Below are 121,896 nucleotides of genomic sequence, written 5' to 3'. Positions count from 1 at the left end.
CCCCAGGAAGGTGCCCACGGCTCCCTTGACCCAAAGCTTCAGCATCCCCCATCCTCCTCGTGTCTGTCCCGTAAGCGGCGGGTTCTCCAGTCCCCGGTGGGGGAGTGCAGAGGGGACCCAGACCTGGCCCCCCGCTCCCTGTGCCTGTGCTCATTTCCCTGGCAGCCTTGCCGTGGCCCCTGCTCAGGTGTTGGCACAGCGGAGCGCTGGCCCAGGGCAACCCAAGGAGCTGGCACATGTTTGAATGGGGGAAGCTCATCCAGTACATGCCAGTTGTGCCCCCACCCTCCCGGAGGGGCCAGCTGCATTCACCCACCCCCATGCCCCAGGCCTGGGCCAGAGGGTGGCACAGCACTGGCAAACTATGCGGGCTGGGGAGTGGCAGGGGCTGGAGGTTTGCATGGTTGCTCTGTGCCTATAACCCCGTGTTGCCTCTACTCCCCTCCTGCAGCACTGCCTGTGTACACCCCTGTCCTGCCCCGGGGCACATCACCAACCGAACACGCTGGGGCCCAGGCTGGGTTCGTCTGGTCCCAGGTGAGCCCGCAACCCACTTTGGCTGCTTTCCAAGCTCCTCGCTGTGCCTGCGTCCCCGGAGCAACCCCGGCCTGGCACTGCCAGCAACATGACCCCAGCTTTCCCAACCAGCTCCTTTCCAGAGTTTTGTTTAGTCCAGCCCCTCCCGCGAAGTCCTGTCTGAACGGGAAACATTAGACCAGCTCCGAACATAATCTACCTGCAGTGATGTTGAAATGCAGGCACGGTCTCGAATATGCGTTGGGATCCTAATGCAAGACGATTTATCAGGACGGTATTATCAGAGTCCTGACAAGATGGGCCCCTTTCAGGCGTGTCCAGCTGGACACCCGAGAGCTGCAAAAATATCAGCCACGTTTGAAAACACTGGCTGGGAAGCACAGGCTGCATCGGTCAGAGGGAAGTTCACAAACCTAGAGTTGGCAGGGCCCACTTTTTAAGTTGAAAAAACATCTTCCTTTCAAGCATGTTTTAACCTTAAAAGCTCCAAGCCTTTTACAGGGTACGCACGAGTGCAAAGCCACCGCTGGGGTGGAACGAGGCATCCGTTTTAAGACAGAAAGGGAGAAAAGTTGCCAGAGGCTCTTCCCACCCTGAGACGCTTAGTAGGAGGAGCAGGAGGGAATTTGCCATGAGCAAGGTCTTTATTGAAGTGTCCCCCTAAGGGGAAAGAGGTGCCGCCCGCTCGGGGCTCCAGCGCCTTCTAGTTGTGTAGTCCATCACCTGACTGCTGCTGCCCGGGGACGAAGCGCAGCCCGTCCCGGCAGCCGAGCACGCAAGGCTTTCCAGCCATGCCCATTCACCTGCCAGCCAGGAGCCTTGGAGCAGAGCCACCAGGCCCAGGGTGTGTGGCGCACGAGGAGTCTTGTCCCGCTGCTGCGTGTGGGGAGGTGGAGGTGGCGGCGGAGCGGGGCCTGGGCTTGGCTTGGTGGGGATGCAGGCGGCAGAGGCCTTGGGGCCGAAGGCGGCCGTGGTGCAATGCTGATCCCCAGGACTGGTCCCTGTCTTCAGCTATGCAGGCTGGAGAAAGGTGCTGGGTGAGAGCCAGGCTCGTGGGGCACCCTGGACACTGCTGCTCATGCACACAGTGCAGGCCGGGCCTTCCCCTCGCCTGCAGCAGCCGGGAACCCCACTGGCCCAGCTCGGTGGGGAAATGCGGCTGCCTCTGGGGTGGCATGGAGCAGCACAGGCACCACAGGGCTCTCACCTGTCCTGAACTGGGCCCTCTGTGCCTGCTGCTGTCTCAGGCTGCCATTGGAGGGTGGTGGTGGCCACCCCGGCAGGGTTCTTCACCACGCACATGAAATGGGTGTTCAGGTCCTTGTTGGAGAAGGCCTTGAATCGCAGCTCCCGCTGCATCACGACACCGGTGCCTGTGGGCTCCTTCCTGCAGACGGAGGCATGGATGAGCCTCAAGCATCCCTCGCGTGAGCCATGCCATGCCCTTGGCTGGCCTAGCGCTGGGCACCGGTGGGAGCCCCAGCCCCACAAGCCAGCCCCGGGGGTCCTGCCAAACCGGCCTGACACTCACCGCACGGCCCCTTCCTGCACAGCGCCGTTGGGGTACAGTTTCTCGACGAAAGAGAGGTTCGCCAGCCAGTACATGATCGTCATGTCCCGGAAGGCGCTCTTCGCCTCGCATGACACGGAGAAGTTTGCCCCTGCGGGAGGAAGCAGGGCCAGGCGTGGGGCTTTATCCTGGGGGTCTCGGGCTCTTTGACCCGTGCAACGCTGGAGCAGGAGGTGGGTGTCAGCGAGGTGGGGTTGGGGGTGTACTTACCCAGGGCAGGTCTCGGGAGCGGTTTGAGGGGGTAGATGATCTCCGGGAGCAGCTTGGAGCTCGCATCTGAGGACAGAGAGCGGCTGGTGAAGTGGGGAAGGGGGTCTGGGACTGGGGGCACTGCCCTGCCTGGCTCCTGGGGGTAGGGCACTGGCTGTACAGGAAGGGAAACTGAGGCATGGCACGGTCAGGGGCCAGGCTCAGCCCAGGTGCCCCAAAGGGGACCCTGCTTCTCCCCCCTGCCTAAGCAGGCTCTGGCCACAGCCTCACCCCAACCTGCCCGCGCCTTACCCGTGCGGCAGAGCTGGACGCAGCCGCAGAGCAGGACGAGGGGGAGCCACGCGCCCGCGCTCCTGGGATCTGCAACCAGAAGAGGCAATGCTGAGCCTGGTAGGGGTCGGGGGGAGAGGGAGCTGGGTGGGGGGCAGCGATTCTGCTGGGGTAAGCTGTCCCTTCTCCGTGCCTCAGTTTTCCCACCTGTGCAATGGGCAGAGGGGCCTTCCCTGTGCCTACAAAGCCCTCTAGCTGCTCCCCAATCCCACCACATCCCCCACAACTGCCCCTCCTTCCTCTCCCCCAGGCCTCCTGCATCTGCAAGGGGGCTTGGGCCCCCTCCCATGCCAGCAGCAACCCCACTGCAGCAGGGCAGGGCCGTGGGCAGCAGCAGCGCTGAGTCCTGCCCCTGCCTGCAGAGCCTTACCTGCCCCTGGGCTGCACATCCTGCCTGCTGGCTCGGGGCACAGGAGACAACATCTTATAGAGCCGAGGCCCCGCCTGGCCTGCGTGGAGCTGACTCATCGGCACCAGGCCAAGGGGAACCCCTGCTGTCATCCTCCCACAGCCCCTGGCGCTCACGGGCGAGCCATGGGGAATGGCCCAGGCCAGGCCCTGGGAGTGACAGGGTCCTCGATGCCCATCAGGGGCTACAGGGCCAGTGGTATGGGGGAGCTACTGGGGGAACCCACATAGGCACCCCGCTGCCAGTGGCTCAGTCAGGTGTGGCCCAGCCGTGCCCGCTCTGTCATGCCCAGCTGACTGTGTGGCCCGGCTCCGCCTGTCAGCTGCTCCAGCACCGTGCTCACCCAGCTGGGAAGTCCCCGTGCCAGGCAGACACCCCATGGGACCCTCCTGGACATCCCTTCTCGCCTGTTAGCCCCCTGCACCAGTGTGCTGGGCTGTACGAAGGACCAGCGGCAGTGTGGTCCAGTGGTTAGAGCGGGGGGGCGGGGGCAGGACCTGCACAGTGGGGGAGCTTCTGCCTCGATGTGGGGAGCAGGGAGAGGATGGGGAGGAGAAGGCTGTCCAGGCGTCAGGGGCTGCTGCCTCCAGCTGATCCTGCACCCTGTGGCTGCCCGTGGGGGACAGGATGGGGAGCGGGGAAGTGGCAGGTTGGCTTCACAGCTCCGAAACTTGGAAAATGCAGCAGCGCCGGTGCCTGCTGAGCTGGGCAGGGCCAGGATGGAGTGGGGGTCCTGGTCAGGGTTGAGGGCACAAGGGGCAGGGCAGGGGCAGAGGCCTGGGAAGCAGGCGCAGGGTACAAATGCTGCCACGTTGCCAAGCAAATTGAGCCTAGGAGCCCCTGATGTGGGGCGCGGAGGGGCCTCGACCTCCCTGCTCCCCAGGCAGGAGCCACTCTCTGCCACTGCTGCCCTGCGCGGCCTTGGTCATGTCCCTCCCCATGATTTCCTTGGGCCCATCTCCGGCTGCGGGGTTCGAGGTGGGGAGATGAGTCCGTACCTCTCGTGAGGGAGAACAAAGCCCGTGTGGCCTGGTCCCTCCTCCACCCCACGCAGATACCACGTCACCCTGGCCCGGCCCCACCACACGACATCTTTGCTTCTTGCTGTCAATTCCTGTCTAAAAAGAAAGGCTCGGTGACCGTTTCATCTGGTACCGTTGATGCTGCTCGTGCTATTGGGGTCCAGCCAGCTGAGTTGTTTTGACCTGCCGTCGTTTACAGTGGTGGACTGGTCTGAGGCTGTAGGGGAGGAGGAGGCCTCGCGGGGCCTCACTGACGTGTTGTGCAGAGCCCCAGTGCCTGGAAGGGTGCACCTGAACACACACACCCACCTGCCTGCCCCCAGGAGCGCTGATAGCATTGACTTGGTGCAGGCAAATTCAGCGCTTCACTGAGGCTAGCCCTGCACCCAGCTCATGGGCACAGTTTCCCCTCCCATCCCTTGGCATCAAGGGCGCCAAGGCCCTGCTTTTTGCAGGCTGCAGAGAGTTGTGCTCCCCCCCAGCTGTGAGGTTTTGTCCCTCGAAAGGCCCCAGCTCCGTCCCCTTCTCCAGATTCCTCGCAGCAGCCGGTCACCCAGCCCCGGAGCAGTCAGGCCTGCCTGGCACCAGCGTCATGGGGCTGCTGATGACTTGCTGAGGTTAGAAGCGCTCAGATGTACTGCACTTGTGGTTTCCTCAGCTGTAGGCTGCCCCAATTCATTTCCTTCTGTTTTCCTATGTGTCGCAGCGCTCGTCAAGAGGACCTATGTCTGTGGGCGGCTAGAAGCTGCAGGTTTGCTCGTGACATTGGTGGCTCACAACCACCTGTTGTGGCGATGGGGTGGTGAGTTGTCCCCTGCCAGGGCTCTGCTATGTCAGCGCTTTGGCTTCCTGCCTTCGCTAGGCTGCAGGGGCTCTGGCTTGTCCCAGCCGCGGTGCTTCAGCAGTGACTGTTCGTTGCAGGGAGAGGGAAAAAGAGGGGCCAGTTCAGGGCCAGGAAGAGGCCTGGAGCCAAAAGGTAGTCTTGAGGTGGGTCTGTTGGCACAGAGAAACCTCTGCTCATCATGCTGTGGTGCCCCGTCACCACGGTCCTGGTGCTCGCCCCTCTCTGCTTTGGTGTTGCCAGCTCTTCACTTAGGCTCTGCATTACAAGAGCTCGGGGAAGATCAGGCTGTACTGTGGGCAGCGTCTGAGCTCCTCACCAGCCATGGCAGAGTGGGCAGAAGATTACTTGACTCTGGGGACAGGCGATGGGGTGGGCTCCATTGGGGCCTGGTGTAGCAGAAAGCCCCCTTTTCCTCTTGCCTGCGTTTGCTCTCCCCTCTTTGGATATGTTTCTCCTCTTCTACCTTCCTCTTTCTTCCAGTATAAGATAAGGAATTGTGTTTCAAAGTTTGTTTGTGTGTATTTTGTATCTCCCCTTGTATTTTGGTATTTTTTATCTATTTGTGTGCCATGGCATTACTCGTGTAGCTTATATTTTATACTCCTCACCTTTTAACTAAATGTGTTTTAGTTTTAGAAGTTATACATTGTAACAATGTTAACGAGGGCAGGAGTCAAACTGCCACTTCCCTGTATCAGGCGGGCCCCTGGTCCAGCCAGTGAATCAGTGATTGAATGCGTAACACAGCAGCAGGCGGCAATTAACACCTAGGGAAACTGCAGATCAAACAATGGAAGAAATCAATAGGAGACAATGTAGCAACCAGGAAATCTCTAAACGTCCGCTCCCAGAGCTCTATTCAAAATTAATTAACAGACTCCCAAACCTGCACGTACATGTGGATGACCCCTGGGGCTGACAGATGCCATCCAGTAGCCACCGAGGGTGAAGTCCTACAAGGGTCAATGATCCCTGGATTGGGCAAAACTGAAAACGGGAGTCGCCAAAGTCTGCCAAGGACAGATAAAAAGCAGTGAAAAGTGACCCTCACTGGCACCCTCTTGCTCTCCAACTTGACCAGACCTGTCCAGCCAGAAGGACCAGCTGGCGACCCCCTTCTGGAGGATAACACCACGCTGGAAGAAGCCTCAACTGGCCATCGACAGCAGACTCCAGCACCCATGGGATAGGTATACCTGACTCTTGTAGCTCGCTACTGTGCGCGCACGCGTGTGTGTGTGGACCAGCCCCAAGGTTTATGATTTGACTTCATTATAGTGTCTCAATCTGCTAATAAACCAGAATTTTAAGGACCCTGAGTTGGACATTTGAAGCCAACACTGGAGCCCTGCAAGCTGCCTGGGCGTGGGGTCACCTGCCTGAGGACATTGCAGCCGGCGCAGAATGCGTCTTGGGCGCCGCTGGTGCCCTGTGACCTGCCTTGACACCGGGTTTCTGTACCACGGACTCCAGCTTGAGGTCTTAGTCCTCATTGTCAGGGTGTTTTCTTGGTCCAGCACGTCCAAGAGATGGAGTCAGGCTGTAAGAATGGGGAAAAGAGCTGCTAGCCCTTCGGTCAGGCATGGTGGGAGGAAGGGGGGGGAGGGGTCCAACATGAGGAGCTTTGTCTGGTGATGAAACCAATCCTGACATTGCCAAGCTCACCCCGTCCCAGGCTTCTTCAGCCAGGTCTCCAGACACACCCTCACCCAGCCTAAAGACATTAAAACCTACACACCTCATTCGTTTTCCACTAGAAAGACAAGGGAGATGATGACTCTGTATCCTCAATGCGCCTCCAGTGCAAAATGGGTGCAAGAGCCTGAACAGAGCCAAATCCTGGGCTTCCCATTCCCGACCCTGGTCCGGTCATCTTGTCTGGCGGGTTTGGCATGCTTCATCTTCAGGGGCAAGGAAGATGAAGGAGGATGTGCTCAGAGGTTTCCACTGAAGTTCACGGGAAGACTGGGGACTGGGAGGAGTTGGAGCCCTGCTCGCAGCGCAGCCTTGGACACTTAGACAGCCCCGGGGATAGTTTCCTTCTCGGGTGGCAGGCAGCCGCTCTGGCCAAAGACTGATGACGTGCTAGGGGAGGGGGTAGGAGATGCTCCAGGGAGAGCACGAGGATGTGCTGCCTTGCAGCTGAGATCTCAGGGCTCGTTAGTCCTATAGCAGAGGTCAGGACCCCGCAGCAGAAGCCAAGACGGCAGCAAGGCCACGGATCAAAACGAGCCGCAGTTTCGAACCCCAGTAGACCAGGCTGGCTTTTACGCAGCGGGTTGCTGTCTTCCCTCTGGGGCATTCACCTTCCTCTTTCCACCCCAAATGACTTGCCAGAGGTACTGACCGCTTCTCCTCCAAGCTGCCCACTCCTTCTGTCAGAGCCGGCATTTCTGCTAGCAGCTTCCCTGTGGAAGCAGACACGGTGACCGTGGAAGTCCCCAGTGCCAAATGGCAGCAGCCTGGCCTCCAAACGCATGGCCCGAGGGGGCTGCAGCGTGGCTTGCCAACAGCTACACCAGGCCAGGGTCCTGAGTGTTTCCCATCCTCATGAAGTCTTGCACAGCTCTGCTGCGGCTTCCACTGGGGGCTGGTGAAGGGGTGAAGCAAGCAGGCCCCATCTCCTGGGCACAGAGACATCCCTCCCTTTCAAAGGCCGGGGCAGATTCTTGCTCTTGGCAAGCCGACATTCATTCTGCTAAGGTCACACCGCGATGCACCGATACCAGTCAGAAGCCGGCACAGAATCGGGTGTGATCTAATTAAGAAGCAGGACAGACGGCAGCATGCTCTTCTGGGCCTTCGGGAGAGTCGTGGTCTAGCACGCCTTCCCCTTTGCCTCTCCCTATGTACGGAAAGATGCGCAGCGCTTCTACCAAACCGCGCGTCCTCACCTGCCGTCACTCTCCACACCTGAACGCTACCGCCTCCGTTCCCGACTCAGAGCTTGTGTGAACCAACGCGGCTGCTTGCTCCCCCGGTCTTGTCTCTTGCTTTCGGTCCCATCTACAAGAGAAGCAGGACTGGGGCTTTTGTAATGGGATCGCAACATGTTTGTCATGGGCAAGGGGTGGTTGGAGAGCCTTTTTCTGCATGTTCACCTGTGCTTGGACCTCAGTCATAGCACAGAAGGGTTGGAAGGGGCCTCAGGAGGTCACATCTAGTCCAACCCCCTGCTCCAAGCAGGACCAGCCCCAACTGCATCATCCCAGCCAAGGCTTTGTCTACCTGGGGCTTCAAAACCTCCAAGGATGGAGATGCCACCACCTCTCTGGGGAGCCTTCTTGTGAGAAAGCTTTTCCTAACATCCAAGGAACTGCTGCAACTTGATCTTCACGTGGACCAGGCTGCTCAAACATGATTGCATCTGCCTAAATTGTGGGGGAGGGGGATGGACAGAGACAGAGGGAACTACTGAGGGCTTTGTTAGGGTGACAGAGATATTCGGAGTGGTAGCAGCAGGACACCGCAGGGGAGATGGGGAAGGACGGGGAGTCTGGGTGGATGAATGCTGTTAGGTGACCTGCTTCGATGAGACCACAACACAAGTGATTTGGATAGCGAAGAGGCAAGGAATGGCTGAAGCCAGTGGTAGGGGAGACAGAGTTAGCTGCCAGGACTGCTAATGGATTAGCACCAGCATGCACTACGTGGGCACAAATTGTGGTCGCAACCCACCATGCCGCTTGCAACCCACCGTGCCACTCATCCGTTCAAGTCCTAGCGCCCCCAGGGCCATAGGAAGGAGCCAGACATCGCCACGGGAAGCTGGAACAGAGACAAACGCACAGCACATCTCGCATTCAAGGACTCTATTTTGGTTTGGCACAGAAGTTTCCAGCGTTGTGATTTCACTTTTAATAATTAAAAAAAAAAAACACCTTTGATTCAACGGAGATTGTTATTACAGTCAAGTCTGTCTCGCTCTCCAGAGCAAACGAGATACAGTCACTGTTACTTCAAAGTGCTCGCTAAGAGGCTAGAGGGGAAACATGGCTTTTGTTCAGAGGGAAATCTGCTTTGGTGCGTCCCTGAATTCCCTTCTTTCCAGTCCCTTAAAGCCACAGATTTGAAAAGATCCAGTCAGCCCACCATGCATTTTTGCTGCTTCATTGTGCTAAGGGGAAGACCCAATACACCCACAATTTAGGGACAAATTGAGACATGATTTCGCACCTCCACAACTGTCATTTCTTAGAAAGCAAACCTCTAAAAACCACTGGACATCACCCAGGCAGACAGCAGGAAGACCTTTAAACAGACGGAGATGATGAGGAAGGACTGCTTCCTTTTTAACTGCAACTGAACTTCTGGGAACAGACCTTGCTGGAAGCGCTCGTCCCATCGCGATGCGTTGTGCACGCTCAATAAATGAAATGTGCCGCCCGCCGACAGCGTGCAGTCCCCGTAGCAAAGTAGAGCCAACACTGCAGTGGACAGGAAGAAGCGCTAGTGGTTCGAGTGCAACCTGCTCTCCCAATTCTTGCAACCCTTTCTTGCTGCTATCACTGGGCCAGAGACTTCAGCACGGACTGCCACGGATCAGCATCACCCTCCTCAGCTTCTTCCACCTCTGAACAGCCCTGCGGGACTGACCATCGTGTGTAGGTCCCACGTAGCAGAGACATGTTGATAAGTCAACATACTGGCTGAAAATGAATCTAGACCTGGAATAATGAGCACTGTTCATGGCGGAAGCGGAGAGCTCCCCATGTATCCTGAAAAACAGGGTTGTGGGTACTGATCCTTTCACTGGACCGTAGAGGACTACTGCAATGTGCTGGGATCTTCAGTGACGGGCTGCGGGGCAGGGATACACTACACGACTGGCTGCCTAGCTCCCTGCTCCCGTGGGGGGCCATCCTTGCCTATCCAAGTAATGAAGCTTTTGCTCCGGGGACCTGCCCACAGCTCTGACCCCATTGAACCAAGTGGGCTCCTACGCAGGAAAGTTTCCTGCATCAACCAGCATACGAATCCTGGGGATCCACCTGGATCCTAGTGCTCATACACGGGTGGAAAGACCACGACTGCATCCCTTAATACATACTCTGTGGAAGCTGGAGATGACCACAGAGGGGGAGGCATAGTTTAGCTTAGTGTTCAGGCGACATCAAATTTGGTGGCCGCTGGAGTCCTTTAAAACCCGTTGACATCAGAGGCAAGAAAGCCAGTCATAGCAGCTCCGTTTGCTGGGAAGATCCCTCTTTGGTGTGCTGGGACTCTCTCTTTCCCTGTAGGCCACCCTAGGGCAAACTAGTCAAGCTTTCCCCGTGGCAGCTGTGCAGAAAGCTCGATCTCAAGTGACCAAGACACTGTTGCTTTGATGGCTGTTACCAACATAATGGGATACGTCCCTTTGAGCTGCGTCGGTCAGACCCTCGCTTGGGATGATTGGTGACCTTCCTCCACAGAGACCTATTGACTAATGTGGGATAACTCACAGAGGAAGCCTACGTTGTGTGACCCATAAGCCAGACTTAAGTGTACAAACCCTATTGCTCCCTTTTCTGTCCTTGCACATCCCATGATACACAAGTGGGCCAGGTCCTGCCTGTTCCCACAGAGATGCACAAGTCCCTGGAGCTTGCTTTGGTAGCTGGCTCAGACCTCCATGCACCAGGCAGAAGTGGCCTTTTTACCCCGAGGGCGCTCAAAAAGACAAGGCGGGGAGCAACCTGATGCCTGCCGCTTCCTCTGCTCTTGGGAAGTACCAAGTCGCAGCTCGCTGCTACGGAGAGAAAGAGGCATGTGGGCGCGCGAGGGGGAAAACGGGGTCTCGTCAGCATGGAGAAAATAAAGCACGGCACAAAACTATGAAGCTAGAAAAAAAATCGTTGCTTTCTTCTGAGCCAGACTGAGTTCCTGGTCTCAGTCGGGTCAGTGGATTTATTTCCTTTGTATGGGTCACTGAGAGGGGGAACTGTTAGGAGTTAATCTATTCCTTATTGGTTTTCACTGAAGGCAGCTGAGGCCCCTTGGCTGCGGTCTCCCTCCTTTCCAATGAAAGCACAATGCAGGACTTTGATGCTGCCCTCCCACTGCCATAGTCTGCTACACCGTGATACTGCACTTCTGCAATGAGCCTTCATCTGCAGGTTTCCCGTCAGCATCTGCCCCTCACAGCAGTGCTGGACTCCCGGGGTGTTACGTGCATAGGTGCAGTGCCTGCAATGTAAGCCCCGCGTCTCCCAAGTGCAGATGTGCAACTCCAGGCCTAGTTCACTGCAGGCCTGGCTGCTCCTGGCAGTGGCATTCACCCTACCGCTGCTCAGGTAGGAATCCAGTTGGGTCTTGCAGCGAACAAAGCTGCAGGAGCCGTCCACCCCCTGATACCGGAGCTGCTGGCAAGAGGGAGGAAGAACAAAACTAAGCAGACAACAAAGGATGGGGATGAGCCTGACTGTGCAAGAAGACCTAGCAAGCTGTGCCAAGTTTCCGTGAGCAGACCCTGCTAGCTTCCTAACATGCCGTGCCTTTCTTCATTCTAGAGGAATAACACAATAAAGGGCGAGGAGGGAAAAAGGAAACCCTCTTGAATCTGCAATATAAAGTTTTAAATATGCTCATTAAAATAATCGCTTTAAAAAAGAATTGCCCGCTCCAGCCCCGGCAGAAACTCGCCGTGCTGGGAGCTGCCCGGCCCAGTCTTCGGGCAGCCCCTGGAGAAGTGTTGCATGGATGGCCGAGATCCTGAGGTGAGTGATAAAAACTTTTGAGTCTTCCCGGCCAGCTGTTGTCCTCTGCCCTTGACACAGGTCCTCCTTGAAGCAGCTCTGCGGCTCCCCGGCCACACGGATTATTCCAGACCCAGGATGTAGTTAATGCCTTGTACCAGTCCGATTATAACCGGCTGCCAGGCCACGAGGTAGCGCAGCCAGTCCAGCAGCTGTCCGTACATGACGTGCGGCCGTTCCCAGCTGGATGTGGAGAGGAGTTAAAGAGGCAAAGCACAAGGGAAGCGGAGACAAAACAGGGCTGCCCTAGAAGAGCCTTGGGGAAGGCATTCGTCTTGCTCAAAGCTGCGTGAACAGCCCCGCTACTGGCATTAGCGTCGCCTGGACCGGGAGACAGCCCGCAGATGAAACAGATCTACGCCATGCTACTTCTCCATCAGAGATCCTACTAAGAGAGAATCACAGGACAGCAGGGATGACAGGACCCGCCGGGGGTCACATCTAATCCAACCCCCTGTTGGAGGCAGGAGCATCTCTACCCAAATCATCCCATGCAAGTGCTTATACCCACTCAACCCTACTGCACAGCTACCAGGCATACTGACCAAAGACACCGACCTGCCTCACGTAAAGCAGGGGGATGAGGGCTGGTAGCATCTCTTCTAAGTTAGGGTCTAGCACGGGGCCCACCTGGGCACAGGAGAAGCCCCGTCACCAAAGAGGGGTCCGAACAGTGCAATCCCAACGCAGTGGAGTAGCCTCACCCCTCCACGCGGTGCTGGGCAGGCAGCCACAGCCGGCCTTTGGGGCTGCGTGGGGCAGAACGCAGCCTGGGGACTGGAAACGAGGCATTGCTCTGCTGTGGGAATGACTGAAACATTGCCCCCTTTCAACCCAGCGTCGGGGCTGTGATGCCCCTGGGGACAGCTCCTCAAAGCATCCATCATTACAGCAAGGAAGCCAAGATCCTACACTTCTGCCAGCTGGCAACACAGAGGAGGGGACAGGTTTAAGGCAAACCCAGTGTTAATTTCCCTCAGACTCGTGCTAAACCTGTGCTCCGATAAGGGCAGAGACTAGCCTATAGAATCACAGAAAATGATGGTGAGAAGGGACCTCAGGAGGTGACATCCAGTCCAACCCCTGACTCAAAGCAGGACCAGCCCCAACTACATCATCCCAGCCAAGGCTTTGTCTACCCAAGTCTTCAAAACCTCCAAGGATGGAGACTGCACCACCTCTCTGGGGAGCCTGTTCCAGTACTTCACCACCCTCTCATGATAAAATTTTTCCTAATATCCAACCTCAACTTCCCTTGCTGCAACTTAAGCCCATTGCTCCTTGTCCTGTCATCTGCTCCCACTGAGAACAGCCCAGCTCCATCCTCTTTGCAGCCCCCCTGCAGGGAGCTGAAGGCTGCTATTCAATCCCCCTCGGTCTTCTCCTCTGCAGACTCAGTCAGCCCCGTTCCCTCAGCCTGTCCTCACCAGTCCCGTCCCCCAGCCCCCAACGATTGTCGCTGCCCTCCACTGGACTCTCTCCAATGTGTCCACATCCTTTCTGTAGTGGGGGCCACAGCTGGACACAGGACTCCAGATGTGGCCTCCCCAGTGCCAAATAGAGGGGAAGAATCATGTCCCTTGATCTGCTTGCAATGCTCCTACCAATGCAGCCCAGGATGCTGGTAGCCTTCTTGTCGACAAGGGCACGCTGCTGGCTCCTGTTCAGCTTCTTGTCCCCCGTCACCCCCAGGTCCTTTTCTGCAGAGCTGCTGCCGTCAGTCAGTCCCCAGCCTGCATGGGTGCATGGGATTGCTCCATCTTAAGTGCAGGACTTTGCACTTGTCCTTGTTGAATCTCAGGTTTCTTTTGGTTCAATCCTCCAATTTGTCAAGGTCTCTCTGAATCCTAGCCCTACCTTCTAGTGCCTGATTTCACGGCATTACTGGCAAAGCTGCTACGGGAACCGAGGGGTCCTCCCACAACCACAGCGGCTTTCTGGTTAATTGCAAGACTAGCTTTGCTGGAGAGCTTATTTTCAAGGAATAGACTGTAATAATCTAAGAAGTGCCCAGAAAAGGATACGGGTTGCTGAACATCCTCTTGAGGTCCACCTTCTCTTTGCAGTATGGACACGTCTGCTTCTTCCCCACGATGCACCAGCCTCGGATACAGAACTCGTGAAATCTGAGGGGGTGACAAGTTAAGGGAAACTGCTGTTTGGGAGGGGGAAAAAATCATGGTAAAGCAGAGTTAGTGGCAAAACTGCAGTAGGAACTCATCACCTCCAAGACCCAGTCAACCTGCTTTCGGTGCTCAAACGGCTGCTTTCAAATCGGCGCCAGCAGCCACACGTCCACAGCTCGCATGTATACATGAATGCCTCAGTTAAGAGCCAGGAGCAGCTGTTTTGCTATGACCTCTACCCCACCTCCCCCTAGACACAAGCATTTCCTAAGCAGATAGTTATTAATGGAGAAGTACAAGTCTTGTTCCACTCTGTTATCCTTACCGCTCAGGACAGGCTTAACGGTCCATGTCGACAGGGAAACCTCCTTAGCATCAGAAATGTGTTTTCAGTTCCCAAGCAACTGGAAACAGCGCCTTGTTATGCAACACGGAGCAGATGTTCCTAGATGTGTTGCTGGCTGAGTTACTGTGGCTCGGTAACTAGGGGAAGTCCAAGGCACTGCCCTTCTAGGAGCAGCTGTCCCCCGTGCTGGGTGCCTGCCCGCACTGAGGGGAGTTGTGGGAACGCTCAGCCAAAAGACTTTAGCTGCTGCTGACACCAAGAGGATAAAGCCCATTTTTACCCTTGTTACAGTAATTCTGCCTGACCGACCGATTTCTATGCTTCTCTGCTTCGGAGATACGTGATCAGGACCAAAGATCTAGACCAGGCTTGACCTGGTATCAAGGACATCCTCTGCAACAGCCTACCAATGATTCAATCAGCTTAACCACCTCTGCAAGGCTGCAAAGTTTGCATGTGCTCTACAGAGACTCAGCTTGGGAGGTGATGTCTTCAAGGACTCTTACTTACACTGAGCTCAGGAATACTAGGGCTGGCAAGGACTTCCCTGCTATTGCTCTTTCCTTTAGCAGTCAGGGGCTTGGCTGGTGCATCACCTGCAGAAGTGGAGCCTGAAGCAGCATAACACAGCATCACTGTGGATGAAAACATATGCAGAGAAGTGGGGCACTGCATGCTAGGGGAGAGAAGCAACAGCACCAGGGTTTTAAATGCATGTCTTCATTTTTCTTAAGAACTCATGCGTTGGGCTTAAACGCTGCCCGAGACTCACTTGGGCAGTTTCCAGGTTATACAGGAAAAGCCTGAAGTGTGACCTGAATTGCAGGTAACCTTGCAAGCTGGCTACCGATACAAGAGGCAAGAAACAGGTTTGCAGCCCAACCTTTTATTGCTTACTTCTCTAAACACAAAAACCCAGCATTATCCCACCGTCTATTCTGGTTACCTGCAACAGCACACCAGAGAGTCTTACCTACATCAGCTGGGGAGACTCAAGACAAGAGAGACCGGCAGCATGCAGATTCGCACCTGGCCTTCTTCTATGTGTCGAGTTCCTCAAACTTCCTTCCAACCTATACCCTGTATCAGTGGTTTTCAAACTTTTTTCCTTTGTGGACCCCTAAAAACATGTCGAATGGAGGTGCAGACCCCTTTGAATTGTAAGTGCGGGTATTCTCATGCTTCTGATCGATCGTCGTCCTCTTTCACAGACCCTTCAGACAACAGTCTGAGGCCCCTCCAAGGGTCCGCGGACCGCAGGTTGCAAACCGCTGCCCTATATTTAGACGTGGCTGGTTGCAATATTCTAATACGTGTTCTGCAATTGGCTTGATTTAAATTTGTTTCACTAAAACTTTCAGACTAGACTGACCGAGTTTTCTCGTGGACGTGAAAGATGTCAAACGGTTGGGATTTAGTCCCACTTCTGGAAGGAAGGATTCCTTATCTCCTTCCTTCACCATCAGGCAACGTGGCTTGCCATCATCCTGGTTCTCATTTCCCCAAAATTTACGGGGAAGAACAAGGCTGCTTTCTTTTTACAACTTATCTAAGAACCTGAACACAAAGCTATTTATTTTAGCAAAGTAGCGCCGGTTTGGTTACGTCAACCACTAACAACATTTTAAGATAAAGCTATGCTATAGTATATTTGGATTATGTAACATATGGTTTTCCCTTATGATGTCTCCTGTCAGGACTTGTGCTCTGTTTAACTGGATCTCACGGCTGGTTTAGCTGGATGTGTTGATGGCTTTCTTTCCTTTGCTGACCAAGCTGACTGTCCCGTCTGCAAAGGTTTGTTTTATAGTTTAGGCCCTTCTGCTTCGCCACATTTCCGAAGCTTGGCCAAGTCTCCTTGAAAATGGCCTAGGCTTGCAACAGAGGCCATGACACTCAAGAGACTAATTACTGGAGACAGAAAGAGGGTGGGAGGCATAAGGGGCTGCCTAAAAGCAAGCTCCTGTCCCCAACCTGGAGCTGGGCCCATTTGTCCTGCCCTCAAGCAGCGCCCCTGAAACCAACTTCCTCCTCGCGTTGGGTCCACACAGAACGCAGCTGCCTTCTGCAGCTTCCGCACATGCTGTTTGCTTAGATGGTGTAGGCCTGTGCCGTGGCTTAAGTGATTGCAATCCTGATAGCTATTCACATCCAAGGCTGTTATGATTTGACATGACAGCCAGCTTTCATTTAAAAAGGGGAAGAAAAAGCATCTGAAAAAGTGCAGTCCAAACATGCAAGAACCAGCACAGGTCAGATTTAAGCCTGCGCAACTGTATTTTCTCCTCCTTGTGTATGTGCTTTACCACACACACTGCCCCGAGCATATACATCTCTAAAATACTAAGCAAGCCTAGATGTCCCTACCTGCGTCTCACGCCTCGTGCCTCAGTTTCCTGGCTGTAAAGTGGGTACAATACCTCCTCACAGGGGAGAGGTGAAGCCCAATTCTTCAACATGCACAAAATACCAGGACAAGGTGATTAAAAGCTGAGGGCACCCATCCCTTTAAGTCTGCTTTTGACCCATTCAGACTAGAAGTGAGAAGCATGTCAGATTAAGAGCAAAAGGCATTCACCACCAGGATTGAGAATGAATCTCTTACTGAGATTCATCTGGCCACGTCATCTAGCCCATGGAGCTCCCTGCAGGCCCAGAAATTTGGTGGTGGGGGAGCAGTGGCAATTAATGCTGCCGTTGTTCCCCCACTGCCAAATTCCCAAGCTCCACATCCAGGTGAGACAGCCCTGGGTATCGGATCAGGCCTGCAGGCAGGGCTGGGACAGTGGGTCCAAACCGGCATGAGCGGGGTGGGGGCGGCAGGCCTAGTCTGGGATCCAGCCTGCAGAGACCTCGCACTATTCCTCCAGCCTCCAGCCCAGGAAGGTAGCTGCAGGAAAGCAGTGGTTCCCTACAAGTCCACAGCAGATTGTTTTTCATGGAGCCATCACAAGAGACGACACTGGAGCAGGCAGTTTAGAGAGGCTTGACCTGCTTTTCAATGCACTTCTCTAGTCCTTTCCATCTGCCGTGGCATTTACCACAATTAGGGCCCCGCGAGAGGAACTCTACACACTGCGCCCTTGGAGGACTTCGCTGCTTCACTGTTCCTTCCCCTTCCAGGCTACAGATGCTAAATGCTGGCCTGACTGCAAACCCCTGGGGCATCCCCCAGCCTCTCCGAGCCTGTTGAAAATGGACATTTACTGCTGCTGTTTCATCTCAGCCAGTGCAGTGCAAAGCTTCTGGTAGAACCCAGCACAGGAGCCTACGAAGGAAAAAGTGCCAATTCCCTCTCCTGTTTATCTTTATCCACTTTTGGCAACTCTGCTTTGGCTCAGGCCAAGGCTGCCCTGTGCCTGGCAGTCATTTCTGTCGGAGAAGGGGGTGAACGGGATGCTAGGAAATTCCATACGTGAGTAATTGTGTTTAGTCTCTACGATGTTAGATGTTATGGTAACAAAAATGAAACGTATTACCAGTGCAACTGCCAGTCACTGCATGATAGAAACACGCAGGAGGTCACATGCTTCCAGAATCTGCCTGAAGGAAAATTCTTTATTCATCTTTGCTAATTTAAGAAGTTTGACCTTACATCTGTGGTGACGGAGAACTCCTGTCCTCCCCACATCTGCATCACAAATGACTGAGTACGACAACGTAGCATGCCTGCTTCCTCTTTGGTTTCTCTTTTCCTTGGTTAAAGTTATACCAGGCAGTAGCTATGAACTTTCACGCAATACGGTCAGTCTAAGCCTCTTTCAGGAACCTCAAGAAAAAACTGAAGTTTCCAAGTATCACTATTTTATTTTGCCAAGCCTAATATTAGGGTTAAGTCTTATTTCCTTTTTAAAAAATACCACAGGGTTGTCTCATTTCCTTTCATACAATGATTTATGGATTTGTGGGTGTTGTGGTTGGAAGGGACCTCAATGGATTGAGTCCGACCCTTGCCTGTGGCAGGGAAGAGCGCTGGGGTCATGTAACCCCAGCCGGGTGCTTGTCCAGCCTCCTCTTGAAGACCTCAAAGGCAGGGGAGAGCACCCCCTCCCTTGGGAGCCCTTTCCAGATTCTGGCAATCCTAACCGTAAAGAAGTAAGTCCTGATGTCCAACCTAAATCTGCTCTCTATCAGCTTGTGGCTGTTGTTTCTGGTTATGCCAAGGGGTGCCCTGGTAAACAGAGCATCCCCTACTCCCTGCTGCCCCACCCTGGTGAATTTGTATACTGGCACAAGATCCCCTCTCAGCCTTCTCTTGCAGAGGCCAAAAAGGTCCAGGTCCCTCAGCCTTTCCTTTTAGGGCCTTCCCTCCAGGCCTCTAACCATATGAGTTGCCCTCTTCGGGACCCTCTCAAGGTTGTCCACATCCTTCTTGAAGTGCGGCGCCCAAAATTGGATGTGGTACTCCAGCTGCGGTCTGACCAGTGCCGCATAGAGGGGGAGCATCACCTCCCTGGACCTGTTTGTCATGCACCTACTAATGCATGACAAAGTGCGGTTAGCTCTGCTAATTACTTTGTCACATTGACGACTCATATTCATCTTGGAGTCGACAATGACTCTGAGGTCTCTTTCTGCCGCTGAGCTGCTGAGGTCATCCCCCAGCCTATAGATGTGCTGGTGATTCCCTCACCCTAGGTCCAGCACCTTGCACTCGTCCTTGTTAAACTGCATCCTATTCTCTGCCCACTTCTCTAACCTGTCCAGGTCCGCCTGGATTCAGTTTCTTCCCATCAGTATGTTTGGTGTCATCTGTGAACTTGGACAGAGTGCTTTCCATACCCTCACATCCAGGTCACTGATGAAGATATTGAACAGCACCGGCTCAAGGACTGAGCCCTGGGGGAGCCCACTGCCCACATCTTTCCAGGTCGATACCAACCCATCCACCACCACTCTCTGGGTGACCCTTAAGCCAATTTGCAACCCAAATGACTGCTTAGTTGTCTATGGCACAGCTGTTCAATTTGTTTATAAGAATAGGATGGGATCCCGTGTCAAAGGGCTTTTTAAAGTCCAAGTAGATGGCATCTACCTTGACCCCTGCATCTAAGCATTTAGTGACCTGGTTACAGAAAGAGTGACTTGGTCATAGAAATGCTTTAGTATGTTCTGCACATTACAAAAAACACAGTCTATACCTCGATGAGCCCGTCACTGAATTTACCCTGATGCACCGTGCCAAGACTAGTAAAGGAGAAATGGGTATAAGGGGAGGGAGGGGAAGACAACAGAATTATAGCACTTCCTTGATGGCGCTGCGGTATTTTAATGAGGACAGAGGAGCGACAGAACAGGCAGGAAGGAGGAAGGGATAGAAAATAAGTGAGATGATGGAACACAAGAGGTTAGAAATGACAGAACAAACAGCTAGTTGGAGCAGCACAGCTGAGCTGTAGATCTGAGAGCAGGAGAAAAGGGCAAGGAAGATAGCAAGATGGGAACCATTAGTTTTTGAGACTGAAGAGAAAAATGGAAGGAGAAGTCCAGGATAGGGAGAGAAAGCAAGGAGGGGATACCGCAGTGAACCAAGACCAGGGTCATCACTGGACCCAAGCTACTGACTCTTGGAGAATGGATCTCCTTTACAGATTGCCTCGCACGTGGGGTCCTGTCCACGGTGCTACCACAAACAGGCTGAAGTTCGTAGGCTGGTAGTGCCGTTCTGTACAGATGTGCTACACATCTGCACGTTCCACACATCCCTCCCAGATGCATAGCAAGCCATGAGTGAGATCAGACCGCATGCAAGGACGTACAATTAGATCTGTTAGCCCACGGTAAAAGTTCAAAATGAACCAACCGGCAAATAAGTTACTACTATCTGAAACCCAGAAGCCAACACGGGGTACAGATATGCAAATACTTCACTGCAAAGTAAGAGTGGACTGAGATTTGCCCTGCTTCAGCTGCTCCATGTTAACTGCCTGAGTGTACATCTTTACCGCATGATAAGAGGAAGACGAACTGTGAGAACTTATCCTCAATGAAAGGTGGCTAAACTATTAGTCTGGCTTCCACTTATGAGTATGCATGTGGACAGTCATTACTAAACAGCTGACGCAAGGTACAAAGCTTTGTCTCCTCTAACCCAGTGGGAAATTGATCCTATCCTCAACTGTAGATTTTACCAAGTCTAATATGCAGGCTACTCAAGTTTTAATAATACAGTCTTAAAACAAAAACCCTGAATACTTATTTATCCTTAAGTTAAAATCATTATATTAAGATAATTAAACAATTAAAATTAATGCAAAACAGTAATACAAGTGACAGTAAGGTTAGTTCAGACTCTGAGATTTGTAGGCTGCTCCCGAATCTAAGGTTTCTTCCGAAATAAAAAAGGATATTTATAAAGACGATCATGGAAAGCCATGCTAGGGAAAGCCTTATCATCCAAGCAGGATGACAAGGGTTTCGAGACGCGCACACCTGTTTGCACACTTTTTGATAAAAGCCCCAGGATCTGGCTAGCAATAAGTGACCAGTGCAATAAGATGGTGTCTGCTTCAAAGGGTGCAGTGCTCCAGTGGTCCTTCCAAGCAGCTTCACTCTGAAGCTTAATGGAAATTTTCAGCGGTGCTGCTAACTAGGGCAGTGGAAGCAAGTAGTTGGTTTGCTCTGTGTACTGGATTTGCCATATTTTAGGGCTCAGGGAGCTGAAAATAAACTACCACATCAGGCAGTCTCCAGCCTTCAAATGCATAGGTGGATGTCTCAATGTGAGCAGCCCCAGCCCAGAACAACAACATATGCTGCAACCAGTGTTTATCTGGAGCCAAAGAGGTAGAACAAGTGGCTTTGGGTTGGTTTTCAACAGATCACGCTTGCTGGGCCAAGGCGCCATACCTGCACAAAAGGTATGAAGAAACTTCCGACTGTGTCATAAGCACAGAACCAAAAAGCCCCAGAGTCATTAGGATGGTTCGTAGGACTCAATATTTGCATAAGCAACTCAGATTTTCCGTTTGTGAAACCGCATTCAGCTATTTCTCGCGTGCAGTATTTGAAGGTTTTCCTGATGCCAGTACCACCTGGCGTGCAGAGAAAACCACACCCTGAAAGATGTGATAAGAAACCACTGTGCCTTCCCTCTGGGGGTAAGCAGTGCAAGCTTCTCTAGCCTACCCTGGAGAGCCACTTGTGATGGCTGAACAGCCAACCTTTGTGCCAGGTTCAACATCAATGAGGATCTCTCGGTGCCTGTTTCAGTGGTGAATGGTTAACCCTGGAGAACTAGGGTCCAAACCAAGCTCTTTTCCATCCTACAGGCAAATCACAAAGGCCTTAGAAGTGGTTTCATTATTAGTTGTTTTAGCTGAGATTACAGCTGGCAAGCCCAGATGGGAAGGCTCTAAAACTCCATTAGGAAACTCCCTGGTGCCTTGGAGCAAAGCGTTTGATTTAAATTTACACACTGCCCCTTGATCAAAAGGATAAGAAAGCAGTTCCTGGAGCACATGTACATGTTGCTTATGTGCTTAGTTGCTTCACCCCCTTGCTGGAATGCTGCCCAAGGTTTCCTTTTCTGAGAAGAGGAAAATACTTCCCATAATGGAAACTGCAGGGGGAAATCACGGTGGCAGAGTGAAATCCCCGAAGCAGGAATCTGACTGGGATGCCAACTGCTTTGCAAGCCAAAGCTCTCCAAGCAGTACTCAGATCATTGCTCCTATGGCTCATCTGGAAGACAGCACCTCCAGCAGCAAACGGCCAACCTGGTATCATGCTAGGACAGCAGTCTGCAGCTTTTCAGAGATGAGGCTGGAGCAACCCAGCTTGGGTCTGGGGCAAGCTGGCGCCACTTTTCTCTGATGCCACATCTCCCCAGCCCCAGCTGCACAGCATAGGCACAGCTGCCTGGACCCAGCAGCAGGGAAGCCCCCTGCCACTGAAACACTGCTAAGTTCCCTGGGTCTGTGGGCTGGATCCAATGGTGCCCATGCTACGACATTTATCTACCAATACGAAGTACCAGCTTCCTAGGGCACCTGGGTGGTTTCCCTGGGAACGCTTTAGATTTGGGTGCTGCTCAGCCAGAAACGTAAGTTTATAATAGAAACCATAAAGCCACCTGAATAAGCAAGGGAGTGTATATATTCCTTTCACCTCAACCCATGCAGTACATCCTGCTCCCCCCGAGATGTGCACAGCCTATGTCAAATGGCACTAAGAACAGCCCCTCTGTACCAGAATCAGAGACAAAAATGCTGGTAGGAAGCAGGCTGCACTGGGTCCAGAAAAGGATACACATGATTGCAGGAGAGTCTATACGTGTTCTCTATGATCCCTTCTTCATTGACGTCCACGAAGATCTGCTGTCCGCACACAGCACAGACGCTGTCTGAAAGGTGCTTAGTCGGCATTCCCGATGCGCTGTAAAACTGCGCAAGGTCAAGGAACGAAAGAAGAACTGGTCAGGATTAACATGCATTTGTTAGATAAAGGGACAATCTTGGACAGCTCTAGAGGAAGGATTGGCCAACCAGTCTCCAAAGCATTTACTCAGCAGTCTTGGGTCTCTCGAGTGGGTAATCTTGCCACTCAAGCGATGGGCCAGGCACGAAATCAGGGACAGCCATCCCAAGCCCACAGCAAGAAACCAAAAGTAGGAACGTGTGTATGAATAAAGTTCCCAGCACTGCCACTGATATCCTGGGTGAGTCACCACCTCTTTCCTATCACTCACATGATAACACCGGCTCCCAGTGACACAACGGTCATAAAACAGTTATCAGGATATGATGTCTTTAATCCTATGAAATGCCTTCCAGTAATTCGAAATGCCTGACTTGCAGCCTCTCCCGAGCTGGGACCAACACTAGCATCTTTGCACTGTTTGACATTACAGAACACTGACAGGCTACTTTACAAACCTCCGACAGGACCCGTGATGCTGCAGGTCCTGCTCGGTCCAATCCCTCGGGGTGCCCTTCCTTATTCCTGGCCTGTGGTCCTTCCAGCCCTACTTGTGCCCTGGGACATGAGGTGTCTTAAGGGCTATGTTTGTGGCCTCCACCTTCCCCTACAGCCATGTCCGTGTCTCACAGGAGTACACAATATCATTTTAGGGGGGCCGCCAGTCCCACAATGCTCGGCCCTCTCTCGGGCTTCAAAACCTTTGTTGGGGCTTTGGACTTCTTGGCTTTGGCCCCTTTTCTCTGGCTGTGCCCTTCTCAGCCTCGGCTCATTGCACCGGATCTTAGCTTCTGGGCCCCCAGGCCTGCCCCTTCTCAGGTCCCCCGACCCCGGTCCCACACCTTCTTGGGCCCCTGGGCCAAGCCAGGTCTGCCATTATAGCTTAGCTTTGCTTCTTGCAGTCTGTCCTATGGCTGCTTGGGAGTCTGCCCTATTCCTCCAGCTTACTGTGCAGCTGGCCTGGTTTCAGTTGCTGGCCTACCTACACAGCCAGGCTAGCCTGCTGTACCTTCCCCTTTGTAGTGACATGGGTCTTTGGCTCCCTGCTACAATACCCCACTGACAAAAAACATATATATTTTCCCAGGAAAGAAGGACATAAGGAAGAGGTCCCTGCCTCCACTTCACTGAGAGCCTGGGGAGCTAAATGTGCTCAGAGGCTGTTACAGAAGGAAATGAGGGGGCCTGGCATCACTTGTGCCCAACTCAGATATAACCCACCTTGTCCAACGTGCCATGGGGCCCTCTGGCCTCACACACCAACAGAATTACAGCTGGAAGCTGGATCAGAAATGGGTTTAGTCCTTTAAAACAAGCAAGCTAAACCCTGAACTGTTGCAATTCTGAAGGCGTTACTCCGGGACCTCATGCTCCAGTCCTCTTTTGTGGTCCCTGGTCAGACCACACCTGCCATGAAGCACAATGGTCTCCCCGCTCAGCGAGGGGGAGTGATACAAGGTGGGTGAGGGACATTATGGCAGGAGGACAAGGCAATGTAACTACCTCACCCACCAGGTCCCTCAGCAGCATTTTGGGAGGAAAACATGCAGTTTTCCAGCCATTTGCAATTTGGGTTAAAAAAAATAAAATAAAAGCAAGACGATTTATCAGGATGGTGTTACCGGAGTCCTGATATGCCAGGCCCCTTTCAGACTGAACCACTCCAAAGACCTCAACCGCTAGCTGGGAAGCAGAAGTTCACAAACCTAGAGTTTGCTGGGCCCAATTTAAGTAAAAAAAATAAATCTTCCTTTTGAGCATATTTTAACCTGAAAGCTTACAGAGCCCTTTACAGAGTATGGAAAAGTGCAAAACCACCTCCAAGGTGAAACAAGTATCTGTTTCAAGGCAGAAAAGTTGCCAGAGAAAACTGGAGCTTATGCAAGCAGAACTGCAATTGCCCACACAGCCAAACATCTTCTGCTATTATGGTAACTTCCTAAGTGCCACAAGAGACTTAAAAAATGCAAAACTCTAGAAAGCTTGGTTCAGAGGTGATACCTTTTATTAGAACTAAAAAAAAATATATATATCTTTTTTTGCAATTTCTTAGTTGACCTAATAAAAGGTCTCAAGCGTTCTAGAGTTTTGCATTTCTTTTTGTCTCAAACCAACACGGCTATGAAATACATCCTTGAAACAAGGGCGACTTAACTAACTGGTTCCATTTTGGTCTTATTCAAGACTTCTGCAGCATCCCCATCACTAGATGGAGTCCAGGGAGAGGACAACTGGCCAAAAAAACCAGTCCTTTTGGCTGCCACTTTTGGGCACCTCCTGTTTAAATCCTAGCCATGTCTTACAACTTAGCTGGTGAAGTCACAGCCTGAACTGCCAGAGGCTCTTATAACAGAGACCTCCCCTATTTGACACAGCAATGAGTGGCTGAACAGTGCCCTTTGAACTCTGCAGGTGGGAAAGGAGTCACAATGAGATCTTTCTGGGGGTTTCTTTCTTCTCTAGAGAAATGAATCAAACTCAGCTTATGGAAAGCAGCTGCCGAATAGCTCCGTGGCAGAAATATTACCCATTTCAGAGCACCACTGTCAGAACAATCATCGATTTGTGCCCTGCAGTGCCCATACAAGAAACCTTGCTGCTGTGGAATAACCAGTCCATAAGGAGGACTCTTCCAGGCTGTAAAGCAGCTCGTGATTACTTCTCGCAGAAAACTGCCTAGCTCTTCAGCTAGAAAACCTGTCTCCTTGAGACCTGTTAAAAGGCACATCATTCCTGACTGTGCACCAGGAAGCTAAGGATGCCTTGTATCAGAGTCGTTTCTTGTACTGTATTCTGCCTTTCAGTTTCAATGAGCGTTCCTATAATACGCAGAAAAAAATTGTTGTATAACGAGCAGAAAATTACCCAACAGGCAGAAAAAATGCCCAAGTTACTTCTTTCCACCCTGGTCTTTCCCTCCCAGGCACACAGTTCTGACTTTTGCCAGTCTACACGGAAGTTTCTCTGTACCCTTCATTATTTTTCTTGGCGGTCTCAGAGCCCTTTCCCACAGGCAGCGGTGGCTCATAACTGACCCAGCAGTCAAGGCAGAGGCTAAAAAACCCACGCTCATTCTTGTATGAGCATGGTATTCTCAGTACTGCTTTAAAATCCGGTCCTTGTGCATCACAATGCTTATTTTTCTAACCTATGCTGTAAGCTGAAACCCAGCCTTTCCACAGAACTGTCCAGAAGAATATTAGCAAATCATTACGGCAGAAGCAAGGCACGAAGCTGTATGGGGTCTAGGGGGCAACTGGAAAACTGCATCTACTTCTGGGAAAAAGGTATGACTTAATTACAGTGACCTAATCCACATGCATGAGATTCTTTGGAGGCCTTGTCTCAGCTGGTCAAATAGGCCAAAGGACCCGAGATCAAAAATCAGATCACCTCAAAGAAGATACTCGGAAACTGTGGATAAGATATGCTCGCATGGGGACTGCAGCAGCACCTGAAGCATCAAGTCACAACGAAGTCCTGCAAGATCGCAGTCAGTTGCGCAAATACAGCAACGGCAGCAATATCCCCTTCAACCAGCTCCTGTTTCCATCTGCTGTGATAAAGCCAGCAAGACTCCAGCCTTTGGGCCTTGTTAGACCTTGTGCCGTAAGCTGAACAAATGCTAAGTGGCTTAGTGTTATTCGGCTTAGTGGAGCAGTCACATGAGGAGGCAAAAAAACCTGCTGACTGTCCTTCACCTGCACAGTCGTGACTTGCCACTAGAGGCTTGGTGAGCAGAGGCAGGACTAGGAACAGGACCCACTTGCTGCTCTTGCATGGCAGAAAGTGGACCCACCACAATGTCAGTTTTAGTGAGACCAGAAAGATCCTAGAACAGGGGTAGGCAACGTTTTTTGGCCGGAGTGCAGAAAAAACCCACAACGTCTACCTTGGAAGGTGCTGGAGTGCCGGCATGCCAAAAAAACAAAATGAGGGCTGGGGCAGGCGGCGATGGTACATGGCAGGACACACTGCACTCAACAAAAAAGGAATACACAATGACAAAGGCAACATTTATGATTATTAAATAATCATAAATGTTGCCTTTGTCATTGTGTATTCCTTTTTTGTTGAGCATGTTGCAATGAGAGAGCGCAAAAAAAGAAGAGACAAACAAGAAAAAGAGGAGAGACAAAAAGAAAAAGAACAGAGAGAACCAGACACAAGAGCAAACAGAGAACCACGTGCACAACCACAGAGAACCAGAACACACCCAAAACAGACATGCACACAAACATCCCGAACCAGGCACGTGCGCACACAGATGCGCAGGGCCAGAAGGAGGCAGACAAACACATAGAACCAGATGCGCGGGCGCACGGAGCCGGGCTCCTGGGCCACTGGACAAAGTCTGACCCAACACTGTGCTGGTCCCGCCAGAGCCCCTGTGCTTCCCTGGGGAGTGAGCCCCTGGGCTGCAGCACAGCTGGCTGAGGCCCTGGCCTAGAGCCAGCCCATCAGCCCAACCACCCCGCACAGCTAAGCCCACAAAAGTTGCGATGCTTCTGGCAAGGGGCAGTGCCAGCCTCATCCTGGTGGGGGGCTGGGCCGGGCTCGGAGAAGGCGGGAGTCAGACAGGCTCAGCTGTGAGCTCTGCTGCAAGCAGCCTGGGCTCTGTGGTTGGCAGCAGGTACTAGAGCCTGGGCCGGCTGCAGCTGGGAGGCTGCAAACAGCTGTTCCAACCTCCGGCATCAGCTCCATACCGGTGGGTGCACGCATGCCTTTGAGTGGACAGTAGGGATAGGGTCTGAGGCAGCACAGCCCTCCTGCTGTGTGTGCTGAGGTACATGTGCAGTTGCTGCCAGCATGGAGCTGATGCCAGGACAGTGGAGCCTGCTGCAGCTGCCCAGAGCCCAGTCATCAGCTCTGCGCTAGTAGCGGGGGACAGGCCGGGGTTGCGCTGCCTCAGGCCCCTCAGCCACCATCCGCTCCAAGGCACATGTGCACCCGCCGGTCTGGAGCTAATGCCAGAGCCTGGAGCAGATGTTTATAGCCTCCTGGCTGCAACTGGCCCAGGCTCAGGCTAGCTGCTGCCAACCACAGAGCCCAGTCTGCTTGCAGCAGGGCTTGCAGCTGCCCAGCCGCCTGCTGGGAGCAGCCCAGGCTTAATGGCTGGCAGCAGCCTGCCGAGAGCCCAGGCTGGCGGTGGCATACTGAGCAAAATGGCCTTGTGTGCTGTGCTCAGAACATGTCCCGGGGGTTCCTGACCCCTGCCCTAGAAGCAGCTTTCCTGGGGCTCTCTGGTCTCACCGAGACTGACACAACGGCTCCATACCAAGAGCAGGGCTGCCAGGGCTTAAGCCTGGAGGCCCTGCTCTTAGTGTGGAGTGGCTGTATCAGTTTCAGAGAGACCAGACAGCTCCAAGGCTGCAACCCTGGAGCTCACTCGCTCTGAGCAGCCCAATCCTTTTTTCTCCAGAGCTCAGGTGGTGGCATTGCAGGGGCCAGGCATCGGCAGGAGCAGAGCTAGTCTGGACAGCGGCAGAAGGCACCGCAGTTGCTGGGCACTCTGGGGGAAAAAAAAGGATGGGGCCCTGCAGAGCTCTGGTAGTGCCTGAGCGCACACACACTGCCCCTGTGCCTGCAGACACACACACGCCCCTACTAGTGCTGTCCCATGCTCCAAGGTCTAGTCTGGGGATGCAGCCACAGCCAGGTGGTGCTGGAGCAGGCCAGGGCAGGAAAGCAGGTAACTGGCTGGGGGTGGGTGGGGCTGGGCTACTCAAGCCTGCCGAGGGCTCCCTCTGGGTCCTACTGCCCCTGGCTCAAGGCAGCTTTGACAGTGAGCCAAGACGAATAAATATTAATTTACTAAATTTTTTAGGGGCTTCGTAGGCTGGGTAGAATGGCTTGGGCAAGCTGCATCTGGCCCGTGGGTCATATTTTGCCCGCCCCTGTGATAAATTTGTATTACATCAAAGACGTTCAGACCCCACAATTCAGCAGCACAGAAATTTTTAGCAACATGCAGAGCATTGAGCTGGCATCAAATCTGAGGAGGGCAGATCAGGGGTGAGGTGAACAGAAGACTCACTAAGGGGTGAGGTGAACAGATGGTGATGGTGCCATCGTGAGGGGTTTGGCTTCTCTGACCACACTCTGCACTTCAGTGAGAAAGCTAGAGGACTGTTGGGAAGGGATGGCCTCCACCTCACCTGGAAAGGGAAGAAGCTCTTTTTGGCCAGAATGGCTGACCTACCTCGACAGGACTTTAAACTTAGATCACTGGGGGACGGGCGGTCAAACAACAGTTCTAGCCCAGATCATGCCAATCACAGCAGAAACAGCTTATGTAGCCCAAGGGAACCTACTCTGATGAGAGTCCAAGGAAAGGTTACGTCCCATCACATAAGGAAGCTTAGGGCTTCCCATGGCGGACTCAACTGCCTGTACCCTAACGCCAGGAATTTGGGTATTATGATTATGACCTCATAGGGATAATGGAGACCTGGTGGGACTCCTCCTATGACTGGTCAGTAGGTATAGAAGGCAATACCCTCTACAGGAGAGATCATGTTGGGAAGAGGGGTAGGGGCGTAGCACTATGTCAAGGAACAGTACACTTCCCTTCAAACTGTATTCATCAACCATGGAGGGCATCTTGAGACCCTTTGGGTTAAAATATGGGGGGGAACATGGGGAAGGGGATATACTTGTAGGAGTCTATTACAGACTCCTACAAGTATACAGTGGTTACAGTCTTGTGAACCCAGTGTTCTTTCCTGCCTGTGGCAGGGGATCAGGCTAGATGATCTGTTCAGGTCCCTCCTGACCCTAGCTACTATGAAACAGACCTCCTAACCAAGAAGAACTGAATCTCAAATTCAATAGCGAATTGGCCGAGGCCTCACATTCCCATTGTATGATCGTCATGGGAGACTTCAGCCTCCCTGACATCTTGTGGGATCAGCACATGGCCAACCAGCCTGACTGGTTGTGTAACTTCCTCACTTGCATTGATGACCTGTATCTAATGCAAGAGGTCTACGGGTCAACTAGGGGAGAGGCACTGCTGGATCTGGTTCTGGCCAAAGCGGATAATCTGGTGAGTGATTTGAGGACCGAGGGCAAGCTTGGTGACAGGGACCAAGATCTAATTACTTTCTCTGTCCAAGGCAGGGTGGGCAAATCCCTCAGTGAAACAGAAATCCTGAACTTTGGGAAGGCTGACTTCCACAAACTCAGGAGACTGGCTAGTCTGGCACTAAGGGACCATGGCCCCCTAGGAAGGGAAGTCTATGAGAAATGGTTGTTCCTAAAGAACTCAATCCTCAGTGTGCAAGGGAGGTCCATCCCGTCCCACAGGAAATGCAGTCAGAGGGCAGGGAGGCCCCCTTGGCTCAACAGGGAACTTCTGAGTCTTGACACAAGGGAAGCTTACACCAGATGTAAAACTGGGAATCATCACCAAGGAGGAGTACTCAGAACTAGCCTGTACTGGTAGGGAGTGGTTCAGAAAAGCCAAGGCAGCAACTGAACTCAAGACAGACACCAGAATCAAGGATAACAAAAAGTCGTTCGTCAGATATGTTGGAAGTCAGAGGAAGAACAAAAGCAACATTGGCCCCCTGTGAGATCAGATGGGGCAGCTGACGTCTGACACCCAAGAAAAGGCCAATCCCCTAAATGATTACTTTGTATCAGTTTTCCACTTGCCCAAGGGGGTCACGCTGTCAGACACGATGCAAAACTACCAGGGCTTGGGAGATGGGCCCACAACTGATGTAGCTGAAGTGAGAAAACACTGAAAGGCTTGACATCCATAAGTCTGCAAGGCCATTACACCCCAGAGTCTTAAAAGAGCTGGCAGACATCATAGCATGCCCTAAGGCCAAGATATTTGAAAGCTCGTGGTGCTTGGGTGATATACCGGAAGACTGGAAAAGAGCCAACGTGGTCCCAATCTTCAGGAAAGGGAAGAAAGAAGATCCAGGGAATTACAGACCTATCAGTCTGACGTCCATCCCTGGAAAGATCTTGGAGAAAATTACCAAGGGATCCATCTGCAACAGGCTAATGGAAGGCAACCTACTGAGTGCCAGCCAACATGGTTTTATTACTGGAAGGTCTTGTCTGACCAACCTCATCTCCTTCTATGACCAGGTGACGCATTGCCTGGACAAGGGAGACAAGGTTGATGTAATTTATCTGGACTTCAAGAAGGCCTTTGACTTGGTCTCCCATGATGTCCTCACGAGCAAGCTGGGGAACTGTGGCCTCAGCCATCTCACAGTCCAACGGCTGGGGAACTGGCTCCGGGGTCGGACACAAAGGGTATTAGTTGATGGCAACAAATTAATGTGGTGCAAGGTTACTAGTGTAGTTCCCCAGGGCTCTGTGCTTGGGCTGGTACTCTTCAATAATCTTCATTAATTACTTGGATTTGGACGTCAGATGCCGACTGACAAATTCGTGGACAACACTAAACTATAGGGGAAGGCGGTCATTCTGGAGGACAGGCTGGGGATACAGGCTGACCTGAACATGCTTGCAAAGTGGGCAGACCAAAACCTGATGGTATTCAATGTAGAGAAATGCAGGGTACTCCACCTTGGGAGAAAAAACAAGCATCATACTTATAGGCTCGGCAGTGTTATACTCACTAGCACCGTGACCAAAAGGGACTTGGGGGTCTTGATTGACCACAAGATGAACATGAACCACCAATGCGATGCTGTGGCCGGCAGAGCAAACTAAACTCTGGCATCTATCTACCCATGCATCTCGAGCAAAACCAGGGATGTCATCCTCCCGCTTTACTCGGCCTTAGTGAGCTGGAGCACTGCATCCAGTTTTGGGCCTCTCACTTCAGGAAGTATGTGGATAAGCTCGAGAGAGTCCAGAGAGCCACTTGCATGATCACAGGCCAAGAGAGCAAGCCTTACAAGGAGAGGCTGAGGGACATGGGACTCTTCAGCCGAGCGAAAAGAAGGCTCAGGGGGGGAGATTTGGTGGCTGCCTATAAGTATAGAAAGGGGGGTGCATCAGGATCTGTGGAACAGTTGTTCACCAGGACTCCAACAAGAGATAACTAACAAACTTCTAGAAGGCCGATTCAGCCTCGATATAAGGAATAACTTCTTTACAGTCCGAGTGTCCAAGGTCTGGAACAGACTCCCCTGAGAGGTGGTGCAACCACCTACTCTGGACTCATTCAAAAGGCATTTGGATCTTTATCTTGCTGGGATCATCTGATCCCTGGAGACTTCTGGCAGGGGGGCTGGACTCGAGGATCTCACAAGGTTCCTTCTAGCCCCTAAGGTCTATGAAATCACCTGTGGTATATTTTCATGTGGTCACTGGAGAAGTCTCCTAGGTTCATAGTAGCTAGGGTCAGGAGGGTCCTGAACAAATCATCTCGCCTGACCCCCTGCCACAGGCAGGAATGAATGCTGGGTTCACAAGACCCCAAACAGGTGATCATCCAACCTCCTCTTGAAGGTGCCCAAGCTAGGGCAGTTGGTTCCAGATCTTGGCCACTCTGACTGTAAAATATTGCTCATGTTTTAGCCTTGGTGTAAGCCCCTGACACCCTGCGTTGGATAGTGAAATCCAGCAGGTGATGATTGCTATTGCCCAGGTGGTCGAGGACCTGCAGTCCCCTCACCAGGTCATCCCCCATGGCCAGGACCAGGTCCAGCAACCTAGTGGGGCTGTCATTTCCTGGATAAGGTGAAGGTCCTGTAATACAGCCAGGAACCTACGCGAGCGGTCAGACCTGGCTGTCTGCTCCTCCCAGCAAATGTCTGGGTAGTTTAGGTCACCCATGACAATAACATCCCTTGACCTAACCGCCTCCATAAGCTGACTGGAGAAGTCCTGGTCCAGCTCTTCCCCATGGTTGGGTGGTCTGTAGTAGACACCCACCGTAAGGTCCCTTTTGCCTCGCCCCCCTTGAGTTTGACCCATAGTGTCTCTGCCCGACCCTCCTCTAACCCAAAGCTAATCCTTGATGATGTGAGGTTCTCTTTGACATAGAGCGCAACCCCCCACCTTTCCTCTCTGTCTTGTCTCTTCTATATAGGGTGCATCCCCCCAAATGCCCACCGCCCAGTCGCAGGTAGGGTCCCACCAGGTTTCTGTGAGCCCTACTACACCTGGGTTCTTACTCGTGATCAGAAGGCACAGTTCCTCCTGCTTACTCTCTGATGAGAAATCACAGCCAACAACAGGAAGTTATTTCACGTAGCATGTAATTGAAGTGTAGAACTCAAAGCCCTAAGATGTTGTGGAGGCTGACAGGCGATCCAGATTCAAACAGGGATTGGACACATTCTTGGAAGAAAGGGGCATCAGTAGTTACTGAGCACGGGAGTTAGAGGAATCAGAACTTCCTAGACTTTAAACAATGGAGGCTGCAAGTGGGAGAGGAACAGTGGAAAAAACCCTGGCCAGGGTGTGGTTTAGTTTAACATGCTGAGAAACCTGTGTGGCGGTCAGGGCTGCTGCAGCTAGTTCACTTTCTGGCGCTGTGCGACACAGGAGACTTACCAGGTTGCACCATAGGTCTGGCCTAATGGCAGTTCTTATAGCCAACTACTTGCATAAGTTTCTGGGCTTCAACTTAAATGCAAAAAGGTGTCATTGCAGGTAGTTCAATGAAAGACCTGATCAGTGAACTGTGGTATTAAATAGTCTACACTACGTTGGCATATGCAAGGAGACTGACTGTGCTGCCACTCTACGAGACAGTGGCACCTCCTACCCAGAAATACTACGTTCAGTTCTGGCCACAAGGTTAAAAAGATGCACCTCTCCCTGCTTTAGCCGGCAGAGGTTCAGAGGGGGAGAAAAAAAAGAGCAACTGGAAACATAAAAACATGACACATTAACAAAATGATAAGGTAGCATTGCTGAATTCAGAAAGCTTTAAATAAAAAAAAAGAGAAATAGAGGATCGAAGATGCAAGTGGATCCTTAGAGGAGCCACTGCTGCATTAGAAAGCAGAATATTTCCAGAAGGGTTATGAACCCTCACCCTTCAGGACATGCATCAAAAGCAAACTGATGAGGGCTAGAAAGAAGTCCTCCCATATTGGTAAGTTATTCTGCAGTTGCCCATTAGGCAGGGGAAGGGAGGGGGGTTTCTGAGTCTTCATTTAAGCAGGTGATAACTGGACCAATGGACCCAGAGCCTGATCTGATATTGAAATGCTTGTCATCTCACTCAAGTACTGAGCCTGCTCAGTCCTGTTTCAAGCTCTGACTGGATCACAGCAGAACATGCGGTGGTGACTGGGGTTTCAGTTGAGACACTTCAATACCTGAAAAAACAAAACTGAAAGACACTTAAAGAAGAGTCACACGTGGCTAAGCCAGAATTTTTTTCCTATGAATAACCACTATAAAAAAAGGTGCAGCTTGGCCAGTCCAGGGCTAAAGAAAAGTTAATGTCTAAAGTACTGGGTGGGTAGAAATACCAGGGAAGAGGTTATTACAGGTGGCATATCTAAGTAAACAGATTAAACTCATGTTGAGTTCAAGCTAGACCTGCTGACAGTGAAATCTGTAGAGGTTGCACAGTGGTATCCGAGCAGGAATAGGAGGGTAAGAGTCAGGCTGGGCAAACATAACACCAGCAATAAGGATGTGCTAGACCCCTTAGGCAGACAAGGTTCTTTGGGTAAATGTGATATCTTTTATTAGACGAATTAAATAGTTGGAACGATTTTTCCAAAAATTTGGTTGGTCTAATAAAAGAGATCACATTTACCCAAAGAACCTCATCTGCCTATGTCTTTAGACCAGGGGCGGGCAATTATTTCGGGAAGAGGGCCACTAACCAAGTTTTGGCAAGCCATTGAAAGCCGCAAGACAGACGGCCAGGGGCAGATAAATATTAACTTTCTAAATGTTTTAGGGGCTCCGCGGGCCAGATAGAATGGCTTGGCGGGTTGCATCCGGCCCACGGTCGCATTTTGCCCACCCCTGCCTTAGACCAACACGGCCATGACCAACATTCCCTAAACCTCTTGGGTCTTTTCTCACCTGCAGCTTCTTTGGGGAGGAGTCGCACTGTGAAAAGCCCAGACGCAGGCTGCTGTTCAAGGCCCAGTCTTCACCCATGCTGTGAATCACTCGCCTGACTAAGAGCAAAGCTACAGTGCCAGCTAGTGGAAGAATCTTTCCTATGCAAGGCAGGCTTACAAAATTGCCACCAGATGCCGAGGCCAAGGTCCATGTGAATCCAAGAGGACAGGAATGTGAAGAGACTGAGCTTCCTGAAGCCATGAAAACAGGCTCTCTTCCTCATTTCTCAGAATGCTTTATCCCTCTCACTGCAGCCTTGAACTTGACAGGATTAATCAGCCTACAATAATGCACTTCATAGTTTCATAGTTGGTCGGGTCGGAAGGGACCTGAGCAGATCATCAAGTCTGACCCCCTGCCATGGCAGGAAAGAGCACTGGGGCCAAATCACCCCAGCCAGGTGTTCATCCAGCCTCCTCTTAAAGACCCCCAGGGTAGGAGCCAGCACCACTTCTCCTGTAAGTTGGTTCCGGATCCTAGCTGCCCTGACAGTGAAGTAGCACCTCCTGATGTCTAGTCTGAATCTACCCCCTGCCAGCTTGTGTCTGTTATTTCTAGTCACTCCTGGTAGTGCTCGGGGGGACAGGGACTCCCCCAGTGCCTGCTGGTCCCCTCTGACTAGTTTGTAAACGGCCACTAAATCCCCACTCAGGCTTCTCTTGTGGAGGCTGAACAGGTTTAGGTCCCGTGGCCTCTCCCCGCACGGCCTGCCCTGCTGCCCCCTGACTATGCGAGTGGCCCTCCCCTGGACCCTCTTGATGTTGTCCACATCCCTCCTGAAGTGCGGCGCCCAGAACTGGATGCAGTACTGCAACTGCAGCCTGACCAGTGTCGCATAGAGGGGGAGGATCACCTCGTTGGACCTGCTTGAGATGCACTTGTGGATGCATGACAAGGTGTGGTTGGCCTTCCTGACCGCGTCCCCACACTGTCGGCCCATGTTCATTTTGGCATCAATAATGACTCCAAGATCCTTTTCTGCCTCTGCACTGATGAGAAGGGAGTTCCCCAGCCTGTAGGTCTGCTGATGGTTCTTTGTCCCCAGGTGCAGCACCTTGCACTTGTCAGTGTTGAAACCCATCCTGTTCTCATCCGCCCACCCCTGTAACCTGTCTAGGTCCGATTACAGTCTATTCCTCCCTTCTAGCGTGCCCGCTTCCCCCCACATCTTAGTGTCATCTGCAAATTTGAACAGGGTGCTTTTCACCCCGCTGTCCAAGTCACTGATGAAGATGTTGAACAGTGCGGGTCCGAGGACCGAGCCCTGGGGGACCCCACTGCCCACATCCCTCCAGGTTGAAAATGACCCGTCCACCACCACTCTCTGAGTGCGGCCCTCCAGTCAACTAGTAACCCATTTGACTCTGTAGGCGTCAATGCCACAGTTCCCTAGTTTTTTTAATGAGAATGGGGTGAGAGACAGTGTTGAAGGCCTTCCTAAAGTCCAGAAATACTACATCCACTGCTACCCCTGCGTCCAAGGATTTTGTGACCTGGTTGTAGAAGGCCACCAGGCTAGTCTGACAGGACCTGCCTCTAATGAACCCATGTTGGTTGCCATTTGATCAGAGTGCTATTACTTTGCAAAACAGACAGGGAGATGCAAAGTCCCTGGGTCCTTAACTGATATGCAGATAAGCGAAGTTTGTTACAAGGTGATCAACTGGGCTGGCACTCCATTCCACAGTAAGTCTCTCTGACATGCACAGTGCTGCAATTGCAACACTGTATGCTGCAATGAAGACAAGTGGCTAAAAAGTGCAGTATTTAAACAAATCGGAGGGGTAACCAGATATCGTCAACACTCCACTGAAGTCAATAGGGGAACATGTACATGGCACAAGGCAGCATTGCAAAGACCAGAGCTACCTTTATACAATCAAGAGCTAAAGTATTGGAAGAAGCATAGCCACATTAAGCAGAGCCCTGTGCCAGTACTCAATGAGGCTATTCCCTTTCTAGTACCCAAGTGACTTAAGTTACCTGAGCATGGCAGTGACCTGGGTTAGGAACTGCAAGTCTAAACAGCCTCTGGAGAGGCTTTATTGCTGTGTGGCCAAGGAATAAACTTGGAGAACTCTCTATTGTGGAGGGCACATGCGGACAGAACAGAGCTGCTACACTGGTCAGTGCACAGGCCCACCCTGCCCAGGATCCTCAACTTCATAGTGACACCGTAGAAGGTAAGGAAAGAGCATTTATGCAGGGCCTGTCCAGCCTGATCTGTCCCCTGCCCATTCGCAGGACAAAAGTCATATTTGGAGGCTGCCCCCCCATCACATTTAATATTTGCTGAGCATACATGACTTTGTTCAATCTCCTTTGGAACCCAATTAAATTATCAGGCTCAACAACACCTTGTGGCAATGAATTCTACAAGGGACCAGCTCCAACTACTTTCAAGGTTGGGGCTGCACCACCTCCTTGGGAAGTCTATTCCAGATTCTGGTCACCCTTGCCATAAAGAAGTTCTTCCTTGCATGCGACCTGAAACTATCCTCTTACAGTTTATGGCCATTGCTCCTCGTCCTCCCCTGGAGAACTCTAGTAAAGAGTTTCTCCCAGCTTCCAATATTCACCCCTTACATACTTACAGATGGCCACCGAGTCCAACCAAATGTACAACTTATATAAACAATGCGTTTCATTTATTCATTTATTTTTCTAATAGATGACTAATTTTCCAAAATTCTGTGGCACACCTGTTCATTTCTGATGGCACACCATTGTGCCATGGCACACTGGTTGGGAAACACTGCACTAGGTCACCTCCAGAGGTCCCTTCCAGCCCAACTTCTCTAAGAGTCTATGATTCTAAGAAGGAAGGGTGTTACGGGTCACCGGTGTAAAACAGATATGGCAAAGTAATGAGCACCACCCCGAACATCTGAGCATGAGAGTGCCGCTTGTCAGAAGGAGGGCAAAAGTAGCACGAATCAAAAGTTTGTTCCTTCTTTAGAAGAAGTTCTTGAATAAGGCGCCAGGAACTGTAACCATGCATTGGCAGAAATGACCCATTGATCCCTTGAGGGGCAGGGAGATGCATGGAACCCATCCTTCTAGATACCATGACAACAGGTCCCTTTGAAAACTGACCCAGGCAGCTGCTTGAGTGAGCTGTACTCCCTGTGTCATCATTCCTGACACATTTCCTACAACAAAAATACCATTTCAAGGGAAAATTTAACAAAAAAGTTAGTCCTCTGATGAGTAAATGCTACACAGATGAGAATATTCACAGATCCATGACATGGTACCTGCATCAACTCACCCCTATGGTTGATGCCATATAGTCTGCACACATTTCAGCAAAGTCCCGCTCCAGTACCCCATAATAAAGCCCGTAGAATAGGAGTGAAATGCCAAAATCCATTGCATCTTCTGGTTTGATTCTACAAGAAAGACAAAGGAATCGCATTTAACACCGAGCATGTTGAAAACCAGCTGCTGTAGAAACAGAATGATCATGGCAAAAGCACATTAACTCCATTGCCAACAAATCCTGCCAGCAAATAAGTGCTTGTTGTTTTTAAATCTCCTCACAGAATCATTTGCAACAGCTACATCACAATCCTAGTCCATAATTCAAGGCCTCTGGGATGTCTCCCCAGCTAAGCTGTCGGAAACAGCCTCATCTTAATGCAGCAGAACACATTCATTCCAGTCTGTGCAAAATGCAGGCAGTCTCTGCGCTTTCCCCTGGAGGCAACAGACGTGCCTAGCGGTGAAGGCAGGACAGCTGGCAAGATGCATGTGACACCCACTAGCTCCCACGCAGAGGATGCCAAAGCCTCAAAATTAGGCAGCGCAGCTAGTTTGGCATGGCAAAGCATGTAACAAGATGCATGCCTGAGAGAGAAAGCTGGGCAGGTGCTTGGGGCTGGGCTACACAGGAGACTCTGGACTGTTCCTATGAGGGTAGCTCACAAGCTGCTTAATTCACAGCAGGTTGTTGAATTAAGGATGAGCTGCCCAGCTGTTTTCTGCAGCTTTTACTTCAAAGGGCATCACATCTCTGATCAGCTGGAGCTCATCAGCAGTCCTGTGCAGCTGACCGATGTGACTCTACGCCCTGGTCACTTCGCAGAGACAATAAGGATGCCTACTTTCTGGCTTCTGCTAAGAGGCAAGTGGGAATGTGCTTCTTGGGGGCACTCCCTGCCCCATGGCAGAGGCAATGCAGATTTGCTGGTAAAGTCCAATTCTGAGAAAGAGCAATTTCAGCTTAATTGTGGGTACTTGGTATCTCTCCAGAAGAGGTTTAGCAGCAAACCTGGACATGTTACACTTAAGAATAGCTTTAGAGCACAAAATAGGCTTCCAGCTAGTTGCTACATGCCTTTGCAGGTGAATCAACTCTGATCAGTACAGGCCCAGGAAGAAAAAAAGCCATCAAGTAGTTCTAGCTGGAGTACTGCGTCAGAACCAAGTACAAAGTACAATGCTACAGCATCTGGGAGAGCTGGCTGCAGGAGTAACGTCAGGATGCTGTTTTCCCAGGATGGCAGAGGACAATTGTTACTCGTATTTGGTCTGGAGCTGTACAAGAGGATTAGAGGAGAAAGCAGAAACAGCTGGTGACAAACACTGCACACAAGGGAAAGGGATTGTGTGCATGACACCGGAGCATCCTCGCTGGAAGCCAGGTGCTGGTTTGGGAGCAATCTGAACGGTCACCTGTGATTGCTCAGCAGCTAGAAGAGAATCCAACAGTCCCTCTGATCTCCTGCCTTACTGATCACATGGCCACAACTCATCTCTAGTTATCATCCTTTAAAGGAACACTGTGCTAACACCCAGATCTACAGGGCTTTGACCATTCACCATGTTGATAGCAGCTAGGCATTAGAGATTTACTCACCTGAATAATAAGTTAAGACCAAAGAGTGTGAACATTACAGCCATGTACCCAACAATTCCAGTAGCGTAGCTCATCTTGTATATTAGCAGAAACCATTTATACACCAGCCTGTAAGAGACGTATAAAAATGAAGGCATTAGGGTTTCTTACAGTGAAGTCTCACAGAACACCTGAGAGTTTTACTGCATCTTAGGATATATGTTGTTGTCTGCATGAAAAGGAGGTAATATCTAGCATGCTTATGGAAGCTAACAGCTCACAGTCCTAACCTCCCTCTGATGATTATTCTACTTGTGACTCTAGATGGGTCACCACACACACAGCATGACAACTTCTAAATCCATTAGATTTTGACCTTCAAGACTAGGAGCAAATGCTGTGTCCTAAACTGGGGATAGGATGCGAGTCCCCTTCATGCCCAGAAGAACTGACATAAATCAAGCTTACAGTTAGTCACTCAGATTAGCACTGTTCTGGGGAAATTAAATATTTGTGATAGGCCAATTGGCAAACAGCGTAGCTAGATGGTTAAAGGGGCATGTTTAACCCAATTTATCGGATGACTCTTCCCACAGGCAAGAATATGGCTCAAGTCCAGAGTTGAGCTGAAAAGTTTAACCACAATCATTCTGTTAGAAAGAAATCAGCTGCTGCCTCAGATTGTGTGCTTCTAGCCTTGGGCTTGCGATTCACAAGGAGAGGTGTGTGCTAACCTGGGAGTTGTTTGCACGAGAGGTTTACGGGTGGCTCTGAATGTGATGAAGGCTGTGACGGTGGAGAAGAGGACCCAGATCACCAGGAACCGCCACCAGTGCAGCTTCATTGTGAAATAAAGAGGAACAACCCACATCTGAAAGAGGGTCACCATCTGCAAGGACAAGTTAAAGGCATGTCAGATAAATTCAAGATCACACTGTTTAACCAGCACTGAAGGGTGCTCCAGGTCTGGTAACCTTTGTTCTCCTTTTATCTCTTCGAGACAGTGTATTCCTAGAGAGAGGGTGCAAATATTAATTGTACAGTTCAACCCACTGAACACTGGTGGTGCAACATGAGATTTAAGTCAGGCTACTGAGCTCTGCTCAACTCTGCTAGAAGAGGAATACCAGCAGAGCTGCTCTCTCATCAGTTGCTGAGGTGACCACATCAGCTTTCCTTTACTTGGGATTCCTGAGAGTTTCATGTTTACCTTAAAGCAGGTGCTGAACGATGGATTCAAACAGCAGTAAGTTTTAGACTTGGTTGTACCATTTCCATTGTTCCCCTGTACTCAGTTTTTGCAATGCAAATCAGAGTTATTTGCAACATAGCAGTTTAAAAAGAACAACCTGAACCAAATCTTTTTTTGAACAGTTAATTAGCATAACCACCACCTTGAGACCCAGAAGAGAAACCTCCTTCATCTCAAGTGGGAGGATATCCACTGTTCTGCAGCCTGACCCAAGTCAGTGGTGTGAGAAAGGATTCAGTGAATTGAGTGATCCAACAAGTGCAACCCAAAAGGTCAGCAATCATGAAAGCCAGCTTTCATTCATGAAGCTGTTCAAGTTATTCTACTAATCACATTATTCTAAGTAAGTGCGATGGCAAGATCAAGTGGTCCCATTGTTTCTTTAAGGATTAGCACAAGGGTGCTCAACCCCCCAGCCCATGGGCCAGGGCTGGATCCTGGCACAGGGCCCAATCTGACCTGTGGACTTGCCCCCTGCTATAAAACTGGCATGCAGAGCCAGATGAGTGGGGCAGGGCCAGTCTGCATGTTGGGACTGAGTCGTGACAGCCTGATAGTAGCCCCTCCTGTGTCAGGACTAGGTCACAGTGCTGCCCCCTCCCAGCCCCCCACACTAGGATTGGGGTCCTGGGGCCCAGCACCGTCTTTGCCCAGCCCTGCATGTGCTGGGATTGGGTGCCCCATCCAGCACGCAGGGCTCAGGGCTCTTCATAGGTTGGGAAATATGGCACCAAGGGAGTGGTGCCACCACTCCCCTGCTGCCAAATTTCTGGACCTGCAGGGCATCTCATGAGCTTGATGAGACTGCTACAGGTTGGATCTCACCTATGGGCTAGGGGCTGAGCACCCCTGGACTAAACGTATTAAGTGGCGAGGTTTTACATGGATTCACTCAATTACTCAATGGCGTACTGTATTTACTCAAATATAAGGCAAGGTCCCACCTGCCTCTGCCCAGTCAGCATGGGGAAAAAAACTCCTCCTCTTATATGGTTTCCTTGTATGAGAACATTAAATACACTGTCTGTCTTTGAACTGGTGCTAAAAACAGCATGTGCTTAGTAATAGAACCAGCCATGAAGTTCATTAAATGCAGCCGAAGCTGATCATAACTATAAAATACATAGGGGCAACCTTGCCAATGGGATCCTACCCCAAGGACAGTCTATTGCAGCCCAACTGAATAATACCCACTGCGCACAGTCCCCCTCAGCGCCAACTCTTTCAAGTCATGGTGAGCCACTGCAATGAATACATTTTGACTTCCTGTTCACTCCCACAGCTAAGTTGTGCCTTTCTTTCTCATTCCTAATGACTCCTGTTTCTTCACCAGCCTTAAATGTCTGGGAAACATCACCAAGTGGGTCCCCAAATGGTTCACCCAGAAACCCTGTCACCCCCTCTCTCAAACTCTCTCACATGATTAGTGTGGCTCCACCCTCCATGAGGTGAAGCTGAACCAGGTTGCCCCGAACCTCATCTACATGTAAGTTTTTGGAGGATCCCAGGACTCATGACAAGAACACCCGGTTGCAGTCATGAGCAGGGGGCTACTTAGCACATGGATTCTTTGTTGGGGGGGCGGGGAAGTATCTGGAGTGCACACATACTGAGCAATGCCAAGCTACGGGGTCACCATGGCTTGACATGCTGTTGGTGTCAAGGCCCAGCTCAATGAACTATAAGGTAAATCATGAGCGTTTTGGCTTTGGACTAATGTCATGCATAGGTTGTGCTATATATCAGTAAACACAAAAGTGCTGCTTAAAAGTATTTATGTAATAACTGTGCTAAAATCTGCAGCAGTTTCAAAAAAGGGAAAGATGTACCATTTTCAGATAAGCTAAATCTGTGGGTGCCTGTAGTAATTTACACATGTTTATTTCAAGGTCGCTGTTTTCAGATATGCCTGGCCTTTCCCTTTGCTCAAGGAGAGGGAGAAAGGGGAGGGGAGTGGAGGGCAAGGGGCCTACCTGATCTCCCAGATTTATTTTCCCTGCTTTAGCAGTGGGATGGGGACAAATCAAAGGCGAGCCTCCAATAATTAGATTCTATACATGCACTTGGAAAATTATAACATATTTATACATTTTCTATATATTGAATCTGATTATTTGGGGAGTCATCTTATATTCAAGAAAATACAGTAATTCTGTGGCCGAGCTGCACGTCTCTGTGTACAGTTCCGATACACTCTTGGAAAAAGCTGGCAAAGGATGTTTCAACATCAAACAGCAGAAGAGTGACAATTCACATGCTCAATAGCTAGAGATTTAGCCGCAAAGCCAGAGGGTGGACAAGGTGGGGTCAGATGCTTACATTGTAGGAGCGAGGGTGCCTCTGTTTCCATTGTACCAATAGGAGCTGTGCTACTACTAACGTGGCGATGAGGATGAGGACCATTTCCGCATGCATCGCTTCGTGACCACGGTGCTTGGCATGCATCCGAGCATGCTCGAACCTGGAACGAGAACAAGGCAAGTCAACTGGGGTGTGAATCAGGGGCCCCTGAACACAGTGAGCTACAGTGAATGGCATGGTAGGAGTTTGTGTGAGGCCAGGAGGACTATATTGGAAGGGGAGCGGGGGTATATGGGTACTGAAGGGTAGGGAAGCATGCTGCTGTTGACAAGCTGAGAGGCAGAAAAAGGCACATCTGGTCTGGCTTGGATTCAAGTGCTATAAAAAGTTAAAGAAATGCCTGCTTCCTGCTCTTTGCAAACAGGACAGATGATGATGGAAAACGAAGGTTAGAAGGGACCTCAGGAGGTCACATCTAGTCCAACCCCCTGCTCCAAGCAGGACCAGCTCCAACTACTTCATCCCAGCCAGGGCTTTGTCAAGCCAGGCCTTAAAAATCTCCAAGGATGGAGATTGCACCACCACTCTGGGTAGCCTGTCCCAGTGATGTTAAGGGTTGGGTTGGTGTTCCCACCTGCCGAGAGCAAGGAGCAAGAGATGCAGTCTGCTTCATGTACTGCCTGGCACCGATTATGGCAGCATTTGCTTCCAAGGAAACTCCCTCCCATTTATGTTTGTTGGGCAAATATTGGACAAATGAACTAATGCTCAGCAGAGATGCAGTGGGTCAAACAGAATAGGTGAAAGGCTCTTTCACTTCAACTTTTTGAAGCAAGTTACTTTTCCCCCACTCACTCAACTGAAGAGGAAAGCAGCCCCAAGGAACACATGATTTGCATAATGTAAAAGAATGAAGATTCAACCTGCTTGTTGTGAGAGGAACAGAGACCACAGGCCCAAGCTGCTATGTCCCACCTTGAGATGAGAATCATCACCATAGCAGAAGAGCAGCTCTAATAAACTGAAGGCCCAGCATGCATTTCTCTACCTCTGTTCAAGGTAAGCACCTGCTCACTGCTACAGGCCCAGGATGCAGTGGCCTATTGTGAGAAGGAAGCCATGAGCTTTTATAACAACAGAGTCTAGGTCAACCTAGAAGCCAAGACTTGCGAGCAATGCATGGGTTACTTCACTTAGAAAAGTGAACACGCTGTGAATCAAAAATACACATTTTCAGTTTAAGGAGCCTCGAGACTGTTTTACAGATAAATGTTCAAAGAAGGCTGGCCTCGTTACACTCTTACAAAGAAGCATCCAATTAAAATTGGTGTGCTTAAAAGGAAAGATGGAATAAGTAGCGGTCAATAGGTCTGGAGACCGAGCTGGCGGCTCAGGACAGGTGACTTCCTCACCGTAACGAGGCAACGCTTTTTTAGGTACATAAGCTTTGCATTTCAGGACGGGCCTCTTTTGCTGTGCACCGCTGGTAACATCAACATCGCACACTGGGGGAGTCCAGTGAAACACAAGCTGGCTGCACCCCACCACTCACCTCCATTTCTCCTCTGGAGACAAATGCGATAGATCAACCTATGGAGAAAAAGAAGTCATTTACTGGAGTGTGACAGTAGCAATATCAGCCTGGGGAAGATCAGTGAAACATTTCTCAAATAGAAAGGGGTTGGTTTCTGCACTACTTGAACAAACATTTCCTGGCTAAATGCTGGCACAGAGACATTTTAATTGGCCCCAAGTGTCCAGCTTCTTATTCATCCCTCTTAGCACCTGATTCAGATCGCAGGCAATGCTAGAGCTAAAACAGCTAGCTGTAACTTTCATAGGATCTTCTTCATGGAAGTGCTTCTGAAATTCAAACCAATAGGTTAGGAAGAAAGCAGGACTCAAAGGGGAGAGGGTACGTATTAACCACAACCCCACGTTCTAACCATTCTGCATCCAAGACAGAAGAATGTAGCCAGCTGCCATCATCTGAATATTAGCCCTTGGCAACCCAGAGTTCACACTAGTGCCTTCCAGCCTGGGCACTGCCACAAGTTCTAAAGAACCCTTCGCACGGCTCCACACAATTGTTACATCACTTGTGCATATCTGGCTGCGCGCACAACCACACCGCTCTGCGAGCTGGGCTACGCAGCTTGGGATGCTAAACTATGCCCTCAGTGGGGGGCCAAACTTTTTGGCAGGCGTGCCACAAATTAGCCCCCCTCCCCAAAGGCCACTCCAATCCCCTTCCCATGACCGATTTGCTGCCCTGCTTTCCTCTCCATGCCTTCTCTGCAGCTGTGCGGCCTGTTCTCTCCCCAATCTGCCAAATGTACAGGCTGCCAGCTACACAGAGGCTGCAGGATGACTGCCATGGCCCTGACTGGTGTATATTTCACTATTTACTGTAGTGCCTGGGAGCTGCAGTCAAAGACCATGACACCCACTTGGCAAAATGCAATGCAAACGCAGAATTAAAAGCCAGTGCCTGCATTTTCTCTGGGGCAATCCAAGTAAATGGCAACAGCAGCAGGCTGATGCTGCTGTCCATGGAGGCAGTGTTATTTAGAGGATGGTCTCCAGACAGCAGCACCCTAGCCCTTGTCAAGCACTCCTCACAGGAATCACAGAGGAAAGTTTCAGGAGGGATTTAACTGAGAACCATGAAGGAGCTTGGCAGATAGTTCCCGGAAGCATGTCTCGGGCATGAGGAGCAGCATAGGTGTCAGCATGAAGCTTCTCATTTTAAAATGAACGCACAGACGAGCGAAGCCAGCAATGCGGACTAACCAAAGGGGAAGTCTCCATCTCAGAGGCTGATGCTGCTAATAATCTTTGCTTCACACAAGTTTAGCACAGCCCTGCTGTCCCAAGGAAGCCGGGGATGCAGGCTTAGCTCAACAGACTATGGTGACCATAAGGATCACCTAGTCTGTACCACACAGGCCAGAGGATTGCACCCTATGGTTCCCGCATCCAGCTCCTCCTTTCTGGGCATCTCTCCTAGAAGCATTTAGATGCTTGTCAAGCATCACCACCAGCCCTGGGTGGGATACTTTTTCTCCAGGTTAACATCTTTGCTTACTTCCAGTCACTAAATCTTGTTATGCCCTTGCCTGTTATGTTAAAGCCCTCGACTATGAAATCCTTTCCCCACCGCATAGGTACAGTTGGGTAGAGGATCTTAGCCCTCCCTCATAGTAATACAAACATGGACATGACAGGATGTGGTGAATGAAACGCCACCCCATTTCTGCTTATCCTGAGCTCTATTTATATTGCTAACGGTTAAACCCAACAGAAGCAACTCGCTTGGGGCCAAAACCAACTGACAGTTACACAGAGCTGTTTATAAAACACCAGCTGCTTAAGTATGTGGCAACATGCTAATGAAGTCAAGGAACCAACACGCTATTTGGACTGATGCTTGGGTTTTCCTCCCACTGGGTTATCAGTAAATAGCACAACTGCTCTGGAGGACTTACAAGTGAGGCTGCCCCACATACAGGCACTAGGCCACAGCAGCTCAGTTTGAAGGCAGGTCATGCCAAGGACTCTTATCAAGCATTTCTGCAGTTGCAGCACTGGCGCTGAACAGAGCTCCACTTTGCTTCAACACAAGAGCATTAATTAAGCAGGGTCCTCCCCGGTCCAGAGTAAACCTTTACCCCTTCTATCTTTTCATATCAGCACTGTGCAATACAGCTGACTTCTCCCAACACTTTCTTCAGATGAGATGTAGGCCTAAGATCTCACAGAAAGGCATTAGCTCCGCTGCCCTCACTAAACGCCAGCTTGGGTGAAATCACACTGGCTATTTCAGCTGGCAGTGTATTCACCTCTACTTTATCCCAAGCCATTAAACAGTGCTGCTGCTGTGTTCCACCGCAGCACGACTGAATTACGAGAGATTTAGTTCCCAGCAGCTTTGAAAAGTATTTTGGTGTGAAGCAGATGGGAGATACAGCGATATGAATGCTCCCATTTAAGTTTCAGGGTTTGCCTAGGCAGTAGATGGTGAAGGTTTGATACTGGATTTCAACGCGGGCCCATGAGACCCCATGCTCTTGAATCACAAGCAGCCACGCTGTTTTGTTTTTTTTAAATAATTCCATTTCAGGGGTGATCTGATAACCAGCTGGCGCCAAGAAATTCAATACAACGGAAAACCTGGCTACAGCTCACTGAGTAGGAGAAACGCAAAAATGTAAGGCTGCGTTTCTCAGCCTGACTCAACTTTGAATTGCTTGGATTTTGCAGACGTGGGGAAGTTATTGACATTCTCCCTGGAACTGTGGAAGCTTATTTAATCAAGCACGAGACAGAGCTCCCCGTCTCCATGCCCATGATGGATTTCCGAGCTGGTGCCAGCATGCTCCCGGCCCATCCAGGTAACCTACTACTGATCTAGTCTATGCCAGGGAACCTTCAAAAAATGTCCCCATTGCAGCTAAAACTGGATAAGTTATGTAGACAATGTTTTAACTGCTTATGCAATCCTAATGAGGAAGGGAACAATCTAAGTAGCAAGAATGTCATTGCTTGAAAAGGTTTATTTCCCCCTCGCCATGGAGGAATGGACAAAACATTGGAAAATGATCTATAGGAAGGAATCCTGGGAAGTCAAGAGGAAGGACACAGAAGAGCTCTTAGGACATATTTGATCTAGAGTTTTTAAACTGTTAAGAGCTAACAGTTATTTTTCTGAGAATACAAGAAGATGAGACATTTTTTGTCTCCAGCAGCAATCAGTCTAACCAGAAAGCTCTCATACACTGGGAGACTAAAGGATGGTCTCCACTTCAGTATGCTTGGGATCTTAATGTATGCACATGAATATGCATATTGAATGCATGTATACTCATGAGCATGAAGTTATTCAGGTGCATAAATGTTTGCAAAATTGAGATCCTACTGAATTTTAACGCTCAGGTAACAGAACCAAAGAGACCTGTGTGTTTTTTCAATTAAGCCTCACTGTAACAGCAGCTTATTTAATATTAAGATTTAGGTCCCCTTCTGCATATATCCTACAGGTGATGGAATGAGTTATTCCTCATATAAAATCATCTTTGACAATAACCATGTTAGTCATCCAAGAATACCACATGCCTTGTTCTGTGCCAATATGTACCTTCCTGAACAGAACAAAGCTGCCTCCAAGGGGAACATGTCTTTTGCATTTTTTTTAAAGTATTACAGACCTGAGAAAGTTACCTGCAAGGGGGAAAAATGGGTTAGTGCCATTCCTCCTCTATAACATACAAAGATCCCCTACAAAATTCCCTTGTCCTGATGCCAAATAGTCCAGCTAAATAAAGAAAACAAAAATGAGACCATTTCTTGGGTCCAGCCAATTTTGCATTCTCTGTATTAAGCCACCCAAAAAATAAAAAAATCTGTCAACACCTCGAAGGGAGGGAAGTGCTACCAATCTACAGCTAGAGAACAAAGAAATGACAAGATTTGCTCAAGATCCCCCCCGAAATAATTGGCAGAGCAGGTACCCGAGTCTGGATCTTCAAGTTGCAGAGTAGGATCCTAACTGTTGCTTCTAAACTGAGTTACACTCAGCCTAAGTAGTATGACTGTAAATTTAGCCATGAACACTTGTCCCTTGTCATGCATGGTACCTAGCAACAAAAAGTAAAAGCCGTTAGTGGGTCACCATGAATAACCCCATCACTGTATAGCAACTGAAACACCCAAGTCTATGCAATGCAATTAAATCATTATTTGTAGATTAGAAATCCAGAAGACTAAAGCAATCCAGTTCAAATTCCTGAACAAGCCAGAGCTCCCTGCTTGATTCTTTTAATTTCTCTTTGATCCAGAGCACCTCTTTTTCAATAAGCATATAATCGTGATCTAAAATAAATCACTGCAGCCACTGGAAAGTGATTAGTTACCTTTGCTGTTATGCAATCCGGTTTTATTCCTCATCTAAGCCCAGCTGGCTTCAATTTCCAGGCAGTGAATCTTGTTACGGCTGTCTGCTACACTGAAGGGCAGTCTGTTATCAAGTTTCTGCTCCTTACATAGGTCTAGAAAGATCAGATCACTGCTTAATCATCGTCCTCTCCCTGCTTAGCTAAATAGGCCGAGTTGCTTGGGTCTCTCTCTGCAACATATACTTTCTAATCCTTTAGTCATTCCAAGGGCTCTTCACTAAACCAATTTCACAAAATCTTTCTTGTGTTGCTGGACACAGTGTTCCAGTAACATCTCCACCAGTATAAATGCTTTCTACAGGGGAGAGGGGTGGGAAATCTCAGTATGCCACATCCTTCCATCTCTCCCCATGGCAAATCACACTGCTGAGTGCTAGCCCATCCAAAGAAGCAGAAGCAAATCATGTTCGCACATGCATATTTTATACAACAGATTGCTTTGTGCAACAAGCACAGCAATGAATGGAGGACAGTTTCCAGTTTCACACAATGCTTTACAGGATAACTCAAAAGCAGGATAAAACACAAAGAAACCAATGACCAGAAACCAAGGACAGTCCTAGGAGGCACATTGTTTTGTTTCATAGTACAAAAAAAATCATCAAAAAGTGCTTCTTTCCTCTAAACCCCTACTATAAATGTACAGCGATCTAAGAGAGAAGCAGTACGCTTACTACAAGCTCTACTACACGTTGGTTTTGACCTCATGCTACTATGCCTGAGAAAGAGCTAATAAGGCAGATCTGTAGATGGAAAAATAAGCAGTCACTCCATTTAGTTATCTAGTAATGGACCTTTCCATGCCAAATACCACCTAAAGCTGCGGTACTTATAGATACCAATTATGACCAAATGCAGAATAAGGTGCACATTTCACACCTGTACAATACTGTTCCTTGTCGGCAGGCAGTATGTCCTCTAATGTTATTTGTATTTATGCAACAAACTTTGATCTCAAAGAATTTCAGAGCCCTTCACGGAACCCATATACACACATACTACCATTAACATGCTGCCAAACTCTGATGTGGGAGGTGGCAACTGGGCAGATAAGCTGCACAACATTATATTCCAAAACAAGAAGTACTGGCCAAAAAGACTGGACTTTCTGGAGAGACATCATAGCATCTTTAACATCCCTAAAGAGGTACTTTTTAATATGACACGAGAAGAATCCACATACAGCGAGCTCAATATATGCACCACAGAAGGCTGATGGGCTGAGATGACTGTTGTATTTTGAACCTGCAGGGAGCACAAATAGCTCAAGTCCAACTCTTATAATACTAAAGCATGCACAGTTCCACAGGCTAACCGCTGATGCACAAGAAAAGTATGCATGTCTCTGAGCCCTGTAAGTGGGGCAGTGGTCAATCAGATTCACACCCAATGCTATCTTCCTTTACAGAGGCAGACAGGGCTGCTCCGTTTGCCTTCTCAGTGAGTTTCTAATGCCTTGGAGTCAGACTGATCGATGGGGAGTTCGTTTAAAAGGGTCAGACCAGTCAACTCTTTCACGTTATCCCACAACAAGAAAGATTTCTTGCAAGTCCCACCCAGCTGCTGATACAAAACTGAGCAGTTCGTGACAGCCTGTAACTGGCTCTACCGTCCCATGATTTTTCCTTCAGTGACAGAACACAGCCCTAGCAAGAAGGATGATTTTCTTTTTGTGAATATCAAAGTTGTGAAGCTTATGGTTTCACGGGGCCAAGGATAGAGCAATCAGCTGGATATAGCAAGGCAAGCTGCTGGATTTTGTCCGGCACCTCTTGAACGGCTGACTTCAGTGCATTCGAGTACAATCTGGTGCCTTGCTCTTGCCTTATTAGCAAGACAACACAGACACATGCAAGACGCACACGCTGCAAGTTCGTATTTAGCCTCGGCACAAAGAGGCTGTTGTTGAAGCCATTCAATTATAAAAAAGAACCCTTAAAAACTCCACACGGGTCAGACATTTCTTGTGCTTGTGCAACTTCTCAAAGGGACCAAACAATGCATGAGCTGAACACAAGAGAGAAGCCCGAATCCTTTGTCTTAGATTTAACAGCCTGCAGAGTTTGGCCCCCAGCATCTCAGATCCTTTCCCCTCTTCCACTTAGTCCCTCTTCTCCCATGCCTCTTCTCATAACCACCTTCCCCTTGGAGCAGCATCCTGTTTCCTGTGCTATGGCCACCTTGTCCGCTTCAAGTTTCCCCAACACATACTCACAACCCTAAGCCTTCCAACAACGCTCTTTTCAAAGATGCCGGCTCCCTCTAGCTATCAAGTGCCGAGCGTATTGGATATCTTCATTGCCAACAAGCGTCATGAGGCAGGGAGCAGGTAATTTTCAACATTTCTGCAGTAACTAGCACGCTGACTGGTATAACTGTGCCTGAATGGAAGGCACGTAAAGAAACTACTAACACACATACGGGTACCTTGCAGTGTGGTGTGCAATGATGGGTATACTGTAACATTATGCCAGTTTAATTGGATCCTTCAGGCCCTTTTAAATGGACACACCTCCTCCACCAATCTACCACAGCTCTCTCCCACTCCACGTCACCCATGACACATTGCCCATCCATGACAGCTCTCTCCCACTCCACGTCACCCATGACACATTGCCCATCCATGACAGCTGTCTCCCACTCCACGTCACCCGTAACACATTGCCCATCCACGACAGCTCTCCCACTCCACGTCACCCATGACACATTGCCCATCCATGACAGCTGTCTCCCACTCCATGTCATCCGTAACACATTGCCCATCCATGACAGCTGTCTCCCACTCCACGTCACCCATGACACATTGCCCATCCATGACAGCTCTCTCCCACTCCACGTCACCCATGACACGTCGCCCAGAGCCCAGCAGGTGCTTTACTTGCCTGCAAGATGCACCCTGCATACACGATGCACATACTTAGATCTTGTTTTCCCCCCCCACACACAAACCCACTAGCCCAGCTACAGTCACAACGAGACGGAGAGACGAGCACGAACCCAATGCCCCGACACCGCCCCCCGGCAAGTTCTTAAACAGGGGATTAAACGCCGCACCGCTCCGAGATGTGAGGGCACTAACGTCCGGCGTCACGATCCTCTCGGTGATCCTGCTTACCTAGCGCGCACGGCACAGCTGGCTCTACAGAGCCCAGGCACAGAGCAGTCATTATGTAGATACACAACAACGCTGCGTTGGAAAGACAAGGGCAGCTTTATGGCTGCCAGCCATTCCAGTTAACAATGAAGGGTCTTCTCTGATGAGGAGACCACGCTCCTTGCACCCCCAACACAGGCACCCTGCCCCCCGCAAGGCTCCCCCCACCCCCTCAGCACTGCCCCACCCCCCAACCCAGACAGCTTATTCCCTGCCCCCCTCAGGGCCCTCCCCATCCCTTGCTCCCCGCCCCCCTCAGGGCTCCCCCACCCCCTCAGCACTGCCCCACCCCCCAACCCAGAGACCCTTCTCCCTGCCCCCCCTCAGGGCCCTCCCCATCCCTTGCTCCCCGCCCCCCCTCAGGGCTCCCCCCACCCCCTCAGCACTGCCCCACCCCCCAACCCAGACAGCTTGCTCCCTGCCCCCCTCAGGGCCCTCCCCATCCCCTGCTCCCCGCCCCCCTCAGGGCTCCCCCCACCCCCTCAGCACTGCCCCACCCCCCAACCCAGAGACCCTTCTCCCTGCCCCCCCTCAGGGCCCTCCCCATCCCCTGCTCCCTGCCCCCCTCAGACCTCCCCGCACCCCGACCCACGGACCATGCCCTCTGCCCAGCTCGGGTCTGCCCCCTATGTACTCCCCTCACCCCAGGGACCCCACCCCCCACAGCTCAGGCCCCCGCCCGCGGTCCGTTACCTCGTCCAGGTCCCGCTCCACAGCGCCTGCCACCTCCACCTCCACGACCGCCGCCATCTTGCCCGCCCACACGGCCGAGGCGGAGACTTCCGCCAAGGCCCAGCCAATCAGCGGCCTCGCCAGCCCGCCCGCCCTCCAATGGCCGCGCGCGGCGTCGCGCACCGCCAATGGGACAGTGGAGGGGGCGGGACCTCGCTGTCACGGAGCAGAGGGAGCGTCTGGAAATCATCGTCCTCGCGCGGAGAGGAAAAAGGGCCCCCAAAGGAGCGGCGCAGGGGCATGCCCGTCTCTCAGGGTGTTTTATTCCTGTTTCTCGCCGAGGCGGTGCTGCCGAGTCCGGGGTCTTTGCGTTCAGCGCGACTTTACGTTTTGGTTCGGGCGTGGGACACGGCAGATGCTCCCTGCCGCCGCCCAGTCGCGCTGGCAGTCCTGGCGGGGAGGACTGCAAGGCCCAGCATGCCCCGCGCGCCCCTGACCTTTCACCCCTCCACAGTCCCCGCGCCAAGACGGGGGGAATTATGGGATGTCCCCCTGGCGAGGGGCGGGAGCTGCCGAGCGGGGAAACAACCAAAATATCGAAATATTAAAATAAGCCTAAACGCCCCCGGAAGTGCGTCGAGGCCACGCCCCAGCGTGGGCGGGGTCAGGGGGTTACGCGTTTTGGCGGGAGACCGGGGCAGCAGCTGTGTCTTGAGCTGGAGCAGCGGAGTAAGGGTGGGCTGGGGGGTCAAACCCTGGGCTGGGAAGGGTGGTGTGCATCTCTTTGGGGGGAGAGGGGTCAAAGGTCAGGCTGCATGCATATCCTTAGAAGGGACCCACATGGCATCCTGGGAGGGGTCAAGGGAAGAAGGGCAATTTTGGGGTGGGGTCAAAGGTCAGGCCCTGGGCTGGGGGGGCTGCGTGTCTCACCTTGGGGGTTGGACATGGCATGCTGGCGGGGTCAGGGGGACAGGGGCAGCTTAGGGGTGGGGTCAGAGGTCGAAGGTCGTGGGGGCGGGGGCTGGACCCGCGTGCTGTCGTCGGGTCCAGCCTCACCTGGGACAGGGGAGTCTGGGGCTTGCCGCGACGCCAGCGCGGGGATGTTTTGCGGGTGCGATGACTTGCTTCCTTCCCCCTCCCCGAGGACAAATGGCGGCAGGGGGAGCGGGATCCAGCTGGCTTCTTTACATGTGATCGCCGGCGGGTTTCCCACAGGGTCTGTGTCCCGGGCGTGCGAGCTCCAGTGGAAATGATGGTTGTCTCTTCCTGTTCTAGACGCCTCCCTCGTGGGCCGGATGGTGCTGGGCGCTGCACGGACATGGAGCTGAAAGTCAGCCCTGCCTCTATGCAGCTTGACGAGAAGCCGTGGGTAGGCTGAAGAGCATGAGGAAGCACCAAGGCAGTTTCTTACCCATTGCAGTACCAAGGTCCTGTCTCGCTCGCTCTTTGCTGGAGGTATGTTATAGGGCAAGGCTGTCATGCACTCCTGGGGCCCCTGGCTGGATCTGTACTGAGGGGCTTTCTGGGCTGGCTCATCCTGAGGCATTGCCCGCCATGGCAGTGGTCTTGCAGCAACTGCAGGTATGGCAAAGTGAGTCCAGGGGCAGCAGCAGTGAGTTAAACTCGCACCCCGCACCCACCAGTAGCTTGCCAGTAGTGCCGCAGGCTGGACAGAGAGGCTCCGTGGGCCACATCCAACCTGCAGGCCGTATGTTTGATACTCCCGTTGTACATTATTCTTTCACAGGCTGCTTTGGGGGGGCTGTGGAGTATGAGAGGGGTCAGAATGGATGATTTTGTGGACCTTCATGGACAAATAGTTGCCTATAAGTCAAGGGGACTGGACTTGGTAGGGCCCTTTCCAGTCCTATATATCTGTGGTAGTCGGTGGTTGCAGCACATCCCTCGCTTAGTGATGATGGCTTTGGTTGCTCCTGCCTCCATCCCCCTACACTTTTTCTGCTATATATGTCAGGGTGTTTTTTAAGCCTCCCCAGAGGTGTTGGGTGTTAGCTACAGCTAAGGCTGGGTTGTGCCGATTCTCCTGCTAGGAACAAAGCTGGAGGTTCCTGGCTGGAGGGTCTTTCCCTTCTGCTTAGGGTCAGACCGATGCCATATTTGGGGTCAGGAAGAAATTTTACCCTGTGGTCAGATTGGTAGAGACTGGGGTGGGGGGCTTGCTGGGGCATGGTCTCTGTCTGGGATCTCTTAGGCATACATTGACAACATTTCGTAGAAGCAGGACATTGGCTGTTGTGGTTCCTCTGCCTTACCTCTGGCAGGTTAGGTCTATATTGTGTCAGGGTCTTATGTAGAGTTTACATTATGGTCGTCTGGGATGGCTTGGACAGGGCTGATCCTGCCTTTGGCAGGAGGGTTGGATTAGACGTGGCCTCCGTAGGTCTCTTCTAACCCTGCTTCTCTGTGACTCGAGTCCAAATGCCAGGAACTTCAGAGAAGCGTCTGAGCCAACGTGGCTGCCAATTGCACTGGCAGTGCAAAGTGCATGTAGGTTAATTGTACAGGTGTCAGGAATGGACAGACATGAGATTTTCCTGGGACAGCTCCATGCATTAGGTGCTCTTAGTGTGTCTTGCCGTTGTGTAGTGGGGAAGTGGGTAACAGCCTGTTTTGCCTTGAGGAGACAACTGACTTGTGACGAACAGCCGCAGACCACACCTAAACAGCTGGAACTTTGCTGGTGCAGTTTTACCTGCTCCTGGGAAATTTACCTACATTTGGGGAAATTCTCCACCAGATCAGGCAGAATTACTCCAGTTTTGGGGAGGGGTCTCTTGTCTATGTCAACACGCCATCTCTGTGCTCCTGAAATACAACACATGCAGAGAGATGTGCCTGGGTTAGTTAATCTACAAATGCTTCCACCTCGGGTTAGATTTCTCTGTGTAGACCTGTGATCTGATGCAGAGAAGGGAGGACAGATGGGGCCTTGCATTGACCTGGGAATGCTCATCATTGCTCTTTGGTTTGTGCAGCCCTTGCTGCAATATACCAAAGCCAAATCCTCCTGGGAAGGAAGCGGGAGGGGCATGAACATGCTCTGATCTTTGTGCCTGCTTTGGTTGCGGATTCCTTGGCAAATGCACCTGAAGTGAGACACGATGGAAACCCCTTCTGTCTCCCTTGTTTCTGCTAGGCACTGACAGCCCAGATGAGGTGACAACCCCATCTCAGCAAACCTACGGGCAGTTTGGATCAGCTAGCTGGGGTCTTAGGAGGACCAGGAATGGCTCCAGTTAAAATTAGCCACGTGGTGTCCTTCACATCGCAGGTAATCCCGGGGCTTGCATCTCTAGTGGCCTTCATTTCATTGGACTCTGGGGGTTGCCAGGTCTCACTGTGAGGATTTATGTGCCTCTGTTCCTCCAATGCTGGTATGGGTGGCCTCCCAGATGCTGAGGCTCTGATTTTCTAGTAAGGGGCCTAGTGGAAGATGATTAGGGCGTTTTTCTGGGGCTCCAGAATTTAAGTCCTGCTCCAGACTTGTGGCAGAGGCTGCAACCAGCCAGTCCTTCATTCAGGCTGGAGGACTGAACGCAGCTGTCAGCTACAGAAAGTGGGATCCCTTACATATGCCCCGGCTGCTGTCTCAGGAGGGGCTTGGACCTTCTGACTCTGGGTTGGTAGAAACTGAGATGGGAGAGCAGGTGTGCTGTGGAGCACCAGCTGGGGCTTTGGCCCAGAGGATGGTGCTAAGTGGATAATTTTTCTTCTTCTCTCAAGCTCTTGGGTGGTGTCTTAGCTCTGTGCTCTTAAGCCAGTGTTATGCGTCACCCTGGAGGTGGCTGCACGCTGGGAATGTGGTAGGTGTGATGTCCTCGTATTGCACCATGTGCTTTGAGGTTATTACTGCTCATCTGCCCTTGTCCTTTCTTCTCCCCTCCACCTTCCCCATGTGGTGCAGGACCCCAAGCACCCAGTGGAGAACCTACTCTGCGAAGACAGCCTTCGCCCCTGGCTGAGCTGCCCCCAGGACCGGAGCAGGCAGCTCAGAGTGGAGCTGCAGTTGGAGCGGGCGAGTGCCATTGGCTACATAGACATAGGTATGGGAGAGGGAGAGACCCAGACCCCCGACCCTTTGAGGAGGAGTTTCAGTTGTGCCTAGTTGAGCAAGGAAAACAAGACCTGTAGGAGGGGTCTTGCCCAAAGCAGTGCAGTGAAGAAGTGGCAAGGGCTCAAGGCATCTCACGATGGCTCCTGAGCTGCATGTTTAGACTTTGCTCAGACCTGGTGGGGGCTGTTCCCAAGTATAAATGTGCAGCTGGTTCCTGGGGCTGGGGAGCCAAACCCAGTCCTATCCCTCCTTTGTGCACTACCTCTATGGGAACTGGGTGAGTCATGCAGCTGTGCCAGTCTTTGGCATTTCTGGCTTGCTGCAGGCCAGGCCTCTCTCCTCCAGGTCAGGGTTGAGGCATGGGGCAGGGTGGCAAGTCTCCCCTGGCACCAACATGGCACCTCTCAGGGCTCTGGCATTGATCCTGGCTAGAGATGATGAAAGCCCAGCTGCTCTGAGCCTGACCTGACCTCCACCCCGTTGCCCAGGGAACTGCGGCTGCGCCTTCCTGCAGATTGAGGTGGGGCGCTCGTCCTGGCCTCCAGACCAACCCTATGTCACCCTGGTGCCCTGCACCACACTCATGATACCAGTGGACTCGAAGCTGGACCGGAACCGCTCGGGGGTCCGCATGTTCAAAGAAGGTACAAGAGGATCTGGGAGAAGCAAGTGGTGGGGCGAAGGGGGGTAGGTCTGAGGGGTGGGGCTTCCTAGGTAGTGCCCCATTACGCCTGCCTTCCTGAGCCCTCTGGCCCTGGAGGCAGGGTAATGGGTTGGATGACTACAGCAGGAGGTGGGGGTGTGGAGGTGCTGGCAGGAGCAGGATGCCAGGTGCCAGCAGGTTGGCAGAAAGGCTGCTAGCAAGCAGTAGGACAGACTCCAGGAGTGAACTTCTCCCTACATCCCCCCTTCGCTGTCCGCAGGGGATTTCCTGGCCAGTGCACGAGGTGAGAAGTGGGATCGCCTGCGTGTCACCTGCAGCCAGCCCTTCAACAAGCAGACCCAGTTCGGCCTCTCCTTTCTGCGCCTTCGCACCCCACTGGACCTTGACCACGGCCAGGCAGCACCGGTGCCGCACCACAGCTCGGTAGGTGCCTTGGGGCAGTGCCTGGGTTCCTTCCTCACCAGAACAGCTCCTGGGGCTTCCTCTTGGTGCTGGTGCAGCTGATACTCTTGCCCACTGGCCATACTGGGAACAGGTGGTGCTGAGGCTCCTGAAGTCCTGACCGGCTTCCGTAGTAAGGTGTGCTAGGCTGTGGAGGGAGGCAACTGCTCACCCAGCCCTTGCAGTGCAACCCTCCATTGCATTCTCCAGGCCGCAGGGTTGCCATTAAGCTATTCAAGGGTCAAGATTTCATCACATGATGTACCTTCTTGGTATGTGTGTGTTGTCCCAGGCCCCAGTGTCTTAACTCCCCATTGCAGGGAGAAGATAAGAGGGGTGCAGTGCTGCCCTCAAACACGTTAGCCTGGCCTAGTCTCTTGGATCTCTGCTGCGTGTCTGGGTGGGGAGGGGGGGAAGGGTCCCTGCCTTGGATCCGCAGTCGCATATCCCTCTCTTGCAGGAAGACTGTGAGCCGACTGCCAGCCCCTGGCTCGCCAACCCTGCTTTCCGCCGGACGTTTTTCCCTGAGGCACAGCCGTGAGTTGCCTAGGCAGGGAGCCCAGGGGTTGCACTGGGAGCCCTCGGTCTGGGCCAGAGGCAGTGGCCAGGTTGGCCTGCCGGGCCCTGGGAGCTGGGTCCGTGCTGGTGTCTCTGGCTCAGGCTGGGGATTTCTTGAGGTCACCGGGTGCCTGTCCATGATGCAGGAGCACGGAGCAGCAGGAGGAGCTGAGGAGCTGCCTGCAGCAGCTGGAGCCTGGCTCTGGGTCCCATCCCCGCAGCCCAGCTGGTCTCAGCCGGACGGCTAGGATGGTGCTGTCAGCAACCCAGGCCCGTGCCCGTCCACCTCCACCTGCGCCCAGCACGAGCTGTCCTGCTGCTGACGGCCTGGAGCAGCAAGCCCAAGACCCAGCTGTGAGCCCCACAGCATCAGGTGAGAGGAGCTGGGGCATTACATGGGAACGAGGATGCTGTAGCCCCAGTGCCAGAGCCATCCCGCCAGGGAGCAGGAGCTGGTCCTTTACGCAGAGGGCGGTGGATGGGGGGAGTGTAGCACAGACCCTCTAGCTCTGCCTAGGGGCTGTTCCTGCAGGGCCACTGCCCAGGACTGGGTTGGGGAGGCCTGGGTAGATCCCTGCCCTGCCCCTTACCCTTCGGCTGGTGAGAGGAGTGCTGTTAAGTTGCCTTGCCCCAGGGCAGGTTGGCTCTAATGGTCTCTTCCCCAGACCTGCTTTGTCACCCCAACTTCTGAGGGCTGGGCCAAAGCTGTGCCATCTCCATCGGCTCCCCAGAGCAGTGGGGTGCTGCTTCTGCTCTTGGGCGTCTGAAGAGCCCAGGGGAGCTTGCTCTGGGCACTGCCTGGTTCTCTTCCCTCCTGCTGCTTTGCCAGCCCTATCCTGCTCCAGCCAGGTCCCCCCCATCAGGCTTTCCCTAGCCACCCGAGAGCCTCCAACTCTGGCGCCCTAGGGTGAGCTTCCAGGCATTGCTCAGCTGGCTGGCTTCCCTCCTGCCCCAGCGAATCCCTGCAAGTCCTGGGTCCGTGCCTCCGTTCAGAGATGGATCTTGGTAGTGTTGAAGCTTGTGGAGCTTCTGTTCCTCAGGCACCAAACAGTCTGTCTGGGATCCCCCCCATGCAGACAGTGTGGTCAGCAGGGTGTGACAAGGTGGGCTAGCAGGTTGAGCATTGGACTGAGGCTTACTTTCTGGCTCTGTCCCCAGTCTGCTGGGTGACCTTGGGTGAGTCTCTGTGCCTTGGTTTCTCCATCTCTGAATTGAGGCTCACGATACCTTGTTTGAGAGGCTCTTCTCAGCAGAACATCTCCAGGTGGGTTAGAGGAGGGTGTGACAGCCTTTGTTTGCTCCCCAGGCCCCATGCAGGACATCCAGAGCCCTCCAGCCATGAGGACACCTATGAAGTCGAGCAAGAGACGGAGATCGCAGGGGCCCTGCGGCAGGTGAGTGGCTGCATCCATTGCATCCTTCCCTGCCTCCAGTGCATGCCAGTCTCCACTCCAGAGTTCATCTCTGAGCCCAACATCCCTGCCCTTCCCCCAGTCTTCTCTGGGTCTCCATCATAGCCTGTGTTTGTGTCCAGTCTCCTCTTATGTCTCTGAGGTGGGTGGATTTTCTAAGACAAGTTGGTCCTTGACTTTCTGGGCTGCACAGGGCAAGGGAGACCCCGACACCTGGAGATGCAACTGCTCCTGGAACTCTTTTCTGTAGGTCTCCACTGGCCTCCTCTGCTCAGGAAGGGACACGGGGAAGAACCAGGGGCCGGGGCCGGGGCCGAGGAGGAAGAAGGCCCAGCAGGCAGGGGAATGATAGAGAGGAGACCAGACAAGGAACGGAGATGGGCACCTGCCCCATCTGTGCAGGTGAGTGTCCTGCACACGGGCTGTGGGTTGTGAGCATCCTCCAGCACATGTCATCCTGCCCTAGTCAGCCTGTCTGCAGAGCCCTTCAGGTGTGCCTGACATGCAGCACATCTCGGTGGGAATGATACTCGCCTCTGAGATGCAGCCACATCGGGTGGAGTACAACCTGCATCTCCATTGATGTGGGCTAGGGAAAGGGTGAATGGCCTACGTCCATTGCAGATGTGACGCCAACAGAGATGGTTGGTTTAGGATCCTGGTTCTATTCTTCCTCCAGACCCTGGGCTAATTGCTGATCACAGAATGGATGGCAGGGAATGTCCTCATCCCAATTTTTGAAGCCAGTGGCCAAACCAGAAGATCAAGAAAAATAATGTGTGTTGAGTCACCTCATAACACGTGTGTGACCAGAGCAGGGAGGTTTGGGTTCCAGGTTGTTTAACCTCTTATTTTATCTTTTAAACTTGAATTCAAACGTCAGGCTTGGAACGTAAGCATTTTGAAATGGACTGTCCAAGCGTTTCATTTTAGAAATGTCGAAACCAAATTAATTTCCTGATATTTTATTTTATCCCTCCCCCGGCTTCTGTGATTAGGGCTCAGGCTGGGATTCAAACCAACCTCAATAAACTGGAGAACTGGTTAGAAATCAGCTTCATTAAATTTAACAGAGACAAGTGTGTGCATTTAAGACTGTACAAATAGACTGGGGAATGAGGGGCTAGGCTGCGGCACTGCAGAGAAGGGCCCAGGGTAACAGCCATAAGCTGAATGTGATCCAATAATGTGTTCTTGTTGCAAAAAAACCCAACAGCGTCCTGGGTTGCTGCTCTATCCAGCACTGGGGAGGCGTTGCCTAGAGTCCTGTGTCCAGTTTTGGGCCCCTTACTTCCAGAAAGATGTGGAAAGATTGGAAAGAGTCTGGTAGAGAGCAACAAAAATTATTAGAGGAAAAACCTGACTTAAGAAGAAAGGCTGGAAGAACTGGGGTGGTTTAGTCTGAAGAAGAGAAGACCGAGGGGGACTTTCTTCCAGTCCCTGACAGGTAGTTATATGGAAGATGGTGATACACTAATTCTCAGTGGTGACAAGACAGGACAAGGAACAAGGTTGTGAGCTTCAGCGGGGGAAATTTAGGATGGAGATTAGGAAGAACTTGCTCACCCTGAGGGTGGTTGTGCACTGGCAAAGGCTGCCTGGAACAGGTGTGGAGTCTCCATCCTTGTCTGGGCTGGTTAGGGCAGGGCTGATGCTGCCTGGAGTAGGGAGTTGGGTTAGACATGACTGAACATCCCTAACAGCCCGGCTTTTCTGTGACAGTCCTGTTTTCTCTCTTCTCCCACTGCAGGTTGCTTCCGCATGGATCTCCTTCCTGCTCATGCCTCTGCCTGCGGGGAAGATGATGGCTTTCCAGACCCAGACTTGTCTTGGGAGAATCCCCCACGCCAGGAGCTCCCAGAGGCCTGGGTGCTGTGCCCCATCTGTGAGCTGCAGTTCAGTAGCACGGAGGTGGAGGAGCATGCCAGCACCTGTGGGGAGCAGGCAGGAGCCCTGGACTCTCAGCTGTGGTCCTGGGTTGAATAGGACTGGGCAGGACAGTTGCAATTTAGGTAGCTCTTCCTGCCCTGCATCGATCTGTGCGTGTGAGCACCACACTCACCATCAGGCCACTGGGGCTCAGGAGGCTTGCCACAGCCATTGTGGACTGTATGCCTATCTCGGCGCATCAACCTTGGTCACAGCAGGAATGGATTTGGCCCTAGTGTGTTCTCTGCTTATCCAGGGTGAGAAGCAGATCCTCCTGTCTTCAAGCAGGCATGTTCAGGCTTCCCTGGACTGTGCAGCTCCTGGTTTTGAAGGCAATGGCTGCTTGCGTTTGTCCTGGGGCATGAGCTGGAACCTGGACTTCTGCTTCTCTCAGGCAAGAGGTTGCTGTTCTAAATCCCTAGGCTCCATCCCACAGGAGCAGTAATTGGGTGGTGGGGGTGGCACAGCCTGGAGGGAATGGTAATACCAACCAGGTGCCTATTCCTCACTGGTGTTGGTCCCTGTGGCTCTGATGCAGACGGCTGGAGGGTTAGACTTGGTCATGTGTGCTGAAGCCAAGTGAGGCGAACACCATTGGCCCTGACTGAAAACACTGGCCTCCTTTTGCTTGTGGGCCGGGTTGTTGAGTTTCATCCGAACACCTTGGATCGCCCAGCTTGGTCCTTGGATAAAAGGAGGGACATGCCTTCACTCTTAGTAAAGAAACCTTTCAGTTCCTTGCTCGGATCCACCTCCCCTGGGCAGTGAAGCCTGCAAGGGGCTCTGGCTTTTGTGTGCGAGCAGCCAGGTCTCTTCCCCAAGGCCCCTTGGGAACAACGCATGTGATGGGGTGTGAATCTAGCAGCTGCCCTGCCACTTGGGTTGCATCTCTGTCCAGCAAATTCAATAAACTGTTCTTGCTGGGCTTGCTCTGGTTACTCAGTGTTGCTTTCACCGGGGAGAGCTGTGACTGGGATGCAAGCTGAGGAAACCACAGGCCCGCTTGCTCAAGGCATCTCAGTGTCTGGTAGATATTAGTGACTTCAGATGTGCACATGTACACCCATGCCTGTGCATGTTCCCTGGGGAGGGTTCTGAATTCCCATTTTACAGGGAGAAAATTGGAATAACGTTTGCCAGGGCGTCACTTGGCATGGGTCAGGGCTTGGATCCAGATTCAGAAAAGGGGCTTAGCTTGCTGACCCCCAACCCCTCCCATTCTCCCATTGATTTTTCATGGGAGTGGAGCTGCTGAAGGACCTCTCTGGCTCTTCAGGAGCTGAATTTGACTGTAGCCACATACTTCCTGCCCACACAGCGGGCCAGGTTGCGAGTCATGCCTGGTCCTCATCCTTGTCCAGCTGTTGCAGGATGCCATTGCCTAGCTGCTGCATCATGGGCAGGTTCCTGTCCTGGATGATGCCAAGCAGCCCCTGCGGGAACTTCAGCTTCCTGCTGATGATCTCCCTCCATAGATTCATCGATGCTAGGGTTGGAAGGGACCTCAGTAGGTCATCGAGTCTGACCCCCTGCCCCAGGCAGGAAAGTAAGTGGTTTGGCCCACGGAAGGGCTCGTGGCGGTGGCAGCCTGGGGGTGTCACGGCAGGGGCTGTGCTGTGTGGTGCCGGCGAGGGCCAGGGGAGCCAGGCTTGAGGTAGGCACTGGAGGCAGGAGGCGGGACCTGGGACACTGGGGGAGGGGCCAGTTGGAGCAGGGAGGGGGTGGGGCACGTGGGGCCGGCAGCAACTGTTGGCAGGAGGTGGGGCTTGGACCATGGAGTGGGCGGGGCCAATTACAGCTGGGGCGGGGCCTATTGGCTGTTGGGAGGACGGGGATGGGACTGACTCGTGCTGCTGCTGCTGCTGGGGCCAGGTGGGTAGGGCGGAAGGGGCATCCTAATGACCCCTTACATTGACCCTATTATCTACATCACACTCGTAACATCCACACAAAAAAAAGTTGATTAATGGACAAGGTCCTTTTCCCTGGCACGTTCGTTTGCTTCTGCCTCCTGTCCTTCATGAACCGAGGAGCGTGTTTTCTTTTTCCCCAGTTCTGCGTGGCCTGTTCCCCGTGCTCCAAGCGTGGCCGACAGGATTTCGGTGACTGAAGTCATCCCCTCTTTAAATTTGAATTCCTACCCCCGGCCCTCTAAACCTCATTACAAATCAGCCCGGCTGCCCAGCTCTTCCAAAAACCGTTGGGTTCGTGCTCTTGGCGCCTGCAAGGGTCTGCCGGAGCTGTCAGGGGTTGCTTAACCTCCTCCCGAAGCCTTGGGGAAATGGATGGTTTTGTCAGCCCCGACGAAGACCTGCTACCAGATAACGGGGCAAAAATCTGTATCGAAGGTTTCAAGGTTGTTGGTTCTAGCCATGTTGTCTGAGGACATGGGTGGACATGAATCTTTTATTCGACCAGCGAAAGGGTTGGGAAAATCTTTTTTTGCAAGCTTTCACGGACAAACGCCCTTCTTTAGGCACACGGAGATTTGAAGAAGGGCGTTTGTGCCCAAAAGCTTGCAAAGAACAATTTTTTCCAGCTATTTAGTTGGTCAAACCTCGTCTGCCTATTTAATGTTTTGGCTTTTTTATACATCAGTTCTTTTATTTTCCTGTCTGGATGGATCCTTACTATTATTAGATTCATGATTATTAATGGATCTATTGCTATTCCTTCCTGATACACTTATTTTCTTTCAATCTGCTGACCGTTGATTTCTTCTCACGTGCTTTTCCCCTGCCAGCAGGGACGCTCATTTGTGCATGAAGTAATCTGCAGTTCTGCCTCGTCTGGAAGGAGGTATTCCCGGCATTGCAGATGTGAACAGCCAGTTCTTCAGCTAGCAGTGGTTGGTGTTGCCCCATTGAATTCGGTATCCCGTTCTCACTCATTTGTATTTGTTTCTCTTTCTAGGCCTTGCTGAGATGTCAAGCATGTCTTACTCTGAAATAATAGTGCCCAGAAAGCTAGAAGCAAAGGATGGCATAGACAGCAAGGTAATTCTGTTTTTAGGAAAATGGGAATTGCTCTATGGACTGTTGTCCTGCCCCAGTACAGTCAATATTGTGTCTCTGCCAATTGCTGGCAGTAGACCGGGTAGTGTAGGTAGGGAGTAGTTCGTTATAAGGGCTAAACGACCTGCAGAGGCAGAAGTGTTCTTCCTCGTCTAGTAGTTAGGTAATATTTTTCAAAAGCACCAGGGTTTAGAAATAATCTGAGCTCGTTGGAGGCTTTTCTGTAGACCCGTGAGCTCTCAGAATAAGCAGCCCTGTCAACACTGAAGGGCTTCAGCAAATCAGGCTGGTTCGGCTGGCATTTTGTTTTGGAGGGGTTCTTCCATGGTCAAAACTTCCATTTCAATCTTTTCAACATCAAATATCTCAGGTTTTCATTTTAAAACCTATCGCCTTGTAATTTCAAACTCCCCTAAACTTGCCTCTTGTACTATTTTGAAGATTGAAACCTCATCTTTCCGTCACTTGAAACCTGAAGGTAGGTTTTTTTCGACTTTCCCTTTGTGAGAACTTCACCGCTTTGGGTTTTATTCTGGTTCTCAACAAGGCTGAATTAGAAATTCTCCAGGTCAGGGGTGGCCAGGCTGCAGCACCGGCAGCCGCTGTGTGTGACACATGGGAGATGGGGGCAGCACAGCAACAGGTAGGGCAGGAAGCTGAAGCAAAGCAGCAAATGAGAAGGGAGCATGGGGAAGGAACGGAAAGCAGAGTGGCAGGTCAGAGGGAGCTGAGAGCAGACAGCACAGTTGTAGATCGGGTAGGAGATCGGAGCAGAAAGTCACACAGCCAAAACGACATCATCCTTTCAATTGGCCATAGCATATGGCTTCCTTGGAACACCATTGATGCACGTGTTTCACAATGCTGTCAGCTCTGCCTGTCTCTCAGTCATCAGGTGTGCTGGTGGTATTGTTTTCCGTTCACTACTTCCACCTTGTTGCACCTCTACTATGTTCTCGGAGTTGTGAATGCCTTTTGCACACTTGTCCTTGATGAGCAAGCAGATACACCTGCCCACATTGATAACTGAACGTCTGGCAAGAGCAGACTGTGGTTTCAACAATATGTCTGTATTACTGATGACTGAAGTGTGTGCATGTTTTTTGAGACATCCTGCATTTCCTTTGTTTTCACAAGAGCACCAAAGCCACAGAATTATCCTGCTGTCAAATTTCAAGTTTCTTTTCTAACAGTAGAAACGCTCGCATTAATTAAAAAAAAACAGTTATTTACCCGGTTGTCAGGTGGTTCCAGTCTCCCCCTCGCTCACCCAAGCAACCCATTAATTTTTTCATGAAAGCGGTTAAAATTCTTGGGCTTAGCAACCAAACATGAATGTTTAGAATGGAAAGTGTTAGGCGAACTTAACAGACGTTGCAGTCTCTCTCGCTATAATCTTTGAAACAGAGAGAGAAACTGTAGTTTTGTCATATCCTCATAATGTATGTGGTTATATAAAATACTACTTTACTTGATAAAGAATCAGTGGTGAGATTCCTGGAACTTGGATGAGGTTAATAATTTGGTCTTTCATATTCACCCTCATCCTCCCCCTCTTGTTAAGAAAAAGACAACCCCATTTTAATAATTCATATTAACTAAGGTATTTATGAGCTTTTCCATTTCTTCAAGTCTTGGTTACATTTCTGCAGGTTTTCCTGGTCAGTGTGGAGGAACTGATGAAGAAACAGTGGATCAACCCATTGGAGAGTGCCAAAAAATGCAAGTAAGAGTTCACTACCTAAATTTAATGTATGTAGATGTTCACACGCACTGAATGTAGCGTTGTAGCTTGTCTCTGGAAAAGCTGTGTTGAATGTTAGAGGTCATCTCACTTGTGCTGGGAATCTGTTGGGAAATATGGTACCTTACTTACTTGCATACTGCAGGCCTTATTCCTCTCCAAAAAAAGCCCCCCCCCAAATTAGTTGCATGTTTTAAGCAGGATTGCTGATTTTCAGTCTGGAATAGAAGCCCCTTGCATTGATTACTGCTCCACACTGCAGCACCAGTAGCATTACTATTCAGGCAGCTCTAGGAGCCAGTGGACTTAATGGCACATTGTTTTTCACTGCACAGATGTTAATGCTCATCTCTCCTTTTTAACAGTCTTGATGTTTTTAACCAATCTAACCTTTCTTTGCTGCCTGCTAGCTGCTCCTGGTCTCTCTTCCCTATTTCAGAGTCCTGGAAACTTTAGCTCTTTGAAAAATCATAGAGCCACCCATGGAGACCAGTCTTAAGCAGCAGCTAGGGATTCAGCTTGTAGTTAAGCAGGAAAGGAGGGAGGGTGAATGAGATGAAGATGAGGCTCTATCCCTATTCTGTGCAGCCATAACTCTGGAAAAATCTTTTTTTCTTTTTATTCTGTCTTTCCAAAAATGAGGTGCGTGCCTTATTTGGGAGGGGTGGAGTGGGGTGTTGTATACCAAAAAAATACGGTCCATCCGGGGCTTATCTGTATGTCTGGAGGCTGAAGACATTTACCTCTACTCAGGGGCACTATGCATTGCAGGCTGCCCGCTCTACATTTTTGTGTCTAAATTCCCCATTCGGTCTTTATCCCCTGGGGACAGATCATTCCTGCTGACCTGAGCTTGTTAATGAGGATGTCCTGGGAGGCAGCATCAAAAGCCTTGCTTAAATCAAGGTAGATCACATCTATTTCTCTTTCCCCATCCATAGGTCCTGTCACCTCTTCACAGAAGGGAATCTGGTAGATTAGGTGTGACTTGCTCTTGGTGAATCCATGCTGGCTGCTCCTGATTGTTCGGTTCTTCTCTAGTACATTCACAGTCTATTCCCTAAGGATCTGCTTCATGTTCTTTCCAGGTATTGGGATCAAGCTGAGATCTGTAATTCCCAAGATCCTCCTCTTCCCTTTTTTTAATGGCGGGCACTCTATTTGCTTTTTTCTAATTGTTTGGGGTCTCACCCATCCTCTGCAAGTTCTCAAAGAGGATAGCTAATGGCTCAGAAATGACCTTAGCCAATTCCTTCAGTGCCTTAGGGTGCATCCCATCCAGTCCTGCCAACTTGAAAGCACCTAGCTTCTCTAAGCAATCCCTAACCTATCCTTCGACTACTCTAGGCTATTTGTCTCCTTCCCTATCTTTGTTGCTAACTGTACTCATCATCTGGTAGCTGCCCCTATTTTTGAAGGTTGAAATACAAAAGGCAGTAATATTATGGCCTCCTCTGCATCACTCAAAACTAGATTGCCTTCTGCAATCTGTAAAGGGCTTCTTCATCCTCTTGATCTATGTGGAAAATCCCTTTTTTATTGCCTTTTTAAGTCTCTCTCCAGCTGCTTCTCAAATCATACCTCAGTCTTCTAATTTTCTCTCTGCATTCCCATGCAATACCCTTACACTTTTTCTTAGTACTATGACCAAGTTTCTACTTTTTGTAGAATCTGTTTTTGAGTTTCATCATGTTGAATAGATTGCTGTCTGACCAGGCTGGCATCCCGCTGCACTTTCCATTCTTCCTGCACATCGGGATAGCTTGCTTCTGCATCTCTAAGATGACCCCTTTAAAGTACAGGCAGTTCCCAGAGGATCTTACCCACCAGGAGTTTGTTGAAGTCTGCTTTTCTGAAGTCCTGTGTCTTGATTCTGCTGTTCTCCTCCCTGCCCCGCTTTAAGATGTTGAACTCTATCGTTTCATGGTCGCTATCACCCAAGTTACCTTCCACCTTCACGTTCCTCCCTGTTTGTGAGCAGCAAGTTAAGAAAAGCTTCCCTCATCCTTGGCTTGTCTGCCCTCTGTATCTAAAAAGTTACCCCCAGCACACTCCAAGAATTTGTAGGACTGCTTGTTCACTGTTGTGCTTCCCTCTCAACAGGCATCCTGATAATTAAAGTCCCCCATGAGAACCAGGGGCTGCAGTTTGAAAACTTCCATCAGTTGTTTGAAGGAGACTGCAGTTTTGGGCTGCATCAATAGAAACGTTAGGTGCAAGACACAGGAGGTGATAGTGCCTATCATTGCTGATTGGAGATCAGCAGTGATTAGGCCTCACTTGGAGTACTGCATGCAGGTTTGGGCTCCACACTTCAAAAAAGGATGTGGAGAAGTTGGAGTCCAGAAGCAGGTGACAGAAATCATCAAGGGCTTGGAAAGCAAGTCCTTACAAGCAGAGGTGGAAGGCGCTAGAGGTGTTCAGCTTGCGGAAAAGGCACGTAAACAGGGACATGACAGCTGTCTTCAAATACTTGAAGGGCTGCCATAAAGAAGAGGAAAAACAACTTATTTTTGCTTGCTGCAGAGAGTAGGACAAGGACCCCTGGCTTGAAGTTGCTACAAAGTAGGTTTAGATTGGATTTTAAGAAAAAAAACTTCACTATCAGAGCAGCAAGGTAGTGGGATTAGACAGCTAGGGAAGTTGGGGACTCTCCATCACTGGACGGGTTCAAGAAGATGTTGGACAGCCATGGGTCAAGGTTGATTTAGGCGTAGCGATGCCTGTGGTCTACTATGGGGATGTCCCAGGCTTCTGGGCTTTGCTGGTTGCTGCACAGGGCTAGGAGTAGTTCCAGTGCTGACGTTTTGTCGCTCAGGCTTCTTCCATTCATGTGCAAGCACCTAGTTTTTAACTTCAGACTCCTTTCAGTTTATTAGCTGGATATAAAGTTCAGTCATTTCACTAACTTTGCCTGTTTGGTCTCATCAGTACTGGTATTTCCTTCCTCCTTGTCGTTAAGAACTGCCACTTCCTGAGTCCGACCATAGGTCCATCTACCCCAGTATCTCATCTCACGCGGCGGAGGAGTGTGGATGCCGAGGAGGAGCGTGAGCAGGTCATGCCCAGAATCTTCTACCCCCCGATCCTCTTTCCTTGCGACTTCCAGCAAGCAGACTTTTAGGAAGCTCTGACTTTGAGGTTGTCCCGCGTCTCTCGTGCTCAATAACAACCGTTGGATCTTACCTCCAAGAATGTGTTCAGTCCCCTCTTGGACTGGGTTAAGCTGTCAGCCTCCACATCATCTTCCGGCCATGAATTCCAGGAGTTAATTGCACTTTATTTTGTTTAAAGAAACTTCTTTTTGCTAGTTTTAAAACCTGCTACCTACTAGCATTTACACTTACTCACTGGTGTTCCTTCATCCATTGGTGTATCCGTTGTTTTCTTGATTTTTATCTTCCTCTGTATTAAAGCCAGGCATGGAGATAGTAGACAGGTCTGGCTGTTAATCAGCATCCAGGCCCTACCCAGGCATAGACCCAGGGGAAAAAAAGCACCATATGGGGCACCTCGGTTTAACTGCAGCCCCTCTTTCTTTTGCTGCCACAAAGGGTTTCAGGATTAGGTTCATCGCAGCAAGGAACTTTAAATGATTTCAGGTCTCTGTGCGAGAGAAGTTTAGACACTGCCTCAGCATATCTCAACTAGCATCCCCCGCAACAAAAAAAATAAAAAATTGTCCTTAGGGTAGGGTTGGCAAGCTGGTCAAATGACCAGTCAAATATTGGCATTTGCCTGGTCACTTGATTGCATATTTTTGGCCGGTCAAAGATCATAGCAACTTTACAAAAAAAACCCTATTTTTTTTTTTGAAGTTTTCTTTACAGAAATATGATTTTTATTGTTTTTTGACACCTTTCTTAATGGAACATTTGTGCTTTTTCTGTGCATTATTTGGACTTATTGGCAATTTTTGACTGATAACTTGACTGGTCAATTGACTGAATGGTATTTGATGGGTCAAATACCCAACCCTACCTTATGGAGTAGCATTTCCTTGGACTGTCGGCAGCCACTGAAAATTGATTTGTTGGTATAATGTAATTCTGTTCGATGTCCAATACTGCTGAGGAGAATGGGCTGCTGTACAGAATGATCCTTAATGGTTTTCTATCCAGGTAAGCAGCAAAACACAAGTATTGTACAGGACAGTATTGTAATATAATGATCTGATTTTTGCATGCCACTTAACTCCCTGGGTATGCTGCATGAAATCCTCTGTGTACTCCCGTACTTCCAGGATATTCATGGTCGTCAGGTCTTGTATGGACATACCAGATACTTAGAGTTATTTTTTGTTATGGACACAAAGCTGGTGAGTATCATGAAATGTTGTTTATATCCATTTGTTCTGACTTATTTCAGAGATTTGAATGCTATGCTATTGACTCGCATCAAAGACTAGGCTCCCTCCTCCCCCATTCGACACAGGAGGGGTGAGTGGGGGAGAAGCACCTCGTCTTAGATTTGAGTACAAGCCGCAGCAAGGGAGGGAGCAGAAGCTGCAACTCCATGTCTGAGCCCGGTGTCACTTACCTTTCCCTTGGTGCTTTGGGTGCTCCTGCTCCAGCTCCGGTGACACCTTCCCCTCCCTCGGTGTCGCTTACCTTACCCCACTGCCACTTACCTTTCCCTCGGTGCTCCTGCTCCAGCTGGGGCCCTGCTCTTACTGGGGAGCGAAAGCATACAGCATGTGTTGTTTCCAGCTCCAACTCTGCCACACAGTCTTAGCTCCCCTCTACCCCCAGGGGAGCCTGTCACACCTGTTTCATAGATTTCATAGACATTAGGGCTGGAAGGGACCTCGGAAAATCATCGAGTCCAGCCCCCCACCCAAGGGCAGGAAGTCAGCTGGGGTCATAGGATCCCAGCAAGATAAGCATCCAGTTTCATCTTGAAGGTGTTCAATGAAGGCGCTTGAACAACCTCCGGTGGCAGGCTGTTCCAGACCTTGGGGGCTCGGACAGTAAAGAAATTCTTCCTTATGTCCAGCCTGAAGCGGTCTTGTAGTAGTTTGTGACCATTCAACCTTGTCATCCCTTGGGGCGCTCTGGTGAACAAACGTTCCCCCAGATACTGGTGGTCACCCCTGATAAACTTGTAGGTGGCCATCAGATCACCCCTGAGCCTGCGCTTTTCCAGACTAAAGAGCCCCAGGGCTCTCAGCCTGTCTTCGTAGGGTCTGCTTCCCTGACCTCTGATCATGCGCGTGGCTCTTCTCTGGACTCTCTCAAGCTTCTCCACATCCTTTTTGAATTGTGGAGCCCAAAACTGGACGCAGTACTCCAGCTGTGGCCTCACTAAGGCCGAGTGCAGGGGGAGAATGACGTCCCGGGATTTGCTTGAGAAGCATCTATGGATGCAAGCCAGTGTTTTGGTCGCTTTACTAGCTTCAGCATCGCACTGCAGGCTCATGTTCATCTTGTGGTCAATGATGACCCCCAAGTCTCTTTCTTCCATAGTGCTAGCCAACATAGCACTGCCGAGCCTATAAGGATGGTGCGGGTTTTTCTTCCCAAGGTGGAGAACCTTGCATTTATCGGCGTTGAGCACTATCAGATTCTCGTCCGCCCACTTGCTGAGCCTGTCCAGGTCAGCCTGGATCACCCGCCTGTCTTCTGGTGTGGATGCTTTGCCCCAAAGTTTGGTGTCATCAGGGAACTTAGCCAGTCCGCTTCTGACTCCAGTGTCCACATCATTAATGAAGATGTTGAACAGTATGGGTCCAAGGACAGAGCCTTGGGGGGCCCCACTGGTTTGACCTCCTCCTCCTGCCCCTAGTCCTGCAACAGCACATCCCTGAGTAGTTCTGCTGGAGCTGCTAAGAGCCTGTTGGTTGGTCCCTCCATTAAGAGATCTCCACAGTAACACTTGAGTATTTTTGAATTAAAGCCTTCTGATATTCGTGTCCGAAAGGAGTAGTGATATGAGTATAACGTTGATTTTTACGTCCGGTACTAAGAGTCTACATTTTCTCTTTTTCCTGCAGTATACACAGGATCACTGAAATGAATCTCGGGTGATCAACTTAATGCTTAAATTGACCAATCTGCTGAGCACTGTAAGTTTACACCATGCATGTGAATTGGAGGATGAAATTCTCTCTTTTTTTTTTTTTAATTACTCTCTTGACAAAATCAAGGCAACCGCAATTGTCATTCTGCGTGAAACAAGTGGTCTGTCTAGTTGGGCGTCTTGTCTCACCAAGAGCGCTCACCAAGATGGCTTAGTTCTCCTTTGCTCTATGTCCATGTTTCTCTCCCATTAGGGCTGTGCAAAACTTCAGCAGCCGTTTCGTTTTGGAGATGTTTCGGCCCATTTTGGCATCTGAAACGCTGAATCCAAATCAAAATGGAACATCTCCAAAACGAAATGAAACTATCCAAAACGTTTCTGAAAACTTTGGAGTTTCGGAGCGGGGCTTGCAGGGAAACAGAAGCAAAGAAGAGGGGCAGAAGGACTGCTTTGATGCTGACTGTGGAGCTGGCCAGTGTCTGCAATGTGTCCCTGAGGTCCGTCCAATCCCAGTGCTCTGGGGGAGGGACGGCAGCCTAATATTTGCTCTGGTTTTCAGATGTTCAGGACAGTTAATGTTCGCAACTTTTCTGATTGGAGCAGAGATGTGGACGAAAAGAAACTTGGTGGCAGTTGTTGATGATGTGCTGAAGACTCATAAGGCTTTTACTAAATGGGCCGAAAAGTTCCTTATTCCCCGTGTATCTTTTGACCACGGACAGCTGCTTGTGTAAATTTCTTTTCATTTCAATGAATTAGACTATGGAAATGGCATTTTAAAATGTAATTGTTTCTGTAGTATAGGTTGTGAAAGCTTGCTAAAAAAAAAATTTTTCCCCAACTATTTTAGTTGGTCTAATAAAAGATATCAGTTTCACCCAAAGAACCTTGTCTGCCTTAGTTTCCGTAGTACATGCCGATCTTTAGGACGTGTTGTGAAATGTCCTCTAGAGGGGGCCAGTTGCTCTACATTGCCAGGATTGACTTGACGATGCTAGGTTTTTCTTTGCTCCTGTCGTACCAGTTTCCACAAAGTCCGAACGCACTTATTTTTTCATAAGAATTGTCCACAGATTCAGGTCAGTAGTGTCTCACATCCAGCATTACGTGGGCAGTGACAACTATGAGACACTTAAGAGGAAGGTATAAGAACCGCATAGCAAATTATTATGAATACCGTGTTCCCAGGGGCAAAGTTTCTTTCTGACTTCAACTTGAGTTTGGATTATATCCCTAAGCTTGAGCGTTTGAGGGGAAAACAAAGGTTGAGAACCCCATGTCTAGATGCACTCGCAGTACTTTTTGCAGTGAACTTAACTACTCAAAGGCATGTTTGCAAGTCATACAGTACCTGCTGATTTGGTCTTTGAACAGATCCTTTTTGGAATCCTTTGTAGGACTTCAAAAGCCCAGGGAGGAGTAGATGTGTTCGGTCCCCAAAAAACAAGTTAAATTGTCACTTCTTCCAGGGTGGTGTAGGAAGCACTGCGGGGAAAAAGCTCTGTGTCATCAAGGGAACAACCCCTGGTGTCATGGACCTTGCCTGACCATCTGGAGTCACGTGTGGGACTCGCCTGTGTGCAGCCACAACACTGTGCACACAATGGAGGAGTGTACCTGGGGTTTATGTAGTTTATGCAGAGCACAGGTGGTGGTGTGAATGCCATCAGTGACCGTGATGCAGTTGGAAACCTCACAGGGGCAAATCCTGCAATGATTTTCCTGCAGACTGGAAAATTCAAGAAATCGTGGTCTCAGCTATGTTCTGGATCGTTACGGCACAGCTCCCAGATGGCTAAACTGGCTGATCAGAGGCAATGTGGAGTTGCAATTGCCAAATGAAAGTTCTCACCTGTGGCAGAAAGCCACCTTTGTCTCTCCCCAAAGTCTCTGCTCTGTGACAATTTGATAAGGATGGGCCCAGCAGAGAGACACATCCTTACCCTATCTCTTTAGGTAACCTGAGCTGGATACATTCCTGAGGGAGGGGGGAAACCCTCTGCCTATGATACTACCTGGGTCTTAAAAACGTCCAAGGATGGAGACTCCGCCACCTCTCTGGGAAACCTGTTCCAGTGCTTCACCACCCTCCTAGTGAAATAATTTTTCTTAATATCCAACCTAAACTTCCCTTGCCGCAACTGGAACCCATTGCTCCTTGTTCTGTCATCTGCCACCGTTGAGCTCCATCCTTTTTGGAACCACCCTTCAGGGAGTTGAAGGTGATGGTAGAAAATAGTATTTAGAGGTTTGTTTTTGGGAACTGGCTTGTAGGTAAAGTAGATATTGCATTACAACAATGGTCCAGGGGGATGGCAAGGGTTAATTGATTTCTAAAAGCCTGTTTGTGATCAAGTTTCTTCCAAGACCCACTGTGTCTGACGCATACACATGACTTGCTTACCTGTGTCAGACACAGCAGGGTGAAAATTGCAGGGATGGAGGCCCCTGGTGAGGCCATGAAGCCTGCCAAGTTTCAAGGACATAAATGCAGGGGTTTGGGGAACTGCACCTCAAGCTGCGGACAAGCAAAACTCATGACATGCGTGACACTGTGTGTTAAGGCGCAGCAGGGTGAAAGCTGCAGGCCTGCTAGCCCCTGCTGAGGCCACGACACCTGCCAGCTGTCGAGGAGATCGGTGCAGGGCTTCTGGGGCCCTGCACCTCCAGCTGCTGACAGGCAAAACTCGTGACATGGGTGCTTGTGCAACTGTGTCTGTATTGGGGCACAGGGAGGGGTTTGAAATTATTGCAGGCCTGGCTGCTAAGCTACTGTGTTACCAACCAATCATGATACACTCAGGGACCAGCTCAATACACAGTAGCTAGCTAATGTAATGAGTTAACAAGCAAGGATTAACACCTACAAAACCACAGCCTAAGGAGAGGAAAGAATCAATGCAGACAATCAACTGCCCCAAGACAGAGACAGTCAGTTGCACAAGCACCCGTGGCATGAGTTTTGCCTGTCCGCAGCAGGGCCCCAGAACCCCCCTGCACCGATCTCTTTGACAGCTGGCAGACTTTGTGGCTGCAGCAGGGGCTAGCAGGCCTGCAGCTTTCACCCCGCTGCGCCTTAACACACACTCTGTCACCCATGTCACGAGTTTTGCTTGTCCACAGTTTGAGGTGGTTTCCCCCAAACCCCTGCACCTACCTCCTTGAAACTTGGCAGGCTTTGTGGCCTCAGCAGGAACTAGTAGCCAGGTCTGCCATTGTTTCCTTCCCCACCCCCCCATGCCCCAAGACAGACTCCAGGTCCAGGAATTAAAGCACATCGTTCCCACTTCATAAAAAAAAAAGAAACAGTAAATCAATAACTAAGTTCCAGTCCCACGGTGTATGCACAGATTTTAGCACCTAACCGTTTGGGTAAGTTAGGAATGCTAAACAGGCATCTGACCTTGAAAATACAGTTTTGGGTAGTTGTCTGTGGTGTTTCAGCATTGGCTCCATCTTCTTACTGCTGGGCAGGTATAGTAGTGTGCAGGTGTGCTGGCCAAACTGTGCTGAGTAGATTCCATTTTTTAGAAGTAAATTCAGAACCCCTGTGAAAGGGTGTCTGGACTGCCCTGTATCTTGCAAAGTCTGTCTGTTTAGTTGTAAACCTCACTTCCTGGACTCTTGTACCCCAAAGGTTATCCACTTCCTAGACACTGGAGTAGTACAGTTCCTGGACACTGGAATAATAATCAGCCATTAGGAGATACTGGGTGAATCTAAACATTCATTAACGTGCCTTAGTTACTGTGCATTTGGTTTAGTTCCTCTAATAAGAGGTACTAATTGAATGTACAGTAACTAGAGTTACCACACAGTAGCACTGGTGCACGTTTTTTTAGTGACGCTTACTGCATATTAGCCTAATAACACAGTGCAGGAGGCTATTAGCACAGTTAATAACTGCTACGCTACTGCACCGTGTTATTAGGCTAATGCGCAGTAAACGTCTCCTATAGACGTACCCACTGTTTCTCACGGAAGGTATAGAAACATATTCTGATTTTCTTCCATGACTCAGGGGGAAGCTCATAAAGCATGTGAAGCTTTTTTGGGTGTTGATTATCACAGTATTGGTAATTGCACTTTTCCAGAAAGGGCTGCACTCGGGCATATATTTCTGGCTTCCTTGCATGTTCTTGCGTACGTTGGTCATGGACAGATGTTATATTTGTAGCTTTACAAATGTGTTGTAGTGCTAGAAAAAGTAAGCGTGTATACATGTATGTCCTCTGTAATGTTAGAAAAATGGCAGATCAGTCACCAACGTCTTCCTCTTTCCAAGAGGAACTCTTTTGTCGTTTGTAGCGCCTTGGACCCCCAACATCCCACAGTCCTCCTCTCTCCCATTTCCCTTCCAATGGGGAGGAACAGGGGACCAGATGGCTTCCTGAGAGCCCTCTGCAGTGACCTATAAAAGAGCCCCACTGGCACCTCACTGCCACACTTTTGCAAGAGCATCTCTCATGGTGGCAGAAGTGGTGTTTTGCCCTCCAAATGCTAAGGGTTGCTGCACTAAGTGGAAGCTGCATCCTTTGTAGTGTGTTTCTCCCAGTACAACCAGAAATAAAATGGTATTGTATTTTAAGCCACTGGTATGTGCAACAGTCCTGCCATGCTGGCCGGAATCGGGTATATTTTGAACGTAAAGTAAAACTAGGCAGTGCCATCGCCGGATTCAACAGACAAAAGCTCAAGAAGGGCCAATGAGAAAGTGTTTGTATGGTTCTCTTCTAGCCGAAGAGAAACAAAGTAGAGAGAGAGGTTTCCTACCTTATGGCAATTGTGATTCCTCAAGAGACTACTTTCAGTGCGGATCCCACGACCCATCCTTCAACACCTGTTTCAGTCTTACTTAGCTGAGATTCGGAGGGGCAATGACAGCTCTTATTCCTTTGTGGGTGGTAAAGGGGAGTGCAAGGTGCAGGCTGACAAGGCCTTAGTAGATGCTGATGTTCAAAAGATCCAGTGCATAACGCATTGCATGTTGTAATGAGCTCCAGGCTGCCAAAACTTCAAAAGGACACTGCCTGGGGGAGAATTATTATTATTATTAATTTCTTGCCCATCCCCTTTTCTTTCCCAATCTTTATTCCAGTCTTTATGACCAGAAAAGTGCAAGTCTGGGCTCATTCTGTGTCTCATCCTCCATGGTAGAAGAGTAATCATCAGCAGCATGATGCCACACCATGAGGAGGCATCAAGTTGAGTTTCCTGACAGGTTGTTTTGGGTCCTGTACCGTTCAGTATTTTCATCGATGACCATAGGGTATGGAAATGAATAAACCCTCAGGAAATGTGTGGGTGACATGAGACTGGGTGGAAGCAGGATTCAAAATGAAGCTGAGAAATTGGAGAAACAGTTGGAAAAAGATCAAGAAAAATTCAGTTAGGGCAAGTACAAAATGCAATACTTTGGACAGAGCAATCCAACGTCCAGATACATTGTGGGGATGACTGGGTAGGCTGCAGAATGACAGAGAAGGACTGGGGTATTATAACAGAGAGAGGCTCCATATATATCATCATACTGAGTGAAAAGTAACCATTTCTGAGAAGATGAAAATATGGAAAGAATGCATTTTAACTCTTTTTGCAAACATATGTCTGGTAGTGCCACTCAGGACTTTCTTTATGAGAGTGCTCTGGTGGGATTATGAGATTCCTATACTATGTCGTTCGCATGCGCAACTACCAAGTTTGCATTGGAAATCCCAGTTATGAAATATTTGAGTTCTCTCTTGTCCCCTTTCTCTCTGTTCTGTATCAGAGAAGAGCCTAAGCGTTGTCAGTTAAATGGACTTGCGTTTAGTTATATGAAGATTTCCCCTTTTTCCTTACCATATGTCCCGTACACTTCTTGCATCTGAAAAGTCAGGTATGACCAGGATTCTACTCGTACTGAAACGGGCAATATTTCCTGTCCTCTTTTTTCCTGGCTGTGCCTCATTTCAGCTATTTCATGGGAGAAATGTTGGGGTTTAGTTTGAATGGCAATTGCTGGTCTCCCGTCCTTCTGATAGCTGTCTTTGGAATGACATTCCCCAGGAGATGAATGCAACTTCCTCCACGGGTTTCCTGAAGGAGCAGATGCCTCCTCTGTCACTCAAGAGGATTCACTCTCTTTTATTATACCTTTCCTCTAAAGCATCTACTGTCACTGTGGGACAAAAGGACCTTTGGCCTGACCCAGTATGACAGTTCTTCCTTTCTATAGGTTTTTTTTTTTATATTATTGCTGTCTAAAATGGCATTGGGAGTCTTAAGCATCAGGGAAGGAGAAAGAAGTTCCTTATTAGCCACTAGAGTGCTTTGAGATGCATTGTCCATGTGCACTTCACTACGGGGGGGTGCACATGGCCATCACAAAGCAGTGCAGTGTGCGTATGGGCAGTTGCCATCAGTCCAGCTTCAAGTTAAGTGCAGAGAGAGCCCTTGCTCTAATGTAGGGTTGTCAGAGATGCAGTCCATGGGCTGCAGAGCTGTGTCATCCAGCCTACAGGCCTCCTCACAGGGTCCAAAATTTGGCAACTGGAAGTAGCATTACTTACTGTGGTTCCTGGAGCTGTGGCCTGTAATGCTCCTGCCCTCATCCCATCTCCAAGTTTCTAGCCCCATGGGGAGCTCCGTGAGCCAGATCCAGAGCTGTCACCTGGCTTGCAAGGCTGGATGTGTTTGATACCCCTCTTTTAGTAGAGCATCACCTCCTTTTTATAAATAAGCCATGCTGCTTCTGCTGGACCTCCTGATGGTATTTGATACAGCAGATCACCAGCTACTCCAGTCCCAACTCCAGGAAGCTGCAAGGTGAATAAACGTGTCCTGCAATAGCTTAGGTACTCTTTCTTCGCCTGACCTCGCAGGTACATAAAATCAAATCTGAGATTCTCACGTACTGTGTCCCAAAAGGCTCAGTCCTTTCCTTTGCATTTTGCAACATCTGTTTGAAGGTGCTAAAAGAACTGGTGATACAAAACGGACCGGATTGCAAGCAGGAAACATCCAGTGCAATGTCTCCCATAAATGAAATAAAAACAACCGTATTGCCCATGTTTTCAGTGCCTGTCCAAAGTCAGCTAAAGCTGGCTCCAGACAAAGCACAGGTGAAGTTCTTGAAATAACTTGCTTCCTTTCTCTTATCCCTTCACTTTCCATATGAGAAATATGCTTTCAGATGAAATTGTTCAGGGTCTTTTGGTGTTGTTTTTTTTTTTATCTTCTCGGTACTAATGGCTGCTATAAACTGCTGAGCAGGGTTTATCATTCTGCCTCCATTTCTTGAACTGTGTTTCCAATTTGGTCACCAGCTTTTATATATAAAAAGCCTTAGTCTGTCTAGCCATAATGCTTTATTTGCACTCTGATCGGTTGTCTGGCAGCCAATCAGAGTGTGAATAAAGCATGATGGACAGGAGGCAGCAGCACCTTGCCCCCACCCCCTGCTCCTCGGAGGTAGTGGTGGCGGTGGATAGAGTGGACCTGGACCCCAAGGGGGGGGGCAGGGAGTGGCCCTGGGCCCGATACGATGGGGGAATGGGGGTGCAGACCCAGACCGGGGGGGGCGGTGGGGCTGTGACACAACCCTCCATCCCCACTTGCCCCCCTTCATTCTTGATGGGCAATTTGCTAGTGTGTGTATACATGTGTATATATAAAGAAATACATATATTTATTTATTTATTTATATGTAATGAATATTTTTTTTTTATTTCAGAAACTGCATAGAACTGAGTGACTGCAGTCTTGCTACATATTATGATATAGTAACACAAAACAAATTACCTTGTCTATATAATATGCCACTTGCCACTACACATTTGTTTAAGCAATATGGTAACGGTGTAGTGGAAGAAGGTGAGGAGTGTGATTGTGGGAAAAATGAGGTTAGTACTTTGAGATTTCTTCGCTTGAATGCATGCCTTACAGTAGTGTTTTTAAGCCATTGGGGTGTTCTGAACATCAGATACAGTTTCAAAGGGATGATGAGGATCGCTCATTTAGGTGTTGTATGTTTTGATATAGTCCTAAAGTTTCTCTAGCTCCACAGTTCCCCTTGAAATGAATGGAAAGCATGCTCTCATGGTATGGCTTTATTTGTGTGCCCAGTAGACAGAATTGTGCCTGGTGTTCATCAGAGGTAGCAAAGTCAGTCCTCTTTTCGCAGCTGCAGAAGAGCCTTTTGCAGCAGAATCTGTGCACTTCTGCAATAGAAAGAGTAACACGAAGGCAAGCTGTAGTGAGTTCCTTCGTACATACTGGGTACATATACATGTGCAAATAATCCGGCAGCAGTTTCCTCTAGAGTACTCTAAAATAAACTCTCCTGGGTGATTGAGGGACCCGGACTGTGAGATCCTTGTCTCCCAGCCTGAGCCCCATGGTCATGAGGCTGGGAGATTCTTCCCTCCCAGCACTAGCTCTGGCCTAAGGTTACCTGGCTCCTCCGTCTCCCCTTCTTAAAAATCAGCACCATGTTGGCCTTTTTCCAGTCCTCAGGGACCTGGCCAGAGCACCACGAGTGTTCAAACAGCTAGGCTAATGGCTTAGCAATGACACTGGACAATTCCTTCAGCACCCGTGGATGGAGGTCATCTGGGCCGGCTGACTTGTACCCATCCAGCCCCTCCAGGTGCTCCTTAACTAAGTCAATGCTAACCTTTGGTGGTCTGGTGCCTTTTGGACATCTGTCTGTGCTCGAGGTGGGGGGATTGCCTTGGCCACTATTAAGGCATACTGAAGCGAAGAACTCATTGACGAGCTCTGCCGTTTTCTCTGCGTCAACCACCAGCTGTCCTGATTTGTCCTGATTTTTCTTTCGACTCCCCTCATATCTGAAGAAAGACATCTGTAGAGGCCAAGTAGAAAGTCCCAGGGGGCACAGAAGTGGGAGATGAATCAATCCAGCTATCCATTTGTTTTGTGGTATTGACATTTGCTCTTTTTCAGGTTTGCAACAGTAACAGAAACTGCCATTGTGACTTTAGGTGGGTAAAGAAAGAGGATTTGGAGGAAGTGTTGACAGCGGGCCTCCTCCGTCTTCAAACCATAAGTGCAATGGAAATCTTAATGCTCTACATACTTCACCTGCACGTTTCATGTTGTTTGGCTCTTGGATATCTACCTGCTTGGAGTTGCCCTTGTTTTTATTCACATCCTTTCACTCTAAGGTCAAATAATCTGTTATACCCGAACATTTAATCGTGCTAGTTTTTATTTTTCTCCTAGTCTGTCTTCCACTTTTTAGCCCTAAATGCCTGTATGTCTCAGATGCTTCCCTAGTACAGTATGTTTGTGCAGCACACGCTCATTCAGTCCCTGTAGCATAATCTGCACTTTGTACTGACATTTTCATCCAGCAGACCCTGAAGGCAAACAAAGTATAATGTTCTCTTTTTTTCCTGCCCCAAGAGACCTGCTTTTCCGTAATTATTGCAATAGAAATTGGTGGCCTCATCTGTCTCATCGTTATTGGCATTGCAATCTATAAAGGAGTTAACATACTTTTTTCCCAACTGATGTAAGTCAAATGCTATAAATATTTCCATTTCTACTGATTTGTAACCCCAGATACCACACTGGTACCTTTCCAAGAATTCTTGGCCTCTGTTATGCTCTGCTGCCCACCTGCTTTGTAAAACACCTCTGACCTGTCCCCCAATTTGCTTATTATTGGTGTAGGGTCTTGCCAGTGATTCTCATCCAGGTGTGGCTCCCTGGCCCGCACTGACCAGCCCCACTGGAGGCGAGCACTGTCATAAATAATCTAGCTTTTGAAATTGGATGAAACTCAATTTACAGACGTTACAAAGGGGTGCCTTCAGTCAAACAAGGCTGAGATGCTTCTGGGCTTTGCTGGTTGCTCCCTCCACCCTGGCCTTTTTCTGCTATATGGGTCAGGGTGTTTTTAAGCCTCCCCAAAGGCATTGCATGTTGCCTACAGCTAAGGTCGAGGACTTCAAGTGGGGCGTGTTGATTCTCCTGCTAGGAGCAAAGCTGGAGGCTCCCAGCTAGAGGGTCTTGCCCCTCTCTCTGCTCCAGGTCAGGCTGATGCCACATTTAGAGTCAGGAAGTTTTACCCCATGGTCAGATTGGTATTGGCTTGGGGCCGTATTGCCTTCCTCTGTAGCAGGGGGTGTTGCCCTCTACCTCTTGTGCATATATTAACAACATTTTATAGAAGCAGAACAGTGGCTGCTGTGGTTCCCCTGCTTTACCTGTGATAATTTAGGGTGTTAAGTCTATGCTGTGTCAGGGTTAAGGGTAGTCTTATGTAGAGTTTAGATTATGGGTCTATGGGATGATCCTGTCTCAGGCAGGGGGTGAGATTAGATGACCTCTGGAGTTCCCTTCCAGCCCCACTTCTCTATGACTCTATAACCACTGGCCTAGGCTAAACTGGAGTGCAATGTGCTTGACCACCTGTAACCAGTGCCATGATATGCAGGTATGCAAAGGGAAATGAAATTAGGACTGAGCTCTGGGTCATCCCCCCGTTGCTGGTGGAGCTAAAGTATGTTTTGTGCTTTTTGTGACGATGCATACTGCAGCATAACGTCAAAAGCTGTGCTATTGCTCTGCGCTACCAGCTTTGCAGCAGCCACCTCTAGCAGCTTGAGCTCATTGGAATATCGACTTTTTCCCCTGGGAAGTTTCCTTCTGCAAATTTACCTTTGGGGAGTTGTAAAATGTCAAATGAAAAAAAAAATGAAAATCTTTAAGTGTTCATTTCATTTCATTTCATCTTGTCTGTGCAGGTTGGGTTTTTGGAAAAGGAGGGAAAAAAGGGGGTTTAGTCTCCAGTTTTGGAGGGCTTCTTTCTGGGTCTCTTCTTTACTCGTTTTTGCCCTTTTTGCACCAAAGGCAAAGAAAGACAGAGAAAAAACCTGTGAGGAGGTTTTGTGGGGACTGACATTCTTGCTCCTTTTCCTTTTATTCTGGGGGAAAAAGTTGGACACTGAAAGTGAGAGACAGCAGGGGGCTCAATGTGACCGCTGTAAGAAAGTGGAAGCATGAGGGTTGCACTTGCAGCCAGAGGGAGTTCCTAGAGCATCTCTACATACTCATACTCTTCGGATGGGCAGTTTCCCACAGTATCCACTCCTATTGCAGCATTTCTATTCATTTGCTCCGACCTTTGCATCTCCAAGGCAAACGTTAGCCTCTTTTGTTTGGGAGGGATCCCTAAGGAGAAACGATGACACGTTATAGACCAGTTGTGCTAACAGCTTGAGTGGAAATTTCCTGTGTGGGGCGGCATCCTCCTGAAAGGCGGTAAAAAGAAGGGTCAGTCATGAGCACTTGTGTTCACTTCTCCTTTTAGAAAAGGTAGAAACCAGAATGCAAGCTTTTGTGACCGAGAGAGAAAATAGAGAGCATTTCCCCAAGGGCTGAGGAGAAGTTTCATTGGCTGGGTTCAGCTCTGGGGTCCCACATTGATGTGGGCTTCTGTCCAGAGAGTGAACAGTCATCAATCCCTTGATGTTTTAAAAAAATATATATTTTTGGTATTATGCCTAAACACAATATGATGCTTGACTACCAAGTGGTGAATAAAGATGCCTGTGAGATGCACTTTTACTGAACTGGAGCTCTCGCAGGGGTATCTAATCCAACCTCCAGTAGAGATGCACAGAGCGCTGTCCCTAGCCCCTCTCGGATGAATGCTTCTGGAAAAGCCCCAGTGAGGGACACTCCACAACTTCCCAAGGTGACTTGTTGCATTGTCCTGCTTTCACAGCAAGCCGACTTTGTCCGAGATGAAATCTAAATCTCCTTTGTGGTAGTTTAAGCCCATTGTCTTGTGCCCTGCTTCTGTGGCAAGGGAGAACAGGTCTTCTTCCACTCGATGGCAGCCTTTTAAATATTTGAAAACTACTATCTTTTTCCTCTCCTTAGTTTCCTTTTATGCAGAGTAACCTTGCCTAGTTCCAGACCCATGACCGTCAGGGTCTGCTCCATCGGTGGCAATGGTGGCAGGGGCATCGGGAGGCTTTGAGCTGGCTGTGTAGAAGAAAGTCCCCTTTTCCTCTTGCCTGCATTTGCTCTCCCCTCTTTGAATATGTTTTTCCTCTTCTACCTTTTCTTCCTTCCTCTTTCTTTCACTTTAAGATAAGGAATTGTGTTTTAAAATTTGTATATGTGCATTTTGTATCTCCCCGTGTATTTTGGTATTTTTATCTATTTGTGTGCCATGGCATTTGTAGCTTATATTTTATACTCCTCACCTGTCAACATTAAATGTGTTTAGTAACAATGTTAACAAGGCCAGGAGTCAAACTGCCGCTTCCCTGTATCAGGTGGGCCCCTGAAAGAGCGAGTGAATCAGTGATTGAATGTGTAACACAGTAGCAGGCAGTAATTAACACCTAGGGAAACTGCAGATCAACCAACGGAAGAAATCAATAGAAGACAATGTAGCAACCAGGGCATCTCTAAATGTCACCGACCAAGGGCTAGAAGCCCTAGCCTGAGTTAATCAACGCCGGGGACCAACTTTTGGGCTGAATATCTCCAGATCGACCGCTCCCAGAGCCCTATTCAAAATTCATCACCGGACTCCCAAACCTGCACGTACATGCGGACAACCCCCGGGGCTGACAGATGCCATCCAGTAGCCACCGAGGGGGGAAGTCCCACGAGGGTCAATGACCCCTGGATTGGGCAAACCTGAAAACTGGGGAGTCACCAAAGTCTGCCAAGGACAGATAAAAAAGCAGTGAAAAGTGACCCTCAGAGGCGCCCTCTTGATCTCCGACTTGACCAGCACCCAACCTGTCCAGCCAGAAGGACCAGCCAGCTGGACCCCCCACACTGAAAGAAGCCTCAACTGGCCATCGACGGCAGACTTCAGCGCCTGTGGGATAGGTATACCCAACTTTTGTAGCTTGCTACTGTGTGTGTGCATGTGTGTGTGTGGGGGGACCAGCCCCAAGGTTTATAATTTAACTTCATTACAGTGCTTCAATCCGTTTAATAAACCAGAATTTTAAGGATCCCGAGTTGGACATTTGTAGCCAACAGCTGCAGTGGCCGTGCGAGCTGCTACTGTCCATGCATCCCCTCTGAGTTCATGTGCTCCCGCTGCTTATCATGCTGTGGCCCGGCTCTCCCAAATTGTCACCACGTAGTTTGCATTGTAACCCCTGTATCATCTCCAGTGCTCACCTTTGGGCCCTCTCCAGTGCTTCTACATCCTTCTGAAAATGTGGAGCCCAAAACTTCACACATCGCTCCACCTGAGTCCTAGAGAATCCACTGGGCCTGATGAACTTCATCCCATGGCACTGAAGGCGCTGGCAGAAAGGATCTCAGAGCCCTTGGCAAGTATATTTATCAAGTTGTAAGAGACGGGCAGAGTACCAGGGGATTGGAAAAGGGCCAACATAATGCCCCTCTTTTAAAAAAGGAGGGCCCAAGGAGTTAGTGACTGGTTAGTCTGACTTCAGTATTTGGGAATGTACTGGAGAAAATTATAAAGAAGTCCACTTGTAAGCATCTGGAGAAGGAAAGGATGATCATGAGCAGTGTGAATTTGCCAAACAAATTTGATCTTCTTCAACAAAATAACTAGCTGGGGGGGAGAAAGGGGACTGCCCTGGACATGGTGTATTTGGATTTCTGCATGGCTTTTAATAAAGTCTCATACACACTTCTTATCAATCAAATGGAGAAATATGGGCTTAAATACATTTTCTACAAGACAGCAAGATAGTTGGCTCAGTAACCACAAGCAAAGGGTTGTGATGCATGGATCAATGTTGGACTGGTGGAAGATCTTGGTTGAAGTGCTGCAGGGGTCTGTCCTGGGTCCAGTGCTATTTAGCATGTTTATTCATAGTTTAGATGCTGGAGTAGAGTTTTTTGATTAGGTCTGAAGATGACCCAAAATTGGGAAGGACTTCAAGCACACAGTAGAATAGGAGTAGATTCAGAATCATCTTGACAGATTGGAAATGTGAGCCCAAAACACCAGGATGAAGCTCAGTGTCGAGAAATGCAAGGTATTATGCTACTCAGAAGCCCAAATATAGAATAGGAGCTAACTGGCTGGGTGGCAGTACTGCTAAGAAGGGCCTTTCAGCTTTGATGGGCCACAAGGTGCCAAATAAGTGCATGCAATTTTGGGCTGCATCAATAGGAGTATTGGGCATAAGACATGGGAGGTGGTAGTGCCACTTTACTGTGGTAGGCCACATCTGAAGTATTGTGTGCAGTCATGGGCTCCACGTTATATGAAGAATATGGAGAAATTCGAGAGGGTCTACAGGTTGATAATGAAAATAATAAATGGTTTGGATGGCAAGCAGTAGAAGGAAAGGTTGAGGCAACTAGGCACGTTTAGGGTGAAGAAGAGGTGATGAAGGGAGGGACGTGATAGCCGCCCTGAGTTATAGGAAGGGTTTCCATAAAGAAGTAAGAGAACAAGTTTACTGCCTTTCTCCAAGTGGCAGGTTGTGAAGCTTCAAAACTGCAAGAGAGTGGGTTTAGACTGGCACTCTGGACGGAAAACTTTTTCAGTGCATGAGCTTTGAGGCAGGGAAACGTACTGCCCAGGGAAGTTGTGCAATCTCTTTTCATTGACTGTTTTCAAAAAGAGGTTGGATAAGCAGAGGTCAGGGATGAGCTAGGAGTTAGCAGTTGCTGGACTGTGCTGTGAAGAGAAGCAGCTGGAGGCCTGGGAGAGCCCTACCTCTGCATCACTTGGAAACCAGGCAAGGCGCTCTGTAGCCCAGAGCCAGTGGAAATGAAGAGAGACCATGCTCAGCAGCAGGAGGATGAAGCAGAGCTCTGCAACTGGCTTGGTTATGAAAGATTAAAGGAGCTGGGCAAAGTTCACAGAGGTGACTAAATCACAGAAAAGAGAGTTCTGGTGCTGCAGTCGGGGTTGGACATGTGGAGTTGGGTGTGAGGCATCTGTGGTCACGCCAAGTGAGCTAGACCCACATCTGTGTGCTTCCACAGCAAGAGCTGCAGAGCAGAGACCTGCCTTGAGCCTTGCTGCCTCTGTCTTCAGTCCTTCCATGGGATCTAAGGGTTCTTGCTGAGGTGCAAGGTCTTTGATTCAATAGCAGACCAAGGACACAAGCAAACCGAAGGATTGTTCGGCTCGGAAGCTAACTAACTAAGACGACACAGGGAATGATATATTTGGCAAAGTTAAAGTTGCGAGACGCAGCACGTTTCCTGGTTCATCAGGTCCGAAGGGTGGAAGAAACAGAGGTGCTGGAGTCCTGCACCCTGCTTGTAGCAATGAGCAGGGGACTGCTACGGAGGGGCACAAGTTACAGGAGGGAACAGCTTGGAGGGGTCGGGCATCCCGTCTGTCCATCAGAGCTGCAGATGCAGCTTCTCTGTATTCTGCTCTCTTAATGAAGAACCACTAGAGTTCAGCAGACATAGGCTATGACCAGACATACCTTGTAAGTGCTTGAAAAGGGGAGAGGCAGCTGCTCCTGGGGGTCGTGCATCAGCTGCTATGATGTACCTGTTAAGTGATGCAGGCTGGCTAGATTGCTGCCGCTTTCATCCTGAATGAAACAGGGTTCAAGTTGCAGCGGCTTTGCTACGCTTGCATTGCTTGTGTCTTCCTCGGTGTCAAACTCCTTGGGAATTCTGCAGCTGAGTGGACACTGAAGGAGGAAATGTGCCTCATCCTTTATGCCCTCAGTCGGGGAAGAGCGAGGGGTCAGGCCGGAGCACATTATGGGTATTGCTAAGACAACACAACTGAGGCCCAGAAGGATGCAATACTCCCATAAATGCTTATGCATGTGGGCACAATCCGTATGGGAGAACTCCAGTGACTGATGAGTAACCATGCGTATCCAATATTTATCCAGCTACATTTTTATTTAGGAAGTGCTTTAAAACATGGGAGAGCGCTTTATTTCAAGTGCTTTAAAACATGCAGTCGAGGAAGCTGGCAGCTGGTAGCCAATGCTTGCATACCACTTTTGGCTGCTGCTGCCAGGCACTCCTACAGTGTGTCTCTATGGTGGAGGGTAGGATTGTGTAGAGGTGACCCCTTGTTCTACCACCCAGCTGAGCGCCAAGGCTCACGTGGCTGGTCCTGCATAGGTTTTCATGCTCCTACTGGCTTCCCCTTGCCCCGCCACGCAGCTGAGCCCCTTGGCTGGAGGGCAGCACTCTGGAGAAGGATCTAGGAGTCTTGGTGGATCACAGAGTGAATATGAGTCTGCAGCAGTAAAAAAAAAAAAGAAAAAGAAAAAGTGAATCCAGTTTTAGGCTGCATCAATAGGAGCATTAGGTACAAGGCATGGGAGGTGATAGTGCCTCTTTCCTCTGCAGGGGTTATTCCTCATCTACAGTACTGTGCAGTTCTGATTTTAAAAAGGACACAGGGAAGTTTGAGAGGTGCAAAGGCAGGTGGCAAAAGTGATAAAGGGCTTGGAAGGGAAGTCATACGAGGAGAGCTTGACAGAAATACAAATGTTCAGCTGGCAGAAAAGGTGCTTAAGAGGAAACGATACCTGAAGGGCTGCCATCAAGATGAGAGGGAACTCCTTTTCTCCATCACAGCGAGGAGGAGGAGGCATAGCAGTGCCTTGAACTGACAGCAAAGTAGGTTTAGATTGGATACCAAGAAAAGCTTCGCTGTTAGAGCAGTGAGGCTGGGGGGTATACTGCCTCGGGAAGCTGGTCATTGGAGGTTTTCAGGAAGAGATTGGATAAGGATGGGACAGAGATGGTCTAAGTGCTGAAAGGCTTGGTGTGTGCTGCAAAGAGCAACAGGTGGAAACAGGGAAGAGACCCCGCTCACAGATGCTGAGAGCAGCACGGAGCAGATGGATGCTGGTGAGGACCGTGCTCAGCTGCAGGAGAATGAAGCGGAGCTCCTCGCCCGGCTTAGTTCAAAGAAGAAGATCAACGCGGGTGGGATAGCTTCATGGAGGGGACAGGATGACAGAAAATAAGGGGTGATGTGTGGAGCTTTTTGCTGCCCCCAGGTTGCAGAACAGAGTGGAGGGTGTTTGGTTTTTTTCCCCAGGTTTCTGGGCTTTGATGGTTACCACATGGGATTTTTTTCCGTTACAGGTGTCGGGGGCTTTATTTTTTTTTGCCTTCCTTAGAAACATTGGCTGCTGGCTGCAGTGTCCCAGCACTGACACCTGGAAGGTCCTTGTTGGAGCATGTTCCCAGCACTCAGGGTCTGACCGATTGCCAGACTTGGGGTCAGGGAGGACGTTTGCCCCAAGGTCAGATAGGTATTGCGGAGAAGTATCATGGAGAAGTCGGCCTGGAAGGGACCTTCAGAGGTCCAAGTCCCTGCATGAGGTATGGACTATGGGGGGGTTGCCTTCCTCTGTAGTGGGGATGTGGCCTCTTCTTTGGATCTCTCAGATGTACTTGAATAACCCTTGGATGGCTGCTTTGAATAGCCCAAGGGGAGCCCATGACTTGAGGAGGTGGCAGGCTATCAAGTGGCCATTGCAGCAGCAGGAGGGGTCATTCTCCCATGGTGGGAACCCTCCCAGTTCCCCCCTGCAAGAGGTCAGCCCAGAGGAGTGCAGGGGGCACGCGACCCCTGCGGGAAGGCTTTGGGAGCCTTGCTGGAGAGGCCAACGTGGCTGGTCATGCAGAGGCTCTTGTGCTCCTGCTGGCTTCCCCTTGCCCCTGCCACCCAGCCCAGCACCAGGGCAGCTGTTTAAAAACTGGTGGCTGGAAGCAGTGATCCCAGTCTCAGGAAGGCACGGGAGCCTTTCCTGGTTCCACTTCTGGTCTCCCGGAGGATTTAAGCTGGGGAAAAGTGTACAAACATTCAGCACCCGGGGACACACTTTCCTGGGAGCCATTTAACTCTGGTTGTTCCAGGGTTATTTTTCTCTTGTGACTCTGGGAGAAAAAGCCTGAATGCCTTTGGTTTCTACCAGGAAAACAGCGATTTTTCGCGGTAGAAACTAAATGCCCGTACCTAACATAAATTAGCCACACAGACCTTTATGCTGCCATAACTATGCTGCTCTCCAACCTGATCTAGCTCATTAGTAGCTGCTCAGGTGTGTCTGCGTGACATTGCCATTTGCAGTTTAGCTATACCTGAAGTAAAGTAACAGCCCCTTTGCTGTTGGCCATTGACACAGAAACATAACTCTGGGATTTCCTACCTTGAATATCCTGACATTTGCTGTGTTTTACTGATTGTGATCTCAGAAACCCTGGGGGCATTATTAGTAATGTTTCTGCTTGTGCATGAAATGCGTTGTCTAAAATAGAGGCTTCTTCCAGGATTCCTCTGGAGACCCAAAAGGCAGGACAGAAAGCAGACGAAGTTTCTCATAGTCCACAAAAAGTAAGTGTGGCTTCAGAAGACTTATCTCATGCTCTTTAATTTGTGAAAGGGAATGGGAGCACTTTCTATCCTAAAATCCTTGGGTCCTATTTATGTTTTAATTTAAAAAATGAAGTTTTAGTGGAACTGGGGGGGTTGGAGGAGTTTTGTTTAGCCCAGGAAAATTCCTCCCCTCTTTTTCCAGAGCAGTCCTTGATCCCTCAAATAAATTTTTTTCAGTGGTAGTTGAAATTTGGCAAGAAAGAACCATTGGAAGAGGTTCATTATACTGTTCTAATGAAAAGTGGTTTTGCTCTGGATAAAATGAAAGTCAGCGCAATGAGTGAAGTTTGGTAACACAACCCTGGATTTAACCAACTGGAGTTGCATTCCCAGCTGGACCTCCTTGGTTCAAAAGCATGCGTGCTGATACAGCAGTGAAAATGAATGTGGATGTTAAGATTAGTGCTGGCTAAAAATAACTCTGTTATATGGATGGATGGATGGATCCTATATATAGGATCTCTCTATCTCTATCATCTCTATCTCTATCATCTCTGTCTCTATCTCTAGATAGATATAGCTATATATATATATGGAGATATTTTGCTCCACACAAGGGCAAATGTGAGAACTTTTCACTTCCTTTGTGCAAAAACCAAGGACAAGAGGAGGACGGAGGGGAGAGAAGATTGCCCCCAGTCCCGTAGGAAGGACACTGACCTGACCTGGAACATAAGAGACGAAGCTTCAAGTTCTTGCGGTTCTTTACATATGTTATCATGAAGGTATTACAGAAGTAGTGTGGATGGGCATGAGACTGGAAAGATAGCAGGAATCATAGAAAATGAGGGCTGGAAGGGACCTCAGGGGATCGCATCTAGTCTAACGCCCTGCTCAAAGCAGGACCAGCCCCAACTACATCATCCCAGCCAAGGTTTTGGCTACCTGGGGCTTCAAAATGTGAAGTGGCTGGCAACGCCTCTTCAGAGGAGAAAGATGATCCCAGCTGGGGTTTACCTGAGAGGGCAGTGACGATGCTGAGGAGGGAACTCCCAATGTGCCCGAGACTGAATTTACCAGAGCATCAGGTGCATCGCATTGGCTCCTCCTGGTGCTCCTTCTGGCATGGAGTTCTCCCTGGGAAAGAGAGCGGGCAGGAGAGAGGACACTGGCAGGATGAAAGCTTTGGTTGAGAGCGAAGAGGCTATTCCCCGGGAATGGGGCTTGAGATCAAGATGGTCTGTGAGCTCGGAGGAGCTCTGTGAGTGCTGCTGTCTGTCAATCACAGTGGCGGCAAGGGTTAAAAGCCTGAAGCTTGTGGACTGAGGAGGGAAACCTGAATATACAGGAGAGTTTCTTGCTTCTTTTGAGTTTCATTGGCAATGTGGATCAGGAGACTGTAGCTCCAGGGGGTAACGGTGCGGGGGCATTGTCTCATATTAATGAGATCAATTAATGGAGCCAAGGAGTGAAGCCTAGCTAGCCTAAGAGGGAGTGTGGCTTAAAGGACCCCCACCCATGGGGTGTCAGCAGCAGAAGCACTGAGTTTGGTTTTTTGTGTGTGTTTTATTTTCTGCTTACTGAAAACGGGGAGGATTTCCCCGCGGCAGTTTTTTGTTTTTTTTTGTCCGTTATCCCACCGAGTAAAGGAAACTCTACAGGGTGACTGGACTCTGGGCATCCAGCCTTGAAAAAGAGAGGAATAAAAGACGAGATGAGGTATAGGATCAGTTTGATTTATTAGACTGGACAAACAAGTCCAGGTCCGAGTTGCACCATGGCCGAAAGGGACCACCAGATCGGCTGACTTGCACCATGGTCAGAAGTGACCTATGGGTAACGATTGACCATTGCATGAATATGAGCCATCGGTGCGAGGCAGTTGTCAGCAGGGCAAACAACACGCTGGCATGCATCAACCATGTCCCTGGCTAGCTGTCTGTCTTTAGGTGCCTTGGCCATTCTGATTTTTTTTTTCCTCTACATGCTTCTGCTATCCCTTTGTGCTCACTCTTTGTAATTTGACCTAGTTTCCACTTCTCATACAATCATTCTGGAATTTCAGGTAAGAGCCTAAGAACATAAGCAGTGCTGTACTGGATCAGACCAATGCTCCATGTAGGCCAGAAGCCTATGATTAAACACTTCAGATTTAGCTAAATTGGTTTCTAGCTCCTCTTAGCATGAGGATTAGTTTCATAGTTTCCTAGTAGCTAGGGTCAGGAGGGACCTGAACAGATCATCTCGCCTGACCCCCTGCCACAGGCAGGAATGAATGCTGGGTTCACAAGACCCCAGACAGGTGATCGCCCAACCTCCTCTTGAATTTGCCCAAGGTAGGGGCGAGGACCACTTCCCTGGGAAGTTGGTTCCAGATTTTGGCCACCCTAACTGTAAAATATTGCCTTCTGATCTCTAACCTAATCCTATTCTCCATCATCTTATGACTATTGTTCCTCATCACCCCAGGTGGTGCTGGAGAGAAAAGGGCTCTACCTATTTGCTGTTGATCCCCCCTGATGAGCTTGTAGGCAGCCACCAGATCCCCCCTCAGCCTCCTCTTGCTGAGGCTGTACAGGTTCAGGTCCCTCAGTCTCTCCTCATAGGGCCTGTCCTGCTACCCTCTCACCAAGCGGGTGGCCTCCTCTGAACCCTCTCCAGGCTGGCCACATCCCTTTTGAAGTGCGGCGCCCAGTACTGGACGCAGTACTCCAACTGCGGCCTGACCAAAGTCGCATAGAGGGAGAGGATCACCTCTCTGGACCGGCTTGAGATGCACCTTTGGATGCATGACAAGGGAGATCATGCTCAGGGGCAATCAGCATGGGTTCACCAAAGGCAGGTCCTGCCTGACCAACCTGATTGCCTTTAATGACCAAGTAACTAAATCCTTGGATGATGGTGTCTCTGTGGACGTAATCTTTCTAGACTTTAAGAAGGCCTTTGACACTGTCTCTCACCCCATCCTCATCAATAAATTAAGCGACTGCGGCATTGATGCCTGCACAGTTGGATGGGTAAAAAATTGGCTGATGGGGTGCACCCAGAGAGTAGTGGTGGACGGGTTGTACTCAACCTGGTGAGATGTGAGCAGTGGGGTACCCCAGGGCTCGGTCCTCGGGCCCGCACTGTTTAACATCTTCATCAGCGACTTGGATGAGGGGGTGGAAAGCACGCTGTCCAAGTTTGCTGATGACACTAAGATGAGGGGCGAGGTGGACACACTTGAAGGGAGAGAGAGGCTGCAACTAGATTTAGACAGATTACAAAAGTGGGCAGATGAGAATAGGATGGGGTTCAACGTAGACAAATGCAGGGTGCTGCACCTTGGGAGAAGGAATCCACAGCACACATACAGGCTGGGAAGTTCCCTTCTTGAAAGCACAGAGGCGGAAAGGGATCTTGGAGTCATTATCGCCTCCAAGATGAACATGAGCTGCTGATGCCAGACCGCAGACAGCAAGGCCAGCCAGACCTTGTCGTGCATCCAAAGGTGCATCTCAAGCTGGTCCAGAGAGGTGATCCTCCCCCTCTATGCGACTGTGGTCAGGCCGCAGTTGGAGTATTGTGTCCAGTACTGGGCGCCGCACTTCAAAAGGGATGTGGCCAGCCTGGAGAGGGTTCGGAGGAGGGCCACCCGCTTGGTGAGAGGGCAGCAGGACAGGCCCTACGAGGAGAGACTGAGGGACCTGAACCTGTTCAGCCTCAGCAAGAGGAGGCTGAGGGGGGACCTGGTGGCTGCCTACAAGCTCATCGGGGGGATCAACAGCAAATAGGCAGAGCCCTTTTCTCCCCAGCACCGCCTGGGGTGACGAGGAACAATGGTCATAAGCTGATGGAGAACAGGTTTAGGTTGGAGATCAGGAGGCAATATTTTACAGTTAGGGTGGCCAAAATCTGGAACCAACTTCCCAGGGAAGTGGTCCTCGCCCCTACCTTGGGCATTTTCATGAGGAGGTTGGGCGATCACCTGTCTGGGGTCTTGTGAACCCAGCATCCATTCCTGCCTGTGGCAGGGGGTCAGGCGAGATGATCTGTTCAGGTCCCTCCTGACCCTAGCTACTATGAAACATTACATAGCATAAGCGCTGTATTTTTCAGGTATTTGGTATGCAGTGCAACCTCAGTATAACGAACCCCTCAGTGCACCAGGGGAGAAGCTCATTAAAAGAGGTTGTTTGCTTTAAGAGGGATAATCAGTTTGCTACATCATTGTCCTGGAAGGATTAGTTGTTGGGTTTGTAAGGGCAGGGCACTGTTATAAACAGGGTTTGTTATTATGAAGTTGTTGTACTGTAACAGTTCTAGCAAATGATATTTCTAATTTTGTCACCAGAATATAAGTAAGGGTCCTTTGAAGAGCCTTTTTGGAGATAAAACTGGAAAATATATATTCATGACACTCTTTAAAATGATCGGACTTTTTCAAGGTGTTTGACTTGAGAACTCTAAAGGGCAGATACTGATAGACAGGGCAAAGGTAGTAACAGAACCAGGCTAATCATGTAGACTGTGGTGGCTGATCTTAATATTTTATCTTTTTCCGGCGAGTCCAACAGAGAAACAGAATTCCCTTGAAGATGGAGACAGGAAGCTGTCATCGTTGATTCTTGGACACAGAAAAGAGCGTGTAGGCCACTGCTGAGGCAGTGGTATATTATATGGCCAGCTCCACTGGATTCCTAGAGTTTTCTTTTCTCTCAAACTTGTCAAATAGCTCTGTTCTTATATTCAGCTTTTTTCAAAAGAGGTTGATTTTACTTAATAAACAGCTTTTCTCCTTGTTTCTGTTTTTCTTCTTGTGTTCACAAAGGTGTTTCCTCAGGACCTGGCTGCAAAACAAGTTCTCATTCAGCCACCAGCAGCTATGTATGGAGGTCTTCCATAGTCTTCAGACATAGGAGCTGAACTTTGAGGACTTGTTTCACTTGACCCACCCACATGACAGATGCCCAGCTGTGTAGCTGCTGCTGCCAGCATTAATACTTGGTTTTAGATTATGTGTCCCCTGTGGCAAAGTGGAATCGCGGTGTTTGCCCAGATAAATACTTACAGAAAGGAACGTTTGGCAAGTAAACCCCCTCTTGTGTTTCAGCCCAATTGCCTAGTGGTTAGGGGACTTCCCCAATTCCTGGGAGACACTGGTTCCAGGCCCTCCTCACCCAATGGGAGTTTGAATCCATTTCCCAGCACAGTGCCTTAACCTCCAGCTCCAAGTTAGGCGTTATCCAGTGCCCCTCTTGGAGCTGATCTGCTTTACTGTGCATGTGACATGCCCCTGAGAGGGCTGGAGCCCAGAAGCCAGGCCTAGAATAATGGGTCATGGCTGTTGTACCAGCCACAGTAAAGCACCAGAAGCCAGGAAGGCCAGAAATAAAGAAAGGAAGGCCTGAAGTGGCCTAGAGAGGTAGGTTCAAGCATCCCACCTGATTGGTGACTCAAAACACCTGCAAGGCATGGGGCGTGGTGTAGGGAAGGAATGGAGGCATGCAATTAGCCATTAAGGCAAGGATCCTGACGCCTGGAGATCATTGCTGTAAGATCAGGGCACCCTCCTGTGCTTTAATAACATTTTACATCAAGACATAGCGGGCAAAAGAAGGGTGGACTGCCCCGAGATCAGAGTGTAAGGAATTTACTCAGACTCCAGGGGCTTCGCAGCCACCCCTGGGGATGGTGCCCGGTTATGGTGCCCTAATCACTAGCTTAGAGATGACCTTTTGCATAGCTAGTCTCAGGACTTTCTTACCCTGACCTGGGCATCCATCCAGCATGGCATACCTGCCAGGCAGCTCTCCCTCACTATCTTAGGTCAGCATGCAGAAGTGGAAGTGCCTTGAAATCACTAGTTGCTTCTGGAGGCAGTCATTCCTTTGTAAAGTGCTTCGCATATGGTGACTGAAGAGCTTGGGGAGTACCGCGGATTCGCTGCCTGAACAAAGTTTCACTGATGGCTGTGTGACAGCTAGAAGGAATTGCCATCAGGTTTTGGAAAGCCCAAGGATTTCCATCACTTCAAAGCAGCAGAGATATGTGTCCTGCACCTTATTACATCCAATTAAAACTTCTGATGCTTGACCTTACAAAGGCAGAAGTGCAGGGCTGGGCGACTGCATCACAGCCATCAGGAGAAGGTGGGGGCTGCTTTTATCATTCAGGGCTAGAGAAGGTGGAAAGGCACAAAAAGTGAAAACATTAGATTTTGCATCTCTTTTTTAAAACCCTTTCATCTGAAGACTGCGGGCACCTTCCTGACCTGAGTGACAGAAGAAATAAGAAAGGCTCCTCTCTTCCAGGGGGATGCAGCAGGAGCCATCCTTGAGGAGTGGGCAGCTCTGCTTGAAGGTGTCATTGTGCTAACTCCTTGCTCCAGGCTGGGCCAGCAACAGCAGGAGGGATGGGACACCCCCCCCCCCAAGCATGTCCCTGAGAAACAACAGTATCCCAGAGACTGCTCTGCCTTTCCTGCCCCTTCCTTCTCCCGCTTCCCTGCAGAGCTATTTGCAGAGCTGTTTGCAGTGAAGCCTGGAAGCCTGATGTCAGAGAAAGGTGATTTGGTGGAAACTCAGAGGGAAGAACACCTCCCCTGAACATGCTGGAGCCAATGCTGATGAAGGTCCTGGAAGCCCCCAAGACACTTTTCCCCCTGCTGCCCAATTTTCCTGCAGATGGCAAGCTCCCACAGCATCCCATCTTCTGTATCTTGCTGCACAGAACATTAACAATAAAAAAGGGGTGTGGGACCCCTTGGGCATGACCTGCATGCATATGTAGTGGATTCCCAGAGATCCCACTGCCTTGGTGGTTTGAGGCCAACATTGCAGCTAGGACTCCTGGGTTTTGCTCCTAAATCTTCCACCAGCCTCTGTGTGGCCTTTCCACAAAGGTCACTTGATAGTTGGGCTTCGCGTTCCTCATGTAGAATGGGAGGAAATGTTTGGCCAGCCCACTTCTGACTCCAATGTCCACATCATTAATGAAGATGTTGAACAATATGGATCCAAGGACAGAGCGTTGGGGGACCCCACTGGTCACAGGACACCATGACGACTGACTTCCATCAATCACCATCCTCTGGGTCCGACCACGGAGCCAATTCCCCAGCCAGTGGATTGTGGTGGACCCGAGGCCGCAGTTGGCCAGTTTTACCAAGAGGTGATCATGGCTCGAAGGCTTTTTTGAAGTCAAGATATATGACATCAATCTCCTCTCCCTTGTCCAGGTGATAAGTCACCTGGTTGTACAAGGAAATGAGATTGGTCAAGCAAGACCTACCCGCAACAAACTGTGCTGGCTATCCATCAGGATGTTGCCATCAGCCAGTCCATTAAGAATGGCCTCTTTAATAATCTTTTCTAAGACCTTGCCCAGGATAGAGGTCAGGCTGATGGGCCTGTAGTTTGCCAGATCCACTTTCCTCCCTTTCTTGAAGATGTGCACTGTGGCAGAAGGCCACCTCTGTTTCTCCCCATAAACTCTGCTCTGTGACAATTTAGTTAGGATGGGCCCAGCAGAGGATACACACCTTACCCTATCTCTTTAGGTAACCTGAGCTGGATACATTCCTGAGGGAGGGGGGAAACCTGCTCCCTCTGCCTACGTGACTGGCATCACATACATGGGTGAGGGGCTTGCTCCCTGGAGAGCTAGGAGCTCCCAGGCTGCCCAGCAACTAGTGATGCATTTCGAATTGGTTGGCTGACAGCCAACAGTTGCTGGCTTCCATTGGACCAGGTAAATGAGGTCACAAGGGCTATATAAGTTAAGGACTGCCCAGGAGGAGGGGGCAGCAGACATGAGGAAGGCTCAGAAAGAGAGAAGAACTGAACCATCTGAAACTTGCTCTCTCTCTCAAAACATGATCAAGGAACTGCCTGCTTCCAGAGGGAATCTCCAACAGCCTCTGGATGACACTTGTGAGTAAGCTACCTGAGATCCAACTAGGTTTATAGCTTGCAGTAACTCAGATGTGTGATCAGTCTACCCAGCCAGGGGAGTTTACTCTATGGGATTTCTCTGATATTGCTCTACCCTGTACCCTATTGCAATCCTACCCCTTGTCACCAATAAAGTTCTCCTTGATACCTAGTGTGGGAGACTTATTGGGAGTGGGTCTAAATTATGCCTTGGGGTCACCTTGGTTTGGCTGACTAAGGGAGACCACTACTTGTGCTTCTGACTGAGGGAAGCATCCCAAGTTCTTGAAGTGAATCAAGTACCCTCAAGGGCTACTAGGCCTGTGTTTCCCAGGGTGCGCAGAGCCAGAATCAAGCCCAGCCCTGGGTGGTGGCAGCTCTATCCCCAGGCTAGCGGGTGTGCTCCAGGAAGGGGGGCGGCCAGACATGAGGCGCCCCCAGGGAGGCACTCGGAGCCTGGAAGGTGGTTGGGTGCAGTGAGGTTGGTGGCTCAATGTAGGAGCGCCTCCTACTGGCCTGCCAGACGTGATGGCAGTGATACCCCCAGGCTAGCAGGTGTGCTCCAGGAAGGGGGTTGGCCAGATGTGAGGCACTCCCAGGGAGGCACTGGGAGCCTGGAAGGTGGTCGGGTGCAGTGAGGTGGGTAGCTCAATACAGGAGTGCCCCTTACTGGCCCACCACAGGCACCACATTGGCCTTCTTCCAATCTTTGGGCACTTTACCCGAGCACCTCATGCCAACATCCAGATCCCTTTCAGCTGGTGGTTGACATCAAGACAGGGCTCTTCTGGCCAGCCCATGGGAACGTCTCTTGTTGAAGCTGTTCCCCTTCGTATAAATTAAAGATAGGTTGGGCCAGAAAGGAAGAAACAACAGGACACCACCTTTCCAGTGGGAAGGCCGGGCATTCACTGGGGTGTGCGATTCCTGGCTTGAAGCCCATGCAAGAAGAGAGAGCATCTCCCCCACACCCCGGGCTGGAGCCCTGACGGCCGGGTGCCAGGGCAGTCTCTCACATTAGATTTTCCTGAGGAAGGAGACAGGAGCCTCCCTCTGTGCACGGTGAAGAGCCAAGGGGTCTCTGCTGGATGGAGTTGGTGCCCTGTAACTCCCACCCGCTTGCCGAGGTGGCTTCTTCCCCAGTGCCAAGACCCTGCGGTTTGGGGCATGGGGCAAAGGGAACCCCTTTGCTCCCTTGCCCTGGACTGCTGAGTGTGAGCTCACCCTGAGGGTCTTGTGCAGCCGCCCAAGGGCTGCGCTACATGATACCCACAGGGGTCCCCTCCACAGACCCAGGGAGGCTGTGGCCTCCAGGGACTGCCCTGCTGCATGCATGCACTGTTGCCCGAGCTGTTGGGGGGTCAGATGGCTGTTGAAGGAAGGCAGCCCCATCCTGGTCCTCAGGGCCCAGCCACATGCTGGAGCACTCGGCAGCCAAGGAAGATGCCAAAAGCAGGTGGCCATTATGGCTACCCTACCCGGGGCACCCCCTCCTCCCACAGACATGGCAGCAGCATGGTTGTGCTGATCTCACCCTCCCTGTAGCCAGCAGCCAGGGCCCAGGACAGCAGCTCCCAAGACCTCATCTGCTCCACTGGACCCTCCACCCTCCTCTGCACCCCCCCTGGACAGCACGGGTAAGTCCTGGCTTACCCCAGCTATTCTCTCGGGCTTTGTGTATTGGCAGGTCTGCTTTTCCCCTTAGCTTCCTCCACAAGCACTGCTAGACACCAGGACCATCACAGTCTCTCCGGGCATTTTAATTGCCATTCACAGCTTCATCTTTGAGAGCCGACTCTCCTAAGCCAGACACGCATCATCTCTTTGGAGCGGCCTCTCTTCCTAGGATGACCCCACCCTGCAATTTTCCTGCCGGCCACCCTGCACAGAAGAGGACAAGTATTGATCAATGGAGATTGGACCTGGACTTCGGCCCTGCACAAAGAGCCCCGTCCTCCTCCATGAGCCAGGCAGATTTTCAGTGCAATGGGTTCACATTCATGGGAGCTCCTCCTCTCTTCCACATCTTGGTGCTTGTCAGGGCTGTGCCCACTGGGAGTTGCACCGTGCATGCTCCTTCAGGCCTGTAAAAGAAAGGGTGAGCGTAAGAGATGTTGCATTGGTTCCCTTTACAGCCTCTTTGGTGGAGGCAGTGCGGGTCTGCACAACCCAGGGTTGCAGCTGGGCTTGGGAAAATAAATGATCAGCCAAGCTACCCTATTGCTGCCCCTCTGGAAAGGGAGCCCCTGCACCGTCCTCCTCAAGTGTCTGAGACCAGGAGCCCAAATCCTGCTGGGCTGGCTGAATAAAAAGTCAAAGGTTAGGGTCATGTTGGAGTGATGGTGTAGCCACGATGGTTTGGGGAATACATGAAAGGCAAGGATTTTTGTGGGTGGCATCTTTTATTGGACCAAGTGCAAAGTTGGGAGGTTGAGACCGACTGTGCCACTTGCATGATGAAGCTTTGAGCGCGATGCAGGGGGGACCGGACGGGCTGCTGGGGCCGGGAGGGGACAGGGCAGGCATTGTGGTCCCTGCAATGTAAAATCTGCCGACCGCCAAGGGGCTGCTCACACCCTTTGGGCAAGTCAAGTGGAAGGAAAGTTCTTACCGGGGCCATCGGCACACGTGGCTTTTTTCTCCCCTGCAAAGCAAATGGATGGGATTAAACAGCTGTCGGCCACAGAGAGATTCACCACCTGTGCAAGGCTGGGGCTTGCGTGTGGATGCTTGACTCTGAACTCCCAAAACCAGCTCTCTATTTCCAGCTTAGCCATAGCCGGTGATCTCACGGAGGCCAGAGGAAATGCTACAAGGACAGGCTGAAGGCAGACCTCAAGGAAAGGGTTGCTGAAATCAAGAGCTGCCAGCTGACTCTGATGGTGCCGCCACCTCAACCAAGTGTCAGCCCTTTTCAAGGCAAAGCACCTTGCCCTTGAAGTGGGGCAGAGAGAGCGGAGGAAGGAAAAGGGGAGGAATCCCAGCCTGCAGCTTGCTCGCCCCTGTGCAAAGACCTGCAACGTCTGCCGACAGGTCTGTGATTGGACTCTTCAGTCCCCACTGGACCCATCCATGAGCCGTGGTAGTGATCATCCTTGGACTGAGGGATAGCCGGCAACAGGGAGATCCTTCAGGCTCCCTCCCAGGAGCCTGCTGGGAAGATGGAGAGTCTCACCAGGCAGCGCTGTGAGCTCAGCAAGCCTGGCTCCAGTTTGCAAAAGGGATTGAACCAGGGTCCCCTCCCCTGCTCCCCCACTCCCAGCACAGCCACAGTCACATCAGGCCATTGGGACGGATGCTCCCGGGGCTCTGCCCATCAGTAATATGGATCACGAGGCCTGGTGGTCTGGCTTCCTGACACCCACCATGTGAGGCTGTCCTAAATCCCGGGTGTCCCCTGCTCCCCCCTCCCCGAGGCAGCCCGGGCACGGGTCCCAGCCCGCCAGGCACTCACCGCCCAGGTAGGCGCAGTTGAAGTGGCTGCAGGTGCGGTTGGTGCTGCGCAACACGAAGACGCTGCTGTCTCCCTGCCGGGTGACTTTGGACACGGCGAACACCTCGCTGGGGGGGATCAGCACCTCCTTCTCAAAGCCCAAGAAGGAGAGCTTCTCGATGTGGGCCCCGAAGCAGGAGCGCAGCATGAAGAACGTGGTGCTGCCGTAGCCCTGCGAGACCGCGGCGTCCAGGGACGAGGAGGTGAACTGTCCGAACCGGACCGGGCCTGCCTTGTGCAGCTTGAAGCGGATGGAGCTGACCCCCCGGTAGAGCTGGTTGTGGTACATGCGCCCGCAGTCCTCCCGCAGCAGCTGCAAGGCTCTGCTCAGGTAATAGTGCAGGGCCTTGAAGGGGAAGGTGCGCAGGTAGGTGTCTCGGGATTTACCAGCCTCTCCCACAGCCTCGTTGAACTCTTTGTAAAGCTGCTGAGTTAAATGGAGCTTCTTGTACAGGTCGTTGGAGGAGTCAGTGTAGACCAGAATGGCGATGCCGTGTGCATCCTGAAAACCCATGGGCAGACTCAGCCCTTTCTTCTTCTCGGCCCAGACAGCCGACAGGTTTGTCCACATCCCGTCCAGCAGCGGGTGTCTGGCTCTTTCCTCCTCCAGCAGCCGCGGAGCCACAGCTGCCTCCATTTCCTCCGTGCACCCGACGTACTGGTCATCAAAAGAGTCGGATGCCATCCCCAGAGGCCTGGAGTCGTGGCATTGCACCTGGAAGGGAGAAACGGGGATGCCAGCCAGGTCCTCAGGGACCAAGGGAGCCCTGTGATGTGGATGCTCCCAGGAGCAGTGTCCTTGGGACCGTGCAGGGATGGGGCAGGGTGCTGGGTCCCCTGAGCTGCATCACTGTGGGCAGGATGGAGCCTGGTCACCACAGGCCCAAAACACTGGCACAGCAAACCACACAGCTCTGGGGCAGCTCACTGGGGGGCTGGTATGGAGATAGTCCCATGACAGCAAGGGATGCAGCACCCCACAGGAAGGTCCAGCCCCATTTACCCCTGCCATGGCACCCGACCTTGTCTCCTCTCTACCGCTCTGGGGTCTCAGGCCCATGAAGGGGGCTGAAGGGGTGGCCCTGTGTGGGGAGGGGATAATTGCCCACCCCTCCTCTCCCCCACAGGCAGCAGGACCCCCTGGCCATGGGGTTGCATTGGGATGAGGCGTCACTGCAGCACGGGCTCCACCTTCTTGCCTCGGGGAGCTCCCTGCTGGTGCAGGTTGGTTTATGATTTACAGGGCTTGGAAGGGGAGGGCCGGGAATGGCTTTTGTGCCATATTTTGGGGTGTGGAGCAAAGGAGAAGTGGTCATTGTGGAGCCCTGCCCGCTCTCATCATGCAACTGTGACTTCCTGCGGGGTCCACGTCTTCCAGGAACATGAGTCGTCCTGGCTGGAGGGAGTCTGGTACCTGGGAGGGGCTCAGCCAGGTCTGTGCCCACAGGAAAGTCAGGGTGAGGGCCAGGGGCCTCATCTCCATCACCCGGTGCACCTGCAGGAGAAGGGAAGGCCAGCAGTGATGTCGCGTCCCCATTGTGACGGCTCTGCTGCTGTCTCACAACAGCAAAGGTTGTGGCTGCTGCAAAGCCCCTGCTCCTCCGTACTGGGGGGAGCTTTCTCTGTGCTGCAGGGGACTCCCCCTTTTCTGGGAGTGACCTCTCTAAGCCCACCCAGACTCCCTTCATTGCCCCAGGGCTGCACTGGCTGAAAAACCAGAAAGACATGCTGTGAAGGTGGTGTCCAACTTTCAAATGGTCTGTGGCTTCTTGGTTATTTCTGTCTTCAAACACATTCTCCCATAAGCTCCTCTCTTGTGTTTGCTGCACACATGTATACACGTACCCCCTGATTTAACCCTGATTTCACAGGTGCTGTCCCCTGGATGCTGCACCGAGCACAGGGTCTAGCTCCCGCCCTCCTGGCTGGGAGGCAAAGCTTGGAAATCCAGGCTGTGAGCCGGGGCCTGAGGAGCCAGCCTTTTCCATGCCAGCCACGGGTCCACCCTGAGAGGTTCATTTTCTGAGGTCGTCGGGCCCTTTCATGACAGCCAGGCTTTGGTGCACATGGCCAACCCGGGAGGCTGAGAGGTCTGGGACAGCAGCCCCCATCAAACCCCTCCATGTTAGCAGACCTACTAGTACTATGTTAGCAAACATAGTAATATGTTCACAAAGCACAAATTGACTGGCCAGACCATGCTGAATGCTTACAGCATACAGCAGAAACCGCTCCAGATTTGGAAGCAGCAAAGGTTATCGGACACCACGATCATAGCTGGAGCCACACTTTTGCTTTCTACGAGAGGCTGAAGAGAGTCAGCACCAAATCTGCATAGAAATACGTGGCCCGGGGCGTTCTGGCCCAAGCTCCGGGAGCACAGCTGTGCATGTGGCAGGGGATTTCCCCAGCTCCCCGCAGCTTTGCTCTCAGGTCTGTGCATTCAGGCTGACCCCCCCCACTCTCCCCGAGCTGGCCGTGCCCCCTTCCCTGCTTCGCCTGCTTGCAAGAGACCCTCACAGAAACACCAGGAAGTGACCCCCCCAGATACGGCACCCAGCGTGACTTTTCTGAGTTTTCGCTGTCCCTGTGGACTGAGACCTTTGGGAACATGAAAACAGAGAGGGGCTTGATGGGGGCTGCTGTCCCAGACCTCTGAGCCTCCCAGGTCAGGAAGCGGCAGAGACAAGCAGCTGCCAGGAGAAGAGAGGGAACCATTGCATGGTCCCATCCGGGTGCAGTCTTCTGCAGAAGTGCAGCAAGCGCCTGGACCCTGTCACTGCCTCTGCTCTGAAGGCAGCACCTGCACTCACCTTTGGGGCACCCAGGGGCAAAGCCAGGCCGGAGAGATGGACCCGTTGGGCAGGCTGGTGCACACAATGGCAGTGACCAGGGAGGTTCAGTCAGAACATAACAGCCTGGTGAACTTGGCTTGTACTTTCATTTTTGTCCTGTGCTTTCACTTTCGCCTGCCAGGGTGCACCTCCCTCTTCCCCCAGCAGCTGCGGCAGGGAAGTGAAGAGCAGCTGCAGGATTGCACCCGGGCTCAGTGCACAGGGCCAGCCCGCCCAAGCACCGAGGAGCCCACGGGGAGGACCAATGGCCATGTGCAGACAGACCCAGCCGGGCTGTGCTGTAGCCTCAGGATCGGGGCCAGCTCCAGCTCCCCAGCTACATTGCGAGAGGGACCGGAGCTGGGCTGGACGGCAGTGCAGGCATGGAGGGCTCTCTGGATCCCTGCCCTCTTGCTTGTGGTTACATGAGCACAGCAGCAGTTTCCACTCCCAGGACCCTCAGCCAGGGGCGAATTCTGCAGGCCCCTGGCCGGGAAGTGACGCTTTGGGGTCCCAGGGGACGCTGGCAGGTGGAGCCTGGCAATGGGGTGTCCCAGGAAGGCAGGGGCTCAGCAGGCATCAGCCCTCAGTGACCTCCTCCGACCACATCCCTGCTTGAGCTATTCCAAGGAGCCACTGAGATGTCCTGTCTTTAGGGGCCCAGCATCCCTCTAGGGCCTGCGTTGTGGTCTTGCTCCTGCTTGTCCCCAGGACGTGTTCAGCCCTGGCGGAGTGAGGGCTCCCACAAGAGCAGCTTCTATTCCTTGCACGTCTAGAGTTGGTCTGCCTTCCCCTGTCCCCGATAGTCCTGTTCATGGAGCACATCCACGTGCTTGTCTGCACAACCATCACCAATAAGGTATCGTGCTGCACACCTTTGTTCTCCTGCCCTTAGCCACTTGTCATCCAACGGCACTCTCGCCTCACCGGTGCAGCTGTCTGTTGCCATGTGGCAACCTCCTCGGTTTGCAGCACAAGCTGGCGTCATGGGTGAAAACAGCCAGAGCTGTTTGATGCCCAGCTGTGGGGGATGACCAGCAAAGCTGGTAGGAGCTGCTGCCTCGACCCAGGTCTGCCCAAGGGAGTCAGGCATCTAGGGGACAGGTTGTAGGTCATGCCCTCAGCTTGTCCCTTGGCCTTGAAGGCATTAAGCAGCCAGGATTTGAGCAGCAAGGCAGGGGAGGTTGGGATGGAGATGAGATCTCCCGTCACCACCCTGCAGCGAGCACTGAGCTCAGTGGCCATGCCTGCCCCACGGCAGCAGATCATAGCATTGAGATGAGCCCTATCCATGCTCCTTAAGCCCAAAGTGATGTGACAGGGATCCCCCTAGCATCCTGCTCCAGACTTAGGTTTCCAACCTGCTCAAGGCCCCTGGGCTGCCTGTCCCCCTCCTTCCTGGGGGTGACTTTCATGAGGTCTGAGCTCTGCAGCACCACTGCAGCACAGACACATCCGTGGCCTCCGTGTCAGATTGTGGGCAGGAAATGTCTCTGCGCTGAGTGGAACGGGACGAGCTCTGACAGCACAGCGCGGGGACCGGTTTGCAAACTAGCATCGTCCAGCAGCATGGCTGGAGCAGGGCTCTGGCCACTGCTAGCTCAGCCCTTCCCAAACTTGTTAGGTCGAGGCCACCCTCGGGAAATGCCAGATCTTAGTTGTCACTGCTTTTTTGATGGCAGAAATATAACAGAGCCATTCTCCCATGGCACAGACTCAGAAAGACCAGAGCAGCACAGAAGGCTGCTATCACTCTGGATTCCTACGTGGGTTTATGTTTTTACACTTACCAGTGCTAATGTTGCCCTTGAATGGATCTCAAGGTTTAGCAGCCCGAGCTCTCTGACACCTGAAATGCTGTGACCATGATGCTTGGTCAGACCCTGTGGCAGAATACCATCTCCGTCTTTCCCCAAACTCTGCTATCTGACCATTTGGTTACCATGGGCACTGCAGAGAGCAGACATCCCATGGGCTCCAGGTAACCCTGAATTGTAACCTGAGCTGGATATATTACTGAGGGAGCAGGTAAACCTACTCCCTCTGCCTACATGACTGGCCTCACACACCTGGGTGGGGGGGTTTAAGCTCCTTATTTTTCTAAGCAATGCCAATATGACTGGGATGGGTCTAAAGACCCTGCCAGTCTACCTAGCAACCAGTGATGCATTTCAGATTGGCTGGCTGGCAGCCAACAGTTGCTGGCCTCCATTGGACCAGGTAAATAAGGACATAAGGGCTATATAAGTGAAGGACTGCCCAGGAGGAGGGGCAGTGGCCATGATGAAAACTCACAGAGAGAAGCTAGACCATCTGAAACTCGCTTTCTCTCTTGAAACTCATGATCAGTGAACTGCTTGCCTCCAGAGGGAATCTCCACCTGCCTCTGGATGATACTCGAGATCTGACTAGATACATAGCTTGCAGCAGCTCAGATGTATGATCAAAGGCTACCATGCCACTTTGCTCTAAGGGATTTCTCTGGTATTGCTCTACCCTGTACCCTATTCCAAACTTACTCCTTGTAACCAATAAAGTTCTCCTTTGTACTTAGCATGAGAGACTTATTGGGAGAGGGTCTAGATTAAGCTTTGGGGGTCCCCTTGGTTCAGCTGACTGAAGGAGACCACTATTTGCATTTCAGACTGTGGGAAGCACCCCAAGTTCTTGCAGGTGGTCAAGTACCCTCAAGGGCTAATAGGCCTGTGTTTCCCAGAGGGCACAGGTCCAGGATCAGGCCAGACCCTGGCTAGCGGGTGTGCTCTAGGAAGGGGGTTGGCCAGAAGTGAGGCACTTCCAGGGAGGCTCTCAGAGCTGGAAAGTGGTCGGGCGCAGTGAGGTGGGTGGCTCAGCACAGGAGCACTCCCTACTGGCCCTCCACAGACCCCATCTCCCCTCTCATAACATGGGCTCTGCCTCAACCCAGTGTAATCAGTGGGTGCATCTATATGAGATGCTAACTGTACAGTAGCTTAATAAGACTGCAGATTAGTGTGCACGGCAAAACCCATGCTAATAAGCTACTGCACAGTGTTATGAGGCTACTGCACAGTTAGTGTCACTAAAAAGCCATGTGCCTGTGCTGCTGTGCAGTGGCACCATTTACTGCGCATTGATTTAGTACTTGGTTATACAAGTACTAAATTTAATGTGCAGTAACTGTGGCACATTACTGAAAGTGTACTTGCACCCAGTGTGCCCGAAGACTGGAAGGCCAATGTGGTGCCTATCTTCAAGAAAGGGAGGAAAGTAGATCTGGCAAACTACAGACCTATCAGCCTGACCTCTGTCCTGGGGAAGGTCTTGGAAAAGATTATCAAAGAGGCGTCCTTAACAGACTGGCTGAAGGCAATATCCTGAGAGATATCCAGCACGGGTTTGTTGCCATGGGACTCTTCAGCCTGGAAAAGCGCAGGCTCAGGGGTGATCTGGTGGCTACCTGTAAGTTTATCAGGGGTGACCACCAGTATCTGGGGGAATGTCTGTTCACCAGAGCGCCCCATGGGATGACAAGATTGAATGGTCACAAACTTTGCTGCAACCGATTCAGGCTGGACATAAGAAAGAACTTCTTCACTGTTCAAGTCCCCAAGGTTTGGAATGGACTGTCACCGGAGGCGGTTCAAGCACCCACTCTGAACGCCTTCAAGACACATTTGGATGCTTATCTTGCTGCGATCCTATGATCCCTGCTGACTTCCTGCCCCTGGGGCAGGGGGCTGGACTCGATGATCCTCCAGGGTCCCTTCCAGCCCAGATGTCTATGAAATGGCTGCCTTACCGGACTGGAGTTTTGGGTATCCTGGCAGCCTGTTTGCAAAGGGAAGTCCTCCACTGGACTCTCTCCAATGTGTCCACATCCTTTCTGTAGTGGGGGCCCAGAACTGGACACAGGACTCCAGATGTGGCCTCCCCGGTGCCGAATAGAGGGGAAGAATCACTGCCCTCCATCTGCTGATAACACTTCTACCAATGCAGCCTTCTTGGCACCAAGGGCACATTGCTGGCTCCTATTCGGCTTCTTGTCCCCTGTTCCCCCAGGTCCTTTTCTGCAGGGCTGCTGCCCAGCCAGTCACCCCCAGCCTGTCCTGGTGCATGGGATTGCTCCATCCTAAGTGCAGGACTTTGCACTTGTCCTTGTTGAACTTCATGAGATTTCTTTTGGCCCAACCCTTCAATCTGTCTAGATCACTCTGAATCCTAGCCCTGCCCTCCAGCATATCTACTACTTCCCCAGCTTGGTGTCATCTGCAGGCTTGCTGAGGGTGCGCTGCATCCATTCTTCCAGGTCATTGATGAAGATCTTGAACAAAACTGGCCCCAGGACTGACCCGTGGGGCACTCCATTTGATACCACTTTGAAGGAGTCAGCACACTCTTCTTTAATACTAATCCTATCAGGGAAAATAGGTGAGGGGCACATATCTAATACCTGGCTTTTGCAGTGGGCATTATGGCTATGAAGGGAGTCGCATTTCAAAAAATTCCTAAACCACCAATAGCACCTTTGGTCTTTTGGTGCAGGGTCTTTGCATGAATGCTTTCTGCTGCCTCCATTTCATGCCCAGCCATTAGTCTCTGCAGGTCCTGATGCTAAAGAAGCACTTAAAACTCCCAATTCACAAGTATGGTTTATTGATGGCAGCTCTTATTGTGTTAAAGGAAAGCCTTTTGCCAGATGTGCTGCAATAGAGATAATTTCTCAGCATGTAATTCCCCCCATGCATCTGTAAAGGTGCTAAAGGGTTTGCTCAGGGCTTGGAAACCCAATCAGGGTGCTTGTACCGTTGGGATATGGATTTTCAGCAGGCTGTACACACAGATATAGCTGCTTGGAACTGAAGGCTGCAGAAAGCATGCATGTGATTGGACAGCTGCAAATCTACAGCTACAAAGATGGTCATTTGACATCTTGTTTTTTGAGAAAACTCAACAGGAATGTGATTGAGAGAACTGCAATTACAATATTGTGGTTAAATATTCATTTACATCATGGTATAAAAGAGGAGGCTCAGAAGGATTTCACAGCTTCAGTCTTTTAATGGGGTTATCAAATTACGTACGAGATTACTACAAGACATTTATTTAGCTTCCGCATGGCCTCGCTTTTGCCCTGTAGGGCAGGTCCCACCTAAAGCAAGCAAGCTTATGATTGTGGTGTCATTAAGAGCAGCATGCAATCAAGGCTGGTGCGAGCAGGGATCACACCACTCCCCCCACATCCCCGTGGAGCACTGAGATCAAAGCAGAGGAAGCGCGTGCCACGTGAATGATCTCAGCAGGGCTTGCTTCAAGAGGAAAAGGGAAGGGTCTGAACACTTAGAAAGCAGCAAACAGCTTGAGAGCAGCAGCGTTGAGCAGGAGAATGGATACTCCAAACAGCGAGGGGCGCATCTGGAGGAGGAAGGTGATGCCTTGGCTCCAAGCTGTGAACCAGAGAGAAGTGTGTCAGGTAGTGGTTGGAAATCATTTCATACTGACAACCGCCCCGACAGTGAGCGCACAAATCCTTCCCAGATCCCAGGGGACATGCTTGTTCCCCAAAGGGAAGTGGACTCCAGGAGACTCCAACTTGGGTTTGATCAGGGTCACTCACTGCTTTGTGCCGACATTTCACTTGTGTCTGTCTTTCCTCAGGCTCCTTGTCCCTCTGGCCATCCCATTAATAATGTATGTGGGGATCCCACTAATCCCATGCCCTTTCCCTGACTAGCATCCATCTCTAATGTCCCCAGGGGCTAATTTTGGAATAACCTGCTGAAACAGAGTCTCTTTCCCATTTCTAAGCCCAACCCATACCTCAATGTGATAGGATGGTGAATGGCAGGGACAGGGAAGGGGATCTAGTCATGGGAACAGGAGATGGGAGATAGGCAGATGGTCTAGTCCAGGGGACATGCATTTATGGTGACATCAAAGCTGAACTGGGTCTGTGAGTGTTTAGTGCTTGTGGGGGATAATTCCTCTACAGACTTTCACTGAAACCAACTGCGAGTAGAGGTCCTGCAGACACAGAGGCATTCACACGCTACAGGGATGAGGGACACCAGAATACCTGGATCCCTCCACAGGACTGCGCTGAACCCCACTTGTTTTTCTGCACATGGCAGGTTTGCCTGGTCAGGGCCATCTCAGTTTTGTGAAAGAGGGAAAGACATTTTTGTATCAAGAAGAACAAACCCATTCCTACCAGCGTTGTATTCACAGCTGTTTTTCTTCTCATCTGAAAAGGAAGCAGAGGGTATCAATGAATGGCAGGTGCCCGGCTAGGGTTGTCAACATCAGTCTGGTCACTCCATTTAGGGGTCAATCTAGGACAGCCCTGAACAGGCCAAGGCAATTCTCACGGGTGATTTTGTGTCCTGCTCCCATCACCTTGCAGTACGGTCCAGGTACCTTTTCCACACTGGGTCTTTATGGACCAAAGACTCCTCACGCTCCCTTTTCTGACACTCCCTCGAGCAGCAGGAGTGTCTGTTTGCTTCTACCCATCCAATGACAGTCCCCATATCATAGTCCCCGTCAACACCCGCACACACTCAGCCCAGTACTCACTCCCCAGGTAGGCGCAGTTAAAATGGCTGCAGGTCCGGTTGGTGCTTCGCAGTTCAAAGCTGTTGGGCCCATCATGTCCTGGAAACACCTGAAATATCTCATGGATGGGGATTAGAACTTCTTCCTCCTCCTCAAAATGTGATAATTTCCTGATATCAACTCCAAAGCAGGTGCAGATGGTGAAAAAGGTGTCTTCACCAAATTCCTTAGCCTCTGTTTTGTCTAAAGACGAAGAGGCAAAATATCCAAACCTCATGATATCAGATCCATTTTGCTGATATCTATAACCAGTGATTCCCCTGTACACTAGTGTTTTGGACATCATGTTGCAGCTGCTTCTTAGGAGCTGTAAAGCTCTTGTCAGGTAATAATGAAAGGCTTTGAAATGGAAACTGCTTTTGTAGGTAGCTTGAGACCTACCAGACTCCCGTACTGCCTGATTAAGAGCTGCATGAAAATCATTATCAGTGTAGGCTATAATTGCTCTTCCATGTTCTTCCTTAAAGCCCCTGGGCAGACCCTGAAGAGATGTCTTCACGCTATCCCATTTTCCTTTGGATTGGTTCCACACATTTTTCAAAACTGAGTACTTTTTCATCTCTTCCTCCATGAGTTATGGGGCATTTTTTTCCATTTCCTCAGTACAGCCAATGTACTGGTCATCAAAAGCATCAGGCATCTGGCTGAACTTCACATCTAGGGGAATAAAGCCAAGACAGATTGATGATGAAGTGTTTTGCACTAGCATGCCGGGGACTCCACCTGCATCACTGTTCCACACCTAGGACACACGCATGGGAAAATGAGAACTCCCACCTTGAAGGGAAAGCACAGGCTAAATATTCAGGACAAGCAAAGCATGAATGAGAGGAAAGGAACCTGCTTTTACTGGCCTGACCCTGTCTGACCTCAGGACCCGACCAACATTCGGGGGTTTAATAAGGTATTGCCATTTGTTACTTGTCAGCTCTGTGTTCCTGAGGGAGGCCTGGCAACCAGCTTGCTGGACTTACAAAGGACCCCCCCCCCCCCCAATACCTCATCAAACCAGAACTAAGCAGAAGAAAGGTTTAATAGGCATCTTGGGCTGTACATTCCCTGGTCCCAGCACAGGAGGCCTACTTAAACTTGATTGACTAAAACCTGGTTGCCGGGTTAGGGAATGCTGAGGCAAGAGATCGAGTCAGAGTGGGTACAGGCCACATTTGAACAATGTTTAAGGGTTCATCACAGTATCCAGACCATTGGAGCCCTGACCACAAATGCTGTCATACCTTTCCCGGGATGACTGGTGGAAGTCCTCCCCACAACATTTATGAACACTCCAAGTAATCCCCTTAAGTCTGTTAAAAGACTACAGTAAAATCTGAAAGTCATGCTAAGCTGAGACTTATTCACAACAGGTAGAATACAAAACACTGATGCTGACTTCACACTGCAAGCACAGCTAGGCCAGCTGAGAAGAAACAATGTGGTATCCCTTCCAGTATATCGTCTATATTCATAATAATTTCAAGCTGGCTCCTAGGTGTCTGGTTATTCCTTAAAACTTGATGTTTTTCCTGGTTGTTAATCAGGTTCTTGAGATGTTCCAAACCAGATAATCCCTTGTCATGGAAAAAGGTAATTCATTTACATTGAAACTGTTCATATAACAGGATTTTCCCCGTCAATTATGTTAGGGTGACAATAATTTGGATCTTAGAGAGCACTGGATTGGATTTGCAGCTGAATAAAAGGCATGACCTAGCAGAGCTGCTAACCACAAGGCAGAATGATTTATTAAAAATATCTTGCAAGATGCTTAGGCAACCAAATTTTGCTTCTGAATGCCTACGCTAAGCCAGTCATTTGCTTATGCTAAGTAACCATCTTAACTGTGTCAGCCATTTTCTAAGGAAAAAGCATCAAGTGAATCTGTATGAGTCTGTGCGCTGTGAACCAGTTACAGCAAGGAACGAGATAAGATAAAGGACCCCAAAAAAGGGTGGAAGATGGTAAAACCTGAGATAGAAAAACAGACTGGAATGTGGAAAACAACACGTCATTGGTAACAGAATCCGAGATGAACACGTGTGTAGCTGCCTTTAAAAACTGGACCCACCTGAACAGAATGGGAAGAGCTGCCTGGCAGAGAGACAGAGTTTGTCCCTGAGGGGACACTGCAGGCTCTGAGGGCAAGAGAAGCTGCTTTGGAAGCAGCCCTGTTGGAAGTGGGAGGGGTGATGTAACCCCAGCAACATTTTGAAATAGAGCCAAGCGCAAACTGGACCAATCCTGTCCTAGTCCAGTAAAAGCAGAAACTTAGTGTAGAAAGAATTCTGGCTATGACGTTGTCACAACCCAAAGTTGTGATTTGTTGTTTGTGTGTGCTTCGGCAACGCTAAATTATGTTCCCGCTAAACTTACAGTTTTCCTCTCCCGCGGCAGAGAACTCTGGTGCAATGGGGGATTTCCCGCCAATTTGCAGCTTCTTTGCAGGGTGCATTTCTTTTGCATCTCAGAGATGTACGGTGCAAAGGAGTTCCCGCCATTTGTATTTAGATTCGCGCCACATTATTGGCCAGTTCTAAATGTAGGCACACGTGGCGGCTAGCTATTGGCTTGCTAGCCGTACAAAAGGCTTGAGTGGTTTCCGCCCAAGTTGGAGGACTCCACGAACACCAGGAGGAGGAGACTTCACCCTGTGTGAAGATATCTAAGCGCTGCGGATCCTTATGGACCCAACGCATTTCAAGCAGGCAACAGAGGTCTAAACGTCCTCTGGCCTCTCCCCGTCGCTGAGCGCAATCCTAGATGTATCCCTATCCTATATACCCAATTTTCGAACCCACAGAGTCTTAACGGCTCTGGGGGACCTGGGAACCGAACCAAACCCACGGAGATTCAGTCACTCTGTGAGGAAAGAATTGCCGAACCCGTGGAGCCTAAACCACTCCAGGGCCAAAGAACCGAGTTTGTCAGAGTCCTCCAACGAGGATTCAAGCGGAGCTGCACCTGGAAAACTGTCCAGCCTACACCGCGACCATCTTGGGTGTAAGTAAATAATCTTTTCAATCAACCACTACGCCTCCATAACTAATTTTAGCTCGCGCGTACCATACCTCCCCGCGGTTTTCTCCGACCCTGCGTGCCTGGGCTGCTGGCCACAGTCCGCACGCGCAAAGACGGGCCCGGCTTGCCCCCGCCCCGCACAGATGTCATGCTTCCTATTTAATTGAGTCGCGAGCACAGCAGAACAGCAGGCAGTTTCCTCTCGGGGCAGTTGTATGTTCAGAATGCATTGTTTAATAAATCAAGTCTTTGAACTTTTGTTGTCGTTCGTCTGAGCCTCCGCCCAACCAACCTGGGGACTAAGTTTTCCCCAACAGTTTTCTGGTGTCAGCAGTGGGATTGCGGTGGAACACTGAGCTGATGGCTTGAACAGTCCGGGGACACAGCTGACACCCGTGGCGCCAAAACCCAGAGGTAAGAGATCCTAATTAAAAAATCTCACTTAACGGGTCTCAGTGCTCCCCAGCCTGGACGAGTTACGTCTTCTCATAGATTTCATAGACATTAGGGCTGGAAGGGACCTCGGAAGATCATCGAGTCCAGCCCCCCGCCCAAAGGGCAGGAAGTAAGTGCGGTAAGTGCTCCCTACATTATTTGAATAAGGCTAAGACTTGGTTTATCTGGCTGACTGAAATTTATAACAGAATTCTTTATCTGAATCTGGATATATGGGATCCCTGACAGGTAGACTGTTCTGACTTTGTCTGGGGACGCCTAGACTCTTCTCTGTCTATTCCTTTGCCTACTGGCCTCTAACAGTCCTTGTCCTGATAACTCTGATTTATATTTGAGAGATTGTCTTGTGTCTTTCCCTTGTGTCTGGTTCACGAGTAGCCACCCCAAGTTTGCCGCTTGCGAGCCAATCTCGAATGCAAGGGCTCGTGTTCCAGTTGTGAATTCCCTTTGTGTCTCTGGCACCGGGCATCACTCTGATGAACCCATCTCCCCCTTCCTCTTGTGTCTTTGGTAAATCTCTCCTGACTGAATTGTTTTGTTCTGGAAATGGGTCAAGGAACTTCCTGTCCGGATCTAAAAGCCCCTTTAGGGTATATGTGTAAAACCTACGAAACTCAATTGGGTCCAAAGAAGCAAAAGCGCTTAGTTAAATTGGCACATGCTTGGAATGGGTATACCTATGAAAACCCCGAGTTACACTTCCCTAATGAAGGAACCTTTGATCCTGACAAATTAAATTACCTGAGGGGATTCTTAGAAATACCCAAGCCCAAGCAAATGGCATATTGGTACCTATGGGATAATGAAGCTTCTAAAAGAAAACAAAAATCAATTGAGGCTAGTCTCAGAGATTCAAGCGAAAAATTAAGAAAAAAATTGGTTACTTTAAAAGTGGCAAAATCCAGCCCTTGCGCTCCCCCACCTGATCCTCCTACCTATAACAAATTGCACCCCAGTATTCCGATGCCCAACGATACCACTCTGGAAGGCACAGAAGATTTGCTAGACTCCTGGGTACCCAGTCAAGCTCCTCCACCTCCAGCTCCTGCAGGAGGGTCCATCACCTCTGAAAGCAGTGCCAGACAAACCCTTGCTCAACCACCAATAACTTTAGTCTCTCCCCCACCCTCCGTTGCTTCAAGTTCTGAAGAAGATGTCCAATCTAACCTGCCAGACCTACCCACTGTTAAAGAGGTCAAAAAACAAATGAAATCTGAATTAAGACTGTTATATGACATTAAAAATATCGAAAGGGGTTTAAATGGGCAGGCTGTAATAACCCTATATGCCCAAGAGAGAGAAAGACTGATTGTAACCACCTTCGGAGACCCTCAGTATTTTAAGTCAACTGTTCTCTGCCCATTGTGACAATATCCGCCTCAAATGCACGGCGGCCAAAGGACTATTGTTCATGTCCCTTGGACTGCTAGTGACATCACCACCTTTTGCAATACCTTTCCAAAACTAAGGGAAAGTCCTGATTTTAGAGATAAACTGCAACAAGTTTTTAATATCTATAATCCCACTGTGTCAGATGTCGATTGGTTTCTAAACAGTCTCTTAAACCCAGGGCAAAAGCGGCTTCTCATTGCTGAAACCTGAAACATACAGGACGGCACTCCATGGCCACAAAATGATTACAACTATGAGGACAATCAGGGATTGCAAGATTTGCAAAATGCAAGGGCCACTCTGTTAAACGCCATTACCAGAGTAGCTCAGAATCATGTAGATTGGACAAAAGTAGAAAATTGCAAACAAAATCCTGACGAGCATCCAGCCGATTTTCAAAATCGACTTTGTGCAGCAATTCAAAGACATACTGGCATTGATCCTGGTGCAGAAAATATGCGAGGGTTGATAGTTACCACTTATGTAAAGAATTTACAGCCAAAGCTACAAGATAAACTACAGCAATGAGTCCTGGGCTGGAAGGGTAAACCCATGGCCGAGATTGTTCAGGCTTGTGTAGATTTATGGGAACACCAGCAGGCAGAAAAGGAAAAAAGAAAAGAACTTAAAACTAGCCTTATGGCTTTGCAAATCCAAGACTTAGAACAAAAACAGCGTACTGGTCCTCCCCCATACGTCCAACCTCGCAAAAACTTTTATCCTGGGGCCCCAGCGTCCGATCAAAACCCTCATTCACAAGTTAACTCAAGACCAAATGTACCTCCTTTTCAGCTGCGTTTTCAATGTGGACTGCGTCCTGATGATGTTTGTAATTACTGTAAACAAAAGGGACACTGGAAAACTAATTGCCCAAACCGGCCCCAGCGCAGTGGCCCACTTGTTTCCTGCCCCTCAAGCCCAACCCAATGATGATTCAGCACGGCCTCTGTGTCTCCAGGATGTGCTGCGCTGCATTCTCTCATCAAAACCTCTGAAGATGCCAGTGTAACTGTGACTGTTAATGACAAATCTCAGTTTCCCTGTACATACAGGGGCCTCTATGTCTACTATAAAATATGAAGAAGCTGGAAGACTAATAGCCACCAATGAAACAGTCAATGCAATTGGAGTAGGGGGAGAAATCATTCCGCATAAATATGCTAGTCCAGCTACAGTCAAAATTGGGCCGTTGTCTGCTGACCATGCTTTCTTGTTAAGTCCTACTGCTCCAGTAAATCTACTAGGAAGAGATTTGTTGTGTAAATTGGGTGCCACAATCTACTGTTCCCCTGAGGGTGTGTATTTAGATCTGCCCTCTGATCAGACCCAAAATCTAATGCTCTTGTTCTCTACAGACCCTGAGAATAACCAAATAGGTGGCGACTCTTCCAACTCTCCATCTCTTTCGGATGTCCCAGAGTCCTTGTGGGCTTCCCACCTCAATGAAACGGGGAAGCTCTTGAACATTGAGCCAGTTCAATTGACTCATAATACATGCAAACCTTTTCCTGCTGTAGATCAGTATTCCCTTTCCTGAGAAGCTGAGGAAGGTATTGCCCCGGGCATAGATGCACTGTTGCAACAGGGTGATTTAATTCCAATTCGCTCTCCCTGTAACACCCCTATCCTACCCGTAAGAAAACCAGGGAAATTAGACGAGCACGGAAACTTGTTTATCGCTTTGTACAAGATTTAAGAAAAGTCAATCAATTTGTTATTCCTTCTCATCCTGTTGTGCCAAACCCTTCTACTATCCTCAGCATGATTCCTGCCTCCGCTGCTTTCTTTTCTGTTGTTGATTTATGTTCTGCTTTTTTCTCTATCCCAACACACCCTAACTCCCAATTTCTTTTTGCTTTTACTTACAAAGGAAGGCAATATACATGGACACAATTGCCTCAAGGGTTTACTGAAAGCCCTTCCATATTTTCTCAAGCGTTAAAGAAGGATTTAGATACTATCACTTTGCCTTGTAACTCAGTACTCAGTCAGTATATTGATGATCTTATGATTGCTTCAGAAACTGAAATCGCTTGTGTTACAGATACAATTCACCTTCTAAAATGTTTGGCCCAACAAGGTCATAAAGCTTCCAAAGTTAAATTGCAGTTTTGCCAGCCAAAAGTTACATATTTGGGGCACGAAATCTCCAAGGGTCATAGACATTTAACTATAGATCGCTTTTCTGCTGTTCTTTCTCTCCCCAGACCCACTACCAAGAAACAACTCAGAGGGTTTCTAGGCTCTGCTTCATATTGTCAACAATGGATACCTAATTTTTCCTTACTGGCAAAATCCTTAAACAAACTTACTAAAGACAATTCCACTGATAATTGGATAATTGACAATTGGATAATTGGAAGTGGACCGAGCACCACGAACAGGCGTGTGTTGATTTAAAGGCAGCCCTAGCCTTTGCACCAGCATTGAGACACCCTGACTACGATAAACCCTTTACTTTGTACTGTCATGAAAAAGAAAGTGTTGCTTCTGGAGTCCTGACTCAACCCTTTGGTTCCTCTTACAAACCAATTGCTTTTTGTTCTTCCTTGCTTAATTCTGTTGCACAAGGATTTCCACCCTGCCTCAGTGCTGTAGCTGCCGCTGCATTGCTTTTGGACAAGTCAGCAGCTATAGTGTTAGGATCTCCCCTTACCCTTGCTGTTCCCCATGCTGTATCTGCCTTGTTAAACTGTGGAAAAACTCAACACTTGTCCTCTCAAAAGTTATCTTCTTATGAGCATACTATTCTGGCTGCTGATAATGTTACTCTTGTTCATTGTAATGTTTTAAACCCTGCTTCTCTTTTTCCTTTACCACACGATGGAGACACACACTTGCTAGACCATGACTGTGTTGTGCAAACAGATAAGATACTTACCCCATGCCCAGACCTTACTGACAACCCACTTCATAACCCTGATTACATTTTTTTCGTAGATGGCTCATGCAAAAGAGACGCGACTGGGCAACTTTGTGCGGGATTCACTGTATGTTCACCACATGCAGTCATTGAAGCTCACAGTCTCCCTGGTATCCATAGTGCGCAACCTGCTGAACTAATAGCCTTAACCCGTGCTTGTATTCTAGCTAAAAATCAGTCTGCTAATATTCACACTGATTCTCACTATGCCTTGAAAGTGTGCCTTTCCACAGGTCAGATTTGGAAACATCGCGGATTCCTTACCTCTGCAGGGTCCTCAATTTCTCATGCTCCTTTAATTAATGACTTGCTGGATGCTATTTTACTCCCTAAACAGATTTCTGTTATACACTGCAAAGCTCCTGTGTCCCGCTCCCTCCGGCTCCAATGCTGGAACGCTGCAAGGCTGCAAGGGGCATCCTGCTGTTCCCTACGTTTTTCATGCTGTGACAGAAAACCCAGATCCCTGCACAATACTGGAAATCTGGGTCAAAGGCAGTGCCGAAGCCTTGCAGCCTGTGACCAGGGCTTGATGTTCACATTTCAGGACTGTCCCACCAATTAGGGTGGTCACCCTAGTAGTGCCTGACCTGCAGTGTGGTGGTTGGAGGGCTGTGCTGCAGAGGCAGAGACCCCAGATTCACACCCCAGGACATCTAGCCTCCTAGGTGAGGGCCCTGGGCTCTAAGTACCTGGGGGAAAAGAGAGACAGTGCCTGCTTGGTCCTGTGGCTAAGGCTTGTAGTCCTGGACTCTGGACAACTGTATTTTCAAGCACCCATGGACAAAATGCATCCAAAAGGGATGTCCAGATCGGCTGTGGCCACCACTGCACATACTGGCTCTGCGTGATTACACTGTCAGGCAGTCCTCCACATGGGCAGGGCCCCATGCCTGGGAATAGTCTTTGTCTGGGTGTATAAGGGCCAAAAGCATTTCACAGGTGGGCAGACCATGGCCTTTAGGATGACTGGGAGAGAACTGCATGGCACCCTGCTCCCCAGGGCCCGTGGCTGTAGCATGTCCCTGGACAAAGAGGAAGTGGGACAGGAGGTGAAGCACAGGACAGGCAGGAGCCAAGGCTAAAGCTGACTGAGACAGGCACCCTCCCAAAATGAACCTCCCACCCCAGGGAAGGGGACTAGAAGGGCACACTGCAGCTGGTGGGATGGCAGCCCAAGGCCAGGGGGGGTCGGTGCAGTAATAGCAGAGCATGTCGCAGAATTAAAAGGAACAACTTTACCTTGTAGACTTTCCACCACATTTGCTGTCCAAACACACAGGCAGAGGAGGATCCCTTGAGTCCACACCATTTCCTTGAGGGCTGGAAGGGAATCCAACAGGAGCAGGAATGGACCTGGACAGGACCAAGCACAAATCCCCTTGTAGTCCCTTTCCTTGGCTGTGCCCTGTCAGCCCCACGAACCAGGATTTCGTCTGCAGAAACTTCTCATTGCTTCGTTTGTGCCTGGGTCATGACTTGTATCTCACGACTTCAGGAACACCAGCAAGTTGCTGGCACACACCAGCTCTTCTGCCCTTTCCCAGCCAAACACTCCCTGCTTCTTCCACCACTGCCCCCCTCCTTAGGCAGGTTTCTTACTCCCTAGTCAAGCACCTGTTATAACGGCTGACTCTTATTGCTGAGTTGACCCCATCGAGTCACCTTTTCATAGTAGCCAGTTGGGACCCAAGGTTTCCTAGCTTGACTGATGCAGAGAATCATAGAGCCATAGAGGAGCTGGGCTAGAAGGGACCTCCAGGGCTCATCCAGTCCAACCCCTGCCTGAGACAGGATGAGCCGTGTCCAAACCAGCCCAGACAATCCAGAACTTATGAATCTTCATAAAACTACCATCAACCCTGCCAATGTGGACCCAGCTCCAGCACCAGGGCCAGCGGCAGTGGGTGAGTGACAGGAAGCCACAGTGGTCGTTGTGGTGTTGCTTCCCCTTTGCTGATGGCCCATGTCCCAGCAGGGCTTCTTAGGCTGGAATTTGGTGGTGGGCCCCAAAACCCGCTCCCCCACCCCTGAATTCCTGGCCCCTCCAGGAGCCCCAGGGGCCAGACCTGCCTGGGAGGCCATAGTCTGACACCCCTCTCTTAGACCAACGCTTGTTGAGCTGGTGATAACTTCTGTCTAGAAGCATCCTATAGCCTGATAGTCCATTGCTTGGTGATGTAGTGTTTTTTTTTTCCTCCCGAGAATGAAGTTCATTAATTAGAACATCGAGTCAAGGGGAAGCCCAGTCTTCAACAAAATGGTCTGGAGGAAGAGCTACCTCCTGTTACCCACACAGAAATGTGGGTAACAGGAATGTACTAACTGGAAATTGTTTCAGTACAATAAAAATGAACGGTAATTAACCTGA

The 121,896-nt window shown here is 50.4% G+C and overlaps 4 protein-coding genes and 1 non-coding gene across 9 annotated transcripts; 2 read left to right on the top strand and 3 right to left on the bottom strand.

Annotated features, from left to right (window-relative positions):
- Positions 1 to 1,162: 1,162 nt before the first annotated feature.
- Positions 1,163 to 8,627, bottom strand: LOC106739627 (interleukin-1 receptor type 2). Of its 2 annotated transcripts, none has more exons than XM_019475579.2 (5): positions 2,609 to 8,627; positions 2,318 to 2,383; positions 2,069 to 2,198; positions 1,745 to 1,924; positions 1,163 to 1,557 (listed from the first exon to the last, which is right to left on the bottom strand). In XM_019475579.2, exons 1-5 carry the CDS (start codon positions 2,934 to 2,936, stop codon positions 1,545 to 1,547), a joined length of 717 nt encoding a protein of 238 aa, XP_019331124.1. In that variant the 5' UTR covers positions 2,937 to 8,627; the 3' UTR covers positions 1,163 to 1,544. The 2 variants fall into 2 exon arrangements, with proteins under 2 accessions (XP_019331124.1, XP_014459175.1); XM_014603689.3 differs by having other exon boundaries at positions 3,018 to 8,627.
- A 92-nt stretch (positions 8,628 to 8,719) lies between these two features.
- RNF121 (ring finger protein 121) lies at positions 8,720 to 52,865 on the bottom strand. 2 transcript variants are annotated; one of them, XM_006277234.4, is made up of 9 exons: positions 52,777 to 52,863; positions 44,528 to 44,565; positions 42,994 to 43,135; positions 40,157 to 40,311; positions 39,444 to 39,551; positions 37,854 to 37,974; positions 22,382 to 22,515; positions 13,684 to 13,785; positions 8,720 to 11,842 (listed from the first exon to the last, which is right to left on the bottom strand). In XM_006277234.4, the coding sequence occupies exons 1-9, from the start codon at positions 52,831 to 52,833 to the stop codon at positions 11,722 to 11,724; spliced, it is 978 nt and encodes a 325-aa protein (XP_006277296.2). In that variant the 5' UTR covers positions 52,834 to 52,863; the 3' UTR covers positions 8,720 to 11,721. The 2 variants fall into 2 exon arrangements, with proteins under 2 accessions (XP_006277296.2, XP_019355931.1); XM_019500386.2 differs by lacking the exon at positions 22,382 to 22,515 and having other exon boundaries at positions 52,777 to 52,865.
- Positions 52,866 to 53,004: 139 nt separating this feature from the next.
- On the top strand, positions 53,005 to 62,759 carry XNDC1N (XRCC1 N-terminal domain containing 1, N-terminal like). Of its 2 annotated transcripts, none has more exons than XM_014603691.3 (11): positions 53,005 to 53,484; positions 54,031 to 54,210; positions 55,913 to 56,047; positions 56,681 to 56,819; positions 57,319 to 57,474; positions 57,754 to 57,917; positions 58,396 to 58,472; positions 58,640 to 58,866; positions 59,800 to 59,887; positions 60,156 to 60,307; positions 61,656 to 62,759. In XM_014603691.3, exons 3-11 carry the CDS (start codon positions 56,003 to 56,005, stop codon positions 61,889 to 61,891), a joined length of 1,284 nt encoding a protein of 427 aa, XP_014459177.2. In that variant the 5' UTR covers positions 53,005 to 53,484; positions 54,031 to 54,210; positions 55,913 to 56,002; the 3' UTR covers positions 61,892 to 62,759. The 2 variants fall into 2 exon arrangements, with proteins under 2 accessions (XP_014459177.2, XP_019353154.2); XM_019497609.2 differs by having other exon boundaries at positions 53,005 to 53,490.
- Positions 62,760 to 63,671: 912 nt separating this feature from the next.
- LOC109285832 (uncharacterized) lies at positions 63,672 to 73,496 on the top strand. 2 transcript variants are annotated; one of them, XR_002093971.2, is made up of 3 exons: positions 63,672 to 64,830; positions 66,501 to 66,574; positions 72,585 to 73,496. It is a non-coding gene; the product is annotated as an uncharacterized LOC109285832 (transcript). The 2 variants fall into 2 exon arrangements; XR_009460184.1 differs by having other exon boundaries at positions 66,501 to 70,910.
- A 28,651-nt stretch (positions 73,497 to 102,147) lies between these two features.
- Positions 102,148 to 103,267, bottom strand: LOC132249480 (ecto-ADP-ribosyltransferase 5-like). Its single transcript, XM_059724714.1, has 2 exons — positions 103,240 to 103,267; positions 102,148 to 103,139 (listed from the first exon to the last, which is right to left on the bottom strand). The coding sequence occupies exons 1-2, from the start codon at positions 103,265 to 103,267 to the stop codon at positions 102,148 to 102,150; spliced, it is 1,020 nt and encodes a 339-aa protein (XP_059580697.1).
- Between the last annotated feature and the right edge of the window lie 18,629 nt (positions 103,268 to 121,896).

This window comes from Alligator mississippiensis, chromosome 1 (assembly GCF_030867095.1).
Source record: "Alligator mississippiensis isolate rAllMis1 chromosome 1, rAllMis1, whole genome shotgun sequence".
Lineage (NCBI taxonomy): Eukaryota > Metazoa > Chordata > Crocodylia > Alligatoridae > Alligator > Alligator mississippiensis.
The sequence above is the reverse complement of the archived record's forward strand: the minus strand, read 5'-3'. Positions and strand labels throughout refer to the sequence as shown.

What these genes read in the sequence shown, in the direction of transcription:
- XNDC1N (XM_014603691.3), top strand. Translation starts at nt 56,003, where the DNA reads ATGGCTCCAGTTAAAATTAGCCACGTGGTGTCCTTCACATCGCAG. An exon ending in TGTGAGCCCCACAGCATCAG is followed by an intron (nt 58,867 to 59,799) that starts GTGAGAGGAGCT and finishes TTTGCTCCCCAG; the next exon opens with GCCCCATGCAGGACATCCAG. An exon ending in TCGCAGGGGCCCTGCGGCAG is followed by an intron (nt 59,888 to 60,155) that starts GTGAGTGGCTGC and finishes TCTTTTCTGTAG; the next exon opens with GTCTCCACTGGCCTCCTCTG.
- LOC132249480 (XM_059724714.1), bottom strand. Translation starts at nt 103,267, where the DNA reads ATGGGACTATCTCCATACCAGCCCCCCA. An exon ending in ATCTCCATACCAGCCCCCCA is followed by an intron (nt 103,140 to 103,239) that starts GTGAGCTGCCCC and finishes CAGGGGACCCAG; the next exon opens with CACCCTGCCCCATCCCTGCA.
- LOC106739627 (XM_019475579.2), bottom strand. Translation starts at nt 2,936, where the DNA reads ATGGGAGGGGGCCCAAGCCCCCTTGCAGATGCAGGAGGCCTGGGGGAG. An exon ending in GCTCCCGAGACCTGCCCTGG is followed by an intron (nt 2,199 to 2,317) that starts GTAAGTACACCC and finishes TTCCTCCCGCAG; the next exon opens with GGGCAAACTTCTCCGTGTCA. An exon ending in GTGCAGGAAGGGGCCGTGCG is followed by an intron (nt 1,925 to 2,068) that starts GTGAGTGTCAGG and finishes CTCCGTCTGCAG; the next exon opens with GAAGGAGCCCACAGGCACCG.
- RNF121 (XM_006277234.4), bottom strand. Translation starts at nt 52,833, where the DNA reads ATGGCGGCGGTCGTGGAGGTGGAGGTGGCAGGCGCTGTGGAGCGGGAC. An exon ending in CTCGTGCAAACAACTCCCAG is followed by an intron (nt 39,552 to 40,156) that starts GTTAGCACACAC and finishes CGTCTCTTACAG; the next exon opens with GCTGGTGTATAAATGGTTTC. An exon ending in AGACTCTCCTGCAATCATGT is followed by an intron (nt 13,786 to 22,381) that starts GTATCCTTTTCT and finishes TCACCCCCTCAG; the next exon opens with ATTTCACGAGTTCTGTATCC.